Source organism: Armigeres subalbatus, chromosome 3 (genome assembly GCF_024139115.2).
Source record: "Armigeres subalbatus isolate Guangzhou_Male chromosome 3, GZ_Asu_2, whole genome shotgun sequence".
NCBI classification, from domain to species: Eukaryota; Metazoa; Arthropoda; class Insecta; order Diptera; family Culicidae; genus Armigeres; species Armigeres subalbatus.
In genome coordinates, this window is record NC_085141.1 from 114,667,221 (window position 1) to 114,811,399 (window position 144,179).

Sequence of the window (144,179 nt, forward strand, 5' to 3'; positions counted from 1 at the left end):
CTGATAGAAAATATTATTTTTTTCATTACTATGGGCTAGTTTATACCATATTCTATGCATTCAAACGAAAAACTGCAATGTTTACATTTTGGCTGTTCCGCCCTTTTCAAATGTTGGTCTAGATATATCGTTATACAGTAGCAAGTTATGTTCTGCTCGGGAATGCGCCCGTGAAGGGATAAAAAAATAATTCTCGAAAAAATTCTCGCAGGACTTCTAAAAAGAAAATTGTGAAAGGATTACCGAATGATTCGCGAAGGAATGTCGAAAGGATTCATGTAGGCTCCCGAAAGGGCTCATGGAGCTGGATGCTTTACGAAGCAATTCCGAGAAGATTCACGAACAGATTCCCACAGTGATTTCGAGAGGATGCATGCAGGAATCACAAAAGAATTCCCGAAAAGATTCGTGAAGTTATCGCGTAGGAACTCGCAAAGGAATTTTGAAAGGATTCGCGAAGGAGTTTTGAAAAAACGAAACGCAAAAGAATCCTGAAAGGATTCTCGAAAAATTCGCGAAGGAATCTTGGAAGGTTTCGCAAATGCATTCGAAAAGTATTCGCAAACGAATTCTGAAAGGATTCTTGAACGAGTCCAGAAAAAATTCCCGAAGGAATCCCGAGAAGTATTCACAACTGATAACGGTAAATATTTGCAAAATAATTCCTGAAGCATTTCAAATAGAATCTCAAAATTATTGCAGATGGAAAGGTTTAAAAGTAAAATGAAAAGATTTTTCAAAAGATTTAAGATTTTTGACTTCAGGAATCATGGCGAGATTCCAGAACATTCCCAACAGCCCTGCTAAGATTCAAGAAAAGTCATTGAACCAGTGGCGTAGCCAGAAAATTGGTCTGGGGGTGGGGGGGTGGGTTTTATCCGAACATTTTTTTCCTCGAAAAAAAAAAATTCTTCTGAAAATGTTGTCTCTGGGGGGGGGGTTTATGTCCAAAACCACCCCCGTGGCTACGCCACTGCATTGAACATATTATTATAAAATCTTGAAAAAATGGTAATTTGGAAATGGAATACTAGCTTTCGATTTGGGTTCGATCCCGACGGTCAGGGTAAACTTTACCGACTAGGGCTTCTACTTGATATAATATTACTTCTTCATCTTGAAAGAGTCCTTGGCAGCTGTTAGATATGTCCAGTGGCTTCTATTGCATCGGTCACGCCCAAAGTAGATTCGTCCAGTAGAATGTTCGTGTTGTACCGCTCCAGATGGAGTTCCTATTGACCGAAACGGGATTTTTATATTGAGAACCGGGCATATTTTTTCAACCCTGATTATTATAGATTATTATGCATCGAATGAGATGCAATAATAAAAAAAAATTTAATAGAACTAATAATTCAACATTTTTGGTTTTTGAAATTGTACTTTGAAAAATTTAACCGTAGGAATCCTTATGACCGTTTTGTCAAAACCTAGCTTTACAATAGTGAGTGCCAGTGGCACATTCGATCAGTTAGCTTATGTAATAGGTGTTAAAACAAATCGAAGTGCTTACCATTGTAGCTAGGCCCTTAAAATGATACATACTAGGAGAGGAAGCAGCTGGAATTGACTTTTTATTTAACGATAATACCGGTCACTTCGGCATATGACTTCGATGAATATCTGCGGGTCACTTCGGGGTAGACTTTTCTCCTCAGAAGAATTTGGCAATGGCAATACCGAAGCATCGTGCGTCATCGTTGGCTGCTCCACTACTATTTTCAAGTGATTTTTCCGTTTCCTTTTTGGATAGTATTTAATGTTCATTATTTAAACAAAAAAACCGTAGAAAACGATTCGCTACGAACGACAAAAATATTAATTTTTAAACTTCCTGGTGGACAAATTGCGAATGCGAGCGCGAGCGGGAATATCTGAAGAAAAAAATGACAGTTCAACCGTTTGGGTGAGAACGCGGAAAATAACTGGCAAAACATTTTTCTCGTCGAAATTACTTTATAGGCGAGGGATGGGTGAAAGAGTAAGCGGGTTAAACAGTGGTTATCGGTTCGGAAACAAAATGGTGGTTCTGTTTAAATAGGCTGTTCGAGAGAGGATACCCAAGACACATTCCTACGGTTGGCGTCCTGATGAGGTAGATTTCTCTTCGCTAATTTCAAGGCTCAAGAAAACCCAGTCGTCTGGATTCTTGACTGCTCAATTCATAACACTGCTCAAACATTTTATTACACTACAAAAATTCCACACATTTTTATTGGCAAAAATCCATTAATTTAATTCATGATTCTAATTAGTGCACACATAACCACTCTCCACGCGAAGTACAAATATAATCTATAATCAAATAAAATGTATGTGTGGTCTCTAATAAGCAGTTATTGAAATTATGTGTGGGTACAAATTGCATATATTTGGGTCGCCAAATTGCAAAAATTTATGTGTGCGACAAATATATTCAATATAAAGATTTTTTTCGGTGTACATATACATTTCGCCAATTTTCATAAATTAATAATATATTCTTTATATATTCTTTCATATAATATATAATAATATGTTCTTTGTCATTTCGTTGAACCCACCGATCAAGCAAGTTCAAACTCGGTACCACTTTCTGGTTACGCTGTTCCAGACAATCAGTCCACCTTCCATGGAACCGGAGTACCGGAACTGGATAACCAATTTGATTGGACATGATGCAGCGATTCCCAGATGCGAGCGCTCACAATTCTCGATATATATGTATATTATTATTTCTAAAATAAATGTAAAGAGAAAAAATGAAATTTTTCAATTAAATTTTTTGTATGTATGCATTTTAAATATGTTTTTTTTTACAAATTCGAAATGTAATATAAACATTTATAAAAAAATAAAAAGAAGAATCGAGGGATCCGTATCTCCATAATGTCTAGTGAAAATCTAAGAGAACTGTGGTACCCATGTCTTTTAGATTTCTCTGCGTTATCTAAGAGAACTGATATGTCAAATCCCTTTCGGTTCAAACGGTTTACTCGTCTAAAATTTGAAGTAGACACCGGTTTAAACGGTTGTTGCATTTGAGGCGGATTTGAGGTGTGACAGGTTCTAGACATCGAAGAAAAATATCTAGGAGACTCAACATTTTGTCTCAGAGATATCGCGGAGATGTCTAGAACAAATTTCCGAGCGGGAATTCTGGAGACAATCTTAAAAAATTCCCTGGGAAGTCTAGGGTTTTTTTAGGACATTCCATTTGACATTTCAATGTAAATTCCTTCGAAAAAATTCTTCAGGGATTCATCCGGAAGTTCTTTAAGGAATTCTTTTAGAAAATCCTTCGGAAATTCCCTTAGCAATTCTCTCAGAAATTATTTTACGAATACTTGTTAAAATTCACTCAAGTTCTCCTTCGGAAAATTCTTGAATGATTTATTTGTTAATTCCTCCAAAAATACTTTCGGGGCTCCTCCAGGAGTTTCTAGAAATTTTCAAAAAAATCCGCAAGTAATTCTATTGCCCATTCTTCCAGGAATACCTTCGGAAAAAGTCCTTGTAAATTTCTCCAGTAGTCTCTTCGAAAGTTTCTACGGGAAATCCTCTGAAAATTCTTCTTACGACTTTTGAATAACGAACATTCCTTAACAAAACTTTGGAAATTCCTTTTGCAATTCGTTCGGATACTCCTAGAGCTTCGTCCTAGAATTTTCTACAGGAAGTTCCAAATGAACTACTGTATAAATTTCTGAATAAATGGAAATTTTCGTGTACCGACTTCGATAAAAAATAATAAAATAATTTCTGAATTATTTCCTGTAAAAAATCCTGAAAATATTTCTAAAGGATTTTTTGGAGGAATTCCCTTAAAAATCCTCATAAGAATTTCTGATCAAATTTCCGGAAGAATTCTTTACGGAACTTACTAAGGTTGTCCTATAGAAATTGCTGAAGGAATTTGTGGAAAGTTCTGAAATTCTGAAAGAACTTTAGGAGGTTTCGAAGAAGTTTCTGAATTCATTTGCGAAGGATTTGAATTTTGAATTCCTGGAATAGTTTTTGATGGAATATCTAGAGAAATTCTGAAGGAATTTAAAAAAAATGAAGGTGTGCCTGGATAATGTTCTGGATGACTTACCGAATTAATTCCTGGAGGTTTTTCCCATAGAATTTATAGAAAAATGTCTATAAGACTTTCCAAAGAATTTCTGGATAAATTTATGAAATAACACCAAGATGATTAGTTCAAGATTTTTTTTCGAGGAATTTCTGGAGATACTTCTGGATTAAATAGAAGTTTGGTAATGGGTGGATTGTAATCTCGATATTTTGAGGGTTTTTTTCGTTTGCAATCTTAATTTCAGTGTAAAAATAGGGTTGTGTTTTACTTATGTACTGGATTAGTTCTGACCTTATAGATCTTACTGGTGACGCCAATATATTTCCTCAAAATTATTGGGGAGCCAACAATACCACAACTATAGCATCGCCATCGCTACAGCTCAATAATTTGAAATGTTTTGAAAAAAAAGGAAGTCCATAATATTAATTATGTTGAAATTTCTATTAGAGATCAATACATAAAATGTGAAACGGTAGTGCCAGCGTTGGAAACACTTACTATCAAAAAGATGTATAGCAACTGCCATTACGGCGAGTGTGGAAGTGTGTGTATATGGCACTATGCCTTGCACCAAGCCTTGCACTATGCCCTATTTATTTTTAGTTTTTCATGAAATTTAGGATATATTATCAATTCGGTGCAAAACCGAATTATAGCCGCTAACAAAGTTGGATTTTCCTCACAATCCATACACTCAAATTATTCTACTGATAAATTCTATGTGCAAAACTCGCATAGAAGTCACTTGTAGCACTGATTTTCAAAATTATGTGCGTCTTATGTGAAATATGTGCAGGCGTATTGCATTGCAAAACATAATCGAAATAATTTTAAGGACAATGGCTATTGAAATGTTACTATACGCATGCGCACATAAAATTTATAACATTGGTTATGAACCCACCATGTTGTCAACAAGCCTAAAAACTGAAATCAGCATCGTTAGTAATTGAACAAAGTAAGTAAAAAGCTTTTTTCTTTTTCGCGCATTCTAAAACAAAAATTTCTTCGATTTCAGAATTGGGATGTATCCACATAATCTGCTAAAAGTATTATCTGTGTTATATAGCATATTTAGAGAGATGTCGGCTGAAATACATAGGATAATGTTTGGTATTGTCTTCCAACAAACACCCGGCGGCGTATCTTTTGAGAAAGACTTCCGGTAGCTGGGTTAGAAAGGAGGTTAAAAACAAAACTTGCTGCTGAATATGGTAAAAGTTTGTGCGGCACCACCATTTGCTATGCTCCAAGCCAAGGATTCAACCACACCTATCACCGAATTTGTGCATAATACACTTACAGGTTTGTAGCTTTGTTTTTAACGTATACTTCATTAATTTATTATTAATTGTTTCTTTGCAGGAGCTTCTAGACGTTAGAGCGCTGTTTTTATTTCGATGCGGAAATGCTTTAATTAATGTATACGATTGTGCATAAATGTATGTAACAGCATTTAGTTGCAATAAATCATTTAATCACTATGCAATTATTTCATCTTTGTTTCAAACCAAAACTTAAACATTTTCAAACGCAATAAATAGGGACGAATTATTTTTGTCATGAATTATATGTGCGGATCTAATGGAAAAATCAATACATCTGCACATAAAACCCATGATGATTGAATCGGTAAATATCCGTTAGCGCCGCACATACTTTGCAAATGCAAAGTACACTGGTCAAAATATAAGTGCGGGGCATATAAATACAATATGCAGTTTATTCTGAGTGTACGTTAAACCTAACTTCGGAAGTGGTGCGCTGTTTTCATTTGGTGATGTGCTATACAGCGCACTACTTCCGAAATTAGGTTTAACGTATGGATTGTGAGAAAAATCCAATTTCGATAGCAGCTATAATTCAGTCTACTGAATTTATAATAACAAAACCAGTAACTATAAATTTTGACGGTTATAGCCTATTCAGATTACGCCATTAATGACATAATAATTGGCGTTTCAGGGTAAATACGCTTTATGATGTCATTATTTACGTAATATTCCATACATTTTGCGCTGTCAAAAGATACCCGCTAAAAAGAATTTATTACGAACAATTATTACGAGAGAGCTTTCGTTCTAACTGGGATGCAGGGAGAAATTCAACAAAACAAAACTGACAAGCGTCACGCTCTCTTTGCCAGAGAGAAAATTCTCTCTGTTTTCATTTCGTTTCGTAGTTGACAGTCATGCTCTTTCTGTCGCAGCAGGGTCAAATGCATGTTAGATGGAAATCTTCTGAGCGCTGAAGAATAACTCGGATTGTGATGGTTTTGTGGAAAGCATTTTATATGATGAAAAATAATGATGATAATTATTTATTCTCCACTTATTCAACATGAATTGTTATAAAAACAGATGCTCTCTAGAATTAACATGAAGTATTTAACTTAAACCTAGATTTAATAGAACAAATCGAATAAATTTTCAAAGTTCAAGGGCCAACGCGGAAAACATTTAAAACGTAAGAATGGTTGTAAAACGAATATATTTGATGAATAAACATGATTTCATAAATTGTTTCAATTCTGCTCCTTGAATGGCTTAATATACTTTGGATTTCAACATTTTTCACGTGGGACAACTGTACGATTTGAATGGGATGTATATATAAAGTAGAATAACCTTAAATAAAACATGGATTGGTAATGCATTAATTCATCCAAAATCCAGTTTAAATTTCATCACATTCACACGATTCGATTTGGTTAGAAGTTGTATCATTGATTGTTGAGTAGAACGCAATGGTTCAGTTTCCATTTTGAAAAAAATTAAATTGCTGAGTTGCCCTTCATACATGGAGATACTGGTGGAAATACATTTTAATTCGATAATATTTCTTGAAAATTGGTCCAATCGTCCTTTTTTATTTATTTGTGAGAATTCCCAAAAGTATCTAAATTTTTCTATCAAATCTCCGTTCGATCATAGTACAGAATCAAAATACTTTTTAAACTTGAAAATAAATTGAGGAATAGTCTGATTCCCCGAAGAACGGCGCACCCAACTAATGAATGTATAGCTTCGCTCATTATCCTTAATGAGAGCTTCAAATATTCTTCGAAAATCCCTTTTCATATTTTTTTTATATTTTTTTTCGTAGAAACTTTGTTCAGAAAAAATGTTCGATTGTCGCCACACAAATGCTTGATTTCGCAAATTAAATTTTAAAACTCTCCTTGAATTCAACCCTGTATTAGCGTGCAAATGAGGAAACATGGAAATGTCAAGATATATTATCTTGCTGCAGTCTGAACACCTCGTAATAATTGGATACCCTCTCACTTAACAAAGTCATAAATAGCCCAATCTGAATAGGCTATTAGTGGTTTTGTTGTTATCCTATTTCTATGCATTGAGAAAAGTTATGTCGTGTAATATTCTGTATACTAGGATTGTGGAGGAGCGCCGAAATAAGGCCATCCAAAATTTTTGAGCGATTCTACGGAATTGGTGTTGAAGCAATCTGGCATCGCTGGATCACACGGCACGGCGCACTTAATGTCTTTTTTCAGGGCCATCATTTTTTAGTTAAGAAGGTTTTATTTGCTGTATTGGAAATTGTCGCACAAGTGGAATTTTCGCGCAAAATTCTTATTTCCGTTTTGTTGCTGTTAGTTACTGGGAAATTTGGAGACCGTTGACGGGTTGCTGCAGATTTTTTTTCACAAAGGTGACATCTGTAGCAAGTAAGACGATCCCCACCAATGTGTATCCAAATGAGTGTCTAGTATAGGAACGAAATGCGTTCATATTTTATTTATGCACTTGTTCTCGCACCGGTTGTTTCTATCAAGGTTGTTGAAGTGCAATCATGCTTCGCACCGGTGGTGAATATCCGGTTGCTATTGAGGCAAACACGGAAATAAATAAAATCAGGAAAAAAATATTATTTATTTTCAGATATTTCAGAACGCGCTCCAACTTTTGTAATATAAATATGTGCGTAATACATTTTATGATTATCAGATTAGCTAGACACACATCTGCTAGGTGGCGCTAGCTTATATGCAATAATTTAGTGAGGTGGATATCTCGAGATCTATAAGACTTAGAAAGATTTGGTCTTCTACAACGTTGTTCGTGTAACCATAACATTTATGATGGAGATTAGTTTAGTTTGGAATTCATACGCATAGCGGCGCTAGTATATGAGAAATAACATGTTAGGTTAAATATTTCTAAATCCGTTAGAGTTAGAAAGTGGCCATCTTCTACAAAGTTTTTGAAACCGCAATACTCGTTGGCGCTCGAGTTGAGTCGAATCGAGTCAAGTACGAGACACTGAAGATGGTCTTACTGTAGTATCTGTCAAAGGTACAACCAAGTGGTGGAATTAAATGGAATTGTACGAACTCGTCTTATGGCAAGTTACTTTGTAGAATACGGCAATATTCTGAAAATTCCAGATTTTGAGATATTTAACCTATCAGTTTATTTTTTATACACTAGCGCCACTAAGCGATTGTGTTTAAAACTAAACTTGCTAGCATCATGACGGTTTTCACCATCCGAACAACTTTGTGGAATACGGCAATATTAAAAAAAATTCAGTTTTCGAAATATCTAACCTAGCAGGTTATTTCTTATACACCAAGCGGTTATATCTTAATCTAAACCTGCGTTGGTCATAATGGTTTTGACCACCCGAACAACTTTGTAGAAGGCGGCAATATTCTAAAAATTACATATTTTGAGATACCTGACCCATCAGGTTATTTCCAATACACTAGCGCCGCCAAGCGGTTGTTTTATTGACTAAAATTGCTTTCGTCATGATGGTTTTAATCATCCGAACAACTTTGTAGAAAACGGCAATATTCTTAAGATTTCAACTATCGAAATATCTAACCTTTAAGGTTATTCACTAGCGCCGCCAAGCGGTTGTATTTCAAATTAAACTTGTTTTCGTCATGATGGTTTTGACCACCCGAACAACTTTGTAGAAGACGCCAATATTCTAAAAATTTCAGATTTCGAGATATCTAACCTATCAGGTTATTTCATATGGGCTAGCGCCGCCAATCAGTTGAAATCCAAACTAAACTGACCTCCATCACAATGGTTTTGATGATTAATACCCGAACAATTTTTCAGCAGACGGCAGATTTTTTATTTATGGGTTACTTTATATTTCCGTGTGATGGTTTGGCAACGGTTGGAGCGGGTCGCCAAATTTGCCAACTCGCTATTCACCGAAGGTTGCGTTTACATTTACATTTACCAAACCCGTTTACCAACGACCGGTGCGAGCTCGCGTCATGATAGAGGTTGCTATTTTGGCTTTATTTACGCACTGGTGGGCATCGTCTTACTAGATTGTTAAATTAATTGCCAAAATTTCGTCGATTTACCGCATTACATAAGACGATCCCCACCAGTGCGTAAATAAAGCCAAAATAGCAACCTCTATCATGACGCGAACGCGCACCGGTCGTTGGTAAACGGGTTTGGGAAATGTAAACGCAACCTTCGGTGAATAACGAGTTGGCAAATTTGGCGACCCGCTCCAACCGTTGCCAAACCATCACACGGAAATAAAGAGTAACGCATAAATAAAAAATGTGCCGCCTTCTGAAAAATTGTTCGGTTATTCATCATCAAAACCATTGTGATGGAGGTCAGTTTAGTTTGGATTTCAACTGATTGGCGGCGCTAGTGCATATGAAATAACCTGATAGGTTAGATATCTCGAAATCTGGAATTTTTAGAATATTGGCGTCTTCTACAAAGTTGTTCGGGTGGTCAAAACCATCATGACGAAAACAAGTTTAATTTGAAATACAACCGCTTGGCGGCGCTAGTGAATAACCTTAAAGGTTAGATATTTCGATAGTTGAAATCTTAAGAATATTGCCGTTTTCTACAAAGTTGTTCGGATGATTAAAACCATCATGACGAAAGCAATTTTAGTCAATAAAACAACCGCTTGGCGGCGCTAGTGTATTGGAAATAACCTGATAGGTCAGGTATCTCAAAATATGTATTTTTTAGAATATTGTCGCCTTCTACAAAGTTGTTTGGGTGGTCAAAACCATTATGTCCAACGCAGGTTTAGATTAAGATATAACCGCTTGGTGGCGCTAGTGTATAAGAAATAACCTGCTAGGTTAGATATTTCGAAAACTGAAATTTTTAGAATATTGCCGTATTCCACAAAGTTGTTCGGGTGGTGAAAACCGTCATGTAGTTTAGTTTTAAACACAATCGCTTAGCGGCGCTAGTGTATAAGAAATAGACTGATAGGTTAAATATCTCAAAATCTGTAATTTTCAGAATATTGCCGTATTCTACAAAGTTACTTGCCATAAGACGAGTTCGTACAATTCTATTTAATTCCACCACTTGGTTGTACCTTTGACAGATACTTATTTCGACTTCTACTTCTGGTTTGACTACCTTTCTAAATCTTACATAATAACCAACCTAACAGATAATTCGGATAACTTTGTAAAAGATGGCCACTTTCCAACTCTAACGGATTTAGAAATATTTAACCTAACAGGTTATTTCTCATACACTAGCGCCGCTATGCGTATGAATTACAAACTAAACTGGTCTCCATCATAAATGTTATGGCTACCCGAACAACTTTGTAGAAGACAAAATCTTTCTAAGTCTTATAGATCTCGATATATCCACCTCACTAAATTATTGCATATAAGCTAGCGTCACCTAGCAGATGTCTAGCTAATCTGATAATCACAAAATGCATTACGCACATATTTATATTACAAAAGTTAAAGCGCGTTCTGAAAGATTTGAAAATAAGTAATAATTTTTTTCTGATTTTATTTATTTCCGTGTTTGCCTCAATAGCAACCGGATATTCACCACCGGTGCAAAGCATGATTGCACTTCAACAACCTTGATAGAAACAACCGGTGCGGGAACAAGTGCATAAATAAAATATGAACACATTTCGTTCCTATCCAGTTTTCCGCGAGCTGTAATGGCCGCCAGCTTGCCTGCGGGACAGTCTCTGATTTGACGTTTGTGGAGGTCAATTGCACCCACCGCTCCGAGCATTCTGACCAATGTTGCATATAAGAAGGGGCTGATTCAGTGAATTCAAGCCTTCTTATATACCACATTGATCAAAATGCTCGAAAGGTGGGTGCAGTTGACCTCCAGAAACGTGAAATCAGAGACTAACCCGCAGGCAAGCTGGCGGCCATTACCGCTCGCGGAAAACTGGATACTAGACACTCATTTGGATACACATCGGTGGGGATCGTCTAAGCAGAGATGCCAGATTTGAAGACATGTCTTCAATTTGAAGACATTTGAATCTCTGTGAAGCCATTTATTTCGTGAAGACATTTTGAAGACTTTTGAAAATATTTAAAGACTTATCTACTTATTAGAAGATACTTGAAGACAATCAATAAACCAGCGAGAGAAAATATAATTTTATTTCTTACTTATAAATTCTGCTAAATGTAAATTATGCAAAAAAACAAGTTATAATAGTCTTTGTCTGGGTTGAGAATCTCAAACATAAAAATACATTCACACTAGCTGGCTGATAAATGCAACGCATTTTAGACCTCATACGAACTCAACTTGGAGTTGAGCGCTGGTTAAAAAATTCCCGATGGCGTATATGTTAAAAGGTATTTTGATCATTACATCGGAACTCAATGACCGATCTAATTTACGGCAAAATTATATTGAGCTCTTCTATGCCTTGATTTAATCTATTCAACCGTTGAGCTAGACCCTGATCTTTTTCTAAATTCACTACGAATTCATTTGATCTTTTCGATATTTTCATGTGACTTTCCTCTAAATATCCGACGGGAAACTCTTTGAATTTTCTGTGAATTTTTAATAGAAATTCCTATGAAAATTATGAGGAATTTCTTGTCTTTATTCAAGAGAATTGAAATTGGAAATTCAGTACAAAATTTAAATTTAATAATTTCCGTAAAAAGATATAAAAAAGGAAAGGATATAAAAGGAAATTCTACAAGATAAGAAATTCATTTTGATTTCTACAACTCCCACAATAAATCCCTTTCAATTTCCTCAAGAAAATTGTTCCAATTAATTTTCATAAAAAAATTCTTACGAATATCGATAAGAAATTGAAATTATGCTGGTGTTCAATGGATATTTCTCATAATTTTCAAGGTAAATTTCTACAGGAAAATGTCCCTAAAAGAAATTCAGAGGAAGCTTGCTACACACTTTCGTCAATTTTTTCCTTGAATTCCTTTGATTATTCTTCTAGAAATATCTTTGGACATTCTTCCAGTATTTTCTCTGCGAATTCCTCTAAGAATTTCTTCAAAAAATCGTCCTGGTATTCTTTCTGTAATCCCTCCAGGAAATTGTCTGGAACTTTCAAGGACTTTTCCGAAGAATCCTCCAGGAATTCATTTGGAAGATCCTAGAAGTTCCCGCAGAACTCCTTCGGTAGTTCCTTCACGAATTCCTCCAGTAGTTCTTCCAGGATTTTTTCCGAAAGTTTTCCTGGGATTGCGGCGGAAGCTCCACAAGGGATCCCTCCGAAAGTTCTTCCTCTAGAAGATCCTTTAAGAAAGTTGCCGAATTACTCTCCAAGAATGCCTCCGGAAGTATACTATGAAATTTATCTGGTATTTTCTCCAGGATTTCTTTGGGAAATTTATGCAGCAATACCTCAAGAAGCTCCTCCAGGAATTCTTCCAGAACTACCTCCAAGAATTTCTCAAGAAGTTTCTTCAGGAATTCCAACGGAAATTGCTTCATTAATTCCTCAGGAAAATCCTTCAGGTATTCCTAAAGAAAAAACCTCCGGAATTCATCTTGAAGTTTCTACAGAAATTCCTTCTTAAGTTCCTCCAAGAATTTCTCCGGAAGTTCCTTCTGAACTTTTTCCGGAAGTTTCTTCAGTAAATCCTTTGGATGTTCCAACAGGAATTCCTTGGGAAATTTCTTCAGGAGACTTCCAGAAGTAATTAGAAGCTCCATCCAAAAGAAATTAGTATAAGTTATAAGAAGCTCCATCAGGAATTTATCCGGAATTTGTTCTAGAAATTTTACCGGAAGTTCCTTCAGAAAATTCTCTGGATGTTTCTTCAAGTATTTCACAGTAAATTTTGAATCCCAATAGGATATTCTTAAAAAAGAAATTTGGAAGGATTCCACGTGAAAATTTAGTTAAAAATCCGACTCAGTACAAAATCCAGGGAAACTCGTAATATGAAAATTGAAGAATTTTAAAGAATATTCTCTTGAATTCTAACAATTTGTATGTTAAAAAAATAAACATTATTCCACATCAGTAAAACAAGAATTTACAAACCTATTAGATTTTGAAATTTCTCGCTGATAATCATAATTTTAATATTGAAGACATTTTTAAGCAACTGTGAAGACATATGAAAATATCATCTGGCATCCCTGCGTCTAAGTTATTGTGCCGATCGTAAAATAAATCATGCTGTTCACTTATTAAAATTCCTCGATACGCCAAAACACAGGCCGACACCAAAATAATTGAGTTTTGTTAGAAATGAACTATAATTACTATGAGTTGATTTACACTCTATCCGCAGCCCCAGCTTGGTGATTGTAGCGATAGCACGCTTTGCATCCCTTCGCCGGTTGATAATTTAGATTACCAGCCGAATGGAGGATAAGCGTCACGACACTGAGGAAGGGGGAAGGATGGAAGGGACTTTTTTTATTTATTAACAGACTAAGGCCGGAGTGGCCTATGCTGCACATAAAAATCTTCTCCATTCAGCTCGGTCCATGGCTGTACTTTGCCAACCACGCAGTCTGCAGAGGATTATGAATACAGATATTTCAAAAAAGTAGCCACTTTTGTACAGAAAATATTTAGGTCATGTTCTTCGTCTATGTTCTACACACCAAATTTTTTTCGCTGGAATTCAGCCATATTTTGCTGGATTTTGCCGAGCTGTAAAACCAGCAATCCATCCAGCAAAATTTGTTTTGCTGTACCTCCAGCAAACCTGATAATCATGAAAATGACAGGTACATAACTGTACTTTCAGCAATGTCGATAACGGTTTGCTGGATGGTCAGTAACATCAAAATCAAAATGATTTGCTGTATTCCCAGCAATTTAATATTATTAATACTAGTAGATATTGAAATATCAGTACAATGTGAATCAAGAAACGCATTAAATTAGTAATGTCGCAATTATGAGAATGAAATAAGTTCTTTGAACATGTATCAGTTACTAAAATCCTCGATAAAATCAAGAAATAAAAGTTGCAATATATTTTTGCTTGATCGACTGCTGGCTGATACATGTCCTAGGAGATAACCTCATTCACCAATAATTTTGCTTCACTGCGACATGCATTATTTTTTATTTCCAATCACTTTACGTCAATGTAAATTACATCAGATTAAAACAGCTTATTTCAACCTAAAGGTAACATCTCATGATGATGGATGGTTTAGTAATTTCTGCTTAAAATAAAGAAAAGACGATATCAAAGACGCGGAACTGGAGCAGATATGGTGGCTGTTTTCTTTTCGCGTGTTCTGACCTGGGATGTTCTGACGCACGACTTCAATTTGACAGATGAACACCGTTGCTGGATTTCCAGCAATAACTTGCTTTTGCTGATTTTCAGTAAATCATTTTAACGATTGCTGATTTTCAGCAAACAAATGTATTGCTGGTTTACAACCAGCAAACTGTTTTGCTGGAACTAGAAATTCAATTTTGGTGTGTAAGTACAAGGAAACATGGTGGTCGATGAGCTCGTTTTCAAATTGGGTTGTTTAGGGATATATATGTTTTTACATATTCTGAATCTGCATGAAAAACTGAATCAAACTCCAGGATTATCAGGATTTTTGGAGCACCTGAACTATTTTTTATTTGGATTTTAATTTTATATGGGACTAAAAATTAGTTCTTATGCTGTATGGGCCAACTGTCATTCTATGAAGGTTAGTGTCATTCTATCGATTGAAATGGCTTATTGTTTGTTGTACAAAAATGTAAATAGGGTAAAACGACCTATTATGGAGGGGTTAAGCACCGTGTCAAAACAAAATTCATTTAAAAAATTCTTTAAAAATTACCTGTTGGTCTTTTTCCACATTGCAGTAGTCGAATAGGTTGCTGGTTAACTATAGATTCGTAAATATTGCGTCAGTTGGGCTAAACTTATGTTGTTTTGTTTTTATCACAATAAAAATAAACTACCTCAATAATAGGACACAGTTGCCTATCGTTGCGAGATTTTTTCAAGGTCAGTCCTATTGTTGCGGTATTGCATGCAATTCTTATGGAAATCGATACCACAACAATAGGACCTTAGCACTACCGCAATAATAGGCTCAAAGGATTAAAATTTTTTAATGAAAAATGTCGATTTTTCATAATTTTGAACTAAATTTTATCAAACAAAAGCTGTTCTAGTCGTTCATTCGATGAGTTTTAGCGTATCCACAATTGTTTTTAATGCTTTTATATCCAGAATGGACTATTTTAACACTACCGCAACATTAGGACATACCACAACGATAGGACGTTTTACCCTAAAAGGTTTACAAACAAAATAAAAATATGTTGGAGATCAGAAAAGCATGCTCTTTATGTGAAACTACAAAAAACCTCATATTTTTCTTTACTAAACAACCCAATTCTTTCGTGAAAAACATTCAATAACTTAAATATTTTGTAATCCTCCCGATTTTTCAATCTTGACTGGTACTCAAAAATTAAAAATAAAATTGTAGCTCGGTTGGTTAAAAGCACAAGTCTAGCGTACTGAGGTCGTGCGTTCGAGTCCCATCAAAAGGAAAGTGGTTACCCTCCAAAACATTTTTTCGGCGTTAACTGCGTCTAAGGGGAAGACTCGAATACAGGGTGTAAAATGAAAATTTCCAAATTGAAGACCGTCACGAAATCATGTAAGATTTGTAACATTAATAGGTCCTTCGTCTTTCAATGGATTTCAAAGATTTAGATATCAATCGATTCGCAAACTCTCCACCAATTTGCCAGTAGTATTTGAACTTTTGATTATCAACGCTAAACTATTGAAAATTTTAGTTCTTTCATACATCATGCATCCTCTATACAGCGTGTTCCAATCCTTGGCAATTGCCTACTTTTAGGGTATTATTAATTATTGAACTGGGGTGGGGGATCGTAGTGTGCCGCGCGCGAATGAAGACGTTCAAAATTTTCTGCGTCCGTGTTTTTTTTCTCCGCTCATCCGTGGTTTCGGAACATTCGGCTGTCTCAGAGTCCTACAATTTTCATTTATTTGTGTTTTGCAAATATTTTGTCGTTTCTGATTACGAATATTCCGATAAATAGGCTGACCAGATCATTTCGGTGAAAAAACGGGACAAACGCACTTGCAAAACGGGACATGTCAAAAAACCTTATGAGAAAATTCAAGAGCTGTGGAAATTTCTAAATTTATGGGCTTAATTTTCATTTTCCGTGTAAAAAGTTAGAGGATTTTTTTAGAGTGAATCATTCACCACCATAACCTTCTCTTGTGTTAAGTTAATTGTGGGAAAATACTACAAATAAAGGGGCGTGGAAAAAAACAAAGCACCAATATTTTTTTTTAAATTGAGGGATTTTGAAATTTTTAATCTTTTCTTAAACATGGATTTCATTACTGACTAATAAGGACTGTATCGAAAATAAGTTATCCACATTATTTTATTCGAATAAAATCGTGTGCATTCTTAAAATTTATTAAAATTTGTCTAGCAATATATGGTTTTTCTGTTTGTTAAGTTTTATGAAAAAATATAATACTAAATAAATATTGCCATGTTCCAACATTTATTAAAGCATTATTCTTCCTGGTCGAAAAACGGCATAAAATTGCCTCGTTTTAAAACATGGCTACTTTCTGGTCCAAATTCCGGTCACTTGATTTTGATTTTCTTCCTTCTTCCAACAGGTTAGCGAACGTGTCCCAAGCTTGTTGGCCATGATTTTTTTTCCTTTGCGGGTGGATAGCGAAACGCTTGGTCAAATTATCCATCTCGATGCCCTTCTTACGAAGCCCTGTGTCCAAAACTCAAATTTCCATGTCACTTTTAATTTGAGATACAACGGAAACAACAAATTTTCAACAAAAAAACAAATTCTGATTTGAAACTTGACATATGAATACGTCGAATGCAGAGTAAAACAGATCAATACCTTCATGAGTTTCTGAGTAGCAACACTTTGAAAATGGATAACTTATTTTCAATGCAGTCCTTATCAATAACTTTTCCAATTCTGAACAATTTAAAATAACAAAAAAAATATCAAAGCACATGCGAAAAGAGTAATTGGGTAGGATTACAGTCAAACCTCCATGAGTCGATGTTCTATGACTCGATATCGACTCATGGAAGCAAATTATGCCATAGAGAAAAATATTGTTTGGGTTGCTGTGATGGTTCCTTCAAACAGCTTTCCAAGAATTTTCTATTCCACACACTTAAAATAAATCGCAGATTTCTGTGAAATTTTACCGAAATCTCAACAGCAGAACTGTTCGGTGAATAATTTTACAGATTTTCGGTGGTTTTGACAGTTGAACAAAAGAAAAATCGCAGAAAATTTGGTGAAATAATTACCGAACAAATCTGCTGTTGAGATTTCGGTGAATTGAAGCAAAATTCACCGAAATCTGTGAAATGATTTAAGTGTGCACATCTCGATATTTCCATGAGTCGATGGTCCCTTCAATATCGACTCATGGAGGTTTTACTGTATAGATTTTTCGTGCTAAAGCCCTTCTACGGATCTACGGATAAGAATCACAACAAGAAAAGAACATTAATAAAATTTAATTTTTATTATTTACATGAATATGGTTAGCGCATATGCTTGAATGTAATATCTAACCAATTCACAGTATTTTTTGATCGAAATTATTAAAATGACGCTAAAAGTAGTCGCACACATCGGAAATCTTGTCCATTGATTTTGTTCCCATGTGCGTCTAAAAGGGCGGAACTCATGCAATTTCCTCGCGAAAAGTCAAACGAATCCCGGTTCATTTATATATTAATCCCGGTTAATTTACAGCTCTGACTCTCGGAATTTTCCGCCGGATTGTATTTTGAATCGGGCCGAAATTCTAACTTCCTACAACGGAAACCCATAAATCCCACCCGCACATATGGAAGCGAAACTTGCAGACAAGCTCCTGATCTGTAAACTAGCTTTAAAGTACGAGAGGACCGAAATCCGAACAAACTTTCCTCGGTTTGAAACTGCCTCAAACTCGATTTGAAACTGAAACTGATTTAATTGTTTTTTTTTATTGTCGTCGATTTTTTACAGTAGATGATTTCGAAATATTCAGAATTATTTAGAAAGACTATGAATGATTCCTAATTTTTGAAAAGAATCAATTGATTGAAAAATATGTAGTAAAGCGGACTTGAAAAAAAAACAGAATTACCTACAGCGCAAGAAAATAAAATCGTAAATGAACTTAATCTGGAAATCAGAATGTCTGTCCCTGCGCTTCATTTTCTTGACGTTGAGGCCTGACCTGATTTTCAGGATGTACTTGCCTACCAAGACCGGTTCCGTTTAATTCATTGATGAAATTGGTCAAATTTTTAATGGCTTCGAAACAAGCAGAAAAAAAGTCGTAGAAATGAAACTGTAGGGGAAGGTGGGTAGACTTGATCCCCGGGGAGACTTGATCCCTCCCTGTTTTATCGAGAACTAAAGTTGTAACGAACGCGAATCAATCAATTTGCATTTCAAACTCAAGTTGTCATTTTCGTTAAGCTATACAGCGCACCGCATGGCATATTGTTAGTTGCAATATGCGCATAGTTGATAATTCTCTGCTACCCGAGACAATTATGTCATAAACTAATCTTCTACGAAGGACCAAGAAAGAGACCCATAAATTGTAACAAAATAGTGACGCACCGATAGTGGCGGCGATAACAAAGTAGAGATAATAAGAAAGGGACCCAAAAGATAATGAGTCAAAATCAGGTAGAATATATTGTACATTCATTTATATATACGGCTTAGCATTAGTAATAAAGTTAGTTCTAGACCACAGTTCTACAGTGTATGTTTTCTACATCCGAAAAATCCGTAAGTCACCGGCGTCACATTTTGGTGAACTACCAGAGAGGAAAGTACTCGCGACGTTGTGTTGAAATTGTGCAGTGATACCGGCGCGCGGAGATCAACTAGAATAAGTGGAAAGGACTCCGACAAAAATAAAAAATTGTCGTAATAAATAGCTAGAGTGATTGATTTTGTAACGTGGTATACTGTCGCCAGGAGTGCAGTCTGAGTGTTGTGCATTGTCACAAAATTTAACTGTTACAAATCTTGAGCCAATAGTGGCAAACATTCGAAAGTTGTGAATAGATATTCACGAATCGTGTCTAAAATACCTTGTGTGTTGAATATTAAAACCCAGAGTGGTAATTCAAGTGAAACTAGGACATTGGACATTTTGAAAATAGTGAAACTGCAGTGTGTGAATTAACAAAAAGGTTGGAAATACCTTTGTAAGCTGTCATCAGAAGTGAACGCGCAGATCCGGCAAAAGGAAACAGAGAAGCAAAGTAGCAGCAAACAACCAGGAGATAGTAAAGTGAACATTTGCGATGGCAAAATCAAAAGCTATGTTCCAATTCGTGGAAAATAAGAACGGAAACTGCCGTTTATGCAAGGAAGCTGACACCAAGGATAATATGGTGTCTTGTGACGATTGTGATAGGTGGTTCCACCTTAGTTGTGTGCAACTTAAGCATACGCCGACAAAAGAAGAGCGATTCCTTTGCGCAAAATGCGAATATCTGGAAAACGAACGAGCGAAATTATTGGACGTAAAAATGAAATTTGATTTAGCGAACCAGCTAAATGAATCGCTGAAAATTCAACAAGATGTGGCAAACAGACGTCAGTCTGAAGGTCCTTTAAATGTGACGAGGCAAGCCTTAATCAAGCTTCCAAAATTTAGTGGAGAGGCTCGTGAATGGCCGAAATTCAAAAGCATTTTTAATGACACATCTGCCGAAGGTAGATTTACCAATCTCGAAAATTTATCAAGATTGGAAGAAGCTCTGTATGGCCAAGCTGCCAAGAGCGTGTCAAATTTGATGATAAGGGGCAGCTAATGTTCCTAAAATAATGCAACGGCTTGAAGAAATTTATGGGAGACCGGAGGCTATTTATCAGCAATTATTGAACGAGCTGACAAAAACATTGAATCAACCCAAACTCCATACAATCGATATTGCTAACGCATTGGACGATTTGGTTGTGACAATGGAAACATTGGCCAAGCCAGAATTCCTTCATGATTATCGGTTAATTACTGACATAGTATCAAAGCTACCATTTAGTATGCAGATAACATGGACAGAAGCGCTTCAAAGAAATGTCAGTCAGCCAACTCTCCATGATTTGAATAAGTGGCTGCAAACTCACGCAACGACATTACGGAGATTAGCACCACCTACAAGAAAGGAACAAAAGCCCAGAATCAATATTCATAACAATCCTTCAAAATGCAGTGCAACGTTTGTAAGCATGAGCATCAAACGTTCAAGTGCAACATATTGAAAAACCTCAATGTTGAGCAAAGGCAACAACGAATTCAACAATTGAAACTGTGTTTTTCTTGCCTGAACAAAGGACACGGTAGTAAGTTTTGCAGAAGCAAGCGAGAATGCAAAATAGACGGTTGCAAGGAATGCACAATCGTTTATTGCATAAATCAGCCGTCGAGAAACCCAAGGAAAATCAAAATCTGGAGAAGGACAAAACTAACAATAATCATCATGGAAATCGGAAATCAACGGTATATTATCAAATAGTACCAGTAACGTTGCAGAATGGAAAACTCTCTTTGGAAACATTCGCTTTCCTTGATCCCGGCTCGTCATTAAGCCTTTTGGATCAATCGGTAGCGGATAAACTTGGGCTCCATGGACGGTCAGACCCACTGGAATTAACCTGGACGCAGAACGTTTCAAAGGAATCACCTAGCCGAAGAGTACAGCTGTGGATACGCGGACACGGAGAAAAAACATATTCACTGAAGGATGTCAGGACCATCGAGAACATTGAACTTCCAACGCAAACATTGGATATTAAACACATGAAGAAGGAGTTCACTTATTTAGCTGATGTTCCAGTTCAGGGATACGTCAACGCCAAGCCCATGATTTTAATAGACCTTTCCCGTCCGACCAAACACCTATGTTTTGTATTTTTCCCTAAAACGTCTTTGGGTTTAGATATCATTGCGCATAAAATAAGCTGTTTTTATGAAACGGTTATTTTCTTACAATTTTTTCAAAATATTAACATCGTCTGTTTTATGAGGTGAATATTTCTGCCAGACGATGTTGATCCTGCAAATAATCGTGTTTTGGCAACACTGTACAGTGGTGAGAACAACGTAAAAATACTTTTTCTGGCAACACTGTATCATGTTTATTTACAATTAAAATGTCAAACAAAAACAAAGCTGCGAATTTCCCCTTGCGTCACAAACTGCTGCCGGGAAATTTGTGCATCGGAATTGGAAAGGAGTTCGTATTTTGAACAGATTTTGACTCGCGGTATCAAGAGGTAGAGTAACCCAAGAAGGAATCAATTGTTGTGAAAATGTAACATTCGTGCTGCGTGCGTCGTCTGCGTCGTCTGATTCAAAGGTTTAAGCGGTGTGAATTCCAAAGAACAAGGTTTTATACAACTCACAATTCGTTGTTCCTGGAAAAACCGATAACGTACCGGTCAAAAAGCGGTATGTGCTGCGAAGCTGCTCCAGTCGACGGTTCGGGCACCGGAATTTAAAAATAACGTCTATATTGGAAATTGTGAAGCATCACAGGTAAATCTCTGTCGTAACTGCTCACCTGGATCACACAGCGATACTTCCGGGTGAAAAGCAGCGAGTCAAGAATCCCAGATGGTAAACAGAACAGGAGCCTTGCAGTATCACTAGCGTTAAATAATTATAAAAATGCCAAGAATTTTGGCCAGGGCGAACAGCTGATATACCACTAGCGACTAGCCTGACTCTTCTGCCTAGCGAAGACAAGAAGACCAGTTGGGAACGGCACATCGCATGAAGATTGATGAGATGATCACCAAAATAGGTCAACACGTGGAGTATGGTTCGGGCATGAGCTCAATGCTAAGTTTTCAGTCGTGTCGAAGTTGTTTTCAAGGAGCTGTGCCCGAAACTGGCGGACACTTGCGAGGCAGCGGAGGTTTCTGGACATCGCACTCGGCTGTCGTAACGCTACTCATGAGGTTGTGACAGGAACAGCAAAGTTGGTATGCCTCCACTGGGGGAGCCGGACGAATTTTAGGCGGCAATAAAATATTAGCGCATAGATGTTTAAGCAGAAAAGAGCATTACAAACGTTCCGAGATCGATTTAAGAGTTGTAATAAATATAACAGTATTACAAGCATTTTGACCATCATCTGATCATAAGGGTCATTCGAAATTTTTAATAAAAAGTCTATAATAAAAATCTCTTCATGGCCTTCTCCAAAAATTATTTAATATACACTCATTCATATTTTTCTTTTTATAGCTCCAGATCTTGATCCTTACCTTTGTTCGGTCTAATTCATGGTTACCTCCTGATGCTGTACCACTAGCCGTGCTTTTAAACAATACTAGATCGCTTTGAAAATAGGTCGTATGTGCAAAAGGGAGCCTCTCTTTAATTCCATTATTTTTCGATTACAAAACAATACAAAAGTTTTCTTTGGATTTCTTGGTCGATATCTATAGAGACAATAACTTTATCTAATGCGTTGAAGTGTCAGTCAAATGATTTACTTTCTTTTTACTTTACTTTTTTTAAATTATGTATCATAAGGCGAGTTAGTTCTATTCCAATTCCATCACTTGATTGTAAATCTGTGCAGTTTTGTTTTATCCGTGAATTTTGACCTCGACAGTAGGATCGTCTTTAGTCGAGTCAAGTGCGATACACCGAAAACGGCCTTACTTTTGAGGTCGAAATACGTATCGGTTGATGTTACAATTAAATGGTGGAATTAAATGGGAAAGTAGATTAAGTGGTGGAATTGAATGGGAAGGACATTCCACTGAAAATCTTTCAATAATTTTCAACTTTTTAATTTTTTACATAAAGTTTTAAGTTTTTTTTGTCTCGTTTGCTCCATGCTTCCTATTTCATATTAACCACAGTATTATTGCACTTTCTTTCGTCCTTAAAAACAATCTCATCAGCAATCAAGTGAGCTGCATTGGAGCGTTCAAACTGCTACAATAAATCTGTCTCTATGTATACTGCCACTAACCGCGAGTCAGACTTATCTGTACATGAACGCCATATACAGATAAGTCTGACTTGCGGTTAGCAGCAGTATAACAGGGTGTCGACTCAAATTTGAGAATAAAATTCCCTGACTTTCCCTGACTTTCCAGACCATTCCTCGAAAAATTCCAGGTATGAAAATTGTTTTTTTTTTCAATTCCTAGAAGCTAGGAAAATCTATGCATGAGTAAATCTTTAAAGTCCATTTGAGTTACTGGAAGCTACTGGAAGCGCAGAACACCTGAAAGATTTTCATAACTCATCTTTCCAAAATTGACCCCAATTAATGTTATAAGTTTTTGGTGCCTTCATCCATCATTGGGAATTCTTACGGACTCCTTGGTGTCGCAATAGACCTTCAAGACTACTGACGGACTTCTTCAAATCGATAAAGTTTTTATTATCTTTCTGGAAATTTGCGTGAAGTCTTGTGTTATTTGACAAGACTTTTGAACTCTTTTCATACAAACGTGGAAGCTTCTGTAAATCCTTCTAATGCCGTTGAAAGACCTCACGGATAAGGTATTCTCGTGACCATCGAGAAACCTCCATTGGCTCTTAAGTATACGGAGTAAAAATTCTTATTCACACTGTGGAGTTTATGGACTTCTAATCTTCCGGATAATCAAGAATTCATTTCATACAAGCTATGCATCACTTACAGTGAGCCCAGCTAAACATTTTAACCACTGCAATACTTTAAATAATTTGGTCTGAATACACTCAGGTCGTTTATATTTGTCGATTGTGGCCTTCGGTTCAAATAAAACATTGTCCCATGGAAAAACATCAGAAAAAATTAGGTCGTGTTTGTGAAGAAATGGCATAACTAGTCTCAAATGATAAGGGGAGCTACAACTACTAAATTACTTAATTTTATCGATTTTTAGTCGTTTTTCAAAAATGGTCTTGGAGTTTTAGCATTGTTTTATTTATAGAAAGTACTATTATCTACTAGATGTCAGACATCTTCAACAAGCAATGGATCATCTAATAGAGTTTTTTGGAGAACTTGTGGAAATATGTTTGAAGATTCTTAGCATATTTTTCATATGAACCCCTTCACGAAGACATTCAGTTCAAATTTGAGTAAATACATCCATCGAGGAGCTCCAGGATAAAAACTCTCAAGACAGATTTTTTAAATCCTTTTAGATTTTTTATGTTTCATTGAGAATTCTGAAGTAATTTCTGGACAATATTCTCAAAGATCAAACAGAATATTTCCTGATAAAATTGTTTTAAAAACATCAAAAGCAGCGAATGTAAAATTGACACATTCTTCTCCTTCTTCTTCTTCTTGGCATTACATCCCCACACTGGGACAGAGCCGCCTCGCAGCTTAGTGTTCATTAAGCACTTCCACAGTTATTAACTGCGAGGTTTCTAAGCCAGGTTACCATTTTTGTATTCGTATATCATGAGGCTAACACGATGATACTTTTATGCCCAGGGAAGTCGAGATAATTTCCCATCCGAATATTGCATAGACCGGCAGCAGGAATCGAACCCAGACACCCTTAGCATGGTCTTGCTTTGTAGCCGCGTGTCTCACCGCACGGCTAAGGATGGTCCCTTAAAACTGAAACATTACTAATGACCGAGCATGATAATGGAGTATCGAGTAACGTTTAATTGAGACTATCGCCACCTACATACATGAGGTAGAACTTTGGGTAGAACATATGATGCTTTTATCCATTATCATTCTCTCATATCACCTAAGGACGTGAGGATCGATTATAAACCCATGTTCAAATGGAAGTTCACAAAATGTTTTTAAAACATTATCTACAGAATCATGTTTGAAGATGATGCCGATGCTGCAGATTTTGGAGTGCCGTCACAGGTCCACAAAGATACTATTTGGCGTTTTTTTCTAACAAGAGTTGGTGGTTGTAGGTTGAACATGCTTGATGATTGTTTGCTGAACAGTTCTGAATTATTGAACAGTTCTCGAGATTGATGATTATGGATTGCGAAGGCAGCATTTTGCTGATGATGATTTTATTTGACTCTAGCGAGAATGAGGAGTTTTGTCAAGCCTGTGATTAAGTATTAGAACAAACCTTCAGAACTTCTTGTGTTTGATAGGAACATGACTCAAACGCTACCAATAACGAAACTGCAAAAAAATCATAACGACTCCGACACAAAACCACTCAAACTAATAAATCTAAAATATTCAATGGGACTTGAAAAACAACAGTGACCTTTTGAGCAACGTGGCTTTGGAACCTCTGTTATTGCTTAGAGATTAATAGAAACAAACTCGATTACCATGAGGAACATGAAAAGGATCCGGAGTAATATAGAAACTGCCGACGGCCACGCAAAAAAAGTTTCATAACTTGATAATAGAGGTGGTTGTCGACTGTAACTGGCTCGGAGTATTGTTTATCGGCTATGCAGTCTGATGACCAGCTAAAACGCTATATTAATTCTGATCCGACGTTTCAGTACCTTTATTGGTCTTTTTTCAATTAATTAAAATTGGTTCAGGGTTTTAATTGTCATAAGTGTCCTTAGTTTAGTACATTGCCCGGATTTAAGAAAAATCCCTATAAATGTTCAATATTGGGTTTTATGATTTTTTTCCCTGACCTCAATCAAATTTCCCTGACTTTCCCTGACTTTCCAGGTCCAAAATGAAATTCCCTGACTTTCCCTGACTTTCCAGGTTTTTCCAGGTAGTCGACACCCTGTATAAGCGATAAACAACTCTAACCACGAAGATGATACTCATTAAATTATTAAAAAAGTATTAAAAACCTCGTTTTGTTTACTATTGTTACATACGTCCTTATGAAAAATTATGCTTGATTTGGATCAGTACAATTCGGCACTAACATTTGAAAAAAGCGAAATTGCTTTAATAAACAAGAGCTTCTCACGTCGCTGATGGGTTAATTTAAGCTCATCCACGCAATCCAACACCACTTATGGAAGCAGCGAATCCTCTTCTTTCATTCAATGACACTGGATTGCGTGGGTGCGCAAAAATTAGCCTACCAGCGACCTGAGAAGCTCTTGTTTACAAAAGCAGTTTCGCCCTTTTGAAATGTTGGTGCCGATATTATTTTCAAGCTATAGAAAAATCGACAAACAGAAGAAAAAATTGACACTTTTAGTCTTTCAAAAAGTCAAGTAGAGGAAATGACGGCTTTGGCAGGTTTTGTTCTATTATTGTTAGGGGGGTTTTATATAACTAATTGTGCTAAAATTTGACCTAAGCATAGTTTGCATATCAAAGAATATTGTGGCCAAATTTTATAAAATTTGGCCAACAAAAACCCCCATGACAATAATAGAACAAAACCTGCCAAAGCCGTCATTTCCCCTACTTGAATTCTTCAATGGAACCGATCAAGCTAGGCCTTTACGGAAGCAACTGATCTTCTCCACCGTCAGCAGCTCAGGCTTGGAGTTGTTATTGAGCTGTTGGCCCTCGGCTTCCTGCTGTTTAAATTTCTTCAGCGGTCTGATGCGGCATGAGAAATAGTTCTCGATCTATTGTAATGTTTTGCCCTTGGTCTCCGGCTAGCAAACGTAAAAGAAACCCATTTCCAAAAACGAGATGCATTCGTACATAATGTGTAGTGTGCTCCCACAGTGTAGTGACGCCTGTTGATGCCAGCGCACAAAGCCTTCCTCGAAGATGGGGTCGCATTACTTCCGATGTGTAGACACGGTCCGGGGCTCCAACCATGCCGGACAACGAGCCCGGTCAAAATACGTCCCGGATAGATCATTTTCACGTTGGTGGCGAACGCCATTATGATCCAGCTGATAATCATGGGAATTTCCGTGATCAGTACAGCCTTCTTGTGTCCAAAATTGTCCACTACGTAGCCACTGACCAGGGTGTTCCAGTCGTTGATGCTACCCACGATGTTTGGTTTTCGTTCACCGGATGACGGGGATGTCTTTACCATATAAAAGGGTGCGTACTTAGGTACGTTCAGATGACCGATTTAGGCACCTATGAATGGATCCCTAAGATGAAAAAAAAAGTTTTTAACTAGATATAAAAATGCATAAGTTATGTAGTATGTACATAGGATTATGGTTTTACACGATTCGCATTGTTTTTTACTTCTGCGTCTAAAATGTTTACGCACATTGATTATAACTTGATTTTTCTATGCAAAATTTCGGATTTTTAGAAACTTGTTGCATAAATTTCGGATGTAAATTGGAGTAACACGATCAAAAATTCAACCGGAGGAATCGTGTAAAACAGAATTCTGTGTACTCTAATAAACAACTTTTCAAAAGTACTCACCTCATCGATTCCATGAAGGCCAAAGACTGCACGGATTTGCATTTATTTGATGTCAATAATCGTAGGCTTTGTCGGAAATAAGGAACAAACGTTGCAACGTCGGAACACAGATGTACTCTCCATTGTCATTCCTAGACCAAGTCATATTGAGATCACGAGTTTCCGAGCCAGGACCGATCGAGCGAGGAACCCACTTGGCACAACAAATTTGGTTGACTCCAGCAGACGGGTGACTTAACGGAGAAGGAAGTTGGTTGATCTAGAATTTGGGTGGTTTCTTGCGACAGAGTGCGATCAAGTCACTGGGTTCACTGGCTGATATTTATAGATAAACACTCAATAACGGTAACGACGATTACTGTATGTAGATCAAACATTCTTGATATAATTTTGCCGTAAAAAGCGATTATTTTCTTTAAAAGCAATTTAAATAATAAAAGCCAAACAAAAACAAAGTTGTGTGGTGAATTTACAAAAAAATGACAGGTCGGAAAAGGGTAGACTTGGGTTCAACGGGGTTTGTGGCGAAAAAAATAATAAAGGAAACAGGGGTGAAAATATCCAAAAAAAGTTTTTGATTGTTTTTCAATAGTTCCAGGCGTAAAAAAATACTGGTTTCTTGGGAAAAGTGTCTCAAAAAAATAAAAAGAACCATTTGAGCAAATAATATTTTTTCACGGGAAAGGTCTATTGGCATGGAGCACGCTCATTTGTTGTTGACGACCGACAGAAGGGTAAGTGACGAGAACTCGCCGATGGCAGCGCGTACCAAACTAGGATGGTTGATTTTCGGTAAGGTATATAGAGGTGAGCCTTCATATTCTTTTTGCATTAGAGAGCATGAAAGTACAGATTTGAGAGCAATTTTTGAAAATTATTGTTCTACTGAAAACTTTGGAGTCAACGTCGTTAATAAATTACCAAAATCAGCAGAAGTAGAAAGAGCTGAATCAATTATTAAAAATACAATTAAATATGAAAACGGACATTACTCAATAGGATTATTGTGGAAAACTGAAAGTATGAGTTTCCTCCAAGTTTTAATAATGCTTTCAAACGTTTGGAAATGTTGGAGAAGACATTAGCTAGGAAACCAGAGCTAAGAAAATGGGCAATTGAGTCATTTGAAGGATTTGTTAAAAGGGTTATGCCCGTAAGCTTAGCCCACGTGAGCTACTACAGGAACATCCAAACACCTATTATTTACCTCATTTTATTGTGACAAATAAAAACAAAGTCCCACCTAAATCAAGAATTGTTTTTGATGCAGCTGCAGCAGTAGAAGGAGTATCTTTTAACTCAGCACTGCTTTCAGGTCCTGACACAGTAAAATCTTTGTTCGGTGTTTTGCTAAGATTCAGAGAGTTCAAAATCGCTGTTACAGGGGATATACAAGAAATGTTTCAGCAAATAAAAATTGTTATGGAAGATCAGCCTGCACAAAGATACCTTTGGAGACAATGTGAGGCCGATAGGGATCCGAGCGTATATGTGATGGAATCAATGATTTTTGGATCAACGTGTTCTCCTGCTTGTGCTCAAGCAGTGAAAAATTATAATGCACAGCTTTTAAGGATGATTTTCCAAAGGCTTCTGGGGCTTCTGAAAATAACTTTTATGTTGATGATTATTTGGATAGCTTTGATGAAATTAAAGAAGCATCTGAAGTTGTTCAGGGTGTTATAAATATTCAACAGTATGCTGGATTTCATCTAAGAAGTTTTATTACAAATTCGCAACAGCTTGCCAACGTTATTCCTTCAGAAAGACTTCATGTTTCAGAAATAAAATGATTCGAGAATAAAGAAATACCAACTGATAAAGTATTGGGTATCTATTGGAATACATCAACTGATTTGATCGAATTTCAATTAAAACTTGATCGATTGAATTCACAAGGTTGATTACAAAGAGAGAAACTCTCTCGTTTGTAATGAGTATTTACGATCCATTAGGTTAATTTCGAACTTCACAATTCATGGTAGAATTCTTTTACAAAAATGGCATAAAGAATCTTCTGATTGGGATAGCCAGTTTGGAACTCTTGGATAGATATGCTTAAACTTGTCACCCATTTTAAGATTCCAAGATGTATGACCTTGAAAATGCATTATTTTATGAATTGCATATGTTCGGAGATGCTTCGGAAAATGCTTTTGCTGCCGTTGTGTATCTGAAAAGTGTTACTGAAAATGGCACTGATGTGAATATAGTGTCAGCAAAGGCAAGAGTTTCACCGAATAAAATGTTATCTATACCACGTTTAGAGTTGCAAGCAGCAATATTAGGGACAAGATTGTTGAATACCGTAAGGAAAGAATTAAGAATTTCGATTTCAAAATGCGTCATGTGGTCAGATAGCCAAACTGTCCTAGCATGGATTAATAGTCAGCATAGGCGGTATAAGCAATTCGTAACTCATCGAGTTGCTGAAATCTTAGAAACAACTTCAATGGATCAATGGAGATATATAAAATCATCATTAAACCCTGCTGATGAAGGTACAAAAATTAAAAGGGAGCATCATTATGGCTCAATGGACCATCATTTTTAAGAAAATCAGAAAGTTATTGGCCAAACTGGACAGTAAGTATGGAAACTGATGAAGAGCTGAGAAACTATGTAAACATTCATCAAAGAATACATCCTTACTCTTTTATTCAGGACGATTATTTTCGGACTGGTGGCGTTTGGTTAAGCGAACTCTAATAATAAAAAGTTTACCGATTGGGTTAAAATAAAACAGATTTTGATCGTAGCACTAATTATGATGATGCAAAATTGGTTGAAAACGCGATATTCAAAAAGCTCAATGGGATTGTTTCATGGAGGAAGTAACATTACTGAAAGAAGGTAAAGAAATAGAAAAATCCAGCAACTTACGAAAATTGAGTCCAATGCTTGATAATCATGGAGTACTCAGAGCAAGAGGAAGATTGGAACACGCAAGAAGCATACCCGAATCAGCAAGAAAGCCTATTATATTACCATATGAACATAATATTTCTTTTTAATTGTAAAGACATATCATGAACGGTATTTGCATCAGAATGACAATGTCGTAATTGCAGCTATTCTTCAAAAGTTTTGGATTATTAAACAAAGGTCACTTTTGAAAAGGTCAAGAAATATTGCCAAGAATGCATTATTGCTAACGCAAAACCAGTACCACCCATGATGGCACCCTTACCAGATTATCGGACCGAATCTTTCTTGTATCCATTTACGCATACTGGAGTGGATTACTTTGGTCCATTTGAAGTTGCAGTAAAACGATCAAGAGAAAAACGTTAGTGTGATTTTTACATGTATGTCTAGTAGAGCAGTTCACATCGAAATGGCTGAGAAGTTAGATACAGATTCTTTTTATTGTCTGTTTGCGTAATTTTCAAAACAGAAGAGGAAAAGTTAAGCACCTTTACAGCGATAATGGCACGAACTTTGTTGGAGCTGACAATGAATTAAAAGAACTAATTGTGAATATTGATAAAAGAATGAGAAACGGTGATGCGGCAGCATTAGCCTTAAAATGGACATTCAATCCTCCCGCGGCATCGCATTTTGGCGGAGTATGGGAGAGGCTTATTAGAATCATAAAGTTATCACTATACAAAATGCTGAAGCAGTATGGTAGTCGTTTACCACGACCAGCAATTTTAAGATCTGCTCTGATCCAAGTAGAATTTATTTTAAACTCTCGTCCTTTAACACACATACCAGTAGAAGATATCGACGACGAAATAATGACACCATTTCATATTCTAATTGGTCGTGCTGGAGAATATGTACCGCCTTATGATCCAACAGCAATTCACTTAGAAAACATCATTGGAAAAAGGTTCAAAACTATGGGAAATATTTTTGGGATCGGTGGACGAAAGAGTACCTTCCATTGTTGTTGAAACGAAATAAATGGACTAATCAAATTGAACCTAATAAAGTTGACGATATTGTTGTAATAACTGATGATAAGGCACCTCCTGGAACATGGTTGAAAGGTCGAGTAATCAGTGTTAGAATGGCTAAAGATGGACAAGTAAGATCTGCTGAAATTAAAACATCTAAAGGTATTTATAAAAGGCCAGCCGTCAAAGTGGCAGTTTTAGATGTTCGGAAAATTCAAAAGCCAAAGCCATCTTTAGAAACAAATGATGATTTATTTCAACAAACTCAAAACTTTCAAGGAAGGCATGACACAATTCCACTTTCAGAACCGAAGAAACTAGATTCACCAGATTTAATCCCGAATCAAAATGAGGAACATGATATATGAACAAGGCGAAAGACGTGTAGCATCTTCTGTAGTTTATAAAATTTTAGCTGGACAAAATCCTAATACTCAAGGCTTTAGATTTGATGCTTTATTATCTGAGAAAATAATTGATGGTGCAATACATAAGTACTGGAACAAAGTGTTGTCTTTGGAGCACATGGTTGGGAAACACTACGTCAACATTCATCGGTATTTACCTATTCGCTCGAGGTTTAAAATTTATTGTTGATACAATCATACATAGTCAGATATTATATGACATCTATGGTTTCAGTTGGAAACTAATAGCATCATTCTGGGACTCATTAACTAATTTTTTGTCGCATAAAAACATTAGAAGGGAGACGGTAAACAAAATGGAAAATAATAGATGTTCAGAAGAGAATCAACAACCAAACAATGAAACAGAAGAAACAGAAATGAACCTGTATAGAGGAAATGTGTATCCAAAATCAACACAAATGTCTAGTCCTAAGTAAAAAGACAATATCAATATCATTTCATAATAAGTAATAAATCGCTTATCGACAGTTATTATTGTAAATCTAGTAGATTTACGGGGTCCGGAATGTAACGAACGCGAATCAATCAATTTGCATTTCAAACTCAAGTTGTCATTTTCGTTAAGCTATACAGCGCACCGCATGGCATATTGTTAGTTGCAATATGCGCATAGTTGATAATTCTCTGCTACCTGAGACAATTATGTCATAAACTCATCGTCTACGAACCACCAAGAAAGAGACCCATAAATTGTAACAAAATAGTGACGCACCGATAGTGGCGGCGATAACAAAGTAGAGATAATAAGAAAGGGACCCAAAAGATAATGAGTCAAAATCAGGTAGAATATATTGTACATTCATTTATATATACGGCTTAGCATTAGTAATAAAGTTAGTTCTAGACCACAGTTCTACAGTGTATGTTTTCTACATCCGAAAAATCCGTAAGTCACCGGCGTCACAAAAGTAGTTTTGTTCTAGCGTATTTTTTAGTTATATCTTCTAGACAAATGACCTTTATGTGGTGAGATATTTTTTGGATTGACAACCTTATTTATTCTGCGCGGTTTGTATGTTTTGACCTTCCTAAAGATTTTTTTATTGGCCACCCAAAATTTGAACAACTTTTCATAACAATGACCAAAGTCTTTCGTTTTTTCACAGCAACAAGCCATAAATATGCTTATTGATCTGTACTGATGAAAATGTCAACATTTCATCGAAGTTTTAGGATATTTGGATTTGATGTTATTGCCTCAACATGGGGACACTTGATCCCCCGTTAGTCACCCATACAAAAATTTGGCGGAAAAAATCAAAAATTAAAAACCGTTCTTAAGCTTCCAATTTTTGTACATTTGACGGATTTGATGAAGGTTTGGCAGGAAAAAATATTTATTGCGTAGATCTCATGGAAAGGGGATCAAGTCTCCCCAAATTTTAAAATTGCATGTGCTGTCGAATTCAATAAAAAAAATTGTTCATGTATACGCACAGTAATTCGATTATTCTGCGTATTTTGAAGGGAAAATATTTAAAAAATCTGAGGGCACATTTCTAATTTTATCAAAACAAGTTCTTGGAGACGGATCAATTTCCCCCAAATATTTTCAAAGTCGATTTTTGACAGCACTCCAAAAAATCGATTGTGTATCAATAACAACAATAATTTAAGGACTGTCATACATCAGTAAAGTTAAATACTATATTTCTTAGAGAGTCTGTGCACAGAGCGAAAAAAAGTTGTGATTTCAATATTTTCTAATCTTATTTGGAAAGGTTGAAAAATTTGGTACTATTGAATGCTAAAATATTCAAATTAACAGAAAAATGGGTGATTTAACTATTTTGCTCTCATTGTAAAATTGTTATTTTCATAGTGAGAGTACTCAGATCAAAATTTGTAAAATAGTCAAACTTACTTTCATATTCCGTATTTCTGGTAACACGGACAACGAAAAATAAAGAAACTGGCAGTCGACAGTGATCCGTCAAAATCGAAAATTAGAAATACAGCAAAAAAAAGTTCACTCCCAAACGTTTGTGCTAAAGGCTATAAGTGAGTTTATAATAATAGTGTAGTTTTTTACATCAATTGTAATGTGGATTTATGTTTTCAGGGAGACAGCATGTAACATATCGCTCCCGGTGATTGTCCTGGTGCTAGTCTGCTGACCGTGAACGACCCGAAAACCCATCTCATTCGCGACATCTGTCTGGAGAAAGGACATGGAAGGTGTTCCCGTGACGGATTGACAAGTGTGTAAAATAGTGCTCTTAATAAATAAATTCGACCGCATACCCATGAATCCATGTTATTTTACATCCAGCTGCTGAAGCCTACGAAATTTAACTTTTCCGGGTGTTTCCATTTTCAGGTTAGATTCGCGCAACATCATGATGCATCATTCGAGAGGAAGAAAAACTCGAACTGCGAAAAGGTCCACAAGAGATGGAAGATGAGTGCGATGAGATCAGCAACGCCATCCTGGATGCACATCTGCAGCAAGTTCCAAACCCCAAAGTTTCATGTGAAACCATTTCATAATGTGGATTAATATCGTTCGAGAGACTAAATTCGGCTAAGTATTCAAATACAAAACATGTAACAATGTGTGCTGGCTTACAATAAAAATAAAATAAAAAACGGAAACAAAATGAGAATTTATAAATTTGTAGAATTTCATTTTGACAAACGATTGAAAATGCACTAATGAAATTGAGAATGAACACTACTTGTTGTTTTGAAAGTAACACTAGTTAATTCTAATGCAAAATGTACATGTCGGTTTGAGAGTAAATTGTTATTTTGAAAAGTTAGTACTTGTCAAAGCTCTTGCAGAGATAACATTTTCTTAATGGTAAATTTAACAGTCGTATACTTTCTACTGAAAATCACTAACTAATTTTCTTAATTTTACCAACGTTTCTTTGGTTTTTACCAATGATTTTTTTTTGTGTGTGTGGAAATCGCGTATGTTTATTTATTTTTGATTGTGATACATCGGATATTAGAAAAGAGGATCAAGTCTACCCAGTCTCCCCTATGAATAAATCTCCCGTTGTCATTAGCTGAGAAAAACCTTAAGAAAATCAATTTATGCAAAATACATAACGGCATAAATAGCTTTCTTTGAAAATCAGCACAAATAATATAACATCTCATACTTCTTTTATGGGTTTCGTTCACTTTCTTTGTATTTGGTTTTAAATTCCTGCCTAAAATATTGATTTTTTTTATTTTGGAAAAATCAATGAAAAAACGGGACATATTGTGGATTTTTAAGATTATGACGGGACAGCAGAATAAGGTCTAAAAAACGGGACTGTCCCGTTAAATACGGTACGTATGGTCAGCCTACCGATAAACCATATAGTGTTCAAGTGTCGTGCGTTTTGACGATTAGATTTAGATTAAAAGAAATGTATGTGCTGCTACTGTGAAGTGTATACTACTTTAAGTTTCCTGGATCTTGGTGGTCGGACCATAAAATGACTGATTTTGGAAAGGAATCAAATTTGGTGAGATCAACCCAATAATGTGTTTTTTGCAGTTGTTATTTCAAATACACCTATTTAAGAGTAGGGTTATTTTTTCAAATCAATGTCTTTTCAAAGCATTTCGGGGTCCCGAACAGCCCTAATCTCCAACAGCAAAAATTCAGAAATTCATAGTTTTCCACACTAATTTCCATACATATAATGGGCGCGGCTGGCTGGGCCAGTTCCGCATGGTCGGGATCCCAGTATCTTGATTTTACTTGATTAGATAAATTGAATGTTTTTGCCTTTCTCGTACAACTAAGTTGTACCGAAAGGCTATCATTTCACTCCAAATTCGAACTTTTGATAAAAGTTCCGGAGACCCATAGTGTTATATACCATTCGACTCAGCTCGATGAACTGAACAAATGTCTGTCTGTCCGTGTGTGCGTATGTGTGTGTGTATGTGTGTGCGTGTTTTTTTTTTTTTTTTTTTTTTTTTTTTTTTTTTTTAACGAAGGTAATGGAAATCTGCAAACAGACACCTGGGGAGGCGAACCCAGGTAGTGTGGGGATGGGATCACCACTCCCGACCCACTAAAACCAACTCCTTCCTCTCCAGTCATTCCCCCGGCCCGCAATTAAGCAATACTTGGGGATGACTATTGGGCATTGCGCCCCTCCATGACGTACACAAGTGCACGTATGCGCCTCAACTCTTCGACACTCCCCATGCAACACACTTGCACAAGACACACTGGCACCACATGTGCCCCAACACTCACCTGCCTATGCCGCTTGAATGACTGCAAGGACCAATTTATAAGTACCCTGCAGGGGGTACCCCATGCCGCCATCTCACAACATAGACAGTCCTCACTCAGTGTGGTGTTCACCCCGTCCTGCAACAGGGTGGCACCACTTGTCTACCAAGCCGGAGGCGACCCTATGTTGGTGGCTCCTATGCCGCTCCTACCTCAGCTACGAGGCAGACCCTTTCATGTCTCCTATTTCTGAGGTGCCGCAGAGGCATCAACCCCCCGACACTCCTACCAGTCATAGCGAGACTTTCGTGTCCCCTACTTCTGAGGTGCCGCAGAGGTATCTGCCCCCCGACACTCCTGCCAGGCCTAGCGAGACTTCACTCATTCCGTCCCTGACAGCCGGATCACACTACTACCTAAGCAGCCACTCTGACCATACGTACCATGCGAGTCTAACTTGTGTGCTCGCTCATACATTCAGTCCCAATCGCTTGCACCACTTGTGCACCACTCTCTTTGACATTCAGTCACTCACTCAGTGGGGGTTGTAATACCCCATCTCCCATTTTTATCCACTCTGTGCACCTCCTGTGCATCGTTTGGGCGTGGAACACCCGGCACGTCAAGCGTGCCTAACACTCACCTACCCGGGCTTTGACACTGTCAATAGGACTCCCTAAGGTACTATGCCGGTAGCACCCACCCATTGACGTTTCGAAGCCCAGGTAGTCCTCAGCCAATGTGGTGGTCTCCCATCCTGGGACGGGGCCACACCACTAACTTACATGTCTCCGATTTCTGAGGTACCGCAGAAGCATCAACCCCCGACACTCCTGCCAGACGCAGCGAGACTTTCGTGTCCCCTACTTCTGAGGTGCCGCAGAGGTATCTGCCCCCCGACACTCCTGCCAGGCCTCACCAGACTTCAGTCATTCTAACACTACCGACCATGCGTACCATGCGAGACTTACTTGTGTGCTCACCCATACACTCGGTCCCTCGTTCTGTGGGGGTATTACGAGTAATACCCCCAACTCCCGTTCGCTTGCACCACATGTGCACCACTTGGGGGTGTGTGGGTACCACCCACTGCCACCCGCTTGCCGCCGAAGCAGCCCTCACTCTGTGGAACCTCCACAGGCTCCGTTAACGACCTGGCTAATTGTTTCACCCCCCAGGCCATTCATCCCTTCGGCACGGGTCGCCTGACACCTTGGGATTCGGGGTTAGGGGCTTGTATGCTTTAAGCGGCACACGGTCGCTTGATAAGGTTTGCTTGCGGATATGTGGTTTTTGGGAGGGAATTAACAGCGCCCCCTGTTAACCCCACCACCTCCTAGGCAGAACCCCCTGACTCACAGACGGCTGGGGAGGGGTCGTCAAGCCCTTGGACATGGTCCCTGCTGCCCCTGCCCTGCTGTGTGTGCGTGTGTGTGTGCACAAAATGCCATAAAAAACATTAGCCAAATTTTCACATAGAAACTCTTAACCGATTTTCTTGCAACAAGTTGCATCCGCCAGAGACTAAAACGCTGTTGATCACTATTGAATTTCATAATAATTGCAAATTGCAAAAAATAGATAATATTAAAATAGTGATGAGACATAGTCACATAGAACAATAATGTGTTATGAAAAATGCCTTGCATCTATGTATATTTTTAAAGTTTATCCATGGCTTGCTCCTATTAAGAGTTTCATCGTACTATAAAGATGCTCGTGTTGCACGCATTTAGGCGTAAGTATGCTCTTCGTTCAGTTTCATAGTACTATGAAATTGTCCGAAAGTCAAAATTCGAATATAGGAAATTCGAGAAACTTTTGGCAGAGCCATCTGTCGTCTACTAGTGTAAATTTTCTATCATAACATTAGACGGTGTAACTGTTTTGCCTTTCTTGTACATCATCGAGGTGTAAACGTAAAGGCTACATTTATTACCTTTTTGCGCGAGAAAGGCGCCATCACCGCTAGGTGGATTATTCTGGGTTTTTTCAGTTGCGCCCTGCTCTAATATAGGTCCATCGTAAATTAATTGTACTGAGTAACATGACTCATACAAGTAATATTTCATATTATTTTCCTCCTGTAAGAGAAGATCCATTAATAACCTAACGCAAAAATTGGCTATTTTCAATCCCCCTACCCCTCTATGTCACGTTCGTGTGAACTATCCGTAAGGTTTGTATGGGTCGTTACACTTGCGACAACTCCCCTTTGAGCGACTATAGCTATTGCGCTTCGGCATACATTTTTAAAGCAGCAATTGCATCTTTGAGTTCAATATCAACTAGCTGCATCGTAAATTTTTAATTACGGAGGAGTTTGGGCAAACATTTTTCTATATTTGGTTTTTGAGCCTTTTAGGTCGTTTTCTTCGTCAAATATTTCAAGTAAAACTTTGTAAAATGTTTAGTATAATTATCTTTAAAATGCATGGTTGATTTTTGTATTCGATGAACCTAGAGAAATCGTTTGGCTCACTGAGCAGAAAGTACAAATTTGGTAAATTTAGATTTGTTCAACGGATAGTTGTTGATAGATTGAGGTTAAGAAATCGCCTGTAAATTATTTAAAGAATAAACTGTAAATAAAATCGATATTAGCATACTCTTTCGACAGCCGGCTGGCAAGAGTTTAAATAAAAACAGGTAAAGAACATAGTCTGTGGGTCGAATTGCCAGCTTGAAGCAAAACTCCATGACCTACCTTACCCTACCCAACCACCAACTCCGTAGAACTTATGAGGGCGTCGCCAAGTCGGTGGCCTCTCGTTAAGTAAGTTCTACATCAACATTTCCTTTCCTATCCCTAGTTACGGTAAAGATGGATCTGGATAAGGATTCCATAAGAAACATGAGTATCATTAGTGTCCAATCTACGAAGTATAGGGCACTGCACGGACTGCTTTGTCTCTTTCTTGCTGCAAAGAAATTAGAAAACAACAAGGCCAGTAAACGTCAAATTTTATGAGGAACGAAAGAGAAAGAGATGTTTCCGTGCAGTTCCCCATACCGTAACAACGCTAACGCTATTATCAATTATTGAACTGGGGTGTATGAATGGGGTGGTTCAGCTGCTAGACAGTGGAGTCCTTACTCCCTTGCAGAGTGGGAGGGGCTGCTATAACTAGGTAGTAGTGTCGGTGGGATGGTTCCATCTCTTCTAAATAGAACGGAATGATTTGTTCAGTTTACTGCATTTGGTTTTACGTAGGTTGTGTGGAGCGTTCGTGTCTTGTATACAACCCCAAGAACTATAGTTGTAACTCTGTTACTAGTGGAATTCAAACAACGAACCATAAGGCAGAGTTGCAGAAAAACTTTCGCCCTAGAAGTCCACCATACAACACATTTTGAAATTCAGCTTCTTGAATATGTTAGTGACAAACTATTAAATGATCTAACGCGAATTACTAAATGATCGATAACATCTTTGGTCTTATGACAAGCAAAAACGATTGTAATATTCTTGATTAAAAACTCATCCTGCTATTTATTTTACGCCTACCGTTTTATTCGACCTCTATTCAACATATTGAGATATCAAGTTTCTTAAAATAATCGTTCGTACATTTCAAACACTTTTCATATTATAGGTACTTCTTGCAACAATGTCGAACATCATTCCGCGCACTTGTAAAACGGATGAGAATCCGATACAAATTGCAAGACAAACATAAAATTGAACCACAATTCTGGGTAAGCAATTGGCAGCTAAAGAAAGGGTAAGATCTATGTTCAAAATAAAAGATAAACCATTCACTACTTTGCTCAAAGGAAACTCAAATTTGGTGCCATTAATTTTCCAAACGTACTGCTGCAGCGCTGAATAAATAACAAATCGAACAAAAACTCCTACCGTCAATGCATTTTCGCTTGATCTAAGACTGAAAAATGGCCCCATTCATGAAGCTTAGCTTCATTTATCGGTTCTTTTCCGGAGCTTGCTGTTGCTGGGAGGTGGAATTCTGAATACTCTGACTGCTCTGGTTGATGTTGTGTCCCCCAACTCCGTTCTGATGGTGCTGTTGCTGCTGCTGCTGTGGGTTTGCGTTTCCGCGTCTGGTCAGTGTCTTCTGCAGAACATGGGCATCGGCCGGTTCAATCCGTTTGTAGTAGTGCTGCTTCGTTTCAACAATTTCGAAACCAAACTTTTTGTAGAATTCTATAGCGCCCTCGTTATCGACCTTTACGTGCAAAAATATGCTGTCAAAGTTGCCATCATTCTCGACGTAGTTCAAAATGTGTTTGACCATAACGGAGCCGATTCCCAGCCGCCGATAGGGATATAAACATCCCAGCGTCATAATATACAACCTTCGCAAGTTGTCCGAGGTATCGATTCGCGAACAGACGGCACCAACGACGACATCATTGTAATAAGCCAGCTTTGCCAGCTCTCCGGACTCCAGGACGTCCAGGTAGAACTTGTCGTTGTACAACACCGGCAGCACCACCGTGTTGATTTTTTTCAGCTGTTTCAGATTGTGATGAGTGACATCGCCGAGTTCAATGTTGGCTCTGTAATGAAGAAAAGGTAATTTTAATTCAATGCAAAAATAATTTGTTCAACATTTTCATATATGTACACAGATTTGAGTTTGTATTGTTGATTTGTTTTAGATTGCTGTATTTAGTGACTGAGAAGCTGAATAATCATTGTTTTGTGTGAAATAAACGGCTGTCTATGCCTGTTTTACCCCTAATTATTGATATTTTTAGTTTTGTTTCAGACCTAAATTTGTTATCTCTTACTTCTCGGGATCAGAGTAGTTTGAGGTTAGCAACGAGCGAAGCTCTGTTCCCACTCGATGACTGAAAATAGCCCTCAATCGATATCGAACTTACCTGGTCATGGTGTTTGATTCCGAGGAATAGCTCCACAATCGCCCCTATCGGGAGAAGCTGTTCTAGTACGGAAGAAGCTAGTTTTCGAAGGGGAAATCGGTGGAAAACCTAAAACCTGCTCCCACAGAATAATTTTGCACTGGGATCGAAAGAAGGAGTCAAGACAAAATTTTCAAAACGACTTAACTGCTTTTATAAACAAAGATTCAAACGACGATTTGACGAATCTGATAGCTCTCCCACGCAAACCAACACCATCAACAGGTAGCGGAATCCTTCACCTACCTAATGATGGTGTTGGTTTGCGTGGGAGAGCTATCAGATTCGTCAAATCGTCGTTTGAATCATTGTTTACAAAAGCAGATAAGTCGTTTTGAAAATTTTGTCTTGGAGTATCGAACGCGACCCACCGAACAACCATCGGAACGAAATTTGACAGATCAGAAACAGGGTTGCCAAACGGAAATGTGAATATAAGATTTAATTTTTTTTTTAATTTGCCAAACATAATTTTTAATTTGGCCGAAATTTTGAAAATAATATTAAAAATAGAAATTTGTTTTTTGCATATATGTGATTTTTGAAAAAAAAAACTTCAAAACAAGAACTTTCCTTATAATATATTGAATGTGTTCATTTGAGCAAAATCTGAAAAATATTTGCATCTTGGAATCAAAGAAGATTTTGGCAATACTGGTCATACAGAAGTGACAGCAAGGTTATTAAAAATTATTTCTGGGATCCCAGCAAGGAAGGTTACTCTAACTTTAGCATAATGTGCATCTATCCTGTTAGATAGTTACACTAACATTCTCACTAACAGTTAGGGTAAAGTGAGGCTAAAGTTACGCTAGAATGACACACTTTTGTTAGGTATGTTTATGCTTGGTGCATAATTTCATCTAACCTGTTACACTCATGTTACATTAACGTTAGATATGTTTCGCTTTGGCCGGTTAGGCAGTTGTTGGGGTAGTTTCGGGTGGGATTTCATGTTGGTTTATTTACATCTAGCTGTCATACGAGCAAAAAGTGCATGTATTGGCGCGAAATAAAAACAACCAATACATAAGTACACTTTTGCTCCGAATGACAGCTAGATGCAAATCAAGCATAATTTTTCATAACGACGTATGTAACAATTATGAGGATTCGAGAAATCCTTTGCAGAAAGTTGGCAAAACTTTTTCTAAAACTGTTTTAAAACTAAATCTTTTTTCAATACTTTTTTCCGCTGGCATGCATCATTACATGACACGTAATAAGCGTGCTTCACAGCAAAGCTCAGTTCATTCAAATTCACTGTGAAAAACGATAAAATTATACATACACCGGTATGCTACACGTACGTCGGTGTACATTGGTCGGTTTTCCATAGTTGCACGATTGACGCAACTGCAGTTTTCTTTTCTTTTGCTTTTTTGTTACACAGTTCGCTCTCAGTTCACATATGTTAAAGCGACGTATGTAACAGTGAGACTTCAAAAATAGAAATTTTCACATACGTCGATTCGCAAAAAGATCGAATTAAAGAATTTTAAGATCTAAAATCAGTAAAATCGATGCGTATTATTTAAAGCCGCGTGTGATTGTCACGTTGTATTAAAAACCCCGTTTTGTTTACTTTTGTTACATACGTCGTTATGAAAAATTTTGCTTGAAATGAACTAATTTAAGAATAGTGTAATTTATTTTAAATTCGTGTATTTCATGTGCAAATAATTCATAGTATGCTGTTTAATTATAATGTTTTGCTATAGTGCATTCGCGAAGACGGTTCGTACCTAATCTATTAAAGGAGATGCACCAAAATGTCGACCGCAACGATCCGTATCTGCAGGTACATTACCAACCATCTGCTTAGCCGTGAAAAGATGATCTGCGACGTCTTGCGTCCGGGTCTGGCTTGGGTCCCGAAGGAGGAAATCCGTGGTTGGCCGTCATGTACAAAACCATCTCCGATTTAGTATTCGTGTTCTGACTCCGAACCAACTTTGGCGGTGGCAAGTCGACCAGCTTTGTGCTGATCTACGACATGCCAAGAAGTTCGAACCCAAGCGCAAGCAGCGCAAGGAAAGCAGGAACCGTATGAAGATGCGCGGTACCAAGAAGGCCAATGTTGGAGTGGCTGTGAAGAAGTAAGCGGATTGTTTAGAGTTGGCTTTTCACTACGGTGAACTTTTAATTCCTTCGAATTAAATGGAGATATAACTTCATGGTGTAATAATAAAAAATAGCAATTTGAATCATATTAGACTTCAGCTTATTTCTCTGGAGGTTTGATTCTAAATTCACACTTAATCTAAATTGAATTTATTCCTCTATTCCCCCAGGTAACCTTCCGTGGATTCTCCAGGGACTACATCGGATCTTCCTGCAGGGATGATTCTATAATTTCTATATGAGAATTGATCGTGAATTTCAGCAAGAGTTCCTAGGTGATTCCTCTGCAAATCACTTAATATAGTCGGTGGCAAGTCGACTGGTTTAAGGCTGATTTACGACACCCTGGACATTGCCAAAAGGAACTCTAGCACTGATTGGGTCGCCATGGAATGTTCGAGGAGATGACGCGAGAACCGTATGAAGAAGGTGTGTGGTACCAAGAAGATCAAGGTCGGACAGGCCGTGAACGAGTAAGCTGGTTGCTTGGAGTAGTGTTTTAACTCCGGTGCTTTATGATGCCATCGAAATTAATTCTAAGATAAAAATAATAATGAAAACATCATTTAAAATCATATCAGACTTATTTCATTGAAATTTTGACTCTCAATCTAAATGGAATTTATTCTTCAATTTAAATCAATAAATTACATTAAAGAAATTTTCAGGAAATTCTTCCTGTAGAGAAGCTTTTGTAATTACATAAGGGAATTATTTTGGTAATGTCTTCACGATTTCATTTGTAAACTCCTCCTCGGGAGTGCTGTTGGGTTTCCTCCGGGAGTTCCTTTGGAAAGTCCTTTAGAATTTTCTTCCAGGAATTAATCTGAAAGTAATTCCTCTGAGCATTCTACCGTAAATCTATCAATTAATTCCTCCGGGAGTTTCTCTGGGATTTCGAAAAGAACAGCATGTTGGAATTCCTCAAGATGTTCCACCAGTGAATCGATTTTCCCCAGTAATTCATTCAAAAGTTCGTCTACAAATTTATTTGGGAATACATCTATAAATTCCACCAGTTGCTCTGAAAATTTCACCAAAAGTTGCTCAGCGAATTTCTCCATGAGTATATCTCGGATTCCCTTGAGAAGTTCATCAAGAAATTCCTCCAGCTGTAACATCAAATGTTACTTTGAGAATTCGTACATTTGACGTATTTTTTGACTGTTCTTTCAGGAGTTCCTCTAGGAATTACTCCAGAAACTGATTGGCAAATTCCTCCAGGAGCTCTTCTAGAAATGTATCCAGAAATTAATCTGGAAATTCCTTCAGCAGTTTCCTGGGAATTCCTCCAGGATTTTATCTGAGAATTGCTTTCGGGAGATTCCTCCAGGAGCTCCTCTAGGAATTTCTTCAGGAGCTCTTCAAAAAAAATCCTGCAGGAGCTCCTCCTAGAGATTCGCTGAAAATTCTTCCAGAAATTCCTTCAAGAAACTACTGGAAATTCCTCCACAAGTTCTGCCGGAAATCTTCTAGGTACTGTACCAGGAAACTATCTGGGAATTCTAACAGAAAACTATCTGGGAATTCCTCTGAGAATTTTTCCATAAACGCATTTGGTAATTCCTTCAGAAGTTCCTCTAAAAGATACTCAAGGAATTCCTCCAGCAATCTCTTATAGGATTTCCTTCGGGAGTTGTTCAAGAAAATCCTCCAGGTGTTCCTCTGGTATTTGTTCAAGAAGTCCCTCTGGAATTTCTTCCAGAAGAGCATCTTGAAATTCCTGGAGGAACTTCCGAAGGAATTCCTGGAGCAACTGCCGAACGAATTCTTGGGGGAACTTCCGAAGGAATTCCTGGAAGAACTTCCGAAGGAATTCCTAGAGGAACTTCCAAAGAAACTCCTGGAGGAACTTCCAAACGAATTCCTGGAGGAACTTTCGGGGGAATTCCCAAATGAATTCCTGGAGAAGCTTCCGAAGGAATTCCTGAAGGAACTTCCGAAGGAATTCCTGGAGGAACTTCCTAAGAAAATCCTTCTGCCTCCTGGAATTTGGGAATTTCTTCGGAAATTAAGCCCAAAACACAATATTAGCTGAACGGCAACGGAAACGGCTGATTGGACAGTTAGTTGACTCCCTCGGGAATTTCTTCAAGAACTCCTTCGGGGAATTTCTCCGGGAATTTATTTGGAAGTTCCTCCATGAATTCCTTCGAAAGTTCCTTCAGGAATTCCTTCGGAAGTTCCTCCAGGAATTCCTTCGGAAGTTCCTCCAGGAATTCTTCCGAAAGTTCCTCCAGGAATTTCTTCGGAAGTTCCTCCAGGAATTCCTTCGGAAGTTCCTCCAGGAATTCTTTCGGAAGTTCTTCCAGCAATTCCTCCCAATTCCTGGAGGAATTCCCGGAGGAATTCCTGGAGGAATTTCTGGAGGAATTCATAGAGGAATTCACAGAGGAATTTCTGGAGGAATTTACGGAGGAATTCCTGGAGGATTTCACAGAGGAATTACTGGAGGAAGTTCCTCCAGGAATTCCCCCGAAAATTCCTTCGGAAATTCCTCCAGGAACTTCATTGGAAGTTCCTCCAGGAATTCCTTCGGAAGTTCCTCCAAGAATTCCTTCGGAAGTTCCTCCAGGAATTCCTTCGGAAGTTCCTCCAGGAATTCCCCCGAAAATTCCTCCAGGAATTCCTTCGGAAGTTCCTCTAGGAGTTTCTTTGGAAGTTCCTCCAGGAATTCCTTCGGAAGTTCCCCCAGGAATTCTTTCAGAAGTTCCTCCAGGAAATTCTTCGGAAGTTTCTCCAGGAATTCCTTCGGGAATTCATAGAGGAATTCACGGCGGAATTCCTGGAGGAATTCACGGAAGTTCCTCCAGGAATTCCTTCGGAAGTTCCTCCAGGAATTCGTTCGGAAGTTCTTCCAGAAATTCCTTCGGAAGTTCCTCCTAGAATTCCTTCGGAAGTTCCTCCTAGAATTCCTTCGGAAGTTCCTCCAGGAATTCCTTCGGAAGTTTCTCCAGGAATTTCTTCGGAAATTCCTCATAGAGGAATTTACGGCGGAATTCCTGGAGGAATTCACGGAGGAATTTCTGGAGGAATTAACGGAGGAATTCACAGAGGAATTACTGGAGGAAGTTCCTCAAGGAATTCTCCCGAAAATTCCTCCAGGAATTCCTTCGGAAGTTCCTCTAGGAGTCTCTTTGGAAGTTCCTCCAGGAATTCCTTCGGAAGTTTCTCCAGGAATTCCTTCGGGAGTTCCTCCAGGAATTTCTTCGGAAGTTCCTCCAGGAGTTCCTTCGGAAGTTCCTCCAGGAATTCCCCCGAAAATTCTTCCAGGAATTCCTTCGGAAGTTCCTCTAGGAGTTTCGTTGAAAGTTCCTCTAGGAATTCCTTCGGAAGTTCCCCCAGGAATTCCTTCGGAAGTTCCCCCAGGAATTCTTTCGGAAGTTCCTCCAGGAAATTCTTCGGAAGATTCTCCAGGAATTCCTTCGGAAGTTCCCCCAGGAATTCTTTCGGAAGTTCCTCCAGGAAACTCTTTGGAAGTTTCTCCAGGAATTCCTTCGGGAGTTCCTCCAGGAATTTCTTCGGAAGTTCCTACAGGAATTCCTCCGAAAGTTCCTCCAGGAATTCTTTCGAAAGTTCCTCCAGGAATTCATTCAGAAATTCCTCTAGGAGTTTCTTTGAAAGTTCTTCCACTAATTCTTCCGAAAGTTCTTCCACTAATTCTTCCGAAAGTTCCTCCAGGAATTTCTTCGGAAGTTCCTCCAGGAAATCCTTCGGAAGTTCCTCCAGAAATTCCTTCGGAAGTTTCTCCAGGAATTCCTTCGGAAGTTTCTTCAGTAATTCTTTCGGAAGTTCCTCCAGGAATTCCTTCGGAAGTTTCTCCAGGAATTTCTTCGGGAGTTCCTCCAGAAATTTCTTCGGAAGTTCTTCCAGGAATTCCTTCTGAAGTTCTTTCACGAATTCCTTCGGAAGTTCCTCCTGGAGGAATTTCTGGAGGAATTCTTAGAGGAATTCACGGCGGAATTTCTGGAGGAATTCACAGAGGAATTTCTGGAGGAATTTACGGAGGAATTCCTGGAGGAATTCACAGAGGAATTACTGGAGGAAGTTCCTCCAGGAATTCCCCCGACAATTCCTCCAGGAATTCCTTCGGAAGTTCCTCTAGGAGTTTCTTTGGAAGTTCCTCCAGGAATTCCTTCGGAAGTTCCCCCAGGAATTCTTTCGGAAGTTCCTCCAGGAATTCCTTCGGAAGTTTCTTCAGTAATTCTTTCGGAAGTTCCTCCAGGAATTCCTTCGGAAGTTTCTCCAGGAATTTCTTCGGGAGTTCCTCCAGAAATTTCTTCGGAAGTTCTTCCAGGAATTCCTTCTGAAGTTCTTTCACGAATTCCTTCGGAAGTTCCTCCTGGAGGAATTTCTGGAGGAATTCTTAGAGGAATTCACGGCGGAATTCCTGGAGGAATTCACAGAGGAATTTCTGGAGGAATTTACGGAGGAATTCCTGGAGGAATTCACAGAGGAATTACTGGAGGAAGTTCCTCCAGGAATTCCCCCGAAAATTCCTCCAGGAATTCCTTCGGAAGTTCCTCTAGGAGTTTCTTTGGAAGTTCCTCCAGGAATTCCTTCGGAAGTTCCCCCAGGAATTCTTTCGGAAGTTCCTCCAGGAATTCCTTCGGAAGTTTCTCCAGGAATTCCTTCGGGAGTTCCTCCAGGAATTTCTTCGGAAGTTCCTCCAGGAATTCCCCCGAAAATTCCTCCAGGAATTCCTTCGGAAGTTCCTCTAGGAGTTTCTTTGGAAGTTCCTCCAGGAATTCCTTCGGAAGTTCCCCCAGGAATTCTTTCGGAAGTTCCTCCAGGAATTCCTTCGGAAGTTTCTCCAGGAATTCCTTCGGGAGTTCCTCCAGGAATTTCTTCGGAAGTTCCTCCAGGAATTCCCCCGAAAATTCCTCCAGGAATTCCTTCGGAAGTTCCTCTAGGAGTTTCTTTGGAAGTTCCTCCAGGAATTCCTTCGGAAGGAGTTCACGAAGGGATTCTTGGAGGAATTCCCGAAGGAATTCCTGGTGGAATTCCCGGAGGAATTTCTGATGGATTTCCCGGAGGAATTCCTGGTGGAATTCCCGTAGGAATTCTTGGTGGAATTCCCGTAGGAATTCCTGGTTGAATTTCCGTAGGAATTCCTGGTGGAATTCCCGGAGGAATTCCTGGTGGAATTCTCGGAGGAATTCCCGGAGGAAATCCTGTGAAATTCCCGGAGAAAATCCTGGTGGAATTCCCGGCGGAAATCCTGGTGGAATTCCAGGAGGAATTCCTGCTAATAAAATATGGCACATTACAGTGGGCTAGGCATGTAGTGCGTATGTCAGAAGAGAGTCCAGCAAAAGGGATATTTAGTGAATTCCTCCGGGATTTAAGGAGTAGAATGGATTTAAGGACGACTTTTAAGAAGAACTGCAGATGCCACTCCGGCCTTTGTATGAATAAATAATAATAATTCTCAGCCATAACAAAAACATAACTCACCATACATCTCCGTTATACCACGGAACATCCTCAGCAAATCCCTTATCTTATTCGGCAGCCCATAGAATGGGCTCAGGGACTGGAAGTGCGATGAAACCAATGGTGCCGACTTCCTCGCCACCCGCTTTTGACACTCCTCTGTCACTCGTCCGTCCATCCAGCCAGTTCATCAGTTAACTTTTAGTCAAAACTACTACCCAGCTGAACCTTGGTCGATGCGGGAACCGGTAGCAAGCGTTTTCCTCTCCGATGTATTGACGCTGTTCGTCGAGATACTTTCGCTCCTGTAACTACGAGCACATTATCAACGCCAACGGAGCTGCTTGAACAACGTATGTCTCAATCGGCTTGGGAGGTTCCTTTTTAAGTAATTTAGCTCGTGTTAGAATCTGATGGTTCAGACAGTTTCCAGATCGGTCATCCTAGAATGCATACATAACATTTATTTAACACATTTATCTTTCTACCTCTCGACCTATTTACCGGTATACACCTATACCGTTTTGCGCATCGCATATTCATTTTCGTTATTGATCTTGATGAACTTGCTTAGCCGTTGGTGGGAACTGCAAATGAACAAAAAAGAAAACGATTTGATTATGATATTCTAGAACCAATCAATAACAGTCATTAACCTTTTCGATAGCGCTTGAAAACACGGGAGAGCCGGAATCGAAAACCAACAATTTGCACAGCACCAAACACCAATGGTACTGTGGCGGAAGGGAACTGGTCACGGCGCGAATCTTCTTGTCACTGAATATTTAACTTCTCCACAGCAACGCACTCGGACGAAGGAAGTAGTATCATGGTACACCGCATATCTCAGCTCCGGATCAGCCGATCAACACAGACACACGATTTTACGGGAAATATTCCTGCTAAGAGAACGCAGAATGACCACAATAACCGTGTGAACACGCGACTTTTATTCCGAAGCTGAACTCCGTATTTTGTTTTTTGTTTTTTTTTTACTGCAAACGTCGTTGTACAGTCGTCCAGTCAAGAGAAGAACTGAAAGAGCAAATAAAATAAAGAAACAGTATCAGCATAAAAACATAAAAAATTTATGTTTTGGAAAGGTAGCATACCTAACTGGAGTCTAACATCTCACAAATTGTTTCCTGGGATGGTATAGTGTTTTGGGAATCTTCTGCAGGGGCTTTTATTGTTTTCAAATTTACCGATTCGACTCGTTTCCAATCCCTCGTTTATGCTGAATGAAATGTCAGAATTTATGCTCGTGCCTTCTTCTCCGTCTTTGCGTATTCGTGTTCAACAAACTAAACAGATCGGTCTTGTTTTCGACTGCAGCAGCTCTTTGTTGTGAAAGTGAAATTTTCAAAACGCAATTTAGGAAAAATCAAATTCTGCTTCTGTTTGGTGATTTTCTTCGCTTGTTGGAGGTGCTGAGCTCTACATAATGGGTGCAGTTTTGGGATTGGTGTCGGCAGCAAATGTAAGTTGAATTGCGTTGTTGATTTTGGATTATCGATTATTTTTGCTTGTGAAGGTAGGCCCTATGCAAAAGGTCTTAGGCAATGGGCAGGCATCTTTTCGAAGGCCATCCAGTTTTATCTTGAATTATGTAAATATTAGCCCATTGGTTTGTAAATAGGAATGCAGCTCTTTATTGTAATATGCATAGTGTCAAAACACCTGACTCATCAACACATCTGACTGAGCTGGTGAAAAATTCGTATCATGAATCAAATTAAGAGACAAACTGAAAGATACAAAAAAATCAATAAATAAGTGCGAGGCTATCGTATTTGAAACCATCTTATATAGCTGGTTAGGACTGTCACAGAAAAAAATACTGTAATTAATTATGTATGTGGCTATCAAATTACATCTAAAAATGAAATATTGCTTATGGTGGCGATGCTGGGTTGGATACTGTATTGAGTCCTCAATAAAGTGGCAATCATTAAAAGAGATAGGGGGAAAGACGGCTTTGGCAGGTTTTGTTCTATTATTGGTAGGGGGTTTTTGTCGACCAAATTTTATGAAATTTGGCCGCAATATTCTTTGATATGCAAAGAATGTTCAGGCCAAATTTGAGCCTAGCCAGTCATAAAAAACCCCCTGCCAATAATAGAACAAAGCCGTCATTCCCCCTACTGAAAAAGCAAATTTTTCTAATCACCTAATTTTTTTTTTTCATTTGACTACAAACCCATGAGCTGCATAATAGATCTCATGAGCTACATTACAGTGATGCTCGGGGTTTTGGGCGTTATTTCCTTAATTTGCTTCTTACACAAAAAAATGAGCTTTGGCCATACAAGTTAGTATTTGGACGAAATTCATTTCGCACAAAATAGTCAAACCAAGAAAAGGTGCAGCACGCAGGCCACACTGTAATTTTACTATAATCAAGTGATTTTACACCAATATCCGTTTTAATATTCTCAGCTGATAAATATTTAAAAAAAACTTTCGTCGTGGTCAAAACTTTGTTTTGTCCTTATCAAAGATACTTTCAGCCCTTAATTGGCTCATTGGCACTGGGTCAAAGCTCATTTTTTGTGTATGAAGCAAAGTAAGGAGAAAACGTCCAAAATGCCAAGCATCACTGTAATGAAGTTCACTGAGCTACAACCACTGGCAACGCCAGAGTACTGGTAATGATGGGGCGCTTAGCAATTTTGTCGTATAATCAGTTAATTGATGATTTGGCGTCAGCAGTCAGAACTGAAATTCGAGGAATCGATCAATCCGTTCAAACGTTGTTCAAATTTTAGGTTACCTTCGCAATAATTATAAAACTATGAAGATTTGACGACTTATATTGATAATATTCTTTATGGAGAGCTACCAACAATTGTTTCGTAGGTTGTTCCAGAAGATTATTTTTAAGAAATTTCTTTAGATATTGTTAGTAGTGAGCGCTTAAACTGAAGTTACCATCTTAGTAGTCCTTGTAATTATTACGCTAAATATTTCTTTGTTCATCCAACTGTCAAACCGTTGTGTAGTTTCCTTTCTACGTTAGTAAACTAAGAGATTTTGAGCCCAGAAAATATATTTTTACTAAAAATGGCAAGTAAGAATTCCGGAGAAAATGGTGGAGCGGATGGTGCTGTTCGCAAAAGACGAGATATTACTTGAATTGCTCACCGCAACCTACCATCGATTGAAAGACTAATTGAACGATAGAATTGGAATTCGTTTTTGTTTGTTAAATATATCTTGGCTGTGCAGAGAAACTGTCAAAACGCACGCAAACGTATCAATTGTGTTTGGCCCATTACTCCGTAAGTAAAAGTGACATTTTGCTCCATGCAGATCAGTTGTCAAAATTATGCTTGGTAATATTGAACAAAATTCCGTAACCTCTCTACTGTTTAAGTGGATACTGGGCTTATAGAGTTAGGCCATCTTCGGAGTCTTGTTCTTCGTATTTGTAAGGATTACAAAGTGGTACCATTTAAAAGCCCAAAATTGGAAGAAATTAATATCAATATTAATTTGAAAATTCAGTTATACAGACAAGTTCAATAAAAACATTGCAAATAAGTGATTGATTTAAAACTGGTTCAACTTTGGTCATCCGTTACGAGGATGCGCAAGATCAGAATTTATGTGAAAATTTACATAGACCTTTATGATTATTAGATTATTCCACTTCAATGAGAATAAGTTGGCCGCTTCGATATAGTTAGTATGTCCATTGCAAGAAGCAGAAGCAGTTTTATATATCTAGGAACATATCAATAAATTATCAAAGCTCTATTAAATGTAGCTAATCTACATTGAATGTTCAACAAATCCAATAGAATTTAATTTCGCGCTTCTCCAATAATTCCAATATGCATTCTTATTGAAGCCGAATGCCTGTTAGAATCTTATTTCAACATCATATGAGAAAAATGCCAATGTTTTCAAACAAAGACCCAGGTAAATGATAGAAATGTCATCTCATGTCGACCCAGGTGGTCGACATCCCCGCGTGCACAGGCTAATGCCGCAATTTTTTCGATACGAATGCAAAAACGTACAAATCGAGTGATTCGATTCGAGATGCACAATGCCACCCCAGGTTGCTTCAGTCGTTCTAGGTCGTACCGCGGCGGTTGTCGTTACCGAATATTGTTGATGACGGATAGTTTTGGGCGCAGTTTTACCATCACCAGATAGTGGTCAGAGTCGATGTGTCCTGACGTCGATAATGTCGGAGAAGTGCCGTCCATCAATCAGAACGGGGATGATTTGTAATTCTGTCTGCAGTGGTGATCTCCAGGTGTACCGATACGGAAGGCTGTGTTGGAAGTAGCTGCTGCGCTGCGATATTCTTGGCCATATTCTTGAAGGCGGCGAAATCAATTAGTCGTAGGCCGTTTTAGTTCGTCAGCCGGTGAGCGCTGAACTTCCCAATAGTCGGTCTAAACTCCTCCTCTTGGCGAACCTGAGCGTTCAAATCTCCTATGATGATTTTGATGTCTCGGCTTGGGCAACTGTCGTACTCATGTTTCAGCCACAGAGAACAGACGTTCATCTTCATTCGCGTGCTTGTGTAAAGTTTTTATTGGTCATTTTGAAGTATGTCGTTATGCCCCCGTTGCGCGGTGCTAGTGTGCTGATAAATATGGTTAAAATTTGCCGTGTTTTATTTTTTAGCGCTAGTGTTCATTCCGAATTGCTCCTAGGTGGCAGCACTACATTGTTTATGTAGTGTATGCCAACGCCATCACTTAGTGAGATTGAGTTTTTATGTCGGGCAGCCTGCGTTGGCGGCGCTGAGGTGCGATTTAAATCTTTACACACGTTTCTACCGAAAATTTGTTCGAGCATCCATGTCTGTTCTCTGGGTTTCAGCTGCGCGTAGAATGCGTCCTTATCATAATCAGTGCTTCCAGAGTGTGGGCTATGGACGTTGATTATGCTGAAGTTGAAGAACCGACCTTTGATCTTCAACCTGCACATTCTCTCATTGATCGGCCATTACCCGATCACACGCTTTTGCATATCGCCCATCACTATGAAAACTGTTTCCAGCTCATGTGTGGTGCCGCAGCTCTGGTAGATGGTATGATTACTTCTCAACGTTGGCACCATTGACCCCTTCCAACAAACCTCCTGCAGCGCCACGATGCCGAATCCATGGTCCTTGAGCACATCGGCGAGTATGCGTGTGCTCACGATGAAGTTGAGAGATTTGCAGTTCCACGAACCGAGTTTCCATTCGCTAGTCTCTTTTCGTCGCAGTGGGCTTTGCCGATGGTTCCGGTCCGTACTCTCTTGTTGATTGTTCGTTGTGTATGTTTTTTAAAGGCTGGGCCTTGACACCCCCTAAATTTCCGGAGGACCATTCCTCCTTATTCCCGGTGGACCATGAGCAGCTTCACTTAGAGTCCCTCGCTAGCACTCGGACGATGATCAGCCGCCCCTAACATGGAGAACAAACGCTGTTGTGAGCCGACGCTTAGTGAGATTTGCACCTCCGGAGAGGAGCAAAAGCCCCCCTCCCCCTTCCCTGTCAGCATACGACCAATGACCATAGTTCACACCGGGGTTGGTTACCCGATCTTCCCTAAGGTTGCTCGTATCCCGGCCAGCACCACGAGGAGGTAGGGATAGGAGTTGCTGAGTGAGAGGCTTAGGACTACGAGATGGTGTCTACTTTATTCCTTCAGGTACGCGAAATATTAATGGTACGCTTTACCCAGCATTTGTCGAATCTACTGATGAAGCTAGGAATACGACATCAAACAATAGTTGAGTAGAATCCAAAGTAGAATGGAATTGGAGAACGTGCCAACCGTACAATCGTGGAACGAGTACGGAGTATGCCCAAAATCTTTTTGGGCAGATGCATTGGCAGCTCTGACCTATGTGACAAATCGTTCTCCATCAAACAAAGTATATCCAAAGAAACATGGTCCAATCGCACATCAGATTTATCTCAAGTGCGGCGTCTTCGAATCTAAAGCAATGGCACCCATCCCTAAATTAAAAAAAGCAATGGGTAATGTTTTTAACACAACCGCGAGTAGACGTAGGACTTGTATGAACGTAACGTATTTATATTTAACTTTTAACTTTTGGATCTATGGAGTTTGATTATAGGCAGGCTTGACAAAACTCCTCACATTCGCTAGAGTCAAATAAAATCATCATCAGCAAAATGCTGCCTTCGCATCCTCACAATTGAGTACACAGAAAGAAAAATCATTAATAAAAATTAAGAAAACCGTTGGTTAAAATAAAAAGTTGCGTTGGTTCTTTTTCGTAGAGAGTAGGGTATGTTTAAAATAAAAGTATGCCAACTTTTACAACTACCATCGTTTGAAAGCTACGTATTGCTCTGAAATTAAAAGTTTGAATATTCAAGCTAAAACTGTAGAACTGTCAAATCCAAATAATCACACTGTTGAAAATGAGAGTGGTTTATTTTTATTCCCAAACTCGTTGCAAAATGAAATATTATTGAACCAAAAAAGAACCTCCCAAAACATTTCTTTAATTCACCCTTTCATTTCAAATTAATTCTTTTTATTTCATTGTTATAATCAATTATTTTAAATAATTTGCATTTTTGTTGTGGCAGAACGTTGTTTCGGAGACTTTTTCAACGCTGCTGCGGGAAATCCGGTAGGGATCGAGAGGTCACTATCAGCAGCAAAACATCAAACGTGCGCTTTTCCGTTTACTGCGCCCAACAGCAGCTCCTGAGGATCGTATGCATTTTCTTCACAGGCGTTCCGACGATGTCTTGATTTGTGTTTCCAGGTTGAATCATATGCCCGTAGCTATCGAAATGGATGGTAAACAAATCATAATTATTCGATTATTCAGATCTTCTCGACGAAGGTACTTACCATGTGCAGGTAAAAACAAGAAATGGGAACCATTTCTGGCCTTTAAATAGATTCTTATGTCGTCCGAATATGGCGTAAAACGCGTTAAACTGAAGAGAATCAAGTATTTCTTTTCGGAACTTTGAAAAGTAAACTTGCGCGGTAACTATCGTAGTTGGCAAAAATTGAGGACAACAGAAGAGATAAAAAGAATCAGTTGTCAGTCAAAGTGATTTTTAAAAGCTCGTGTTGTCAAATTTAATGAAAGCAGTTAACCAATTCAAATTGAAAAGAAAACTTTTAAAATTACACTCAGAAAAGATGGAAAATACTTTTAAATAAAACGCATAACTTTCATTCAAAGTGATTAAACTTTTATTTTAACGAAAATTAGCTCCTTTTCGATTGAAAGTGCATAATTTTTGATAGCACAATTTTATTTTTTTCTGTGTAGAAACACATGTGAGTGAGGCGTCGGGGGAAAGAGCACTCATTGAGCCTCCGGAGCGACGCTTTGTATGTGAAAAAAATCTTGGAGGCTGTTTTGAGTGTGAGTGTAAGTGAGTGACGCACCACAAGAAAAAGATGATCAGATAGACTCGCTCTTGTTTTGCGACGCATAAACTCGGGTTTAGGCCCGATGCCCACGTAGCGTCTTTTCAACGCTGCGTGCACACGGCGTTAAAAGGACGCATGTGTGCATCGGGAAAAAGCGGTAACGCAGCGTCGCCGCACCGATGCACACCTGCGTTTTTTCAACGCCACGTGCACGCAGCGTTGAAAAAACGCTACGTGGGCATCGGCCCCTAATGATGCACAATGTTGTGAGTTTTGATGCTTATTTCTGCTCCTCAAAAAAACTCCTGCTCTTGCTTATTTTCTACTCGGTGAGGAGTTTTTGGCAAGCCTGATTATAGGTATTGATATTGGAAACGACGACTTCCATGCTGTGTAGAATTGTCAATTTCTTTATTCAAAACTTCTGGAAATAAAACTAACAATTAAATACATAATTAGAATTGCTTTGTTTCTAACTATTGAGCCCCTATTTACTCAAGCAAATATAGGGCATTTATAGATTTCTGATAGTATTTAAAGTATAAAAATTTTATTAATCAAATTTTCAGACTTAGGCGAAATGTTCTACTTTAGGGAAACTGTCCCGTTTTTCAAACAAAGAAATACAGCACCAATTTCTTTGCTTTTTCTTGCCTACATGCGTGCTTACTGCAGAAAAAATCACAACAATAAGAAACAAGTCAAGGAGCAGTAACCCTACTAAAATAGAGGAGGTACTGCTGACACGTCAACGAAAAATTGTTTAATGCTTTGGCTTCAAACTCCGAGTCTAAGTCAAGTTTAAGAATATAATTTCTCAGAAAACTGAAAACCAAAGTATAAAATAATGTTTATTTAAATAGGGTAGAATACGGCATTGGCAGGGTGCGACAGTTGTTGGCACCCTCAACAAAATTTGAGTTTTCCAGAAAACATACACTATTTATGAACATATTTTTAATTCAATCACACAATTTCAAGTCTTAGCTTTCATTTGAGTAAGTTGTTTGTGTAAAAGTAGCAAGATTTGATGAGTTAATCACCGAAACAAATTTGCACCTACAAAATCCTTGCCATTATTGCATCGCCAAAGAAAGCAGCGCACGAAAAGCAAACTGTTACTTACTTTTTTGGATCGCCTGTTTCTCTCCTTTATTGCGTATGACACGACAAATTAGGTACGTAAACTACTTTTTACACTTTATCACCACTTGATTATCACCACAAAGAGCAAATTTATGCAATATTTGCTCTATATTTCACTAAATAAAATCGGGACTGTTCGTTTTCTTTGACAGCAGCACACTTCGGAATAGAGCGAGAGAATGTGTTTGTGAGCATATCAAACACACGCTAAAAGATACCACGCACAATTCTATGCGATTTGATTTTAGCAAAAATACGAACAAAATATCTGGTGATGGCATTTAAAAAAAAAAGTTGTAAAATACAAATGCTTCTGTTCAGATTTTTACGCAGACCATAAATTATATCAAAAGTGATAGCAACACCGTAGACAGGACCGTTTTCCTTTTGCAACTTTAATACTTTCCAAGCTCATCAAAAAAAAATCATAACCATTCCCGTTCCTACGTAGCGCATTTCAACTATAAATAATTGCCTATGTTTAGGGTATTATCTATTATTCAACTGTGAAACGTAGTGTAAGAATGGGGTGGCTCCAGCGGCTGGATAGGACAGTGCTGCCCATTATTCAACATATGAAGACTCACGAGGTGGAATATATTGTTAATATACTATACTACCAGAACCGACGAGCTTCGTTTCACCTAAAATTGATTAATTTTATATTTTTTACATTATTTTTAAGATTCGAAATTTGCGACTTTGGATTCTATATTTTAAATTAATTTTCGATTAAAGCAGAAATTTGTACTTCATTTGTATGGAAGTCCCGCTTCCAGAAGAAGGGTCTAATACCATCACAAGAATCTTCATCGTTCCCAAAAACCTCTACATACAAATGTTCATGCCGTTTGCTAGTCTATAAAGGGAGACAGACAAAACTTCATGTTTATGTGTATAGATTTGGTTTTACGTAGTTTACGTCGAGCGGTGATTTTTTTTTATGAAACAAACATATCATGTAAGGACCACAAAGAGCAAGTTGTATATTTGAAACTGGTTGATAGACTTTTGCTTACGTGTAGACTCTAAGGCATTACAAAAGGCAAAAGATTTTTTGTTTGTCTTTATTAACGAGATTTTTGGCCCTAGGCCGGCTCATCTCGTAAGACAAAAGATGTAAATCTTAGCAGCGGACAAAAATCATTTAAGTTCCCTTCTCCAAAATGGCCAACATTATTAAAATAAGTTGAAAATGGTAAAAGTTATGAAAATGTCAATATATGGGTACACGGGTACCCTATCTGCCATTCACGTCTGTTTTTTGTTGGCCGCATAAGGGTTAATTTTTTTTACATTGTATTTAAATGCTTTTGCCTATCTGTCTACATGACATAAAACTGATGCCAAGGCTAAAAACTCATGTTTTGTTTTAAGCCAGTTTTGATAATTACTAAAATTTGTTCCAAAATTGAGTGACGCGAGATGAGCGTGCGGCCGATTAATATGAATGAATTTTACTACTGGAGGATACAAACAACCAGCGTTTTGCACCAATACATTACCAGTTTTCTACTACCATATCTAGTTGCTAAAGGGAGCAAATTCATTGCTGATAATAGAAATTGCTATGCCAATAGAAGAAATGTTGACCTGTTACTTAATATTAAATTTACTGATTTTGTGGTTAAAGCTGTTATATTTAGTGAACACCAATCATCAAAGAAAGAGCATACAAATGTATACCAGTTAAACTGTTCCTGTGTTTTAGTGTAATTATTCATTATTTTCATCATTCAATTTGGCGAATGTCTTAGACTGCCAAGAATAGGTATTTTCCCCTATTCTTTTGGAAATTATTTTTTGCTGACTTTTTAAAAACATCTACATGTACACACTTAAATTTTTTCACCGATCTCGGCTGTGCAAATCTCGGTTAAAGTTCATTAGCTGAAATAACGGCTGAATGAACGTATGATTACGGTGGCTCCTTTGAGTGCCGCAGTAAACAAATTGCTTTTTCAGCTGAGATATCAGCAGAAAGTCACGAACCGAGCGCTCGGCTGTGCGGATCTCGGCAAAAGAATCAAAAAATGCCGAGCTGAACTAAGTGTGTAATACGGCGAAATTTTCTTATCTAAAATGGATATTAACAGTATTGCTGATTATGCATCTTTAATTGCTAATGCCTTATGCGAATGAATGAAAGTAATTATTTTAATCAAATTTCTAGATTGCTTTTAGAATAGGTCGTATGTGCAAACGAGAGATTCTCTTTGATCACGCTCTCTTTCGTTAATATATCGGCTAGTTTTGCATGTTTTGCTACATTTCCACTTCAGCATGATAGACAAAACTATTGTCTTTGGATATCTGCCAAGAAATTCAAAGTAATCTTTCGTATGGTTTCGTAATAATCCAAAGAGAATAGATCCAAAGAGAGACTCTCTTTTGCACATACGACCTATTTTCAAAGCACTCTAGATTTTTATTTTCATCAGTGTAGTTGATTTTTTTGCTGGGGAATTAGAACTGTTGTAGTATATGTAGGGTAAAGTGCCCTATAGTGGATCCCCAACCAATAGTGGACCCTCCAGCCTTTTGACGTAGACAACGTCTAAGGGGAAGACTCGCATACAGGGTGTAAAATGAAAATTTCCTAATTGGGGACCGTCACGAAATCATGTAAGATTTGTAACATTGATAGGTTCTTTATCTTTCAAGGGAGCATCCACAAATTACGTAACGCTTTGAGGGGGGAGGGGGGGTTGACCGAAGTGTGACAATCCATACAAAAATTTTCAATGTTTCATACAAAAAGTGTGACATAGGGGGGAGGGGGGGTTGAAAATGGCCAATTTTTGCGTTACGTAATTAATGGATCTTCCCCAATGGATTTAGAAGATTTATATATCAATCGATTCACAAACTCTTCACCAATTTACCAACAATATTAAAATTTTAAAGTATCAACGCTAATCTATTGAAAATTTCAGTTCTTTCAAGATTTATGCATCTTCTATGCAGCGCGTTTCAATCCTTGGTAATTGGCTACTTTTAGGATATTATCAATTGATGAACTGGGGTGTATGAATGGGGTGGCCCAGCTATTAGACAGTGGGGTCCCCAACTCCCTCTGGAGAGAGATGCTGCTAAAGCTGGGTAGTAGTGTCGGTGGGATAGTTCCTTCTCTTCTATATAGAGCCGAATAATGATTCAGTATACTATATTTGGTTTTACGTAGTTTACGTCGAGCGGTCGTCTCTTGTATACAACCCCAAATTTTTTTGCATTATTACTGCACAATGCCAACATTTTGCTATGAAATTCTATCGGGAGAACCTACCTTACAGTCCTATGATTTGATTACATGCATTAGAAATGCTTAGAAAGTAAAATTAGATGATTTTTTACAATTCTATAAAAAATAAACACGAGAGTGTCCATTATACGAATATTTTGGGGGGTCCATAATAGGGAAGAAGAACGTCCCGAAACGGGACATGAAAATCAAATGAAGTGTCGACTATAGGAAAGCAATTTCCTATTATGGACCCCCAGGGGGTCTACTATAGGGCAAATTCAGTTAGACTTTAAAATGTTAATTTTAACGAATAACGTCGTGTATTTGGGTGTTTTATGTATGTATCGTGAAGAGGGGATGCAGAGCTTGTTGTTAGATATCAAGCAGAGTTAATATGTTGAAATTTTTTGAGCCTTATGATAGGAAGAGCAAAATTCCGCTACTAGGGGGTCCACTATTGGGCAATTTACCCTTTATGTTTTAATGTACGTGTCGTTTAGTACCAACCACAACTTAACATATGGTCAGTCATATGCCATGACTCGTACCCATCCCGGTATCATGGATTATGAAACCAATCACTTTCCGTGATATAGACGCGCTGCTTTCAAGAATTGTAATGACTCGCACACGGCAGGCACTGCTTCTTTTATACACCCAAGAAAATCCGAAGGCCCGTGGCTTACTGCATTCTGATGTCCGTGTTAGGAATGCACGGGATTGGTTATATATGAAATGTTTATTGGCTTTGACAAAAATTGAAAATTTCAATAGCTTATCGTTAATAATCTTAAGCTTCAATAAAATTTACAAATTGCTGGAGAGTGTCCGAGTCGAATGATATATAAATCTTCAAAATCCATCGAAAGATAAAGGCGCTAGTAACGTTTGAAATCTTCCCTCTCAGCGTAACGCTCTCGATTTACAAAAATCTGAATGACACATACTGGGTAAGTAAAGAAAGACGTAAGCCCTACGTCAAAACCAAGAATCATTCACTTAGCGGTGAGGATGCCTATCCCGATTTAATTGTTTGGTTTCGCCTTTGTGCGATATATTGTCGGCGTAGCACCAAGTTAGAATTCGGAAGTCGGGACTTCCGAAGTTTTATTTGTCAAACTAATTGATGCGTTGTTTAGCGCATCTTTATGCGAATCCAGCGCACTACTTCCGAAGTTGGGTAAGTTGCCTGTATCTGGAGAAAAATCCAACATCGGTATAAATTTATTCCGCACAGACAATACATCATAAATAGTTAAATAGAGTGGGGCGTTATGATCATTTTTTTCAAATCAACGTTTTTTTGAAACCATTCTGGGTCCTGAACAACTGTGCAGAATTTGAGACCGATTGGTTGCTTCCTCGCTTTCCGCATCGCGTTTGAAGTTTGTATGGAAATTAGTATGGGAGAACGTATATTTTTGCATTTCTACTACTAGAGGTTTCAGTTCATCGTAAACCAAGTGGCACATTGCGTTAAAGTATAACCCAAAGGATGTCGAAAAACTTTGTTGAAGAGGGCACGTTGCTGGAACAGACCGACAGACATGTGTTCAGCTCGACGAGCTGTGTCGCTTGGTATATAACATCATGGGTGTCCGAGACTTCTATAAAAAGTTCGTTTTTGAAGTGAAATAATAGCCTTTTGGTGCAACTTTGTTGTACGAGAAAGGCAGAAAAGAAGAAACGGGATGCCAAATCGAAAGAATCTGTTGTTGTTGGATATGAAGAGAAAACAAAAGCCTATAATTAGTATAACCCTGCAACGAAAATTATATTCAAAAATCGTGATGTTGTTTTCAAAAACGAGTGAAAGATATAGTTCGAAAAATGATTTGAAGAATAACAAACTTCGGTGGAGTTCGATCCCACGATCCTAGTACGGTAGACAGGTGCTTTTTCTATTAAGCTACGAAGGACCTTTGTCGGCCTCCGCAGCTCAGCTGGTACTGATGAAACCGAATTCCCATTGATTATTTGAAAAAATTACCATGGCGCCCCACTTTAATATATAGTGTAATGACAGTGTACTCAATCCTTGGCGAAAACAAGAAAAGCAAAAGATGAAGTAGGTGATGGTGGTGATAACAATAATTTTCTTTCAAATCAAATCAAATTTTAATTAATTTTACTGTAAATTCCTAGATACTCCTAGATACTATACCTAGAGCAGCTCTCATACACACAACTGGTGGTGTAAAGTGTCTCGACCGTTATTGTAATTTAATTATGATATTTCGCATTTCCTTTATTTCCAGTCATATGCATGCTTGCATTGTGATAACCAACCAGTAAACCATCCTATTCATAATCCCTTCTATTTCAGCTCGCTTGCTGCTGCACCGGAACGGCGTGCTCCCTGTGCTGTTCGCTATGTCCGTCTTCGTTGAAATCCAACTCGACGGCAACGCGCTTCATGTACGCGCTGATGCTGCTGCTGGGTGCCATCGTGGGGGCCATAATGCTTGCCCCGGGATTGCAGGATTTCCTCCAAAAGGTACCGTTTTGCGCCAACTCGACGTCAACCGCTGGGCATCTGTTACCGGGTTCGGAAACGATCGACTGTAGTTCGGCCGTTGGCTATTTGGCCGTGTATCGCATCTGTTTTGCACTGTGCTGCTTTTTTGCACTGTGGGCACTTATGATGGTTGGAGTTCGGTCTTCAAAAGATCCGCGATCGGCTTTGCAGAATGGATTCTGGGGCATCAAGTTTATGATCGTTACCGGTATTGCTATTGGAGCGTTCTTCATTCCGGAGACGGGATTTGGACCGACGTGGATGTGGGTCGGAATGATGGGCGGTTTCGCTTTCATTCTGGTTCAGCTGGTCTACATCGTAGATTTCGCTCACTCGTGGGCCGAAGCCTGGGTCAGCAACTATGAGGAGGAGGAATCACGCGGCTGGTTTGCCGCATTGTGCTGCGTCACTGGATTGCAGTACGCGTTGTCTTTAACCGGAATCGCGCTGCTTTACGTATACTTCACTGAAGCGGACAACTGCTCGTTGAACAAGTTCTTCATCACGTTCAATATGATTCTGTGCTTGGCTGTGAGCGTCATGTCGATTTGGCCCAGCATCCAGGAGCACGCCCCAAAGTCGGGACTTCTGCAGAGCTCAATGGTAACTCTATACACGGTCTATCTGACATGGTCGGCCGTGGCAAACAATCCGGATGCCGAATGCAACCCGGGCTTCTTGGGAATCATCGGAGACAAGCAGACCAAGGTGCATTTCGACAAAACCAGCATCATCGGACTGGTGATCTGGATGCTGTGCATTCTGTACTCGACGCTGCGCTCGGCTAATAATGTTTCGCGATTGGCAGACCCAGAGAAGCAAGGTAAGATATGGTGATTTATTACACACTATCTCCATGTTTTTTTTTTCATTTGCCATACAAGCTTATTAAAAACAACGTAGACACTAAGCACAGAAAAGACATTACGAGCATACTCACTTGATACTTTGCAGGCTACAGCTACTTCTTGATTAGTTTAGGTACTTCGAATGAAGTATCTCTCTACGCTGGACTCCGACAATCGCTTCCAGTCGCCCTAAAACTCAGCGCCTTCAGCTCCTCTTCAACTACAAAAAGCCATCCTGTACGCTACCTACCACGAACCTACAACAGTCTTTTCGGGGTTCTCTAGTGAATATTTACTTCAATTGACGCTCTTTCGGGATACGAACAACGTGTATAGCTCACTTTAGTCTGCCGTGTAGTAAAAGCTTAACAATATCCAGCCCTTTTTGCACTTGGTATAACTCGTGATTCATGCGACGCTGCCAGATTCCGTTCTCCTGTTTACAGGCTTTTGTGTCTTGAGTATTGTCCGCACTCGGTCCGCCGCTCCTTACGCTCAAATACTTCAAAGCTCTCCGAACAGCCTTATTTAACGTCCATGTTTCATGGCCGAATAAAGCCACCGGATGAATCAGAGTAGTATACAGCGCGAATTTCGTCTTCGTTCGCAGACTACGGAATTTAAGATGGTTAGTCCATAATAAGCCCTATTCGCAGCTGCTATACGCATTTTCACCTCCTCGTGAGTAACATTATTCGCACACGCATATCGCACGTCACTAGAAGTCCAATCCAAGGTACACAAGTTCTTCTATATTCTCAATTTTTCAACATCCGCACTTCTTCACCACCCACTCACGTTGATTGCCAGAGATCATGTACTTCGTTTTTCTGGCATTGATCGTGAGCCCAAACCTAGCTATTTCCCTCTTAGTTAAAAGGCACAAAAGCCTCTGCAACGGCATGGAGATTAGAACGCATGAAGAAACGTCGAGATCTGATGCTATTTAAAAAAAAAAAAAAAATAATGATATGGAAATGCTAATATTATCTTCCAAACTTGGACGTACATGTTCATGATAGCATTAGAGGCGAAAGTATAGAATTGATAGTTCCGTTAGGATACGGCAGGCATAAAGAATGTTTTTATAGAAGTCGATTTGAAAGCGAGCGGAGGGCAATATTTGTGATGGCACATATCACACGACCTTCCTTCTGCCAAGCTCCCGTATGAAGGGGGAGGGAAGAATATCAGTGTGGAAGCTGATATATCTCCACTGGCTATCAACTTTTTTCTGGAAGGAGATTCTTTATTCATCCCGTAGATTCGCATAAATGTCTCTGCTTATGGAACCACCCCACCCATTTTTGGCATACATCATACAGGAGTTTGATGAAATACAAACAATAATATAATCATGATCAAATCGTTTGTCAGATATGGCCAGTGCTATCGGCAGGTGCCTTGCTAGAATAGATGGTAGTATCATCATCATCATATCAAAATTTTGCAATCAAAATAGTGAAATTTTGATAGCCGTGTGCTGTCACGTGGTGTTCAAGTTGTTACATCGAGGCAACCTACCCAGCCAATCAGAGATCCACCTAGCAACAGTGGTTACCAACTACACTTGTTTATTCAATAAAACATTCATTCTGTATTTTCCTATCGAACAAGACGAACGTTTATTTAATCTGTTCGATATGAAACAATTGGCGACGAAAGGATTTCAAACCTACAAGCAAAATGGAAGGATTTGCTCCGTCCAGTTTTCTTTTGGAGATCAATGGGAGATGTATCAAGAACGTTTAGAGCAATATTTCCTTGCCGTGGATTTAGAAAATAAGCGTAGATCCGCTATACTTCTTACCTCGATTTCGCTAGAAGTTTATCAAACGGTAAAGAACATCTGCCATCCAGAAAAACCAAATGCTAAGTCCTATGAAGAGCTGTGCGCGTTGTTGAAGGAAAGATTCTGTCCGGCAATAATTACATATCGGGAGCGAACATCTTTTTATAGAGCAAGGCAAGAATCTGGAGAAAGCGTACAAGAATGGTACGTTCGGTTGAAGAAGCTATCATTGAATTGCAATTTTAAAAAACATTTGGATCATGCACTGAAGAACATTTTTGTGACGGGACTACAATCCGGTCCGATTTTTGAACGGTTGTGTGAAGAGGAAGACAATGTTTCATTGGAGAATTTGCTCAAGATTGCGGTGAAAAGGGAAGCCACATTAAAAACCGAACTTTGCTGGAAGTTAATAAGATTAACGAGAAGAAGACAAGTTATGGTTCGAAGCCGGCGAAGAAAGTTAGTTCAGCGACATGTTTTGCGTACGGAAAGAATAACCATGATTTTAGAAGTTGACAGTATCGAAGTTATGTATACAAGATTTGCAAAGAGAAAGGCCATATTGCTGTACCGAAGTTTGTTAAACCTCGAAAAATACCGATTTCGTTTCAAGCTAAGGTTGAAGAGGAACTGGACGCACTAGAGAAGACTGGTATTATTACTAAGGCTGAGATTGCAGAGTGGGGAACCCCGTTAGTTCCTGTTTTAAAGAAAGACAAGTCAATTCGTTTGTGCGCTGATTATCGAGTAACTGTCAATGCGTTTCTGGAAGATAAGCGATACCGTATGCCTGATTTGGAAGATTTGTTAGACGCGTTGCAAGGTGGAAAGTTATTTTCGAAACTGGATTTGTAATCGGCGTACAATCAGCTAGAGCTGGAAGAATCGAGAAAAATGTTGGCATGGAGTACTCACAAAGGAATATATTATGTGAATCGTTTGCCGTTTGGTACTAAACCAGCCTGTGCAATATTTCAAGAAGTTCTGGAAAAGTTATTGCAGGAATGCCCCGAGTGTATTAATTTCTTGGATGACGAAGCGAACGTCTCAAGAATTTAGCAAGCTTTTAGAAGCCGGATTTCGACTAAATCGTGAGAAATGTGAGTTTTTCAAGGAAAGAATGCAATTTCTGGGACACATTATTGACGGTGATGGACTGCATAAGGATCCGGAAAAGGTTCGCGCTATAATAAATTTCTCGGGATGGTAACGAAGTTTATTCCGAACATCTCAGCAATACTGAGCCCTTTGTATCAATTACTTAAGAAGGACAAACGGTATGATTGGTCTTCTGAATGTGACGTGGCGTTTGAAACTGTAAAACAGATATTATGTTCGGATAATGTGTTGGTGCCATATAATCCTGAATTGCCAGTTATGTTAATTACTGATGCGTCTGGCAAAGGAATCGGAGCTGTGCTCTTACAAGTGTTTCCTGATGGTAGTCAACGGCCAATAACGTTCATTTCAAGAGCTCTCAAATCTCACGAACAAGATTATTCTCCATTGGATATGGAAGCGTTGGCTGTTTGTTATGCGGTTCGAAGATTGAGCATTTATCTTCTTGGAAAAAGCTTCATGATTTTGACGGATCATCAACCACTTGTGTCGTTATTTGGACGAAAGGGAATTACGGATATGGTGTTCGGATAGTTACAACGTTGGGCTGTTTTCCTGGCAAATTACGAATATGAGATCAAGTACATTAAAGGAGTCAGCAACAAAGTAGCTGATTTCTTGTCTCGATCACCAGTTCAATGCTGTGACGATGAAGCTGAAGATGACGAAGAAGTTATGCTTCTGCAGTATATTGAATCTGAAACGAGGTCATTGGTCGAACGGAAACAGCTTATAATTGAATCAAGGCGGGATCCTGTAGTAAGCCATGTAGTGCATTACGTTAAGACCGGATGGCCTGGTAAAGTCGACGATCCTGAATTGAAGAAATATTTTGTTCGTAAGTACGAACTCGTTGTTGAAGAAGGCGTTCTTATGTGGGGCTACCGTGTTACAGCATCTCTGAAGCTAAGTTATTTTTTGCTGCAAGAACTACATTCAACTCATCTTGGAATTGTCAAAATGAAATCGTTGGCTCGAAACTATTTCTGGTGGCCAAAAAGATGTGAATCTTTAGAGGTGAGCCAGCCCAGGGCTGCAAACCTCTATAATAAAGAAATAAAAAATGTGAATCTTGTATCCAGTATAGACCAGATGCTAAAGACTCATCGATTTCTCCATGGAAGTTATGTTCTCGTCCGTTTGAAAGAATTCATATCGATCACTTGTTCCTGAATGAGAAAAAATTTCTTATCGTCACTGATAGTTACTCGAATTGGGTTGAATGCTACTTGGTACGTTCACTATCTACTAAAGAAAAAATTGAGAAGCTGGAAAATTGTTTTGCAATATTTGGTAACTGTGATACCCTGGTTTCTGATAATGGAAGGTCTTTTATGACGAAAGAATTTCAAGATTTTTGCGATGAAAAAGGAATTCGTCATTTAACGTCAGCACCGTATAGTCCTTGCTCAAATGGTGCTGCAGAAAATGCAGTCAAGGCTTTCAAATATGCTGTGAAGAAGATGATATTCGATAACTGCAATCATGGTAAATCAATTTCAACAGTAATGAATGCACACTTTCACATGTATCGGGCTACACCACATTGAACCACGAACGAGACGCCGTTTAAATTAATGTATGGGCTAGAAATGAAAACCCGATTCGATGTTCTACGAAGAGAGCCCAATTTAAACCATTTGGCGAAGACTTGAGAATTGATGAGCGGAAGAAGGAAGTACGTTTCGCTACTGATGAGGCAGTATATGCAAGAAACTATCATGATCCTGAACGACAACGATGGATCAAGGCAAAAGTTGTGCGGAAGAAAGGGGATAAGTTACACGAATGCTATTCTAAGGAATTGGGTACGATAGTACGAAGATCACATCAAATTCTGAAGTACGATTATGATGATTACGAGGAGAAAGAAGTTGCCCGTGGAGAAATAGTATGTGAAGCAGTACCTATTCCCGATGAAGAGTACTTATCAGCAGAAGACGATGATACTTTACAAGTACAACAAGATCAACTCCAACCAGATCAACCGCAACGAGGTCATTATCGTGCAGATGGAGTGTACGTCACAAGAAGTAGTCGGATGGTACGAGTTCCAAGTAGGAATTAGCTTACGGGGAAGATGTGCTGTCACGTGGTTTTCAAGATGTTACATCGAGGCAACCTACCCAGCCTATCAGAGATCCACCTAGTAACAGTGGTTACCAACTACACTTGGTTATTCAACAAAACATTCATTCTGTATTTTCCTATCGAACAAGACAAACATTTATTTAATCTGTTCGATACAGGACAAGCTGAATTAAGGAGGGTTTTTCCTCGGTAATTGACATACTCTAGTCTGTGTTCTTTCTCAAAGAGTGGGCAAATGAGACCAACCAGCTAGCAGGCAATTCCTTGTCGCATTAACAGCCCTGTCGACAGCATAACGGCAGCACAACAGCTCGTGCATGGCAGTGTTGGTACCATAAGGAAGACAGAGATAATAATTACGGTGGTGGTAGATAGCGTAGGTGTGGAAGAGCACGGTTCACCGCACAGGAGAATTTGCGTAGGTTTCAGATAGCCGGAAAAATGGATCGACCACGGTTCTGTTAATACATTACAGAAGAGGTTTTCACTGTGTGTCTATAATCGTAAAGGTACAAAGTTGAAATGAAAACTTATCTTTCTGTTGGCGGCTTCCTAAGGAGCCAGCGAGCATTAGTCGCCCAAGCGTAAAATATATGTATGAAATAACCAACAGTTGAATGACGAGGGGACATTCAATGTTGTTTTCCAATAATCCTCCTCATTGCTTGACTCTCGGCAGATCTCCGACCAACCCAAACTCTGTTGCGAAGATAAAATGCTTGACTCCACCTAGCGGTTTTGTTAGAACATCCGCCTTCATATTCTCCGCAGGGCAGTAGTACCACTTCTCCGTGTTCACACAAATTCATCACGAAGTGTAGTTTTGTCTCAATGTGCTTGGACTGCTTATTAGAACGCTCCAAGCTAGCAAAGCTGAGACTTCCTTGATTGTCCTCATCCACTGCAGTCGCGATTCCCCGTTTCCCCAAGACCACTGAGAAGTCTACGCGCCAAGACGACTTCTTGGCAGGTCTCTGCTAAGGCGACGTACTCCGCCTCTAACGTCGTTAGTGTAACACAATCTTGCCTGTGGCTAGCCCAAAAAACCGCTCATCCTAAATAGAAAAGTACGGATCCGGTAGACTTTCTTGTTCCAGTCACCACCGAGATTCAAACTTCAATCACGCGTTCCTTTGAGGTAGCGGATTACGCGTTTGGCTGCTGTCCAATCACTTTCTGTATTTATTATTTATTCAGACTAATACCGAAGTGGCCTGTGCAGTATATAAGAGTCTTCTCCATTCGGCTCGAACCATGGCTACACGTCGCCAACCACGCAGTCTACGGAGGGTTCGCAAGTCATCTTCAATCTGATCGATCCACCTTGCCCGCTGCGCACCTCGCTTTCTTGTGCCATTCTTGTTGACATTCTGGCTACGTTCCCGGCCCACCGCAATCGTCCGATTTTCGCGGTGTGAACGATGGATGGTTCTCCCAGCAGCTCATGCAACTCGTGGTTAATTCGCCTCCTCCACGTGCCGTCCTCCATCTGCACCCCACCATAGTTGGTACGCAGCACTTTCCTTTCGAAAACTCCAAGTGCGCGTTGGTCCTCCACGAGCATCGTCCAGGTCTCGTGTCCGTAGAGTAGAGGACTTCCGATCTAATGAGCGTCTTGTAGATTGTCGGTTTGGTACGGCGGTGAACTCTATTCGATCGGAGTGTCTTGCGGAGTCCAAAGTACGTACGATTTCCAGCCACTATGCGTCTCCGAATTTCTCTGCTGGTATCGTTTTTGGCAGTCACCAGCCCAAGTACACAAATTCTTCTACCACATCGCGGTGAGTGGCTCACATTGTCTTCTCTTGAACCCCTTCCTATCATGTACTTCGTCTTCGACGTGTTGATGACTAGTCCGATCCGCTTAGGGAACTCTTCAGTCCATCTTCTCAAAGTTACGTGCCATAATATCTATGTCATCGGCGAAGCCAAATAGCTGGACGGACTTATTGAAAATTGTACCACTCGTGTTAATCCCTGCTCTTCGTATTACACCTTCCATAGCGATGTTGAATAGCAAACACGAAAGACCATCACCTTGCTGTAACCCTCTACGCGTTTCGAAGGGACTCGCGAATGTCCCTGAAACACGAACTACGCACATCACCCGATCCATCGTCGCCTTGATCAACCGTATCAGTTCATCCGGAAAACCGTGTTCGTGCATTAGCTGCCATAGCTGGTCCAATCGATTGTATCATATGCGGCGTTGAAGTCGATGAATAGATGATGTGTGGGAACGTTGTATTCGCGGCATTTCTTCAGTACTTGGCGAATGGTGAACACCTGGCCGCCTGGTACTGCCCCCACGTACTCCCTTGCAATTGGTGCTAGTCGACGGCATAAAATTTGAGAGAGTGCCTTGTAGGCGGCGTTCAGCAATGTGATTGCGCGGTAGTTGCTAAAATCCAACTTATCGCCCTTTTTGTAGATGGGACACACGACACCTTCCATCCACACCTGCGGCAAAACTTCCTCCTCCCAAATCTTGGTAATAACCCAGTGCAGCGCTCTAGCCAGTGCCTCACCACCGTGTTTAAATAGCTCTCCTGGTAGTTGGTCAACCCCAGGGGCTTTGTTGTTCTTCAGCCGGCCAATCTCCTGCTGGATTTCCTGGAGATCCGGAGCCGGTAGAATTATGTCCTGCGCGCGTTCCCCCAGGTCCATCACCATACCGCCATCTTCGTCTGCCACATCGCCATTCAGGTGTTCTTCGTAGTGCTGCCGCCACCTTTGGATCACCTCACGCTCGTTCGTAAGAAGGTTCCCGTTCAGGGGCGTCTCGTGGACTTTTGCTACACCTGTTCTACTATGCTGATTAAAAAAATCATCAAGCTGAGTGGTTTCGAATGAAAGTTGGGCATTTAATCTAATATTACAGCCTTTTCTTGTACAACCTAACCAAATATTAGAAAGAAAAACAAACAATTTAAATAGAAAAGATTTACAAAACAATAAATGACTTATTTTTCTTTTTTGTTACAAAAATGTTTTAAATTTAGATGCACTTAAAATTTTAGACTATAACTGGATATTGCTCAGAATAGAGATCTTTCATATCGGCTCATTCCACCATCCTTTCCGCATGCGAAAGAGGATGATGTGAGAAAACGGAGAAAGCTGGCAACGCTCACGCTGGTTCTCTGCGCGCGGAGAACGAGTGAACATACCAAGGAGGAAATTATTTCAAATCATTTGTCATGGCGCAAAACTTTAAATTTGACTTCTGGCAGCGCTGCTGTTGGTTCTTCATTATAGATCGCACGACTGGCAAAAGCTTTCTATGGGATGGGGTGTGGTTTTTCAGAGAAACACACATTTAGCTGCAATTTGACTGTACGCGAAGCATATGGCGTTAACTTGATCTGCCTACGAAATATTTTGTTTCTTTAGATGTTTGGATGTTAAAATCATTGTAAATTATTTGTATATTATAATTAATTGCCAAGACATTAATTTCTTACTTCTGACCTAAAAATGGTTACCTGTTCCATGAACAGGTAGAACGTATGGACGAGTCGCCCCTGTTCCCGTTTATGTCCTTACACATATCAGGCTGTGGCACGTGGCCCTTACGTGAACGGTTTAACTTCTCATAGAACTTTCGTGTGGTATAAGCGCGGTACAGTTGGTCCGTCTCTTCACGGTCTCGATCTTCCTGCTGGCGCTTTTTCCTCCGAAAAGTCGAGTTTTGTCTGTTCCGCGCCCGTTTATATCGTGCCTTGTTCGCCCTCGTGCGGTGTTGCAGCAATCTCGCCCATGCTGCATTCTTCTCTTCCACTAACTGCTCAAATTCGCCGTCATACCAGTCGTATCTCTGATCCGGGGGCACCGTGCCAAGTGCAGCGGTTGCGGTGCTACCAATGGCGGATCGAATATCTCTCAGGCCATCTTCAAGAGGCGCTGCGCCTAGCTGCTCTTTCGTTGGGAGTGCCACTTTACCGTCGATTAAAACGTGGTCGAATTGGTTTTCGGTTTCTTGGTTAGGTGATCTCTACTACGATGTGGCCTTGTGGATATTTTTGCGGGGAAAGAAGGAGCTTCGGACTACCATTCTGCGGGAGGCTGCAAAGTTTATGCATCGTTGGCCGCTGTTATTCGATACGGTGTGCCGACTATCCGGTCCGACGACCGGTCTATACATTTCCTCCCTTACTACCTGTGCGGTCATGTCGCCGATAACGATGTTGACGTCCCGCAGTGGGCATCCATCGTATGTTTGCTCCAGCTGTGCGTAGAACGATTCTTTCTCGTCGTCGAATCTTCCTTCGTGTGGGCAGTGCACGTTGATGATGCTATAGTTGAAGAAACGGCCTTTTATCCTAAGCTTGTACATCCTTGCGTTGATTGGCTGCCACCCAATCACACGTTGGCGCATCTTACCCAGCACTATGAAGCCGGTTCCCAGCTCGTTGGTAGTGCCACTGCTTGGGTCGAAGGTAGCCGCTCGATGTCCGCTTTTCCACACTTTCTGTCCTGTCCACACTTTCATCTCCTGCAGCGCCACGACGTCGAAGTTGCGGGGATGTAATTCATCGTAGATCATCCTGTCGAAACCTGCGAAACCTAGCGACTTGCAGTTCCATGTTCCAAGCTTCCAATCGTGATCCTGTATTCGTCGCCTAGGTCGTTGCCGATTATTCGAGTCGTATTATCTCTTATCGCCTCCTCATACGATACTGGTTTCACCTCTGTGTGTGCCGCTAAGCCAACCATGTAATCATTAAGAGGGCTAGGTAGCACTCCACGTGTTTGCCGGCTCTGTTGCTGATTGGCTTCTTCTCGTATCCACGATTGATCTTCCTCGAGCTCGGTCTCCTCCTGCTTGACAGCAACGGCCCCATCAACGTCAAAATAATCTTCCAATTCGCTTCCGTCGCTTTGCTCTGAACGAACTTCTTCTTCTTCTTCGGCTTGCTGATCCACGTTGTCCTCGAATGATCAAAACATGACAGTTCCTGCCGGCTCCTGTAGCAAGCTGTCCTGAAATGAACAATCGCCCAGTTCAAGAAAATGTGCGGCCCTGCTTACGGTGTCCTAATCGGTACGAGTATCGACAATGCAATACCCCTTCTGTTCTTCGGAATATCCAATTAGGCGAAGTTTACGAGCCTTCCCATTGATGAATTTTCCACGTTTTTCGTCTGGTACGTGTAGGGGAAAATGGGGCAAGATGGCCATCCTAAGCGGTAACCCTTGTAAAATAGTGACACTTCTTCAAATTCTGCTGATTTGTCCATGAAACACCTTTAAGGTGACCCGTTTTTGACATAAGTATCAATAAACACTTATTAATAACGTTTCAGTATCTTATGAAAAGGTTTTGAAAAAGGTGTTTTTATGATGCCTGTATTTACCATATGGGGCAATATGATCACTCCCTCGGGGCAAGACGAGCATGGACCAAAAACTATATCAAAAGTGTGCTAAATTTATTTATAATAGGGGACACATTTCTTGCACTTCTACACGGATATAAATTTCATCCATTTGCTTCAAAAATATACATGTTTATTTTCAAAATGGTAATATGTTTGAATCAAACATAATTATTTTTAAAACCAAATTAAATTCGTGTTTGTTTTATACATACACTAGTGGATAACCCCTCGCTCGCTCTTGAAAAGTAAACAAAAACTCAAGTTCGGATCGGATCCGATCGGAATTCAGCAGAGGAGCAGGAGCAAAAGTAGAAGCATATGTTTTCTTGCTTCCAAATTAATGATAAGAATGTTTTTCAGGTACAGAATGGTAAGTAAATGAAATAGTCAAATGCTACCAGAATATGAAAATTGGTAGAATTGATAAGAAAATGTTATGAGCGGTCGAACCAAAACAATAATATCTATGTTTGCTTCAAACATTTAGCTGGTTAAAACAACTTGAAACGCACATTTAATTCAATAAAAAGTTTTCGTTCGCTTCAAATGCAACAATATGTTTGTTCCAAACAGATATATTTTTGATGCCAGAACAAACTGAATTTATGTTTGGATTTACCTAGAACATGTTTGTTTTTAACGTAGTTTTTTCTGCGTGTATGGATTATGTTCAAATGATGCTTCGTTTAAAAATGTCGTATTTCATATTGATTTCTTGACAACTGGCACTACAACAATATCAGATTTTGCCTAAAGCTAATTTTTACTGTTAAAACCATATCCTTTGTTTTAAATCATCTCTGATTCACGCAGAAACTATTTTGATCATTTTTAAAATGCATTTAAGGGTTAGGCGACTCTTAATCCTGGAGATGACCTTGTTCCTATACAGTTGGCAATACCGCCCCAGGCCGACGTGTATCCAAAAATGTATATCCTATCGAACCTAATTACTGTGAATCTCCTCAAATTATTATTGTATATAGGCTATAGTTATATAAAAGCTTTGGTAAATATCAATTTGTCCTGAAAAATGAGTAATTTAGGCTTTAATTGTTAAATTATGTAATTAGAGAATTATAAGAAAATTCGAATTTCAACTGAACCATCTTCAAATCAATATTTCAAGAACAAGTGGGGTTGTCAAAGTGCATTTTTCAGTTGTATAGCCCTTTTACATTATTGTTATCCATCCCTTGTAATAATAATGTGAATATAATGCTCACTTAAGGCATAATTAACGTTGTCTTGCCCCATATGGCCATCTTACCCCACTTTCCCCTACGTAAGCATAACATCCATAAACACGGAGTTATCCCAGCTCAGGCTTTCGTCCGCACCATTTTTCGAAGGGAGTAAAATCCACCGCACGATAGGAAAGCCTATTCTGCAGGAACGCCGCTGCAATCACCGCTTCTTCCCAGTAACGCTTGAGAAGATCGGCATCCAGAAGCATTGTCCACGCCATCTCTTGCAGCGACCTGTTTTACCTTTCCGCAACCTCGTTTTGTTGTGGGGTGGATGCTGTAGAGTGTATAAAAATGAGTTTTAATCCCCTCCTCTGCGAAGAATGAGCGTAATTCCTAGTTACGATATTCACCGACACCGTCAGACCGGATGATCTTCGGTTTGCGGCTGAACAAATTTCGATCAAAACCAACATATTCGTTAATCTTACCTGGAGCTTCCGACTTCTTGGCGAGTGAATGGACGACCGTGTAACGACTGAAGTCGTCTATCATCGTCATGATGAATCTCTTACCGCCCGGCGTTGTTGTCTTCATAGGTCCACTAGGTATGTGTGAACCAAATCTAACGTCTGTTACCGCATAAATGTCATCAACTATCTAGAACATTCATGCGCCACAACCTGTTCAGTAGCACCACTTGTGTCGTGATTGTGTATTTTTCATGGTATGCACATGACAATAACTTGTCCCAGTACCCTTTTGGCTCTCTTCCAAACAAATCCCAATTGTAGCCAGTAGCCCTAGCCTTCTGATCAGCCGTTTTACGCTGGTCAGTTGGATGCTGTGGCTTTCGGTCGACAATAACGTGCCAAACCTCTTCCCGCGTGAGCAGCATTTCAATGCGGAATTTTTTTTTAGAAAATTTCCTCTGGAAATTCCTTTAGGGGCTTTCCATAAACCACGTAGACCGAATTTTTACATTTTCAAACCCCTTTTCCCCTAGTAGACTTTCGTAGAATTTTCCGAAATTTAACAATTTAAAACAAAATCAAAGCTTCGTCTATGTCTGTTGGATTTGATTCCTCCTAGAGGCTGTGCGTCACCGTCGCCGAGACTTTTGCATCGGCGCGCCACTGTTAAAAATCTGTCAAGCATCGAACCTATAAGTCTCCAAATTTGAAGAAAACCGAAGAATTTTCAGGATTTCGAAAAAAATTGAGTTGAAATTCAGAGAATGTCAATTTTACATTCCAACAGGTTTTTAGTTGGAATTTCGTAGAAATTTCCAAAGAACTCTCCATGAAATTTCCGATGCTTTTCTTGAATATCTCATGCAATATCCCGTTGAATCCCAACATCCGGTGAAATCCCAAGAATTTCCATATTAATTCCAAAAGTTTTTCCGTTAAAATTCCGAGCAATTTTCCGTGGAAATTTAGTTTTAACTCCCGAGGTAATTTAAAGATTACACAAACATTCTTCGAGGTTGTCGAGGAATTCGTCTACCGTGGACCCCCGGTAATATGACCGCTTTTAATCTGAACACTTTTTAATTTGAACCCCGTTGGTTTGAACACCGTTCAAATTAAAAATGGTTCAAACGTCATTTAGCACGTGGAATCGAGAGAAGAAAAATGAAACATCTTGAAACGGAACGCAGAATCAAAACAAACCAGCAAAGAGAGCGGCCAGAAACCAGTTTTTCTAATGCAAATAGAGTAACCAGAAGTTCAAATTAAAAATGAACCCCGTTAATTTGAATGAGGTACCGTTCAAATTATCGGGGGTCCACGGTACCTCGGATCCTTGCTAACGGCTGATAACAATGTCAGTCGTGAAATAGGAAGGCGCATCATCTGTGGAAGTCGGGCCTACTACGGGCTCCAGAAGAAACTGCGGTCAAAAAAGATTCGCCACCGCACCAAATGTGTCATGTACAAGACGCTAATAAGACCGGTTGTCCTCTACGGACATGAAACATGGACAATGCTCGAGGAGGACTTGTAAGCACTCGGAGTATTCGAGAGACGGGTGCTTAGGACCATCTTTGGCGGTGTGCAAGAAGACGGTGCCGCCACGAAGAATGAACCATGAGCTCGCCCAGCTCTACGGCGAACCCAGTATCCAGAAGGTAGCTAAAGCCGGAAGGGTACGATGGGCAGGGCATGTTGCAAGAATGCCGGACAGCAACCCTGCAAAGATGGTGTTCGCTTCCGATCCGGCAGGTACGAGACGACGTGGAGCGCAGCGAGCGAGATGGGCAGACCAGGTGCAGAACGACTTGACGAGCGTGGGGCGTATCCGAGGATGGAGAGATGCGGCCTCGAACCGTGTATTGTGGCGTCAAATTGTTGATTCAGTGTTATCTGTTTAGATGTAGACTAAATAAATGAATGAACGAACATTCTGAAATAAACCGGTGCCAGCGAAAGTGGTACATAAACCATTTTTGTCAATTTTGAGTTTTTTACACCAACGGCTTCTATTTGCAAAGATCTAGTAATACTGTAATACTGTATTACTGACAACGTTTCTCGGTTTTTGTCTCCTTTTGTTCCCATTAATAGTGGTACATGTGCAATTTGCTCCAACAAACTTGAAATTTGTCATAAACTTTGCTTATTTTTCACTACTATCTTTAGGCACATCAGTCATAATATGTTGGTACGGTTTAGTTGCAAAAATTGCAAATATGAATTTGTTATTCGATGTTTTTGGGAAAATGCGTCTCCTGAAAAATTTACTCAATGTAACATGTACCACTTTCGATGGCACCGGTTCAAATATTTCCCGTGGCACGTTTTTTAAATTTCTTTTGCCACTTTAAAGCAACTTCCTGAGGAAATTTGAAAAAAATAAAAATCCTATCCTAAATCCTATATTTTTAGATAATTTTCGGTGAAAATCAAGGAGAATTTTCAGTTGAAATGTTAGTGAGTTTCTCGTAAAAAAATCGTATAAATTTTTATGAAAATTACCAAAGCTTTTTTACAGAAATTGCAAAAAAAGTGTTTTCAAAGACTTTTTTGTGGGAAATTTAAATAATTCCAAATAGTTCCGAAGAATTTGCAATAGTACCCCCGAAATCGCCATAAAATTCAAGAAGAGTTTCCCATGGGCATCTCAAAGAATTTTGCTTATATGTCCAAAGAATTTCCGAAATAAGAAAAACTTTCCGGTAACTTCCCAGAAAATCTCCAGTATAAATTCTGAAGGGTTTCTCGCGGAAATTTCGGAGAACTTCCCTTAAAAGTTCCAAAGAATGTCTTTTGGAAATTCCAAAGACTTTTGTTTAATATTGCAAAATGCTTTCTTTGGAAGCTTCCAAAGAAGTTAATGCTGAAAATCAAAGGATATTCTAGTAAAATCTGCAATAAAATCCATTTGGAAATTTTGAAAAACTTTCGAATTTTTTTTTATAGTTTACTTTAAAGAAATTTTCTGCTCAACACAGAAGAATTTCATGGTGAAATCCATGATAGTTTTAAGCCGTAGTTCAGACTATTACTTCTGTGAGATTCAATAGATTTTTCTGAAGAAATTCAAGAGATTATTTCGGTAAAGTCTTGCAAAAAAAAACAAGAAAAACCTAAAAGCTGTTGTATAAATTGTTTTCCAAAAAATAAAAAGTCTACGTAGACTTTTGGTATACCCCCACTCCCCCTTTGTATACTAACGTAGACTTTTTCTAAACCCCCTCCCCCTCCTCAAGAGTCTACTTGGTTTATGGACGGCCCCTTAGCAACTCTTCCAGAAATTCCTGTAGATCTTCGAAAATTCCTTTAAAAATTCCTCCAAATTAAAACTTGTTCCGGAATTATTCCTGCAGGAATTATGTATGGTTTACTGAAGGAATTTCCTAAGGACTTTCTGGAGGAAGTTCCAAAGGAATTTCTGAAAAATTAGAAGGCCTTTCCAAAGGGTTGTCTGAAGGAATCCCTGGATGTATGTCCAAATTAATTCCTGGTGGCCTTTCTAAAGAGATTTTCGAAGAAATTCCTGGAGCAATTTCAGAAGGAATAACCGAAAGTTAACCTAAAAAGATTTTCGAATAAAATTTTTAAATGAATTTTTGAAAGAATATCCAAAGGAATTTTGAAGGGAATTTACGAAGAAATTTTTATTGGATTTTCCAAACAAATTGCTATTGGAATTTAAATAGAAATTCCCATATTTCTCCAAGAATTTCTCCGGACAGTAGTAAAACAAACTCAGTTTTGACTTTAGAATCAAGACTACATGCTAATAAGAACTCCAAAAATATCGAGATTGCGGATATTCGGATATTCTCAATAATTCCTTGGGAATTAATAATTTAAATAATTCCCTAGAAAATATATTCAGGAATTAATTCGGTAAGTCAACAAGAAACTCATTCTAGTATACCTTCAAAAATTTCGGGAACTCCGACAGGAACTCTTTCAAAAAACCTCCACAAATGAAAACAAGTTTTATTTTTTAATTTCCCTCAGGAATTGCTTCGGCACTACCTAGGACCTTAGGAAATTTCTTAAGCAATTCTTCTGGAAATTGCTTCAAAAATTCTTCTAAGATTAATTCTTACAATTCCATCAGGAATTCTTTCAGAAATTCTTTTTGGAATACTTTTAAAAATTTCTACCCATGTAGATGGGTACACTTCCCCACAGTTGTAATGGATTTGACGCGCCTTTCCTCAAAGAAGCCATACTTTGAAAAGCTCAAAAAGGATTGCGAATGTAATTATAAGTCTGTTGGATTACACTGTTGAAAAGAGATTCTCACTATCCCGCGGGCTTTGCGTAAGTGTCGCTGCTTACGCGCCCGTCATTTTCGTTTTTTACCCTTCATACAACAGTGCAGGATGGTAATTAAATTCGACTGTACTCTTGAGTGGAGCCATATGTAGAGCAACACTCATGCCAATATGGTGGATAGCTACGTACATACATACTTTTAAAAATTTCTACAAAATTCCTTCGAAAATTATTTTAACAATTCCACTGGAAGTTTTCCAGGTATTCCATTCCCTCGAAAATTCATCTGGTAATTCTTTCGGAATTTCCTCCGCCATTTCCTTCCACCATTCTAGGACGATCTCAGATATAATTTCCGAAGGAAGTCCTAAAGGAATTACCAACATTTTTAAATTTATTAAAGAATTTCTTTAGACATTCCTCCAGGAATTCCTTCGGAATTTTCTCCAGGGATTCCTTCAGAAAATCCTCCAGAAATTGCAACGGAGATCGATCCAGAAATTCCTCAAGATTCTAACAATTTTATTCAGGACTCCAGGACTTCCTTCGAAATTTCTTTCGAGAAAACCAAAACAATTATTTGGGAATTGTTTATCAAAATAAAGTCTTACGAATCTATTTGTTAGTCTGTTGGATTACTCTGTTGAAAAGAAATTTCCTCTATCCTGCGGGCTTCGCGTAAGTGTCTCTGCTCTGCCTCAGAAAATCATCTAGTAATTCCTTCGTAATTTTTTCCGCCATTTTCCTTCCGAAATTCTAGGACGTATTTTCGGATAGGGGCCGTCCACAAAGTACGTCACGCCTCTAGGGGGGAGGGGGGGTTCTGAGCAGCGTGACGGTCCATACAAAAATTTTAGGGGATTCTTACAAAAAACGTGACGAAGGGGGGAGGGGGGGTTGAAAATCGCAATTTTTTGCGTGACGTACTCTATGGATCTTCCCATATCTCCGTACGAAATCAAAGAAGTTTCTTTGGGAATTGTTTATCAAAATAAATCGAAAATTTATTCAGTACAATTCTGGCAATTTAAGTACAAGGAGGAGTGAAGGAAACGTTCAATTTGGTTGGTCGCATGCCCCATCGTGCTCCAGCTCCAGAAGCCAAGTTACCATTTTTGGAGGAAGGGGGAGGAGGGGGTTCCAAATCCAACATTTATAGTGTTGACTTGCCGCCGCGTGTATAAGCACTAGACTTATTAAGATAGTTTATATTCAAACCTCTAAAAAGATGATGAACCACCCAATGCGACCCAATGTAAATAAATACTAAGGTATGGAAATCCATATATTGTGTGCGTGCCTTTTGTGTATGGCGAAAAAGCTGATTGAAGTTATTCCGCATGAAGTTACATATGTGATTAGAAGTCCATCGCTACGCTCATTGATTTGTAGGTCTGTATCCAAGAAGTTCTTGGATGACGTAACATTTAGCATATCTGCTAAAGGTATTATAATAGCTATTTTATGAATACCTGATAGGTTCCTTGGTTTTTTTTACAAGGAAGAATGCATTTACACACTAACCCAGCACATATGCTTAGTAGTTACCAAGCTACCACACGGAAGTGTACTGGAGTGTCGGACTCGACCGTACTGGTAATACCGACTAAACTCCCTTGGCCTCCGCCATCGTTTCCCCCAGGAATTACCTCCCAGTACTACTTCTGGGGGACGTTGCCTTGGTTCGGCAGATGCAAACGCACTGCATACAGTGATTTTTGTGTTGACCAATCATCGGCGTGAAATACGAAATGCGGCGGCGTGGAGCCAACCGGCGTATGGCGCGCCGCCGATACCTTGACCGTCGGCGTACGTCAAAAAGTATCGGCGGCGGCGTGGCGCGGCGGCGCACAGGTCTACGACCAGCAGTTAAAGCAAGAGAGCTGTAATTGCCAAAAATCAATGTAAAGTCTCGAAGTGTTGTTTGCACTTTTTGCCTTTCTCGTACAACAAAGTTGTACCGAAAGGCTATCATTTCACTCCAAAATCAAACTTTTTATAGAAGTTATTTATCAATCGACTCAGCTCGTCGAGTTGAACAAATGTCTGTCTGTCCGTGTGTGTGTGTGTGAATGTGCACACGAAAACCGAAAAACATTAGCAACTTTTTCATATCGTAATTCTTAACCGATTTTCTCGCAACAAGTTACATTCGTTGTTGATCACTATTGAATTTAAAAACGATTGACCATTGCGTTCAAAACTTATTAAGAAAATGGAATCGAATTATATAAGCGCCATATCAGGTTGGTGTCTTGGCTAAATGCAAGAAAGACCAAGATACCACTATCACCACTCGGTGAATTAAGTTGGGGTTTTCTTATTTGTCACATGACAGTCTTAAAAACCTCCGCATATCGTTAAGCTCCATTCTTTCCTGCGCCTTAGTCAGTGTTGCCACTTATTTTTCAAATCTCACCTTCATTTTCAGGCGTAAAAATCTTTTTCACCTTTATTTGTGAGCAAAAATTCTTGAAAAAAATCTTTATGTACTGAAAGCTGAAGCGCATGCCATCGTTCGTCATTTCGTCCGTCAAATTTCAAGTTGATTGGCGAACGTGTCTTTGTGCTCCAGGCTTAATCCCTCAGTACAATGTTTGTCATGACGACAAGTATTTGTCAAGTCAGCCTGGAAGCCATGTCGATTGCTAATCGATTGCTAATGATAGATGTCCGGATAAACTTGACAAATATTTATCAATGTGACAAACAGTGGACTGCGGGCTAACTTGAATAGGTGCTTAATAGCTGAAATATTCACTTTTTTAAAAATATACAAATGTTTTTAAATCTGTTGGGTTTTTTAGAAGCAGGTAGATATTTGTAATGAGAGTATATTTTGAAACGAGTTTCGATGTATTTTTGTACCATCCCATTTATTGCAAATCAAGGTGATCAAAAGTTATAAACCTTTCAGGTTTGTAGTGTGAATATTTTGACTTTTTGCATTTTGAATTGAATTGCAACGTTAAAGCCATCTTGGCAACTCCTGTCTTTTTAACATAACATTTTTTAACGCAAAATAGCATTAATCGTGTTGGTATATATATTTAGTCGGTTACTAACCAAAGTTTTAATAAAGTTATTCGGCCAAAACAGCCTTTTGACAGCTGCTGCTGAATGAGGGATGAGATAGAAATGTTGATGAACTTTCTTAATAATGGAAATGCCAGCTTTCCTTCTCGCCGTTTACCGCCCAGCGATGTCTCGCAACTTTTCGTCGTATCGGCTTGCTCTTCGATCTGATTAGTTTTGCAAAGATTTGCACCCCTGAGCTCCCGCAAAAGTTTGGAATCTTCTTCAGGATCGAACTGAGACTGGTAATGTTCTCCAAATTCTTTGGATCGATGAGTCAAGCTGTCTTAAGAATGGGATCATTTAAGAGTTTGATTGTTTGTTTCACCAGCTCCACATAGAAATTACATGCGAGAGAATAGAAAGTTACATTCAGCGGTTAATCAAGAGGTCCTGCCAGATTATCTGCCGCTAGCCCTACGTAGGTCTTCATTTTCTCGTGAAGATGTTGTTCAAAGTTTTGAAAGCCATTTGTCTATTATATTTTTAAGAAATTCATCTTTCTAGATGTTGGAAAGGATAATCAGATAAAGCGATTTAATTTTACTGTACATGTTCGTATACTCAGGGCTTTTCGATTGGAAAATACGATTGACTTTATTAACAAACAGTAGGTCATCCCGAGTAGAAGAAAATATCTGAATAATATCAAATGTTGATAAGATAGTAAAATGAGATATGAACATGATTGATATAAGAGATAAAAGATCAAACGACAATATCAATATTTTGCATGAAAATATCATGAGGAGATCAATTTATGCTATTTATAATAAGAGATCAGTATCATGTGCCATTAGTTTCTTCTTATCCATAGCATATGATTATATTAAATATATTAAATGATATTTCGGTGCAAATTTTTGATATTGTTGCCTGTTCTTTTATCTCTTATATCAATCAAGTCTATATCATGTTTTTTTATTCTGTTCATGACTTCTACCAGGGATGGGATCGTAGAGGTGACGACGGTGGCGCTGGGCAGTTCAATAATTGTCACAGTTCGAATAGAACGTAAAGTACATGATAAGCTTTGAAAAACGATCGGAATGTTGATCGACTCGACTACTGAGTAAAGCGATAGCCATCTGGTAGCTGACGGATTTTACTGAGTGAAAACTGCCTTATCGGTCATGATATCGGATTAAAGTATCGGCCAAAAATGAGAAAAAAAAACAGAACACTAAATTTCAAAACGCACAAAAATCTTGAAAAATCTTATTTCTTCAAAAGAATCTTTAATCTTTATATAAAGATATCTTTATCAAAAAATATTAAAAAATCTCTATAAATAAGATATGTAAATCTTTATATGTGACAACACTGGCCTTAGTTATAACTTGTTCTTTCTTCCTGGTAGTTTTTCGGCTGCTATTGCTTCCGGCTTCTGGCGACGTTCTTCTAAGCTGTCAATCTCCCACACTCCACATCGAACCAACCCGTCCTGGGTCACCTATGTGCAGTGTCTATAATTTCCCGTGCTGTCCTGCTCACCGATCCATGAATCGACTCCCATAGATCGATAATGTTGTCGTCAACGTGGATAACAGTTATTCGTTCGTCGATCTTGTGGTGGTACTCAGCCGATACTTCTTCCGCCGCTGGATATTGTAACCCATCAATGCTTGAATTCTACTGTGAACATTTGAGTCGATGTTCTGACCTCTGACCTAGTATGACCATAAACGACAACGTATTATGATCTTCCTAACTTAACATTAATGTCCACAATTAATTCGTAATTCAAAGCTACACTGTTACCAGTTATTTTGCACGCTTCATTTTTAGATGTATTCTCTTTTACACTCACTTTTTCTTCTATACTAACACAATTCTTATTCTTTGGTTTCCACTGTATCTTATGTTACATCACTTCTGCAATCTTATGCCTAACGATCTCTCTCGGTGTGGTAAAAACTTTCGTAACCAACGCGTTCTCTCTTTATCACAAACAAAATTTCCTAACGATATAAGTCTTGGCAGCAACACTTAGCGATGACGGTGGCTCCCACAGCGGTGGTGGTGGCTCAAATGAAGTCCGTGACAACGAGGAGGAAGCCGTTGCCTATTCGTGGTCGTTGTTCCATGTGGTGTTCATTACTGCCACGCTGTACGTGATGATGACGTTGACCAACTGGTACCAGTAAGTTTTTTTTTGCTGTGGCTCCTCAATCTCTCGGAACGAAACTAAACGAACTTTCCTTTCAGGCCCAACTCATCGCTGGATACGCTCAACGCCAATGCTGCTTCAATGTGGGTCAAGATCATATCCAGTTGGTTCTGCCTGGGATTGTACGCCTGGACCTTGCTGGCTCCGATGGTCCTCACCGATCGCGAGTTCAACTAAATTACCCGCGGAGTGATTCGCCATAACTTTTAACCCAAATAGAAAATTTCCAACAATGCGAAAAGCTTTCCAAAGTCGTCGATGTTGAATTTCTGAATAGAAAGTAGGACTAGAAGGTTGATTATTTTTACTTTTAAATGAGATGGATGTGATATGGCAAGACTCATTATTTGAAAGATGGAATCGAATGAAATGAAACCCAAGTTTGCAAACTAGCGATTGGTAGATCTTAATTTTACCTTTATTATTATAACTAACTATACATAAATTACTCTCAACATATATCTGACTCAATCAGAATTAGAAGATACCATATTTTGCTCCAAACCAACATTAGGAAATAATAAAATTTCTTCAATTGATTGACTACCAACATTATAATCTATTTCCTTTTCGCTGCCAGCAAAATGCGTTCTATTGTCTTATCACGGCCCAGAATCTCCATCATTTCCGCCACTCCGGGCCCTTCCGTGAGACCACTTAGGCAGTTTCGCAACGACTTCATCAATTGTTCGAACACAAGATGGTTGCGTTCGGCAAATGCTCTCAAAAATATGCTAAGTTCGGTTTTAGTGAATGTGGTTTCCTCTTCTGATGCCAGATTTTGTGCCAGAACCTTGAGAACATCTGCAAAACAGTGGAAAATACTAAAATTTACAATTCAACCAAAACCTAACTCACACTCACCACTATCGATAGTTTTGTCTTTGGAAGTCTTTGGTAGTACCCATAGGAACGAAAGTTTTCCCTTCACCAGGTCCTGCAGAGCGTCTATCCGTGAGACAGCCCACTCCAGAACCTCTTGAACGTGTTTCTCGTCCAAATCCAGTCCCTTCTTATTGTCAGGAAACTCAGCCTGCACCATTCGTATCACTTCCTTCACCAGAGCATTCGCTTTTTCTTCTGAATGCCTCAGCTGATATTCAATCTCTTCTCGATTGCACTGCTTTAGTAGGTCCGGATTCAGTCGACTAGAATGTGCGTTGATTTTATTCAAGTCGAAGTGCCTTATTAAATCATGCATTTGCGGTCCAATGACATCCACGAGTTCTCTCTCGAAGCCACCTCCACTTTGTGTTATAAAGTTGAGCAACGCTTGCGGAAATATGCCCATTCTGCGGTAGTGATCCAGCTGCACATCTCCTTGTCGTTTACTGAGTTTTGAACCATTCGGATTCATCACCAGAGGAAGGTGAGCATATTGCGGCGGTTTCCAACCGAAAGCATGAAACATCTGAATATGCTTCGGTGTGGAAATTTGCCACTCTACACCCCGCAACACGTGCGTTATCCTCATGTAGTGATCGTCCACGACATTGGCAAAATGGTACGTAGGATATCCATCTGATTTGATGATGACAGGATCGCCTTCGTTCTGAGCTAGAAAGTAAACTATTTTTCCGTAAATCATATCCTGAAACTCATCGGCTTTAGAATCCAGCTTGAATCGAATACAAAATTTATCGTTCTTAGCCAGTCGTTCGGCAACCTGCACCGGTGTCAAATGTCTACATTTATTGTCATACTTGGGAATCTGCCGCAGTCTGACCGCTTCCTTCCGCAGCAACTCCAATCGGCGCTCCGAACAGAAACAGTAGTAAGCTCTCCCGTCTTCCATCAGTTTCTTCACCTCTTGCTTGTAAATATCATAGCGCTTACTTTGTACGTACGGTCCATATGGACCCTCATTCCAGGGACTCTCATCCGGTACAATACCAGCCCACTTCAAGTCATCGTATAGCCGATCAGTAGCTCCCTCGACCAAACGCTCTTGATCGGTATCCTCAATGCGCAAAATGAACTTACCTCCTCGTGATTTGGCGTAAAGGTAGTTGAACAGCGCTGTCCTCAATCCACCCAGATGCATGAAACCTACAATAAGGATCAATTTTACAATTCTAAACGCCGTCAAGCTTAGTAAAACACGACGAACCGGTTGGACTAGGAGCGAAACGCACTCGAACTGAGTCATTCGGTGGCTCCGGAACATTGTCACATAATCGGCGGGCACTGTTTATTCGTACGGATGTACGTATGATCCATGAATTATACAACGTTCTTTGTCCACTTTTGCATAGAAAATTCATCTTACGATCAAAATCATCGGGATTTTGTAATTTTCAAACACAAAATAATAATATTAAAGAATCTCTTGTCTATTTCGGAAATTTTCTTTAAAAGTAAAGAAACGAACGTATCGAGCTGACGTTTATCAAAAATAAACATTGGTTGTCGATCCCTCGTATTATTTTGAATATTTCCACACTTGCCCTTGCAGCACACGGAGAAACACGTTTACTCATTAATGGGTACTTTTTCTTTTCTATCTCTTTCTCTCTGCTGAAAATTTTACCCATTTTGGGAGAATAAGTGGATCTACTCATTTAAATGAGTAAATCCACTTATTCTCCTAAAATGGGTGATTTTTTCAGCAGAGAGAAAGAGATAGCAGAGATAAAGTACCCATTAATGAGTAAACGATTTTTACCGGGCAGTGCATTGTGCAGGATACACACGAGCACTACACTCAGAAATAAATTTATACTAAATAGCTTAAAAGTCATTCTAAGGTGCCTGCCAGAGTAAAGGCCACCTCACACCTCGGGAAAATTTTCCAGCGGATTTTGAGCCCCGTGTATTTTAAATGGGGCCGGGATTTTGATTTTCCGTGTCCAAATTCCGAAAACATCGCATATGCAAAAATGCATGGGGAAAAAATCCGCGAACCAAATTCCCGAGGTGTGAGGCTACCTTAAACGCGACGAGCGATGCGACGCGACGCGACTCACGTAAAAGAATAACAATCATTATCAACAGGCTGTCAAATTGCACTGTCGCGTCGCGTCGCATCGCACGTCGCGTTTACTCTGGCTTCACCCTAAGGGGCAAGCCAGAGTAGACGCGACGAGCGATGCGACGCGACGCGACACACGTAAAAGAATAACAATCATTATCAACAGGCTGTCAAATTGCACTGTCGCGTCGCGTCGCATCGCACGTCGCGTTTACTCTGGCGGGCACCTAAGGGTGAAGCCAGAGTAAACGCGACGTGCGATGCGACGCGACGCGACAGTGCAATTGGGTTGTTGAGCAGAGAAAAAAATGAGGTTTTTTACAGAGTCTATTATATAGAGTTGCGCAAAGAGGATCTTCTTACTCTTATTCTGAATGATGCTTTTGTTATTATGTTGAAAACTTTCATTTTTGTTCAACCCTTCAAGTGACTTCACGGGAGTGATCACTTCTAAAGCTTTTTAATTCAATAACCAAAGTCACCTACAGAGTGCAAACACGTGAGTTTCTTGATGCAACTTTATTGGGGGGTGTATTGAAGTTTTTCTGAAGCTGTTTCTAGAACAAATCTAATACATTTCAATGCATGATTTTTAATTCGCCATAATAATCATCAGGCGATAACAATACTTCCGCCTTACCAACAATCATTTGTTTACTTTGCTCGATAGGTAGACGGTTTGACAGTTCAATAGGTAGATTTGGCTTCACTCTTTGCGTAACTCTATATATAATAGACTCTGGTTTTTTATAGTTTAACATAAAGAGCATGCTTTTCTGATCTCCAACATATTTTTATTTTGCTTGTAAACCTTTTATTTTCATTTTTGTATAGCAAACAATAAGCCATTTTAATCGATAGAATGACACTAACATTCATAGAATGACAGTTGGCCCATGCAGCATAAGAACAAATTTTTAGTCCCATATAAATTTAAAATTTAAATTAAAAATTGTTCCGGGGCTCCAAAAATTCTGAAAAATTGAGGATAGGCTCATTTTTTTATGCAGATTTAGAATATGTAAAAACATATATACCCCTAAACAACCCAATTTGACAGCCTGTTGATAATGATTGTTATTCTTTTACATGAGTCGCGTCGCGTCGCATCGCTCGTCGCGTTTACTCTGGCAGGCACCTAAGGCTTTGGTCCGATTCGCGAGAGAGAACACAGAGAACCAACAGATGATGTTTGGGACTAACATCATCCTCAATGTGTAAGAACTGGTGACCCAAATATTAAGCAACACCAGCGTCGGCCGTGTCCGAATGCAGGTCAATTAGAAATGGGTACACAGCAAAAACAGTTGTTGAATATTACATTCGAAACAGATGCACATAGGCTATTCCGTCATTGCTGTGATATTACACTCTTTCGATGTACATGGCAATTTGTGAGTAACAGCGCCGGTGTATTTTTGTCATGGTGTAATTCTGATCGATGACGTAATTCGACCGCAACGTACAGATATGTACAGTGTAAAATGGTTCGACGTATAAGGCATTCTTCTCATTTTGGTTTTTTCAATCATTTTTGCGTTAGCTTTTTAAAGGATTTGTAAGTTTAATAATCTTCGTAAAAATATACATATTATTTCTTCGCCAAATCGGTAGCTTAGCGCAGATCCTTATTTTTCCTATTTTTTGGTTCCTTCAGTAGGTAGCATGCACCGTTTGTAACCCGGCGATAACAGCAGCACGAGATATCGACATTCGTAGGCGCTTCAAAGCCGCTGAAAAAAATGAAATGTTTAGTGTACTATTGGTACCTATAGGTCTGGTATGCGGGTAATACTAATGACACACTGGTGGTATAAGTACCGTGGTACAAGAATCTTGAAATGAGTGAGAGATGAGAATTTCAAAATAAAATTCTTGGAATGTCGTAGTAATTCAGTCATTTCACATGAACTCTCGGTAATCTGACGAATTTCTAAGCAATCCTTCTGGAAATACTAAGAGAAATTTTTCGGAGATTCCGAAGGGAATCCTTCGGAAATTCCAACAGAAATTCTTCGGAGATTCTGACAGGAATCCTTAGAGGATTCTGACAGGAATCCTTAGAGGATTCCGACGGCCTTCTGGGATTCAGACGGAAATTCTTCGGAGATTCCAATGGTAATGTTTCGGGAATATCAACGGAAATCCTTCGAGGGATACGACTAGAATGAGTATAATTTTTTCGAGGATTCTGGCGGGATTTCTTAAAGGATTCCGACAGAAATTTTTCGAAGATAACGCCGAGAATGCTTCGGGGATCCCGACGAGGATATTTCATGGATTTCGTCGGGAATCCTTCAGGGTGAATTCCCAAGGGATTCCAAAGGAAATTCTTCGAGAATTCCGAAGACAATCCTTTGGGGATTCTAAATGGAATTGTTACCGGTTACCGATGTGAATCCTTAAAAATATTGAGGATTTCTATGGGAATCCTTGGGGGGTTTTAACTAGAATCCTTTGGAGATTCCGACGGGAATCTTTTGATAATTGTTACGGGAATCCTACGACAAGAATCTACGACAAGGAATTCCGACGGGTATTTTTTCCAGTCCCACGAGTCCCAAGAGTCCCACGTGAGTCCTTCAGATATTTCGACATGCATGCTTCGAGGATTCCGACAGAAATCCTTCAGGGATTACGACGAGAATTTTTCGGGGGTCCCAACGGGAATTATTCGGGGATACCGATGGAAATCCTTCGGTGATTGCGACGGAAATCCTTTGAAGATTTTAAAGCCTTTTTTGGGGGATTCCGACGGTAATCCTTCTAAAATTCCGACGGGAATCCTTCGGAAAGGACAAAGGTAACCCTTTGGAGATTCTCACAGAAATCCTTTGGATATTTCGACATGAATCTTTCGAGGATTCCGACGGGAATCCTTCAAGGATTCCGACGATAATCTTTCGAGGATCCTGTTCGGAGTTTTTCGGGGATTCTGACGGGAGATTTCGACGAGAATTCCAAAGGGAATCTATCGAGGATTGCAAAAAAAATCCTTAGAAGATTTCAAAGGTAATCCCAACAAGGATTTCGAAGGAAAGCTTTAAGGATTCCAAAAAGTATATTTCAAGGATTCCAAGGGAACTTTTCAAAGATTCCAAAGAGAAGGGAATCATTCAGGGATTCCAAAGGGGATCGATCGGGGGTATCAAAGGGAATCCTTTAGGAATTCCAAAGATATTCCTTCAGGGTCACGAGGGATTCTCGTATATTGGGGATTCCGACGGGAATTCTTTAATGATTGCGACGGGATATCCAAAGGGAATCGAGTATGTCAAATGGAATTCTTTGAGGATTTCAAAGGGAATTCTTTGGGGATTCCAACAGGAATTCTTTGGGGATTCCAACAGGAATTCTTTGGGGACTACGACGATGCGCGATGCGCGCGCAATACGTGGTCGATTGGCCAACTAATAAATTATTATTTATTAATTATTACTGCAGTAAATAACTGTACGATGGAATATTATCAAATCTATTTGTCTGTGCTTCGGCTATTCCGGAGATTCTAAAGGGAAACCTTTGAGGATTCCTAAGAGAATCTTTCATGCATTCCAAGGGAGATCGTTCGGGGATTCCGACGGAAATCCTTCGTGGGTTACGAGGAGAATCCTACTAACACTTCTACGGGCGTCCTTTGGGGATTCCAAAAAGAACACTTTCGGGGATTCCGACGGGAATCCTTCGGAGAATCCGACGAGAATCCTTCGGGATTCCGATGGGAATCCTTCGGGGATCCCAAAGTAATCCCTCGAGGATTCCGACTGAAATGTTTCGGGGATGTCGACGGGAATCCTTCGGGACATTCTACAGGAATCCTTCTGAGATTCAGACGGGAGTCCTTCAAGGTTTCCGACAGAAATCCTTCAAAGACGGGCATCTATGAAAGATTCGCGTCGGAATCCTCGAAGGATTTCCTTGAGAATTCCCGACGCAATTTCCGAAGGATTCCTGATGGAATCAATGAAGAATCCCCATCGCTATCTCCGAAGGATTTCGCCGCCTCCAAAAATATAGCCATTCGTAGCACCTACTTCCAACACAGCCTTCCGTATAGGTACACCTGGAGATCACCACTGCAGACAGAATCACGAATCGACGACTGATTAATTGATGGACGGCACTTCTCTGACGTTATCGACGTCAGTACTTATCTTGGCGCTAACATCGACTTTGACCACTATCAGGTAATGGTATGTTTGGTACCGACGGCCGCCTCGGTACGACCTAGAACGACTGAAGCAACCTGATGTCGCTACTGCATACGCGCAGCATCTCGAGGCAGCGTTGCCGGAAGAGGATGAGCTCGATGGGGCCCCTTTTGAGGACTGCTGAAGTAAAGTTAAAGCAGCCATTAACGACGCAGCAGAGTGCAACGTCGGGACAGAACGATTGGTTTGACGAAGAGTGCAGACAGATTCTGGAGGAGAAGGACGCCGTGCGTGCGGTCGCGCTGCAGCAAGGGACCCGGCAGAATGTGGAACTCTATATAAGGAAACGAAGACAGCCCAAGTAACCAAAAGTTCCGTTAAGAGTGCGTTTTTCGCTTAATCAGTTTCACTGAGCTGCTTAAGTGAAAAACGTACTCTTAAAAAAAATTGGTTACTTGGGAGTAAGACCCGCCTCTTTCAGGAGAAGATACGCCGCCTGGAGGAAGCGGAGTGCGAGGAGATGGAACAGCTGTGCCGTCATCAAGAAACACGCAAGTTCATACATAAGCTCAACACATCCTGCAAAGGCTTCGTGCCGCGAGCTAAGATGTGCAGGGATAAGGATGGGAGCATCTTAACGAACGAACGTGTGGTGATCGAAAGGTGGGAGCAGTACTACGAGGAACACCTGAATGGCGCTGAGAGACCGGGCGGAGAAGGTCGAGAAAGCGAAGGAGATGACTATACGTCAGTTCAGCGGACGATGGAAGCCAACCAGCCCCCACTGTGAGGGAAGTTAAGGATGCCATCCAACACCTACGGACCAATAAAGCAGCTGGTAAGGATGGTATAGGAGCTGAGCTCATCAAGATGAGTCCGGAAAAGTCTGCACAAATTGATAGTCAGAAAAACTGAACAGATACCGGAGGAGTGGAAAGAAGGGGTTATATGCCCCATCTACAAGAGAGGCGACAAGCTGGAGTGTGAGAACTTTCGAGCGATCATCATCCTTAATGCCGCCTACAAAGTGATATCTCAGATTATCTTCCTTCGTCTATCACCAATAGTGAACGAGTTTGTGGGAAGTTATTAAGCCGGCTTCGTTGACGGCCGATCGATAACGGACCAGATCTTTACTGTACGGCTACATATTCGTTTCCAATCCCCGAACAACTTTGTAGAAAACGGCAATTTTCTAAATCCCCCAGATCCCAAGATATCGAAGAACTGATATCTCATATGCAATAGCACCTACTTGCGAATGAATTTTAAATTATTCTGTTTTTCAACATATTGTTTTCCAGTCCTTGAACAATTTTGTTGAAGACGGCAATTTTCTAAATATCACAGATCCCGAAATATCGAGCTAAACTGTTCTCTCATATACACTAGCGTCACCTTATGGCTTAATTCTGAACTTAACAGTTTCCCAACATATTGTTTTCAATTGCTCAAACAACTTTATAAAAGATACCAACTTTCCAAAACCAATAGATCTCCAAATATATCGAACCAAACTGATCTCTCATATACAGTAGCGCCACCTTGCGGATGAATTCTAAACTAATTAGCTTCTCAACTTATTGATTGCCAATCCTCGAACAACTTTGTAGAAGACGACAACTTTTTAAATCCCACAGATCCCGAGATATCGAAGAACTGATCTCTCATATACAGTAACGCCTCCTTGCGGATGAATGATAAATTATTCAGTTTCTCAACATATTGGTTCTCTGTACTCGAACAACGTTGTGGAAAACGCCAAATTACTAAATCCCACATCCAGATCTCGAGATATCGAACTAAACTGATCTCTCATATACACTAGCGTCGCCTTACGGCTCAAATCTGAACTAAACAGTTTTTCAACATATGGGTTTCCAATGCTCGAACAACTTTATAGAAAATGGCAACTTTCCAAAACTAAATATCAAACCAAACTGATCTCTCATATACAGTAGCGCCACATTGCGGATAAATTTCAAACTAATTAGCTTCTCAACATATTGGATTCCAATCCTCGAACAACTTTGTAGAAGACGGCAACTTTCTAATTCCCACAGATCCCGAGATATCTAACCCAACTAATAACTCATATACACTAGCGCCACTTTACGGCTGAATTCTGAACCTAACAATTTCTCGCCTGTCTTGGCACGGTGGTTTCCATACCACTAACCAAGCCGTCCACAACCAGGGCGTTAGGCAAGAAGATTCACGCTTCGATTGTGTGCTGTTCAATAGATGGTCTTCCTTTTTCCCTTTCACCCTCTATCGCTTCATACTTGTTCGCGCCATAGCAAACGGCTTTCAATCTGATGATTTTCAATTATGTTTCGATTATCTACTCCCTCATACTTTGAGTAGAAATGACCGATAAAGTCGATAAACAAATCATTCACCACAATTACGGTCGTAAAATCTGTTTCAATTCTTAACAATTTCTCAACATATTGGTTTGCAATCCTTGAACAAATTTGTCTTATAAGAAACATTGCGCCATTTATTGTGAAGATGGACTATTTTCACCGGTGTTCCGTTGGTTCTGGATCTTCCAGAAGACCAGCCAGCATAAGATCCATTGGACAAATGTCCTCAATGAGAGAATATATCCCCTTTATTATTTTCCCGAAAAAATCTTGTTGATATCATTTGAATTGGTTTCATTATAACGGATTTTAGGACTCTTGTACTTTTTACAACACGCGAGTTCTCGTTTTATGAAAGTTAAAGCGAGTTGCGGAAGGTTAATCCGGAAAAATCCGAATTAGCGAGATCCGGACTAACGAGTCGTCTGATTAGCGAGGTCCGGATAAGCGGGGGGATACTGTAAAATATTAAAAATTATACCATGGGGCTAACACGATAATACTTTTATGCCCAGGGAAGTCGAGACAATTTTCAATCCGAAAATTACCTAGGCCGGCACCGGGAATCGAACCCAGCCACCCTCAGCATGGTTTTGCTTTGTAGCCGCGGGTCTTACTGCACGGCTAGGGAGAGCCCGTAAAGCTTCCTTTCGGATTCCCTGAAGAATCCTGTGTCTGAATCACCCAAGGATCATCGTCGGTATCCATTACATACATATATTTTGACATGAATGATTCGAGGATTCCAACGGGAATTCTTCGAGGATTTCATTAAGAATTCTTTGAGGATTCCGATGGGAAACCCTTCGAAGATTACGACAGAAATGCTTTGGGAATCCCGACGAGAATCTTTCGGGAAGATTCAAAATGGAATCCTTCGAGGATTCCAAATGAAATCCTTCGAGTTTCTGCTAGAGTAATAAAGAAAAGCGTGTTACTTAGTCAACGGTTCACACCAAAAGAAGAACGAGCTTCTGCTCGCACTGTTTAATTCCAATCTTAACAATATAATACACTAGCAGACCCGACGAACTTCGTTTCGCCTAAAATTGATATATTCTCTGATTAGTTTTCGAATTATGAAGAAATTAGTATTCCATTTGTATGGGAGCCCCCCTTTCCAAAGGAGGGAGGGGTCTCGAACCATCTTAAGAACCTTCCCCGGCCCCAAAAACTTCAGCGTACACTCAGTAGTTTCCAAGTCTATAAAGTTCAGACAGACAGAAATTCATTTTTATGTATATATTTAGATTGAATATATTCAGCGCCTATGATTATTCATTAGAGTGGCATACACCACAGGCAAAGGCAACCCTTGGAGGACACTAAAGGGAATCCTTCGGGGATTAATACGGGAAACCTTTGGGAAATATTTCGGAGATTCCGACGGTAATCTTCCGGATATTTTGACATGAATCCTCTGAGGATTCCGACAGGAATCGTCGCAATCCCTGAAGAATTCTTGTATGAATCCCCAAAGGATTCCTGTCTGAATCACCGAAGGATCATCGTCGGAATCCATTACAGATTCTCTTGTGAATTTCCTTAGGAATTCGCAAAAGATTCCCGTTGGAATCGCCAAAGGATTCCCGTCGAAATCTCCGAAGGATTCCCATCGGAATATCCGAAAGATTCCCGTCGGAATCCCTGAAGGATTCCCAGCGGAATCTCCGAAGGAGTCTTTTCGGGAACCCGTATGGATTCACTTCGAAATTCTGGAAGGATTCTCCTAGAAATCCCGGATGGATTCACTTGGATTCCCGAAAGTATTCCCTTTGGAATCCCGGGAGGATTCACTTCATCCCCATTCCGGAAGCATTCGTATCAGAATGCGGAAAGGATTTCCGTTGAAATGCAAAAAGTGTTCATCTCGAAATGCGGAAAGAGTTCCCAGACTCCGGGAAGGATTCCCGTCGGAATACGGGGAAGGATTCACGATGGAATGCGGGAAGAATTCCTGACGGAATGCGGAAAGGATTTCTCGTCGAAATACGGGAATTATTCTCATCGGAATGCTGGGAGGATTTCCGACGGGATATGGAAATTTCCCGACGGAATGCTGGAACGATTCACGACGTAATGGGCGAAGGATTCCTGTCGGAATGCGCCGTGGATTCCCGTCGGATTGCGGGAAGGATCCATTCCAGTATCTCGGAAGGATTCGTTCCGGTATCCCGGAGACATTCGTTTCGGGATCCCGGAAGGCTTCCCTTCGGAATCCAATATAAATCTATTTGTGATCCGGGAATCTAGAACCTTATAGAAACAGTGTAATATGTATGGTTTTTGTTTGTGGATTAGGAATCGATACCAATAAACAAACTTACGCTGCTAAACACCTGGAGTACTCAAACGAATACAAACTCAAAATTTCCCTAAACATCCCAGAAGGACTTCTAGCGGAATTTCCGAATGATTCATTTTACAATCTTATAAGGATTTGCATGGAAATCCCAGAAAGATTCGCTGTTGCTTAAAAAAACACTATGAAGGCCCAAAAGATTTCCTTAGGAATTTTTGAAAGATTCACTTCGGTTTGCCTTTGGTATCCCAGAAAAACTTTTTTCTTCAGAGTTCCAGACGAATTCTCTTTACAAGCTCAAAGGCATTCATGTCATATAATAATACATAGAATCCAACACACGCAACTGTGAAAACTTAAATACTATAACGATTAAAACATCCAAAAATACCCTACACAATGAGCCAGAAGGATCCCTATTGTAATCTCAAAATATTTCGCTTTGGAATCTCAGAAGAATTCCTGAAGCATTCCTTTTGAAATCCCATAAGCATTTGCTTTGAAATCTCAAAAAGATTCGCGTAAAAATTTCAATAAGGATTCACATCGAGAGTTTAAAAGGATACGCTTTTTAATCCAAAGAGACTCGCTGATGAATCCCAGAAAGATTCGCTTAGGAATCATAGAAGAATTCGATTAGGAATCCCAGATGGATTTGCTTGTAAAACTCAGAAAGATTCCTTTAGAAATGTAACAAGTGGTTCCATCGGAATCTTTAAAAGATTCCCTTCGAAATTTTAGATGGATTTTCTTCGGATCATCACTATTCACTAATTGACGATTTATTGTTGATTCCTGTTTGTTGAATTCATTCAATTGCTAATTATTCGTTTAAGAAATTTTGTAATTTGCATTGTTTGTTGTTTAAGGAATTTTACTCAAAACCAAACTTACGCTTAGTAGTTTAGTAACAACTGGATATGCGATAACCTATAATTTAGAGGCTAGTTAAGACTTAAGAGCAACTCTCTAAAGTATAACGCATGGTAACGAATATTTTCAATTGGATTAGAAGCACTAGGAACTCAATAGTATGAATAATGATAAAAAATTATACCAACCTTGTCATCGCTGAGGAACTTCTGGTGCGCTGAGTATGATTGGTTGTGGTGGAGCTCATATGGTGGTACTGCCCCTGTTGTTTCATTACTTGGCCTGGACCATTTTTGACGGATGATGACGGTGATAACGAACTGGACCATTTTTACGGCATTCCACATGCGGACCATTCCGTCTGAACCAGCAGCCGATGGAATGTTGGAAATTTTCGTGGCACAAGTTTTACCTCGAGTTTTACGACGTACGCTAGATCCCTCAAAGTGAGCTCAGATCACACAGCGAGCTCGTACATCCGAACACAATTTGTGTCACCTAAAACCTCGCCTAAAACAAAAGCTACGATGTGAATCTGTTCGAAAACAAGAATGACGATCAATAATCACCAGCAGCATCGAGATACTTACCATCTGGGCTGAAAAATTCCATGAATCGACTGTCGATAGTCGGTGAAGATTCGGGAAAATTCGACCCCATTTTCATTCCATATCCGTCAACTAAAACCGTGTGTTCATGTTTCACGAGCCGGTATCCAGATCCAGGTAGGTGTATTTCCCGCCACGCTTCAAATCGGACATAATACATAGCACGGCAAGTGGTCTATCGAATGCCAAGCCCGCATTGCCGTCCCGATACAGTTTTCAACATTTGGAGCTTTTGTCTGGAAAACGAACAGAATGTATTATTTATTACCCGAATTCTTTAAAATTAGTTCAATAAATTACTTACCGTTTCAACTAGGTAGCCGTAATGAATTTTCTTTCACTAAATACATCGATTTTTCTAAAATTATTTCGCGATTGAAACCAAGATTGAAACTAATAAAAATGGCAGTCCACAAAACATCATCACAAAATGAGCAGTGTTGCCGAGACTCAATATTGTATTCAATTTGAACGTAACACCACATTCAAACTGTGTAATTTTACATTTCTTGTTTGGACTAACTGATGTGCATCTGTTTCAGTGTAATATTCAATATTTTGGAATACGAATAATACACTGCAGCAACGTAATAGGAAAATATAATTTTGAACTTGTGTAATTTCAAAGCAGTGTAATATTCCATCCGAATATATACAAATATGCATTTGAAAATCGCTTTTACATCTGATTTTCAGTACGTCTGTTATATTACATCGATGCATATTACAATATTTTTTGCTGTGTAGGAGCATGTTGACGTGATACTCGCTTTGATGGAAGCCGACGAGTCATCTGCACTTCCACGAGAAATCACTGGGATGTTGGATACATGAGGAAGGAATTGTAGCCTGGTTCGTTTTGGTAAACGGTTTGGCGTGTATAGCGTGTAGTTTAATGAAGTTTAAACAAAACCACAATCGAGCGCGCACTAATGAATCTACTTATCAACCACACGATAGCAGAACAAAATATTTCGATGATCGCGCAATCGCTCTGCGTACTAATACAAACACGATGAAACACGCACTCAATTTTATTTGTTAATTAATTTAATTACCCGCACAACGCAGAGCCAAATATGTCAATGGCCGCGCAATCGTTCTGCATATTCAAGGAAACAAGATCGAACGCGCACTAATATTTCATTTGCTAATTAATTTATTTACCCATACAAAGCAGATTAAAATATTTTGAAGATCGCGTGATCGTTCTGTATTTGTTAATTCCTAATTCACTCATTCGCACAACGTAGAACAAAACATTGTTCGAAATAATCTGAAAATAGAAAATGTGTGAAACAATCACCCTAGTCCTGTTAATAGATGATTGAAACGAATCTTATCCTCATTTGATTTATAAAATTGCATTTTTTTTTTGTAGGGTAAAGTGTCCAATAGTGGACCCCCAACCAATAGTGGACCCACCAGCCATTTTTGCATTATTACAGCACAATGCAAACATTTTGCTATGAAATTCCACCGGGAGAACCTACCTTATAGTCCTATGATTTGATTACATGCATTGGAAATGCTCATGCGCTCAAAACTCTCGACGGTGTACAACACGCGTCGAAGTCGGACGCCGCGGCTTAACATTGGGCGGCTACAAGACGGTAGACTAGCCCAAGAATACGCACAGCAGCTGGAAGTGGCACTTCCAACGGAAGAGCAGCTAGGCGCAGCGTCTCTTGAAGATGGCTGGAGAGATATTCGATCCGCCATTTGTAGCACCGCAACCGCTGCACTTGGCACGGTGCCCCCGGATCAGAGAAACGACTGGTATGACGGCGAATGTGAGCAGTTAGTGGAAGAGAAGAATGCAGCATGGGCGAGATTGCTGCAACACTGCACGAGGGCGAATGAGGCACGATATAAACAGGCGCGGAACAGACAAAACTCGATTTTCCGGAGGAAAAAGCGCCAGCAGGAAGATCGAGACCGTGAAGAAACGGAGCAACTGTACCGCGCTAATAACACACGAAAGTTCTATGAGAAGTTAAACCGTTCACGTAAGGGCCACGTGCCAGCCTGATATGTGTAAGGACATAAACGGGAACCCTCTTACGAACGAGCGTGAGGTGATCCAAAGGTGGCGGCAGCACTATACGAAGAACACCTGAATGGCGATGTGGCAGACGAAGATGGTGGTATGGTGATGGACCTGGGAGAACGCGCGCAGGACATAATTCTACCGGCTCCGGATCTCCAGGAAATCCAGGAGGAGATTGGCCGGCTGAAGAACAACAAAGCCCCTGGGGTTGACCAACTACCAGGAGAGCTATTTAAACACGGTGGTGAGGCACTGGCTAGAGCGCTGCACTGGGTCATTACCAAGATTTTATAGGAGGAAGTTTTGCCGCAGGAGTGGATGGAAGGTGTCGTGTGTCCCATCTACAAAAAGGGCGATAAGCTGGATTGTAGCAACTACCGCGCAATCACATTGCTGAACGCCGCCTACAAGGTACTCTCCCAAATTTTATGCCATCGACTAGCACCAACTGCAAGGGAGTTCGTGGGGCAGTACCAGGCGGGTTTTATGGGCGAACGCTCCACCACGGACCAGGTGTTCGCCATTCGCCAAGTACTGCAGAAATGCCGCGAATACAACGTGCCCACACATCATCTATTGATCGACTTCAAAGCCGCATATGATACAATAGATCGGGACCAGCTATGGCAGCTAATGCACGAAAACGGATTTCCGGATAAACTGACACGGTTGATCAAAGCGACGATGGATCGGGTGATGTGCGTAGTTCGAGTTTCAGGGGCATTCTCGAGTCCCTTCGAAACCCGCAGAGGGTTACGGCAAGGTGATGGTCTTTCGTGTTTGCTATTCAACATCGCTTTGGAAGGGGTAATACGAAGAGCAGGGATTAACACGAGTGGTACAATTTTCAATAAGTCCGTCCAGCTATTTGGTTTCGCCGACGACATAGATATTATGGCATGTAACTTTGAGAAGATGGAGGAAGCCTACATCAGACTGAAGTGGGAAGCTAAGCGGATCGGACTAGTCATCAACACGTCGAAGACGAAGTACATGATAGGAAGAGGTTCAAGAGAAGACGATGTGAGCCACCCACCGCGAGTTTGCATCGGTGGTGACGAAATCGTGGTGGTAGAAGAATTTGTGTACTTGGGCTCACTGGTGACTGCCGAAAATGACACCAGCAGAGAAATTCGGAGACGCATAGTGGCTGGAAATCGTACGTACTTTGGACTCCGCAAGACGCTCCGATCGAATAGAGTTCGCCGCCGTACCAAACTAACAATCTACAAAACGCTAATTAGACCGGTAGTCCTCTACGGACACGAGACCTGGACGATGCTCGTGGAGGACCAACGCGCACTTGGAGTTTTCGAAAGGAAAGTGCTACACTACTATGGTGGGGTGCAGATGGCGGACGGTACGTGGAGGAGGCGAATGAACCACGAATTGCATCAGCTGTTGGCAGAACCATCCATCGTTCACACCGCGAAAATCGGACGACTGCGATGGGCCGGGCACGTAGCCAGAATGTCGGACAGTAACCCGGTAAAAATGGTTCTCGACAACGATCCGACGGGCACAAGAAGGCGAGGTGTGCAGCGGGCAAGGTGGATCGATCAGGTGGAAGATGACTTGCGGACCCTCCGTAGACTGCGTGGTTGGCGACGTGTAGCCATCACACTTAAAAGACTATTTTTTTGTCGGTAAAATAAATTGACGAACATGACCGTAAAAGTATTTTTTAACTGATATCTCGTCAATAAATATGACGTTTACACAAGTTACTGAACCTCGGCAGTCAAGTTTCCCTAGTAACCGGTAGTTCGGAACTTGACTGAGTTTCGGTAAACCAATCTGTCAAATGTAAAACCTGTAGCGTGTTCTGCTAAAAACATGCAAATAAGAAATAAATTTTCATCTTTAAATTTGTTGGTAAGTATTCAATATTCATATTCAATATTCATACAACATTTCACGTTGACTTTAACGAAAGCATCAGGGACGACACAAGGTTTTGAACCCGATAAAATCCTTAAAACAAATCAGCATATTCTGCTAAAAAGACGGCATACGGGTTTTATCATCTTTCTTGAAAAATGTGCCATATTTTTCGGGATTTTTCGGTTTGGAAAAACTGGTGTCGTTCCCCTTGATTGAAAGTAATGAAACTTATGTCCGTTTTAATTTCAGTTCCAGATCTACCTAATTCAATCAATGGATGGAATCGATAGAAAATGCTTCACCCGTACGAAGAAGCTAAAATAAACATGGAAACATTTGTGAAGTTTTATTTAGCATGTTCACATTGTTTTTTTTTTTTACAAAATGTGACCTAAAATATAATCTATTTTATATTGATTAAAGCTTTTCATTGTTGTTTTGATTTGATTCATCTGAAAATAAATAATAAAAATAATTTTTCACTGAATCTCGGCAAAGTCCTTTACCGAATTGATCGGCAACGTACTACCGAACGGCACGGTAAAATTTGACAGCTGGGTTGTGTCGAACATTTTACGACCAATCGGTAATTTGAACTTTCACCGAGATTTTTACCGAGATATCAGCTGTTGGATTCTCGGCAATTTATTTTGCCGACCTCGTCGAAAAAAATTAAGTGTGATGGACCGAGGCGAATGGAGAAGACTCTTATATACCGCACAGGCCACTTCGGACTTAGTCTGAATAAATAAATAATAATAATTGGAAATGCTATGGAAAGTGAAATTAGATGATATTTTACAATTCTATAAAAAATAAACACGAGAGTGTCCACTATAGGAATATTTTGGGAGGTCCATAATAGGGAAGCAGAACGTCCCGAAACGGAACATGAAAATCAAATGAAGTGTCGACTATAGGGAACAAATTTCCTATTATGGACCCAGAATTCAGAATGTTAATTTCAACGAATAACGTCGTGTATTTGAGTGTTTAAAGTATGTATCGTCACAGAGAACAGACATGGAGGCTCGAACAAAATTTCTTGCAAAACATGTGAAAACAAACACACCGAACCTCAACGCCACCGACGTCGACATTGCAACTCACAATCTCATTTTGACAACACGATGGCGCTGGTATGCTCTTGCATGCATAACGACACTAGCGCACAGTGGCATTTTTTGTTGACGCTAGCGCTAATTATGTACGGGATAACGTCGACATTTCAAAGTTATTCAAAATGAACAGTAAAAAATTATCACAACATAGCGAGTTCAGCTTCAACGTCTGTTCTCTGTGGTATCGTGAAGAGGAAATGCAGAGCTTGTTATTAAATATCAAGCAGAATTAATATGTTGAAAATTTCTACTCCTTATGACAAGAAGAGCAAAATTCCGCTACTAGGGGTCCACTATTGGGCATTTTACCCTACGAAGATTGTATTGCGTTGTAACGGATGTGTTTTTTCAAACAAGGGGTAACTGTCGGAAGTAAGCGGTTATAATATAATTTGTAAACAATACAAAGTGCTCTAGCACGTAATGTTTATAATAACTAATCTCCACTTTCACTGAAAAGTACTGCAAAACCCGACTTCAATAACTAAAATTCCGAATCAGTTCTCTATCATGACAACTTGCGAAAAAAGTTTCTCGCGGTATGCTACATATCGTATATGTATACAGAGATGATAAATGAGAGACTTGCTCTTTCTCTTTAGTATTCAATCCCTGATATGGAATTTATAAAACATATTAATTATACGAAAAAATACATTTTTTTGGAATGAACACCCTTGTCATTCAAATTTAAAATTGATAAACGCAAACCTCAATGAAAAATATCGCCCTGATTAATATGCTGAACTTCTCCAGCATCCAGAAAATATTTTGTCGGGGAAAACTAGAACTTGAACATAAATAGTTATTTAATTAAAATTTGTCTCATCAACCAAACGCAACACATAGGAAATTTTGTTACACTTGCATCCCACGCAACGGACAAGTAAGGCAAAAAAGTAAGTATTGAGATCTAATGCTACAAAAAACGGAAATTTTGTACCTCGAGTTTGATCCGCGTTAGATTCAAATTACTTTATGAAAAGTTTTTTTTTAACAAAGAGAATCTGTAGGGCAGCCAAGTTGATCAATACCCGAATAAAAAATACAGTAGAATAACAACAAATTTTATTGTAACACTACTATTAATTAGCAACCCTATAACCAGAGACCGGCGGAGTGAAAAACTGTAGGAATGGCAACGTATGAAAATGCATGAAATCGTGAAAATAATACTGGCAGCACTAGAACTTTTTGCTTGCTTCTTATGGAAGCAAAAAGTAAACAAGTCGAATTGGAACCGCTTTTGACGGTTCGATTGGAAACAAGATGGCGTCTTCGCCGATCTCTTATTCTAGTATTTCTACTATTAATAACATTAAATTGGCAATAGATTATATTGTAAATGAAACTAAAGAAATACATTAGAATGCATTGTTATGAACCATTTACTCAAATGTAAATGAAGTTTTCGCAATAGAATGTACGGGTTGTTAATTATTTTTCCAAACATTTTTTTCGTCACACAATAGAGTGTATGGTTAATATATTGTTGAAATATCCGAACAAAACTGTTCAAAATACATTGGATTGTATTGTATTTGTATAGTAAAACAATATGATTTTTGATTTCTCAGTAGTGATCACTAGTAGTAGCGTTACTGTTCAACAATGCAATTTAAAGGAAAATAATGCATATTTGGCGCTATGAGGCAAATATTGTTATATAGTTTATATGCAATGTAAAGAAACGTTTCAAAAGTTATCAATGTATGATTCTTATGTACGAAAACGTTTCAAAAACAATTGCAAGTATTGTTACATTAGAGAAATATGTTGATGTATTGTATCCTCAGTGTTGATACATTCTGTGCAACCATCAAGAAACAATGTATCCTATTGTATACCGCATATTGTATGGTAATTCAATTGTTTACACTATTGAACCAATAGTACATTTTTATCCGGGTATATCATTCATAAGTTGACTCTCTTTGCTTAAAATCCACGTTGAATATGCCATTGTGAATATCTATAAGTCAAAATTACTTACCAATTTAGAACTAGCGGCAAAATGCGCAGATTCATCTAACGAAGGAAACACTTACAATATTGCACTAGATTTAAAGGGTTTCTGTTAATGTGCAGCACCAATATACGTGACCATTCGACGGCCGCAATTCTGTTGGCCGAATGCCAAGCGCTGATAAGGATCTCGTACTGCCAGGATAACCGGAAAACAGGCCTCGACCAGGTAAATCATCGTTGAGATGCGCTTCGTTTGGCTTTGGATACTATTTGAGCCATTCCATAGTAGACGGGACTCCAGCTTGTCATACGAATTGCGGTAGAAGTAATGGATCATTTTGGAAACTTCAAATCCTCACTTTTTTGAGTTGCATGGGGATGGATTGTCGAATCAAGGGCCTTCAGGATTCAACTTCATACAAGGGACTATATTTTATCCATGAATAGATGACGGTTTTTTGTATAGAGTTTACTCTTTTCCAATACTAGACTCGATTTCACAGTATCTTGCAAATCAGCAGGAAGAAAATTTTAAGTCCTAAAACACGTCAGCTTGTAAGCGATGATTACTACGATCCCCACACTTGTACCTATACAAGTTGAAAAAAAAACTCCTGCGAGCAGGGTTATTTGAAAAATTTCAAACTATCACTTTTAAGTTTAATTCGATTTTAATTCACGAATCGGACCAAAGCCTAAATGGCTATTCACCTGGTTGACCCCGAGCTCGTATTCGGCCCAACAATACCAGCATAGTATAACTTCAAGAAAATCGTTCTATAGTATAAATGGACTTTATTATTGATTAGTTTATTTAACTTTTCATTATGGTTTCTAGGTTATGTTGGTTTGTTTTTATTGAATTGGGTTGTTTAGTAAAAAAAAATATGATGTTTTTTGTAGTTTCACATAAAGAGCATGCTTTTCTGATCTCCAATATATTTTTATTTTGTTTATAAACCTTTTATTTACATTTTTGTACAACAAACAATAAGCCATTTCAATCGATAGAATGACAGTTGGCCCTTGCAGCATAAGAACTAATTTTTAGTCCCGCATATAAATTTAAAATCCAAATAAAAAATAGTTCAGGTGCTCCAAAAATCCTGATAAATTGGAGTTTGATTTAGTTTTTCATGCAGATTCAGAATATGTAAAAACATATGGGCCTGTTCAAATACTACGTAACGCAATATGGGGTGGGGGGTTGTTTTATTTTTGTTACGATTTGTTACGCAAAATATAGGAGGTGGGGGTCCTCGAGAAATTGTTATTACACAAAAGATAATAATTTATTGTATCGTGGTTCAAATTCTATCAAAAACAAGATTTTGTCAAAAAAATGTACTTGTTACGCGTTACGCATGGGGGTGGGGGTAGTTCTAAATTTTGTTACAGATTGCTACGAGGGGGTGGGGGGTTCTTAAAAACAACGGTTTTCCCGTTACGTAATATTTGAACAGACCCTATATACCCCTAAACAACGGGATTTTCAAAAAAAAAGGATCGTTTGTGAATCGGTAAAAACAGGGGATTCGGTATACCTGGCAACCCTATATTTATTACAAACCCTATGTCCATGCAACATATTTTTTATGTTGCGACGACGTCCGGCGACGCCGGCGGTGGCGATCTCATTTTGTAAACATTCACAGTACAAAATAACGGTACCAACTTGACAGTTCAATCGATTTTTTTTGCACGGATCAGCTGTTTTGAAGTGTGATGCACAAATTAGAGCTCGAATTCTTGAACTGGTTTTCTATTCTTGAAAGTTTGTGTCATGTCATGTAAATCGCGCAAAAAATTTGTGACAAATATTAATTAATTGAAATTTAATAGTTAGAACCCGCGGACATTGAACACCAAAAAACGCAAGAAACAGAAACGCGCGCATGATTATTGTGAGCATTATTTTAATGTCATAGAGCCTGTGCTACGCAGAACGAAAACATTCTCTGAACTTTTTTGTCAGCACCTCAAATCAGTGTTTTAATCGGCGATTGGTGAGTAATAAGGCCAAAGTAATTAGTATATACTGGTTGAAAGTAGTAACTGTTCTCCTTTCTAATCTAGCGTTTAACTAGAAGGCTTGACATTGAAGGTAAAACGAATTTTCAAAAATGAAGTAGTTTTAGTTGCAAAAACCGCAGCTGGTGTATCTTTCCGAACCGAAATTGCGCACAGAGCGATTGAATACATTTGGATACTTTATTGTAGCTGCTCAAGAATGAGAAATTTAGTTCCGGATTTAATTATTTGGTAAGTATCTTCAAACGATTTAACCCGTATTATATTGTTTCTAATACTTTATTGTTTTACAGCTTCATTATTATAATTTCAATAACAATAGTTCAGCTGGTTTCAAGAATACTCCATGAAACTCTTGGCGGCAATCCAGCAATTCCGTCAATATCGGAAGGATCAGTGAATCAACATGAAGAACTAACGTTGTCTCAGCTTATTGATCAAAAATCCAAAGAATATTCATGGCTCATTCGATTATCGATCAACACATTTGGTTACTTGTGCATTCTCATTCCTGGATTTGTGATTTACAAGTATACCAGGAAAACGAAATATCTGGAACGATCAGATAAGTCCTTGATATCCAATGCCATCAGGTTCTGCTTCGGCTCTTCTGAAGGGGACCGTGGAATCGACGGAAGAAATTCAGACAAAGGAGCAGGATCAAAAAAATCATCCGTCCAGGAATGTTTCCTTTTACTTTACTGCCTGCTTGGCTTGATGGGTTCTTACCTTACTTGGGGTGTTCTACAAGAAAAAATCATGACCCAAGAATATGAGAATGCGGAAAAGAAAAAAGTGCATTTCAAGGACTCGCAATTTTTAGTTTTTACGAATCGAGTTTTAGGATTTATGATTACGGCTGTATATTTGACCGTGAAAAGGCAGCTAAGGCAACGTGCGCCGCTCTACAAGTATTCTTACGCATCATTCTCGAACATTATGAGTGCATGGTTTCAGTACGAGGCATTGAAGTTTGTCAACTTTCCGACACAAGTCCTGGCAAAGTCGTGCAAAATTATTCCAGTAATGATAATGGGCAAAATAATTTCACGTAACAAATATGAATTCTACGAATACATAACTGCGATTATGATATCGGTTGGCATGATATTCTTTTTGACGGGATCAACAGATGAATCCAAAACAACGGCGATCACCACCCTGACGGGGGTTTTATTACTTACCTTCTACATGGTCTTCGACAGCTTTACCTCCAACTGGCAAGGAGAACTGTTCAAAACATACTCAATGAGCTCGATCCAGATGATGTGCGGGGTCAACCTCTTCAGCACTCTCTTCACGGCTGCATCGCTGTACATGCAGGGCGGCTTCTACAGCTCACTGCAGTTTGCTGCAGAACACCCGAAATTCGTCCTGGACTGCATCGTGCTTTCAATATCTTCAGCAATTGGACAGCTCTTTATTTTCTATACAATTGCCACCTTTGGAGCAGTGGTTTTTACCATCATTATGACCCTGAGACAGGCTATTGCCATTCTGTTGTCTTGTTTGATCTACAAGCACAGTATTTCTTTCCTAGGCGTTGCTGGTGTGGTGATTGTTTTCCTGGCCATCTTCCTGAGGGTGTATTGCAATCAACGGCTAAAAGCTATCAAACGGAGACATGCTAGCGCCGATACAGCTGCCGGCAAGCCACGACTTAACGTTTAAAATATACCAAAATGCAAGTGGTGAGTTGGTTCGTACTTGAAAATATTTTATCAGTTTATTTTACTTTAGATAGATGTTTAAAGCATCAATATGCTATAGGATTTTATTGCAAAGAACAAATGATAGTGATTAGTTTAAGAGAGTCGCGTAAAAAGGCTATGTGTTTCTTTAGTAACTGTATTCGATTCCTTTGAAATTGGAGATCTCGCCAATTAGCTGTGCCACGCGATTGAATGTTGCTTGATCCGGATTATACGCAAACCTGTATATGACAGAAATAAATTATCAGAAAACATAAGCCCATTTTTATTTTCACTTACAAAAAAAAAAGAAATCAATTAATTTATCTGACTGCATTGTACATGCGGTTCAAGCACAAATGTGACAAAGAAATGTATATTCGGTTTTTTCGCTTCATTGCTCAAATAAATAATATTTCAACAAATGCAGTTTTGTTTTTTATTAGAGCACAGATGTTGTTACGATGACATTCATCTAAACACCATATTTGATCATCGTCCGAGTGCCAGCGAGGGACTCTAAGGGTCTGTCTGAATTGGATAATTAAACTGAAATTAAACTTAGAAGTGACATTTCCATAATTATCGAATAACCCTGCTCGCAGAGCAAGATTAGTTTTGACAGATATCGAATCATTTTCCATCGATGTCCTATTGGAATTGCTGGGTAGCACCAGCCATTCTTATAACGGGGTGATTTTTAAATTTTCGAACTGTCACTTTTAAGTTTAAAGGTTTCCCCAAACACACGCGATGCGACAGTCGCGACGCGATTCTATCGCTTGGCGACAGCGATTCTGTCGCCATTGGTATGGAATCGTAAATAGAACATTGCTTGCAGCGACACAACGATAGAATCGCGACGACTAGTTGTCGCCGTCGCGGCGATGAAATCGCTTAGGTCTGGGGAAGCCTTAATTCTCCAAATGAGACAGACCACTTTGAACCACTTTGAACCATGGTCCACCGGAAATAAGGAGGTATGGTCCTTCAGAAACCGATATTGGGCGCCCATAACTTTCATGCATGTTCAAAACAAATATCATGATAAGAGCTGAGATATTTTTGAAATCAATTAGCCTGGGTCCTTTCTCATTGCTCGATCCTGGGAAATGAGGAAGCGGACTCTTTGGATAAGGTAGGCGCTATGGAAGGTGATGTTTACGATCAGAAAATCACCTTCGATGATTTTTTCCTATTAGTTCATCAGGAAACCTTGATCAGCTGGTAGCAGACATGGGGAGTTGGGTAGATGGCTGTATTCAATTCGCCCGCAGGTGTCGAAGCGTCCATGATTTAAAAAAAAAAACTTAATATGGGACAAGACTTTATTCGAACCATGTGTCGTCTAATATCCAATAACTACACTCCAAATGCACATCTTTTCAGAGTGAGGCTCTCGGAAGGAAATCTTTGTGTTTGCAGCGAGGGTTATTAGGATTTCGATCACGTCGTGTGGCCATGCGAGGACATCGTGCCTAGATCTGCGCTTTAGTCTTTCGGTTCCGCAAAACTGACATTAGTACATAAGAATCATGAAAAATTGTAATTAAAACATGATTTTGGCTCCGTAACGCTTAACGGCAAATGAGCCTTCCAAATAAACAAACGTTTTTTTGCCTTGTGGATTTAATAATTGTTTGCTTTATAAATTCTTTGAGCCCATATAACCTGCATATGTTCCAATAAGTAGGAAGTAAGGATTAGACCAGATCATTTTTAAAAACTCCTGTTTAAGAAATTTTAACGATTTTCTAAAAGATTAAATAATCCTACACAAATAAAAAATAGATCCATCATTAAAGTGTCTAATTTAAATAAAAAATGTCACGGTATCAAATGCGATCGTTAAGGTCCGTTTTTAACCTCAAATAGTTTGCCTGCATAAAATGAAAAATTTCACCTTAAAATCAAACAAACTCCTTCTCACTACTTCCGAGTATCTATTATTTGAAAACGGCTTAGATTTCTTAGTCACGATCAAAAAATATGATTATACGTGGTTTTACTGTCAACTCTGTGTTTTGCATTTGGCGTATTGAAGTCCTCATCTAAGGCTTCTTCCCCAGAAACTTGTTCAATTCTTCTTTTCAATTGTGTTTCCCGTTCAATTCAAGTTCCATTTCAAGCTCCAGTACACTTCCGTGTGGTAGTTTGGCAACTACAATGCACGTGTGCTGGGTTAGTGTGTAAATGTATTCTCCTTTGTACAAAAAAAAAGCCCAAATTGAAAGATCTCCATCCTGAGCGTTGTCCAGCTATCGCTATAACATATTGCCAGGTTAGATTTCGGTCGACTTCTTGTATTTCTTTATTGAGGCTTCGTCGCCATGAGCCTCTGGGTCTGCCTCTGCTGCGATGTCCCGCTGGGTTCCAGTTTAATGCTTGCTTACAGATTTCGTTTCCGCCCCTACGTAGAGTGTGGTCGACCCAGCCCCACTTCCGATCCCGAATTTCTGTTGCTATCGGCCTCTAATGACAACGACGATGGAGCTCGTTGTTTGAGATCCAGTTGTGAGACCACCAGGCCCGAATTATATACCGCAGGCATCTGCTGATGAACACCTGCAGCCGTTGAGTGTTCTCCACTGATACACACCATGTTTCGCTAACGTTTCGCTAGCGTCGCTAGCACAGATTTCACGTTAGAGTTAAAAATTCGTATTTTGGTGCGTTCACTTATCTACCTGTTTTTCCAGATATTTCTTAAACTCGCAAAGACAGACCTTGCTTTCTTGATTCGTGCGCCTATGTCGATCTACCGCCGTCTGACGTCATTTGGCTACCAATATATTGGAAGCTTTCAACATTCTCAACTGGTTGTCCGGCTACTGTGAAACTGGAAGGGGTCGCCGTGTTTACATCCAACGATTTGGTTATGTTGACGTTGATGACTAAGCCTGCCGAAGAGGAGCGCTCGGCAAGGTCGTTGAGTTTACTCTGCATATCAGAGCGCCGTTGCGCGAGGAGTGCAACGTCATCAGCCAATTCGAAGTCGTTTAGGTGCTCCATGGTTATAGGCTGCCATAACAGCCCGTGGTTTGACCCCATTGTGCAGCACTCAACACGAAAAGGCCTCGTACTGTGCCTCGATGAGGCCGATGATTTTCTCAGGAACCCCCTTGCGTCTCAGGACGCCCCATATATTCTCGTGATTGAGGCGGTCGAAACTTTTTCGTAATCAATGAATACCAAGTAAAGGGACTCTTGGAATTCGTTGACCTGCCCCAGAATGATACGGAGCGTAACCAAATGGTCCACACAGGATCTTCCGGCACGGAATCCGGCTTGCTGCCGCCGGAGAGTCGCATCGATCTTCTCCTGAATCCGGGATATGATAATATTGAATAGAACTTTGAGAACGGTACACAGCAACATAATGCCTCGCCAATTATCGCATACAGTCAGGTCACCCTTTTTGAGCACCTTCACTAAGATACCTTGCATTCAGTCGACCGGGAAAGTTGCGGTGTCCCAGATATTACGAAATAAACGATGCAGTAGTTGAGCGGATGTCATGGGGCCACCTTTGAGCATCTCGGCTGATATGCGGTCGACCCCTGGGGCTTTATTCGATTTCATGCTTTGGATGGCTGTTTGAATCTCTAGCAGTGATGGAGCATCGGTATTGACGCGTGTTATACGTCGGATCCTAGGCAGATCATGCCGAGGTGGTGGTGGCCTGGTCTGCACTTGAGAAAGTTGTTCGAAGTGCTCGAACCAGCGTTGCAGCTGGTCAGTTGGGTCGGTCAATAACTGATCATTCGCGTCTTTCACAGGCATCGTTGCATTCATCTACGTCCCACTTAAGAATCGGTAGATATCGTAGAATGCGTCCTTATTATCATCAGTCCTTCCGGAGTGTGGGCTATGAACGTTGATTATGCTGAAGTTGAAGAACCGGCCTTTGATCCTCAACCTGCACATTCTCTTATTGATCGGCCACTACCCGATCACGCGCCTTTGCATATCGCCCATAGGGTAGTCTAACCGGTAGTACCGAAACCGGTAATACCGGTATTACCGACCAATTTGGGGTACCGAGAATACCGGTGTTAGAGACGGGAAATACCGGTATTTTCGGTATTTCAAATTTTGCTGACAGTATAAAAAATCTCGAATAGTTTTCACCTACATATATCAGCTAAACTACCTGTAACCGCATATCTGTCCACATAAATAAGAAATCCAACATAGATGGGATAAATATTCGGTTACAAGCAGTTAATACTTATCGTGCAAAAAATTGACTTTGCCCACGTTGACGTTCACGCTACAACAAAAATCGATCATCATCGTCATTAATCATACGTGTTGCTTCATTCTCTTAGACTCTGCCAAATTGCAAATGACTTTTTTCTTCAATGAACATTGTTGACATCGTCGAGAATTTTCCCGCAATATATGAAATTGTGGAAAAGGTACGTGACGTAGTAGTTCTTTCCGGAAATCACCTGAAAAAAACGATTTTCTGCAAAAATGTGTCCGTTCTGAATTCGGAAAAGAATTTGAATTGTTGGCTGATACCAAGACACGCTGGAATAGCATTCCAAGTAACATCCATAACAGCTTTTTGGCATTCGATGTTATTTATTGTGGTTTTATTATGACAATAGACATGCTCTTCAGTTTAGGAAAAGCATTTGACAAGCAGACATTATGATTACCCTTCTGGCTGTTGTCAAAACTTTTTGAAGCAGATTATAAATTCCAGAAACTAGAAAATTTAAAAAAGAATTTATGATGGCTCTGCATGCCTTGATTAAACCAATCCGGGTAATAACATTAAAGCATGTTGATGTTTGATTTATTTGTCATGCTAAATTCCTTTTTAAAGTTGTTTTGTAACTGTAAAAGTTATCTCCAAAACAATTGGCTTCACATGAGATCAATACGCATTTGTGATAGCAATCAGAAATGCAAAATAAATGAACAAAACAAAAATAGTTGGAAAGTGAAGACGAATGATTAGAGCAGAAAATCCTATTCTTACATAATATAATATATTTGAAATATCACAATCTTGTGTGCTTACTCACAATATGCGTGTTGACACATTTTCAGCTACGTAAATGTTCTCGATATCGAAATTTGCAATTCCGAAATTGCGAGGTGACATATTGGAAAGAGACGACGCTTACTTCAGTTCACCCAAATATGGGTGAAGAGTACCCAAAATCATCAAAAAGTGCACATACCTAGATATGGGTGAATCATCATTTACCCATATTTGGGTGCTTTATAGGAACAGTGATTATTACCCAAATTTATATACTTTTCTGAGCTTTGAGATGGGGGCTGTTTTTATTATGGATTCACAATTGCATTTTGTTTCGATTCCTCGTTAATTGCGAAAGAAAAGGTTTATAAAACTACGTGATGAAAATCATTTTTATTTATGCAATTTATATTCTTGGTACATCACAAGTGAAAAGCGAACTGTTTAAAAATTAACAATACTTCTAGGAGACGGTCTTTGTCGGAATATTTGGCATCTTCCGATGTAAAACCAGCATTGCTGTTGTGGATTTTGTTTTCCGGACCATTAGTGGTGGTTATTGCTAGCGACTTACTGCTAATTACAACGTGGCTCATGATGCGTCCGAATCTATGCTGCAGGTGTTTCCGTGGCCGAGGACGCCAATTGACGATTGTTGAGCGGCAGCTCAAACACGGATATTCCGCCCACCACCACACCAAACATGTAAATTGGAATACACAGGATTTTGTTTTACACGATTTTTTTAGCTCGTAATTTTGATCGTGTGACTTCAATTTGCCACCAAACTCTTCGCAACATGTTTCAAAAAATCCAGAATAAATCAAAGAAAAATCACATGATAATTAATATACGTTAAACATTTAGGATGAGTGGAAAATTGAGAAAATGTAAATCGTGTAAAAACAAAATCCAGTGTAATACGCCTCTTTGTTGTAGCTGTCCATCTGCTACCTGCTACTCCAATTTCCCGTGACCATGAGTTTTGAATGCAGTGAGGTGAATGTTCTGTCATGTTGCTTTTTAATTCTTAACCTTGGCCAAAAAGAAAATCTGAAATTTGAAAAGAAAATGTTTGTAAAAGGTAAAAATGAAATGCGTCTTGCCATAGACATTAACTATTCAGTTGAATACTCACCAGTAAATATAAAAATCCTTCATGCAAGCACTTAACATTGAGAGAATCAGATTAAATATTTACACCGAGGCACAGACAAACAGACATAACACTCGTCAAATTTCCATCGTTCACTGATTTACTGGTCAATTCAAATAATCATTAGTTGGCCAATCGATCACTTGGGGCGCGCGAATCGGATTTGCTCGAGTTTGACGTTTGCTCAATACCGCCATCTGGTTCGTGATTTGCCCAACTAACTGAAATCAACAGATGTCGTTAGTGTTTGAGCAACGATGAATTTGATGACTGAATTTTCAATGTGTTATGTCTGTTTGTCTGTGACCGAGGTTCACACCGGTATCCATGATGTTTTCGACTGAACGAAAATGTTATTTTTTTCATCCAAATATGGGTAAGTTCATTTACCCATATATAGGTGAAGCTGGCTTCACCAACTTTATAAGTGATTTTTACAGATTTTATAGGTATATTTCACCCATATTATATGTAAAGTATGCTTTCACCCAAATATGGGTGAATCAAGTACCCATAAATAGGTAAAGTGAACTAAGCGTGTAAGCAATGGATATGGACGAAATTACACGCACCGTAGACTCGCACTAGTCATCTTGAACCTTTCACTTCTTCATTGGCAGTGGTAAGGAAATGTTCTTTTATGTTTCCGACAAACTGCCATCGCAAGCGATCATAAGTACTTTATTTTTTACTTACGTGTATCAATTTGAAGTCTCTAGCCGTAACTCCCATCCACGCACTTTGTTTTTTTTTTTTTGTAACATGAACTGTCAAATTCTCTCTGATTATGGTCATCATATATGTTGAAAAATGGCCAATAGGCATTTGTAACAGCCTGTCGATGTAGTACAGAAGCAATTTAGCATGTAAATCAGTTTTATGAATGTCACGTCTAAAGATAGTATTTTATAGAGGCCTGAATAAGAGAAACGCGGATAAGTATGTGCCGCCAATCGAACCGTCAAAAAACAGCAGCCAATCGAGCAGGAGACCTGTCAAGCAGCCAAAATGTTGGCTCAAATACTGAAAACGGCTAAATTCGATTTAATGCCATTTTTAAATAAACAAATTTTACATAAGTTTGCAATAATATATGCAAGTTATTTATAGATTATGAAATGAAATTGCATTGTTTATTGGATTCTATTGTTTAATTATGTGGACACATTAAATAGCGGATTGTGAGACTTTATCTACATAAACCATTTCTTCCTTTTCATGTGTTGTTCTTTGATGAAGAAGAATGAATGCAGTGTTGGCAGAGTCATATTTTCTATCCGCGTTTCTCTTATTCAGGCCTCTAGTATTTTATAGTTGATTTTATCGTAGCAAAACAATTTGAACAAATGCATTCTGAAAAGTTATTTCGCCATATTTTTTTCACTACATATCAGTTGAGATTTTGAGTCCAAAAATAAATTTATACTGCATTATATCTATGGTTACAGGTATACGATATTTAAAAACAATTCAGCTACAAACAAAAAACAAATCTAGCGGAAAAGTGCTAAATTTGTGTTTTCGAAAAATTTGTTCTTTCGAAAAATAATTGCAAAAACGGGGTTTTCCGAAAGCGCATCTGTTTATTCTGTGTTTCGCACCATATGACACAGTAAATCTCAGTCGGCACTAAAAATTGACGCACCATACATCAAATATGCGTTAATTATGTTTATCGGTAATTAGGAATATTTCAATTGAGTATTCGATTATGACATTTCATGGTTTCATGTACAATAAACATTAATTAATTTTGTTGAGACTGAAGATATTTTATTAATCATGTGATTACTTGAATAAAGTTATATCTAGAGAATTCCTAGAATTTCTAGAGAAAGAGATTAAGTAGCTTTGAAAAGGTATTATATAATGTCAACTTTCTTTTATAGTAGTTAGCAAGAAGCTTTCGAAAGGTTTTGGTGGACGAGCTCGTATCCATGTTCGGTCATATTCCGATCTTGAAGTCCGTCTTACATTTACCCTTCAAAACCATTGCAAGAGTGGGCCAACTAGGCAGATACTACTCTTCAAGAAGTTTTGGTGTAAGCTCTGAAGAAGCAAAAGCCTTGACTAAGGTTTTATTGATGTAGCATGCATCTCCTCTTGTAGTAAATCATTAAACTTAAAATGTTACTTGGGATGTTATCTATGCTCAAACGGATTTATGAGTTGAAACTTAAATCCAAATTCAACTTCAGTGATGATTGTTGGACGGTTGGTGGAATAATTCAAGTCCTCGAACCTGTTCAAGCTGCTGTGAAACTACTCTGCTGTGAGTTCTGTACTCTATATGAAGCCGACGTGGCGCTCCAATTTATGTTGGAATAATTATCAAATCTGCCACAGAAACTTCCGTCTAAGTGACGGACTTTTAAGGAATGAATCCAAGAGAAGACGATCAAAATACGCCGATTTGTTTGCTTGTTTGAATAATTCTGCCGTGAAGCAATTGATCAGAAACGATTTTGGCATTTTCTTAAAGACATCCATAGCTACTTTGATTAAGCAAGCGGACGGGATCTTGAAGCATCTAATTATTCCTGATGCGATTGTTGAAACTGAGATAATGACCATACCTGACGATCGGTACGAGGAAGATGCTTCTTTGAATAATTTTTCTGGTTTATCGGTTGAAGAACAATTTGTGAAGAGACTGTAGCAGAGCAAAACACTTGGGTTACTGGTGGCAAATACGTTGACGCCAGGATCCCTGCATGCAATCCGTAAGAAATTCTCCTAATTTGAATTTGAAGGTATTAAGGACAAGTACTTGACACTGATTTTCGACGGTCTTGGAACCATTTGTTGGTTGAACCAACTTCGGTTGAACCAGAGACGGCATTCTCAGCAGTTTGCAACATTGCCAACAAAATTCAATGCATATTGGGAGATAAGTCGCTTAGTATGTTATGTCTACTTAAGTTTCGCTTTGCCCACCTCAACAAAAGCAATGATTTTAACATTTGATGTTTGTCTACGAATATTGTTTTCATCGAAAGTCCCAATCAATTTTTTTTTAATACCTAAAATTTTCACAAAAACCGGTTTTCTACCGGTATTACCGATATTGACTCCAACAAATACCGAATACCGGTATTTGTCAATAATGGCCAATACCGACCACCCTAATCGCCCATCACTATGGAAGCTGTTCCCAGCTCATGTGTGTTGCCGCAGCCCTGGTAGATGGTATTATTATCTCTAAACGTTCGCACCATTGATCCCTTCCAACAAACTTCCTGCAGTGCTACGATGCCGAATTCATGGTATTCGAGCACATCGGCGAGTATGCGTTTGCTCCCGATGAAGTTGAGAAATTTGTAGTTCCACGAACCGAGTTTCCAATCGCCAGCTTTGGGAAATGATGACAAGTCTTTTCACTTGGTTGGATACCACTTGAAGTGGAGTGTCGGACTCGACCGTACCGGTAATATCGACTAAACTCCCTTGGGCTCCGCCATCGTTTCCCCCAGGAATTACCTCCCAGTACTACTTCTAGGGGATGGCAGTACTTAACGTATTCGCTCATTCTCGCTCACACAGGCACCCGTCCCATGCGAGTCTTACTTGGGTGCTCGCTCTATCGCACCCTCTAACACACCCTACATGCTCTGTTACACCCTGTGAGTCTGACTTGTATGCTCACTTCGCTCATACCATATGAGACTGATTTGTGTGCTCGTTCCTTTCATACCATGTGAGACTGACTTGGATGCTCACCCACACTCCTCTGCCACGCCGCGGGGTATCGGTAGTCATAGGAACCAACATTCCTGTGCTACTCCCAGCGCGGCGTGTGCAGTCCATACATACACCTATTCATTCATACTTCTGCCATGCTTCGAGGTGACGATCTCGGTTGCCACCCGCTGCGCCATTACCTCTGCATGGGCAGACCATTCACACACTTCTCCCCGTTCGACACTTTTCGCTCTAACTAACCAATCACAAGTTAGTACTGCTTGTCGATTGCTGCTCGGCGCGCCAGATTATCTGCAAGCTGCAGACAATCTGAGAGGTTGCAGTCGAGACTGCGTTCCACTTCTCCACCGCTTGACACATCCTCTGGATAAGGTTATGCGGAGTTGTGTCCCGGCCGCAAACGTCTAGCATTTCTCTTCTTTCGACGTCGAAGCGAGGACATACGAACAGTATGTGCTCTGCAGTTTCGTCAACACCTGGGCAGTCAGGGCAGACCTCCGCGTGCCCTAACCTGTGGTGGTACGCTCGGAAACTTGATATGTTAGGAATCAGTCGGTGGGTCCACCTACCTTTCGAGGAGTTATCCCACTCGTGCTGCCATCTGGCAACCGAAGTCACCCTGGTACGCTCGCGGGATCCTCTGGTGCCACGTAGCTCAAAACACTCCTCGTCTTCCCGGATGACCAGCGCTATCACGCAGGATGTGTCGTGCGATACCGTGCGATATCACTCTGAGACACATCAAGTGGTAGGTGCTCTCCAGTTTCTGCAGGTAACTGGTTACTCCCAGTGATTTTGCTCAGGACGGGCCGACGGGACTCCTGCGGTAATGGGAACACTTTTCTGACCGGCATCGGTCTCGTATAGCAGCACACGGTTCTGGAAGTAGCTTTCCAAGATACGGTACAGTCCCACCGGCAGGCTAAGCCGGTGTAACGAGAGCGCGATGGCATCCCAGCTTGCGCTATTGAATGCTTCACGTCCAGTGTCACCAACGCACAGTATAGAATTCCTTGCCTTTTCCGTTGGATCGCTACCTCTACAGTCTTTAGCACTGAGTTGATAGCGTCCACCGTGGACTTACCCTTCCGAAAACACTTCACGGCGGACTGCTCTTTCCTCCTCGGTGCGGGCTCGTTGCGTCCTACGTCTAGCCTTGAGGCAGGCTGATCGTAGGGCTGCAATTTCGGCACTACAGTGTGCAAGGCGTCTGCCATTTCTTGGCAGGGCTTTCCTCGGCATAGTAGCGTCGCACGCGCGAGATAGGACATCTACCAGCACATCCCCGCTTAGACTGTCAGTGTTGGTCTCCAGTCCCAGTGCCACGGTGAAAACTTCGCTGTCGAAATGATTGGACTTCCACCCACGGGCCTGACAGGGATCACCCGCCCTCGGATGCTGCACACCATAGTTGATCTTGAAGCGAATTGCTAAGTGATCACTATGGGTGTAGCCCTCGTCAACCCTCCAGTCCAGGTCAGAGACCAGACCGGGGCTGATAAACGTTACATCTATCCATGACTCGGCCCCATTCCTACGGAATGTGCTACTGGCTCCGTCATTGACAAGCACTGCGTCGAGTTTTGCAAGTGCCTAGAGTAACGCTTGTCCCCTCTGATTGGTGCAGCGGCTGCCCCGTTCCGCTGCCCAAGCATTAAAATCTCCCGCTATAACGAACGGACTCCGACCTACTAGGTCGGACGATAGCCTGTCGATCATCTGGTTGAATTGTTCCATTGGCCACCTTTTGTGGGGCGTAGCAGCTACAATAGAACACACCATTGATCTTGGCTATCGCGACACCCTCCGCGGAGGAGTTTACAACCTCTTGAACCGGATACCTTCCCGTTGTGCAGATTGCCGCCGACCTAGACCCGTCCGCCACCCAGTTGCCATTGTCGGCAGGGACGTTGTAAGGGTCGGACAGGAGGGCGACATCGGTCCTCGACTCCGAGACCGACTGCCACAGCAGTTGCTGGGCAGATGCACAGTGGTTCAGGTTCAGCAGTGTTACTTGCACGGCTTTTTCCTATTGGCATCTCCGAAGGGACACGCAGGCCCGCCCATAGCATGGTTCCGGGCCTGCTTCTTGCTAGCGCAGATGAGGCACTTAGGTGCCTTGCCGCATTCCTGCGCCTTGTGTCCCTCCTCGCCACAGCGACGGCACATCTTGCTTCGGTCTGGGCCTTGCAGTCATAAGACTTGTGCCCGGACTCAAGGCACCGGTAGCCAGAGCTTTAAATATTCGATTATTTTTTATGAAGCCCATCGGCCTTCTTTGTCATTTCACTTCTAAACATATTCATATTCGGCTCTGCACCGTCAATTTTCGGAATGAATATTAACGACTCAGCGGGGGCAGCAGGGACTATGTCCGAGGACTTGACGATCCCTCCTCAGGCCATCTGCGAGTGGTGGTGCCTGCCTAAGGATGTGGTGGGGTTTGACAGTGGTCTCTTTTAAACTTCTATAAAAAGCTGCATGTATCCGCAAGTAGGCTCCGCCAAAGCGACCTTGTGCCGCTCAAAGCGCACAAGCGCAAGTCCGGGTGTTAGGTGGGACGCTAAACAGACCTGACACGACGGCCCTCCGACGAGGCAGGAGGTTTGCGCAGGCCCAATAAGCCGCCTTTAAAAACAACCATTACGAACGACATAGAAGATAATACGACTCGATACAATCGGCAACGACCTAGGCGACGAATAAAGGATCACGATTGGAAGCTTGGAACATGGAACTGCAAGTCGCTAGGCTTCGCAGGTTGCGACAGGATAATCTACGATGAATTACATCCCCGCAACTTTGACGTCGTAGCGCTGCAGGAAATCTGCTGGACAGGACAGAAGGTGTGGAAAAGCGGGCATCGATCGGCTACCTTGCTTCTACCAAAGCTGTGGCACCACCAACGAGCTGGAAATTGGCTTCATAGTGCTGGACAAGATGCGCCAACGCGTGATTGGGTGGCAGTCAATCAACGCAAGGATGTGCTGAGGATAAAAGGCAGTTTCTTCAACTATAGCATCATCTATTGGAGTTGTGGTTACAGCGGAATGAAATGCAGAGTTAAATTATCTTCTTCTTCTTCTTCTCTATATAATAAAAATGAAATGGTCTGTGGGCCCTCCTTGGCCGTGCGGTAAGATGCGCGGCTACAAAGCAAGACCATGCTGAGGGTGGCTGGGTTCGATTCCCGGTGCCCGTCTAGGCAATTTTCGGATTGGAAATTGTCTCGACTTCCCTGGGCATAAAAGTATCATCGTGTTAGCCTCATGATATACGAATGCAAAAATGGTAACTTGGCTTAGAAACCTCGCAGTTGATAACTGTGGAAGTGCTTAATGAACACTAAGCTGTGAGGCGGCTCTGTCCCAGTGTGGGGATGTAATGCCAATAAGAAGAAGAAGGTCTGTGTTCGTATCCGCATAACTCGAAAACGGCTGGATGGATTTTATTCATTCCTTCAGCAGTTACATTCGTTATAGTTTCCGACGGGTTTATATGATATTTCCTCTGTGGAAAATCATTAGTTAAGTTGAATAAATCATGAATTACTAAAATGAAGTTTTGTATAGAAATTTCGCATAGGCACTTCTCAACGCGCATTTTCGCCTACTACGCAGGACAACGTCTGCCGGGTCGACTAGTTTGAAATAAAACAGAACTCTATTAAACAAGATGTTTACTCTTCGAATTCACTTTTACTTGTAACAAAATGGCGCTTCATGCGCAAAGATGCTGCTACCAAAAAAGAGCCTCGAGAGAGCAGCAACTTAAAGAGATTGTAGAAAGAGAATGCAAGGTTGCATGTTCGTTGTATATATCAACACTCCTCCTCAACGAACACTGCCAACCTTTGACGACAGTTCCATCATATATGCGAATTTATGCATCTTGACTGCACCCACCGGTTTAGTGAGTACATCAGCGACCATGTCCTCTGTTGCACAGTATTGCAGCATCATGCTTCCGGCTTCACACAATTGCTTCACAAAATGTTGATTCACTTGACAAACTGGATGCAACTCTGATTGTCCTCCATAGACTCTGCAGCCAAATTACTTGACTAGCTTCGCTTAGCGCCACGTAGGGGAAGGGGGGGCAATATGCCCTAGCTAAGCAAACACTGCTCTATTGTCTTATTTGTAACGCTATTCATGGGTATTTTTACATTATGCATCAGTTAAATAAGATAGCTAGTTGATGCCATTCAAAAATTGTCAAAAATCTCAATCATATTGATAATATTCACATTTCAAAAAGTGGTGATATTCTGTTGCCGGAAAACTCATGAGGCAAAACGCCTTTCAGCTGTAGTACCACAAAGTACCACGCGTCGGCGAATCAGCATTCTAGTATGGATAGTCCGTGGAGACGCAAGTACTTTGTAGGTTATTGCCACTAGGGCGTTTTGCCTCGCCAAAATGTTAGATGTTTCTTCAAAATGTGGAAATTTTCGGTTTTTCCGACCTTCCCATGCACTATTTTGAAACTTTCTTCGCCTATCCTTCATAATTTTAGATCTAGTTTTGTTACGGACATATTAATGACGGTAAATATGAGGGAAACCACAAAAGGCGTTTTGCATCGGGGGGGCGTTTTGGGGCCTCTTCCCCTATTCTGATTCCATCGAGAAAAACGTGACGCAAATCTGTCTCCTACCAACCCACGATACTGCTCCGCCCTAGTAGTACACATGCTTCACAATCAAGTTGCTGCAAACTGTCGTTGCCAAGCAAATCCGTCGTCCGATTTGCCTTTTACCAACGAAAACAAGCGCGGAACACCGAAGGATAATTCGCATGTTCACGCCTCAAATACATAACACTGAATGATCGTTTATTTTCACCGTCCGAAATCATTTAGAATTCCTGTCAGCCTACTGAGAATGAATTTCAAATTTCATCTCATTAGCTTCTTAGTATGCTGGCATTTCAAATGCCAACTACGATTGAATTTCAAATTCGTTATCATTTTTTCAATTAATGTCATTTTTAAATATATTAGTTTATTTCATTATTTTTATCATGAAATAAGAAATACGTTCCACTTTATCCATCAATGTAACCAACAAATGCAAATACATTTTCAGACTCACATTATTCTCCACAATATTCATCGTCTCTACTCTTTCTTTTTTTTTCGATTAGGAATTTTGTTTGGAGCCTGTTAATACGAAAACATGAATTTAATTGTATTCTTTATTTCATGCGCCGGTTGTTTATATATCAATAACAGCTGTGAAATTTTTATCTGTGACTCTAAAGCATGTCCTAAACCACTAAACGAATCTAACCCAAATCCAATCCGCATTCTACACAAATCCAATCCAAATCCAATACAATACAAATCCAATCCAAATCCAAATCCAAATCCAATCCAATCCAAATCCAATCCAAACCAATCCAAACCAAACCAATCCAAACCAATCCAAACCAATCCAAACCAATCCAAACCAATCCAAACCAATCCAAACCAACCAAACCAATCCAAACCAATCAAACCAATCCAAACCAACCAAACCAAACCAATCCAATCCAAACCAATCCAATCCAAACCAATCCAATCCAAACCAACCAAACCAATCCAAACCAATCCAAACCAATCCAAACCAATCCAAACCAATCCAAACCAATCCAAACCAATCCAAACCAATCCAAACCAACCAAACCAATCCAACCAATCCAAACCAATCCAAACCAATCCAAACCAACCAACCAAACCAATCCAAACCAATCCAAACCAATCCAAACCAATCCAAACCAACCAAACCAACCAAACCAATCCAAACCAACCAATCCAAACCAACCAAACCAACCAAACCAATCCAAACCAACCAAACCAATCCAAACCAACCAAACCAATCCAAACCAATCCAAACCAATCCAAACCAATCCAAACCAATCCAAACCAACCAAACCAATCCAAACCAACCAAACCAATCCAAACCAATCCAAACCAATCCAAACCAATCCAAACCAATCCAAATCCAAATCCCAAACCAACCAAACCAATCCAACCAACCAAACCAATCCAAACCAATCCAAACCAATCCAAACCAATCCAAACCAACCAAACCAATCCAAACCAATCCAAACCAACCAAACCAATCCCAAACCAATCCAACCAATCCAAACCAATCCCAAACCAATCCAAATCCAATCCAAACCAACCAAACCAATCCAAACCAATCCAAACCAACCAAACCAACCAAACCAACCAAACCAATCCAAACCAATCCAAACCAATCCAAACCAATCCAAACCAATCCAAACCAATCCAAACCAATCCAAACCAATCCAAACCAATCCAAACCAACCAAACCAATCCAAACCAATCCAAACCAACCAAACCAATCCAAACCAATCCAAACCAATCCAAACGCAATCCAAACCAATCCAAACCAATCCAAACCAATCCAAACCAACCCAACCAACCAAACCAATCCAAACCAACCGACAATCCAAACCAATCCAAACCAACCAAATCCAACCAAACCAATCCAAACCAATCCAAACCAATCCAAACCAACCAACCAAACCAATCCAACCAATCCAAACCAATCCAAACCAATCCAAACCAATCCAAACCAATCCAAACCAATCCAAACCAAATCCAAACCAACCAAACCAAACCAACCAACCAAACCAATCCAAATCCAACCAAACCAATCCAATCCAAACCAATCCAAACCAATCCAAACCAATCCAAACCAACCAAACCAATCCAACCAATCCAAACCAATCCAAACCAATCCAAACCAAATCCAAACCAATCCAACCAACCAACCAACCAAACCAACCAAACCAACCAAACCAATCCAAACCAACCAAACCAATCCAAACCAATCCAAACCAACCAAACCAATCCAAACCAAACCAATCCAAACCAATCCAAACCAATCCAAACCAAACCAATCCAAACCAAACCAACCAATCCAAACCAACCAAACCAATCCAATCCAAACCAATCCGACAACCAATCCAAACCAAACCAAACCAATCCAAACCAATCCAAACCAATCCAAACCAATCCAAACCAACCAAACCAATCCAATCCAAACCAACCAAACCAATCCAAACCAATCCAAACCAATCCAAACCAATCCAAACCAATCCAAACCAATCAAACCAACCAAACCAATCCAAATCCAACCAAACCAATCCAAACCAATCCAACCAATCCAATCCAAACCAACCAATCCAAACCAATCCAAACCAATCCAATCCAAACCAACCAAACCAATCCAAACCAATCCAAACCAACCAAACCAATCCAAACCAACCAATCCAAACCAATCCAAACCAATCCAAACCAATCCAAACCAATCCAAACCAATCCAAACCAATCCAACCAATCCAAACCAATCCAAACCAACCAAACCAATCCAAACCAATCCAAACCAATCCAAACCAACCAAACCAATCCAAACCAATCCAAACCAACCAAACCAACCAAACCAACCAAACCAATCCAAACCAATCCAAACCAACCAAACCAACCAAACCAATCCAAACCAATCCAAACCAACCAAACCAACCAAACCAACCAAACCAACCAAACCAATCCAAACCAATCCAAACCAATCCAAACCAACCAAACCAATCCAAACCAATCCAAACCAATCCAAACCAATCCAAACCAATCCAAACCAATCCAAACCAATCCAAACCAATCCAAACCAATCCAAACCAATCCAAACCAATCCAAACCAATCCAAACCAATCCAAACCAACCAAATCCAAATCCAATCCAACCAATCCAATCCAAACCAACCAAACCAATCCAAACCAATCCAAACCAATCCAAACCAACCAAACCAATCCAACCAACCAATCCAAACCAATCCAAACCAATCCAAACCAATCCAAACCAACCAAACCAACCAAACCAATCCAAATCCAATCCAACCAACCAAACCAACCAAACCAACCAAACCAATCCAAACCAATCCAAACCAATCCCAAACCAATCCAAACCAATCCAAACCAATCCAAACCAATCCAAACCAATCCAAACCAATCCAAACCAATCCAAACCAATCCAACCAATCCAAACCAACCAAACCAACCAAACCAACCAAACCAACCAAACCAACCAAACCAATCCAAACCAATCCAAACCAATCCAAACCAATCCAAACCAATCCAACCAATCCAAACCAACCAAACCAATCCAAACCAACCAAACCAATCCAACCAACCAAACCAATCCAAACCAATCCAAACCAATCCAAACCAATCCAAACCAATCCAAACCAACCAAACCAACCAAACCAATCCAAACCAATCCAAACCAACCAAACCAACCAAACCAATCCAAACCAACCAAACCAATCCAAACCAATCCAAACCAATCCAATCCAAATCCAACCAATCCAAACCAATCCAACCAATCCAACCAATCCAATCCAATCCAACCAAACCAATCCAAACCAATCCAAACCAACCAACCAAACCAACCAAACCAATCCAAACCAACCAATCCAACCAATCCAAATCCAATCCAAACCAATCCAAACCAACCAAACCAATCCAAACCAATCCAATCCAAACCAATCCAATCCAAACCAATCCAAACCAAACCAAACCAATCCAACCAATCCAAACCAACCAAACCAATCCAAACCATTAGAACCAACCAAACCAATCCAAACCAATCCAAACCAATCCAGATCCAACCAACCAATCCAAATCCAATCCAAACCAAACCAAACCAATCCAAACTAATCCAAACCCAACCAAACCAACCAAACCAATCCAAACCAATCCAACCAAACCAATCCAAACCAATCCAAACCAATCCAAACCAATCCAAACCAATCCAAACCAATCCAAACCAACCAAACCAAACCAACCAAACCAATCCAACCAATCCAAACCAATCCAATCCAACCAAACCAATCCAAACCAACTAATCCAAACCAATCCAAACCAAACCAAACCCAATCCAATCCAACACAAACCAATCCAAACCAACCAAACCATCAGAACCAATCCAAACCAATCCAAACCAATCCAAACCAATCCAGATCCAATCCAACCAATCCAAACTAATCCAAATTAAACCAAACCAATCCAACCAATCCAAACCCAATCCAAACCAATCCAAACCAATCCAAACCAATCCAAACCAATCCAACCAAATCCAAACCAACCAAACCAACCAAACCAATCCAAACCAATCCAAACCAATCCAAACCAATCCAAACCAATCCAAACCAACCAAACCAAATCCAATCCAATCCAAACCAATCCAAACCAATCCAATCCAAACCAATCCAAACCAACCAAACCAATCCAAACCAATCCAATCCAAACCAATCCAACCAACCAAATCCAATCAAACCAATCCAACCAAACCAACCAATCCAAACCAATCCAACCAAACCAATCCAAACCAATCCAAACCAACCAATCCAACCAATCCAACCAATCCAACCAATCCAATCCAAACCAACCAACCAAACCAACCAAACCAATCCAAACCAATCCAAACCAACCAAACCAATCCAACCAATCCAACCAAACCAATCCAAACCAACCAAACCAACCAAACCAATCCAACCAATCCAAACCAATCCAAACCAACCAAACCAATTAAACCAATCCAAACCAATCCAAACCAACCAAACCAATCCAAACCAATCCAAACCAAATCCAATCCAATCCAAACCAATCCAAACCAATCCAAACCAATCCAAACCAATCCAAACCAATCCAAACCAATCCAAACCAATCCAAACCAACCAAACCAATCCAAACCAACCAAACCAATCCAAACCAATCCAAACCAATCCAAACCAATCCAAACCAACCAAACCAATCCAAACCAACCAAACCAATCCAAACCAACCAAACCAATCCAAACCAATCCAAACCAATCCAAACCAACCAAACCAATCCAAACCAATCCAAACCAAATCCAAACCAATCCAAACCAATCCAACCAATCCAAACCAATCCAACCAATCCAAACCAACCAAACCAACCAAACCAACCAAACCAATCCAAACCAATCCAAACCAATCCAAACCAAATCCAACCAATCCAAACCAATCCAAACCAATCCAAACCAATCCAAACCAATCCCAAACCAATCCAAACCAACCAAACCAATCCAAACCAATCCAAACCAATCCAAACCAATCCAAACCAATCCAACCAACCAAACCAACCCAAACCAATCCAAACCAACCAAACCAACCAAACCAACCAAACCAATCCAAACCAATCCAAACCAATCCAAACCAACCAAACCAATCCAAACCAATCCAAACCAATCCAAACCAATCCAAACCAATCCAAACCAATCCAAACCAATCCAAACCAACCAAACCAATCCAAACCAATCCAAACCAATCCAAACCAATCCAAACCAACCAAACCAATCCAAACCAATCCAACCAATCCAAACCAATCCAAACCAATCCAAACCAATCCAAACCAATCCAAACCAACCAAACCAATCCAAACCAATCCAAACCAATCCAAACCAATCCAAACCAATCCAAACCAATCCAAACCAACCAAATCCAACCAATCCAATCCAACCAATCCAAACCAATCCAAACCAACCCAACCAATCCAAACCAACCAAACCAACCAAACCAATCCAAACCAATCCAAACCAACCAATCCAAACCAATCCAACCAACCAAACCAATCCAAACCAATCCAAACCAACCAAACCAACCAAACCAATCCAAACCAATCCAAACCAATCCAAACCAATCCAAACCAATCCAACCAAACCAATCCAAACCAATCCAAACCAAATCCAAACCAATCCAAACCAATCCAAACCAACCAAACCAATCCAAACCAACCAAACCAATCCAAACCAATCCAAACCAATCCAAACCAATCCAAACCAATCCAAACCAATCCAAACCAACCAAACCAATCCAAACCAATCCAAACCAATCCAAACCAATCCAAACCAATCCAAACCAATCCAAACCAATCCAAACCAATCCAAACCAATCCAAACCAATCCAAACCAATCCAAACCAACCAAACCAATCCAAACCAATCCAAACCAATCCAAACCAATCCAAACCAATCCAAACCAATCCAACCAATCCAAACCAATCCAATCCAACCAACCAACCAAACCAACCAACCAATCCAAACCAATCCAAACCAATCCAAACCAATCCAAACCAATCCAAACCAATCCAAACCAACCAAACCAATCCAAACCAACCAAACCAATCCAAACCAATCCAAACCAACCAAACCAATCCAAACCAACCAAACCAACCAAACCAACCAAACCAATCCAAACCAATCCAACCAACCAAACCAACCAAACCAATCCAAACCAATCCAAACCAATCCAAACCAATCCAAACCAATCCAAACCAATCCAACCAATCCAAACCAATCCAAACCAACCAAACCAATCCAAACCAATCCAAACCAATCCAAACCAATCCAAACCAATCCAAACCAACCAACCAAACCAATCCAAACCAATCCAAACCAACCAAACCAACCAAACCAATCCAAACCAACCAAACCAACCAAACCAATCCAAACCAATCCAAACCAACCAAACCAATCCAAACCAATCCAAACCAATCCAAACCAATCCAAACCAACCAAACCAATCCAAACCAATCCAAACCAATCCAAACCAACCAAACCAATCCAAACCAACCAAACCAACCAAACCAATCCAAACCAATCCAAACCAATCCAAACCAATCCAAACCAACCAAACCAATCCAAACCAATCCAAACCAATCCAAACCAACCAAACCAATCCAAACCAATCCAAACCAATCCAAACCAATCCAAACCAATCCAAACCAATCCAAACCAATCCAACCAATCCAACCAAACCAACCAAACCAATCCAAACCAATCCAAACCAACCAAACCAATCCAAACCAACCAAACCAATCCAAACCAATCCAAACCAATCCAAACCAATCCAAACCAACCAAACCAAACCAAACCAATCCAAACCAATCCAAACCAATCCAAACCAATCCAAACCAACCAAACCAATCCAAACCAATCCAAACCAATCCAAACCAATCCAAACCAATCCAAACCAATCCAATCCAACCAATCCAAACCAATCCAAACCAATCCAAACCAATCCAAACCAATCCAAACCAATCCAAACCAACCAAACCAATCCAAACCAACCAAACCAATCCAAACCAATCCAAACCAACCAAACCAATCCAAACCAATCCAAACCAATCCAACCAACCAACCAAACCAATCCAACCAATCCAACCAATCCAAACCAATCCAAACCAATCCAAACCAATCCAAACCAATCCAAACCAACCAAACCAATCCAAACCAATCCAAACCAATCCAAACCAACCAATCCAATCCAACCAAACCAACCAATCCAATCCAATCCAAACCAATCCAAACCAATCCAAACCAACCAAACCAACCAATCCAACCAATCCAAACCAATCCAACCAATCCAAACCAATCCAAACCAACCAAACCAATCCAAACCAACCAAACCAATCCAAACCAATCCAAACCAATCCAAACCAACCAAACCAATCCAAACCAATCCAAACCAACCAAACCAATCCAAACCAATCCAAACCAATCCAAACCAATCCAAACCAATCCAAACCAATCCAAACCAACCAAACCAATCCAAACCAATCCAAACCAATCCAAACCAATCCAAACCAATCCAAACCAATCCAAACCAATCCAAACCAATCCAAATCCAATCCAAACCAATCCAAACCAATCCAAACCAAACCAAACCAACCAACCAAACCAACCAAACCAATCCAAACCAATCCAAACCAATCCAAACCAATCCAACCAAACCAATCCAATCCAAACCAATCCAACCAACCAAACCAATCCAAACCAATCCAAATCCAATCCAAATCCAATCCAAACCAATCCAAACCAACCAATCCAACCAATCCAATCCAATCCAAATCCAATCCAATCCAAATCCAATCCAAATCCAATCCAAATCCAAATCCAATCCAAATCCAATCCAAATCCAATCCAAATCCAATCCAATCCAATCCAAATCCAATCCAATCCAAATCCAATCTAATCCAAATCCAATCCAAATCCAAATCCAAACCCAATCCAAATCCAATCCAAATCCATTGGAAATCCAATCCAAATCCAATCCAAATCCAATCCAAATCCAATCTAGATCCAATTAAATCCAATCCAAATCTAATTCAAATTAAATCCAAATCCAATCCAAATCTAATCCAAACCCAATCCAAATCCAATCCAAATCCAATCCAAATCCAATCCAAATCCAATCCATATCAAATCTATATCCAATCCAAATCCGATGTAATTTTTTTTATGACTTCTCTTAATTTTGTTTTTTTACCCTATTATTTTCTCGCGTTCTCTCTCTCTTTCTATATGCCCTTAGCATATCATGGCTTATCATTTTTTTGCCGTTCTCTTTTCCGACTTAGGCTTACCATTATTTTTTTGCCTTTTATTTAGCATGGCTTACCATTATTTTTTGCCATTTTTTTCAGACTGAGGCTTACCACTATTTTTTGCCATATCTCGTCTGGGGTTTACCTTTTTTTTTTACCCTTCACCAATCATAGCTTATCATTTTTTTTGCCATATTTTTCATTAAGCTCATTAAGCTTTTCTTCTACTGCTGACCTTTCTTACCTTGTAGGGAGCAACGACTGCGTCATTGTCGTAGCCAAGCAAATCCGTCGTCCGATTTGCCTTTTACCAACGAAAACAAGCGCGGAACACCGAAGGATAATTCGCATGTTCACGCCTCAAATACATAACACTGAATGATCGTTTATTTTCACCGTCCGAAATCATCTAGAATTCCTGTCAGCCTACTGAGAATGAATTTCAAATTTCATCTCATTAGCTTCTTAGTATGCTGGCATTTCAAATGCCAACTACGATTGAATTTCAAATTCGTTATCATTTTTTCAATTAATGTCATTTTTAAATATATTAGTTTATTTCATTATTTTTATCATGAAATAAGAAATACGTTCCACTTTATCCATCAATGTAACCAACAAATGCAAATACATTTTCAGACTCACATTATTTTCCACACAAACATTTTCTCTGACTTGTGTTGCTCGGCTCGGACGGCGTTGTTAAAGACAAATCCAGACATAGACTTTCTAGTACCACCAACGTCGCCAGCCCAATCGGGATCTGAATAGCCGATCAGTTTTCCATACGATAACTTCCACTCCTTTGTCGCCTCCAGAGAGTGGACTACACGCTTTGATGCTACCGTTCAAGGGTTTGTCCTTTTCGTCATCAATTGGAATTGGCGTCGCATTGTTCAGCGATATGAAACCAGTATGTCAGCTTATAAATTGTTGCTTCTTCTGCACTGCCGGACGCAAAATCCTATTCTTATTTTTCATGGCTTCAAAATTGTTTTGTTCTTTCGGCCACATCCTGCTAGTCAAAGGATTTAAAAATTTTAATCACTTTTCTCGACAGTCCTCCATATAAGTCTTAATTTCATACAGCAAGAAAAAAGAAAACACTGGACGAAGAGCGGACGAGAAATATAAACGTAGGGGAAGAGGCCCCAAAACGCCTACAGTGTACTACGCGTCTCCACGCACTGTCCATGCTGATTCGCCGACGCGTGGTGCGTTGTTCTCAAAGAGCTGATACGAAAATTATTGTAAGCTTTTAGTGGAATGTATTTATTTGTCATAAGACGAGTTTGTACAACTCCATTTAATTCCACCACTTTATTGTACCTTTGACCTTTGACAGATACGTATTTCGACCTCAACAGTAAGGTCGTCTTCAGTGTCTCGTACTTGCAAGCTGGAAGGCGCGCCTCATGAGTTTTCCGGCAACGAAATATCAGCACTTTTTAGAAATGTGAATATTATCAATATGATTGAGATTGTCTACAATTTTCAAATGGCATCAGCTAGCTATATTGTTTAACTGTTGCATGAGGTAAAAATACCCATGAAAATCGTTACAGCTAAGACATTACAGTAGTCTTTGCTTAGCTAGGGCATATTGCCCCTCCTTCCTCTATCAGAAAAATCGAGTGTCAAGGTCAACCGTTCGCGCCGAAGCCTACTCTTCTTCTTTCAGTGCCGGACACTATTGCATTATATTCAAATATTACCAAGTTCCTGTTAGGTACATGAGTAAAGACATTATTTAAAATGGTAATATTTTTTATTTGCTTTAAGTTGTAGATTTCAAAATGTGTCAGTAGAGCATACTTGGTTCTCCAGCTATATTTCTTACATCCTACTCCAAATTCCTACCTTTTTCAATAACATCTTTAATTTTAGCTTCTGTTTATTTCTGTGGCTTTTTAATACCTTAACAAGAAGAAACAATTGAATTAAAGTAAGTTTAACCTTTTGTCTGTGCTCTGGGGTCAATCCCTGTTAACATTTTGGTTTTACATTGGTTTTCTAACACTCTTGTAGAGTAAATTATGGTCTTCAAGAGCGTTATAAAACTTAAAATGTTACTTGGGATATGACTCCAGGCCACTTTGAGTAGCTGCCATTTTTTTTAGTTTTCAACCGATTCTCCTAATTTTTGGTAGTTTGTTAAAACTCGCCGAGATCTGTCTCCTAGGTGTAAATTCGCTTGAAAAATCTTGAAAATATGCGCTACAGTGTACTTTTTAAAAAAACCTACTTTGTCTGTGCTCTGGGGTCAAATTGACCCCAAATTGAAATTGCTATAACTTTTTAAATGTTTGGCCAATTTTGGATTTTTAGGGCTGTTTCGAAAGATAATCGCGGGGAGGGGTTTTCGTAAAAAAGGGTACAAAAACAGTGATTTTTTCATGCTTATTTTACTTATATCTGAAAATCCTACCCATTTTGAACTGCACCTTTTCAAAAAAGTTATGCAGGAAGGCGTGTACTTTGACATGAGGCATTGATTAGTTTAGAGATTGGTCGCTAGGTGGCGGTATTTGAATTCATTATTTTAGACTATTCAAGTAATTCCGATATATGGAATTTTTCTCATTGTAAATATTCTTATCGCACAAATTTGAAATTTGTAAAGATGACATCTTTTACAAAGTTCGTTTGGTGGGAATAGATTGTCATGTGACGGAATAAATAATTAGGAAATTTACAAATAGGCGGCGCTAGTGTACTTAGTGTAATATTCTTGCATATTAGAAATATTGCTTTAGCATGAGATCCCTCATACCAACACCCAAGTTGTATTCGGCAACATTGTTCAAGATGTCCAGGACTACAAAGCGGTGCTCAATATAATGAGCACTTCTTCCAAAATGCAGCACTAGTGAGCTGTTATATTTGAGTATATTGTTCCATGTGAGATCTGATGTATTTTGGTTTGTAGCATTTTTGGCAAACATGAATATTGTGGTAGAGTTCATCAAAAGTTTTCTTTGTATTCAACTTGCTCCAGCGATGTTGCAAATAATAGAATATGTTAACAGAATATGTTTTAGGTCATCCAAGAAAACCCTGGAACTAAGGCCTATGGGTCTACATGCGTAACCAAAAATCAGCCAATTTGCCGCCTACTTGTAAAATTCCCAATTATTACTTCCGTCACAAGACAGTCCATTCCCACTAGACGACCTTTGATCAAGACGCCATTAAAAAAAAAATTGTGCGATAAGAGTATTTACACTGAGGAGAATTCTATATATCGGAATATCTTGAGTAGTCTAAAATAATAAATTCAAATATACCACCACCTGGCGGCCAAGTTCTAAACTTATCAACGCCTCATGCCAAAGCACACACCTTCTTGCATAACCTTTTTTAAAAAGATGCAGTTCAAAATGGGTAGAATTTTCGGATATAAGTAAAATAATCATGAAAAAATCACTGTTTTGGACCTTTGTTCACTAAAACCCCTCTCCGCGATGTACCTGCCAACCAATAGTCAATCTTTGATCACGAACTGAAAGATGATTGAATTATCTTTCGAAACAGCCCCAAAAATCCAAAATTGGCCAAACAATAAATGAGGTCAATTTGACCCCAGAGCACAGACAACGTAAGTTTTTTTTTGAGCACAGACAGCAGGTTAACTAAACATGTGTAAAGAATAGCTACGAGGAACAGCTACCGCATACGGAAATTGATTGTGCACCACAGTTACATTGTTATCATAATTGTTATTTGAAATATGGCTGAAATTGACCATTTCCACATAATCAAAATGCATTAGATTGATTTTAATATTGTTGATTCAAACCTTCTGAAGTAAGGCGAAACATAAAACTTTTTGGCATTTTTTTTTTTTTCAAATTTTGTACAAAGTTTACATCACGATGTTCTGATTTTCCCTATAATTAAAGGACTTTTCAAAAGCTTTCTTTTGTACTACATAAGATAGTGGAGGGACCTCTGCAAATGTCGTTTTGAGAAGTGTCCGTTATTGGGATGTGTACTGGGGGATCTCCCCTTATACCTTAGCCATCGTCACCTTCTTCAGGATCAAGTGAAAAAATGCTCTTTTCTATATTTGCTAGCTTCAAATGTAATTTAAAGCACCGTAAGCTTAGGCTTTCTAATTTGGCGTAGAGATTCCACTACGTACATAACAATTGCAATACCGCTATTCGCTATTTTCGTATTTCATTCTAAACGACTACTTCTTCTTTTTAAATAGCTTCACATTCCTACTCTACTGGAGCTTGAACTGCTTTTACCATTTCCACAGTTAGAAGCTTCCTATATCTGCTGTCGAGGGGGTGTCGAGGATTTTTCCCATTCGAAAACATCACCGGACCAAAAATCGAACTCGCCATCTCCAATCTGGCAATCCTACACCTTCGAGACCGCAACGTCTCAACGACTATCCTATGAAAATATATCAGGTATGTTCTGAACAGGCACAAAAAATATGCAAATTAGCTAAATAAAAAGTGAACCATGGAACCAGCACAAGAGATCGTAATGATACCACTTTTGGTGTTTTTGTCAGCCTCATTTGCCGCCGTCTTTCGCCCACTTGGCTCGGCAGCTTCATACGGATTCCATTTTCCATCAGCATGAAAGGGCGCTCGCCTCTTAAAGTATTCATGTGTAACCGCGTGGTTCTTTTTGGATTCGAACTTCTGGTTGGATTATGTTGGCTGAAATTTTTCTCGGTCATTTGGCAAACAGCTCCCATTATATCTATTCACTTGTTTCTAATCTTCAACGTGCTCCGTTTAATGACGGCAATATTGTCTTTGGATTCCGCTGTCGTACGATGGTCTGGTCTGGGAACAATTAGCAGATAATGCTTTGGCATAAATAAAACAATGTTTTGTTGTTATGGCTGTGTTACCCGCAATGAGAGCTATAAAAAGTTGAAAATTCTATTCACCTGAAATTTACGTTACATGTAAGGTACACTGGGGGAAGTGGAAAAATGGGGTAAGTGTAAAAATCGACTCGAAAAATTGGAAGTGTACATACTTTACAGTTTTTACCACACCAGAACATTGTGCAAGAATATACTTTGATGCCCACACTAATACTATATGAAAATTTGAATAATACATATATTAACACGGTTAACGCTTACTGTCATTTTAGGTTTTTTTTTTCGGGATGAACCACTGCGTCCATTTCATTGAACTTTTGAAGTATACCCGTGTCATTTGTTTAGTGCATGTCTTTCTGCTCCATTTCTATTGAGAAGAAATGAAGTAGTCATTTTTTATTCATATATTTCTCAAGCTTAATGTAAGGCCTCTTTAGATTAAGGTACCGCTATTTATACCCTTCAAAAAATAGCTTATATCATCTCTCAAAGGCGCGCCCCTCAATCAGTTTCGGCTCAACAATAAGTGGGATAATACTGATTTTGACCATGCATCGGTACTTAAGTTCAAACATATTTTTGCTTCTTTTTATGAGTTCCGAATTCGTTTTTGTATAGAGATCTGATTTCATTGCGTTTGGCATTTCCGAATCTCACCTTTACACAGAGCTCTAATCAGTCAGAGGGTTCAGCAGATCCACCAAATTCGTATCCGCTTCTTTCCTAATTAATCAGCGCTCTGGAGCTTGGAAATTCATGTCGTCGGCATCGAAACCAGCCTAAGATTGAGTTACGTTTTTACAATTTACTCCATTGACTCCATCCAAAAGGAGCAAAAAATAGGTCATCTAAAAGCAAATTATAGTCGTTTCATACTCTTCCGATCATCACTCATAAGTATTAACAAGAATAGTAAGAACTAGAGCACAGTGTGGTAGATCTTACTCCGTAATGCAACACGAAGAGTGTCTACCCAGCATTACAGGCTCCGTTAACTGCTTGGCTAATTGCTTCACCCCCAGGCCATTCATCCCCTCACCACGGGTCGCCTGACACTTTGGGATTCGGGCTTAGGGAAGCCATATTGTCAGCGTCAGTATTGTACCGAGCCTGGCGATATGCCCGAATTTACACCGTTACGCACTACTTTAGAGTATCCATATCCCAGCGTAACGGGACGGGTCATTTTAGGTTTCGCGAGAAGTTGATTTTTGCATTCATCAATTCTTATTTGCACATATTGTCCCTTTTTCCAGTGAATTTGATTCACAGGTTACCATTACAATACATACAATTAAACTAATCACGTTCAATTTGTAGTGATTTGTACCATGAAAGCAAATAATTTAAAGATTTTACACTTACCCCTGGTATCAAACACTGCGGGGGAAGTGGAAAATGTTCTGATCACGCAAACTTTTCCTTCCCTCCAGAGTTTATTTTGATAGCTGTGAATCTTAATAAGTTCCTTCTTTGTTATCATTGTGATTTCAGTGGTAATTAAACTAATGTACATAAGAAAACGCCTGATTAATCCACCAATCGGTATTAATGCCTTTCACATGTTTTACCAATGAAAAAAATGTATGAGAAAGAAAAAAATTGGCACCGGTAGGTGAATATATTCCATAATTCACATTCATTTATATTTATAGCAAGTTTTCCGTTGAATGCAATTTCTTGTGCGAACAAATTGGTTAAGGACAAGTGCATAAAAATAGGAGATAATTTTGTATGTGTTTTGCACGTACACATAGACATCACCTCAAATAGTTAAACTAAGTTGATTAGTTTATAACCCTGTAAGCCCCATTTTTCATATAAAAAGTTCATCTTTGGGGGGTCGTATAGATTTTACCAGAATGGATCTAATTAAGAGTGGCGACATGTGCTGCATTTGACAGGTCTCCTGCTCGTTTGGAACACGATTTTGTATGGGAATGACAGATGAATTTTGTTCCAATTCTGACAGTGTCGCCACTCTTAATTACATCCACTCTGGACTTTACGTACACTTAATGTTCGAGAAGGCAAAACGAGAATTCCTTGGGGAACTATTCCGTTAAACCAATTAAATTATTCAACAAAAGATACTCAGACAAATTGCCGTTTTGATTTATTTTATTTTATTTTATATGTAACTACTCATCACAACTGAAGGTCAAGGTAACATGGGTTTTCCACTTACCCCATCCCACTGGGTTAAGTGGAAAAACAACTCCTAATTTAAAAAAAACTTTTTCCATCAATTTCAAGCAACCAAAATGGTATGAATTACCGCACGGCTGGTGCAAAATTAACTGTTTTTGATAGCCCATTTTGATTGAATGCATTTAGATCATGTAAATTTGTTTTTTTTAGCATTAGCATTAGCATTGAGCAATTCGCACAAATTCGTAGGTGGTACAAGCCAAGACTATTGTATGAGAGTAGCGTCACTTTCATCCGTTACCACAGATATTGATTTGGGACTAATCACTATCTCTTAGATGGAAGAAATGCACCCTCCAATAGTCGAGATCTGTCCTGGCCACGTCCTTGCGAATGCTGAGGAAGAGGAAGGATGGTTAGTTGGACACCTACTTAAGAAAGATGCAGAGAACTCTACGACCTCTCATAGGTGCCACGGGAGGTTTTGGGATTGTGTGGAAGGTTATAACAGTAGGAATCGTTTCGGTAGAACGTGAAACACAGAAAGAACTAAGATAGAAATACAAAGTAGGAAAGGGACGAGCCTGGAATTGAACCCACGACCTCCTGCTTATAAAGCAGAAGCGGTAGCCACTAGACCACCGAGCTCGTCATCATTTAGATCATTTAAATTTGTTTCACACTAATTCTAACATGCACTATCGATTTTTCCTTCTCCACTTCCCCCAGTGTACCTTACATAGGGTAGGAGTTTTGAAACCCAAACTTACCCTGTCCAAACTGAGTAAAAGACTCTTAGAATCATTTGATTGCGTGTTGGGGCGTGAATGGTTTAATTACATTTGAATATTATTAACTCTGTGATTAACTGGATTTGTCGAATTAAGGAAATCTATCTATTTTTGTTGAAATTTGGAATTTTTTTTCTTCTTGGCTAACTGGTAAGTAAGGTCAAGATGATTAAACCACATGTTTGTTGTTGTTAATTCTAATGCAAGAGGTTTCCAACGGCTACAGAATGGTGAGTTGACACCCGGCAAGGAGAGCCTAACATAGCTAGCAGTGCTAGAGTGAAAGGTTGCGTCCTGTGGGCCGGGGTCTGCCTAGGATGTTGTGGGGTTTGACAGAAGGCTCTGTTGAACTTCTGTGAAAAGCTGCATATATCCGCAAGCAGGCCCTGTCAAAACGACCGTGTGCCGCCCAAAGCCTCGCCTACACGTAAACAAATAACCTTATAGGTTATGGCAAAAAAACATTCGAAAATACCAATACTCTTCATTATGCCACCTAATGAATGATCCCATATCAGAAAGCTAATAACATTCATAAGTTAATGAAAAGTATAAGTTTCCGAATGTATGTGACTAATGCGATGTATAAGTTTTTTCTTATACATGTCATTAAGCGCCTGCTTTGGCAAAAAAGTATTAGAAATACTAATAATAAACAACATTAATTTTTTTTACGTGTAGTCCTGGTGTTGGGTGGGACTTTAAACAAATTTGACCCGACTGATCAAGCAAGCGTCTGTTCATTAAGGAGCACCTCCTCCAACAGCTTCAACAGCTTATGTTCTGGCATCCAGTGGCTGAGTATGAAATACTATTTTCCGGAATACCTAAGATGGTAGCCATATTCCGGTGGATAGGGAACCTTGGGCCAAAAGCTAGTGTTCCCGAAACATCAGTTTATTCGAGAATCCAACAATGAAAGAAATGCTCACTGATTTTACGGCAGCGATTCTTAGCGCGAAACAACATACACGGATAGAAACATGGAACTTTGAAGAACACAGAATGCCGTCGCTTCACGGCATCGTGGAGTTGACCTCGTACTAAGTTCCCAAGAAGTGGGAACCTATAAATGAAAGGATAATCGTTGCCGGATTTAGAACATGGGTCCGAAACCTTACCATAATCCAATGTTATGCGCCAACCGATGCTACCGATCTGCAAGACAAGAGAACTTCTACAGCCAACTCAATGCCGTCGTAGATAGAATTCCGAAGGGTGAGAACATGATCTGTATGGACGACTTTAATGCGAAGATCGGATCCATCAACGAGTCCCTTTACTTGGTATTCATTGACTACGAACAAGCTTTCAAGCGTTGTAGAGTGCTGCACAATGGAGACTTGTCCGATCCTATCCGGGTCGCACCTGGTGTGAAGCAAGGATGTATTCTATCGCCGTTACTGTTACTCATCGTAAAAGACGAGATTCTGGTAGGTGCGATTGACCGTGAACCAAATCGCGGGCTGCTATGGCAGCATGTAGCTATGGAGCACCTGAACGACTTCGATTAAAATTACACTTGTCGCTCAACGGCGATATGTAAGGTAAGCTCAACGACCTTGCCGAGCGCTCCTCTTCGGCAGGTTTAGTCATCAACATCAACAATACCAAAGCGTTGGATGTAAACACGGCGACCCCTTCCAGTTTCACAGCAACCGGGCAATCTGTGGAGAATGTTGACAGCTTTCAATATCTTTGTAGCCAAATGGCGTCAGATGGCGGTACTAAGATCGACATAGACGTACGGATCAAGAAAGCAAGGGCTGCTTTTGCTAGTTTAAGAAATATCTGGAAAAACAGTGAAGTAAACGCACCAAAATTCGAATTTTCAACTCTAACGTGAAATCTGTGCTGGTATACGCTAGCGAAACATGGTGTGTATCAGTGGAGAAAACTCAAGGACTGGAGGTGTTTATCAACAGGTGCCTTGGGTACATAATTCGTGCTTAGTGGCCTCACAACTGGATCTCAAACAACGAGCTCCATCGCCATTGTCACCAAAAGCCCAAAGCAACGGACATTCGGGATCCAAAAAGGGGCTAGGTCGTCCACACCGTACGTAGGGGTGGAAACGAAATCTGTAAATAAGTCTTTTACCCCAATATATACTCTAAATATTACCAAAATAGCCCACTTCGTGAATCCCCACATATTAGGCAAGAGACAGCATATTTACATCATCTTATGTCACAAAAGGTAACTAATGCCTGAAAACGTATTTAAAAACGTAAACTTTTAAATGCATAAAAACGACACTTTTAAGAAAAGGCACTATCCGTCCGGCGCGGTTGGTTTATTGGTTGGAACTGACAAAAGATTACTACTTAATCAGATTCCTCTTAAAAATGGCTAAGAGCTGGGTAGAAAGTACCACAAGGGGGATGAGATAGTATCATCTTCATCTACCATATTGGATGCTGTAAGGCAGCCTGATGCTCACAATCTCAGGGAAGCTGAGGATTGCACAGTGGTTCTGATGAGGGAATTAATAATTTTGGTTACAGTTATTTTACAAATATTTTACATCACATCATATTTTACATCACATCATATTTTACATCATAACATAAAGCAAACATCTAGTCTTACAAATCTAAGCTTCACAGAGAAACAGTGCAATATTGATTTCTACAGTACATTGAACGATACTAAACAATTCAGCCAAAATTGTCCTCATACGAATATGATCCTCAGTGCTTCTAGAAGATGACTGCTTTTCACGAGGAATCGAGAATTGGGCAGCGGGGTAAGGGGTGAAGCATTAAGGCGTAGGAGAGGCGCAAGGCCTCCGGAGTAGAAGAGCAGCTATGGCGGACGAAACATTCTATTTTTTGTCAATTGTTACACTTAAGGTCACTCCTTACGGAATCCAAGTTTCAAAATGCTCGCGTTTTCGGGGGCACACCACTCGATACGGAGGCGGCGTACAACTGTCATTTTTGTTGATTTATTTTTGCTGCGTCGCATCATGCGTGAAAAAAAATGACAGTTGTGCGTTGCTTCCGTATCGAGTGTTATGCCCCCGAAAACGCGAGCATTTTGAAACTTGGATTCCGTAAGGAGTGACCTTAAGTGTTTTATTGACAAAAAATAGAATGTTTCGTCCGCCATAGCTGCTTTTCTACTCCGGAGGCCTTGCGCCTCTCCTACGCCTTAATGATTCAGAAAACGCGAACACTTTGAAACTTGGATTCCGTGAGGAGTGACCTTAACAGGTATGCGGGGACCGGTTAATCCCGCAGGTGCATCTGTACATAATGTTGATGTGACGAAATCCAGGACACTGATGGACATCTTAGTGGAGGCGCATGGTCTCCTGTGGGCGTAGACGTAGACGTCTATGACGGACGGAGGCCACAGTAATCTACGCCCACCCGCAGAAATGGTGGCGCAGGAGTCACTCGAATCGCTGGTAAATCTGCATAAGCTGTTCTTGAACACTGGGCTTGTTTCGGAAACATTTAACACAATCGAGAAAGACTCTGCGTGCCAGGCTTCTGATGCTAAAAATCCAATACCTCTCCCTTACGTTGGCGATCGATAGCTGCTGACCGGCACGAAGAAGTTGCTTGTTGCTCTAAGCAATGACAGAGGATGATTATTGCAGAGATTGGAGCATTCTCCAAGGTGACCGCCGACTTGAATTATGCCATCCACTAGCCGTGGATTCAATGAAACGATACGGGATGTAGTTTTCACTTTTTCTCTTCTGTTCAGATCCGGAATCTCTTGAACGAAGCATTCCCGTTGAGCGATAAGCGTGAGACT

General features: G+C 39.7%; 4 protein-coding genes, 3 long non-coding RNA genes and 1 pseudogene across 8 annotated transcripts; 4 read left to right on the top strand and 4 right to left on the bottom strand.

Moving 5' to 3' along the window:
* The first annotated feature begins 32,643 nt into the window (after positions 1-32,643).
* Positions 32,644-34,329, top strand: LOC134220272 (uncharacterized). The gene is made up of 4 exons (XR_009981830.1): positions 32,644-32,999; positions 33,897-33,988; positions 34,050-34,188; positions 34,308-34,329. It is a non-coding gene; the product is annotated as an uncharacterized LOC134220272 (long non-coding RNA).
* A 5,339-nt stretch (positions 34,330-39,668) lies between these two features.
* On the bottom strand, positions 39,669-41,178 carry LOC134225873 (probable N-acetyltransferase san). Its single transcript, XM_062706293.1, has 2 exons — positions 41,025-41,178; positions 39,669-40,697 (listed from the first exon to the last, which is right to left on the bottom strand). Exons 1-2 carry the CDS (start codon positions 41,030-41,032, stop codon positions 40,100-40,102), a joined length of 606 nt encoding a protein of 201 aa, XP_062562277.1. The 5' UTR covers positions 41,033-41,178; the 3' UTR covers positions 39,669-40,099.
* A 1,497-nt stretch (positions 41,179-42,675) lies between these two features.
* LOC134224879 (small ribosomal subunit protein eS24-like) lies at positions 42,676-43,166 on the top strand (annotated as a pseudogene).
* A 6,740-nt stretch (positions 43,167-49,906) lies between these two features.
* Positions 49,907-85,868, top strand: LOC134224878 (serine incorporator 1). 2 transcript variants are annotated; one of them, XM_062704514.1, is made up of 4 exons: positions 49,907-50,103; positions 62,722-63,736; positions 85,123-85,291; positions 85,357-85,868. In XM_062704514.1, exons 1-4 carry the CDS (start codon positions 50,068-50,070, stop codon positions 85,493-85,495), a joined length of 1,359 nt encoding a protein of 452 aa, XP_062560498.1. In that variant the 5' UTR covers positions 49,907-50,067; the 3' UTR covers positions 85,496-85,868. The 2 variants fall into 2 exon arrangements, with proteins under 2 accessions (XP_062560498.1, XP_062560499.1); XM_062704515.1 differs by having other exon boundaries at positions 85,132-85,291.
* LOC134224775 (uncharacterized) lies at positions 55,105-55,708 on the bottom strand. Its single transcript, XR_009983059.1, has 2 exons — positions 55,469-55,708; positions 55,105-55,399 (listed from the first exon to the last, which is right to left on the bottom strand). It is a non-coding gene; the product is annotated as an uncharacterized LOC134224775 (long non-coding RNA).
* On the bottom strand, positions 85,700-87,721 carry LOC134224877 (probable glutamate--tRNA ligase, mitochondrial). Its single transcript, XM_062704513.1, has 3 exons — positions 87,429-87,721; positions 86,183-87,367; positions 85,700-86,122 (listed from the first exon to the last, which is right to left on the bottom strand). Exons 1-3 carry the CDS (start codon positions 87,580-87,582, stop codon positions 85,878-85,880), a joined length of 1,584 nt encoding a protein of 527 aa, XP_062560497.1. The 5' UTR covers positions 87,583-87,721; the 3' UTR covers positions 85,700-85,877.
* Positions 87,722-89,839: 2,118 nt separating this feature from the next.
* Positions 89,840-98,999, bottom strand: LOC134225219 (uncharacterized). The gene is made up of 4 exons (XR_009983196.1): positions 98,897-98,999; positions 98,575-98,828; positions 98,173-98,494; positions 89,840-90,022 (listed from the first exon to the last, which is right to left on the bottom strand). It is a non-coding gene; the product is annotated as an uncharacterized LOC134225219 (long non-coding RNA).
* Positions 99,000-107,273: 8,274 nt separating this feature from the next.
* LOC134225490 (adenosine 3'-phospho 5'-phosphosulfate transporter 1) lies at positions 107,274-109,615 on the top strand. The gene is made up of 3 exons (XM_062705599.1): positions 107,274-107,621; positions 107,692-107,877; positions 107,940-109,615. The coding sequence occupies exons 2-3, from the start codon at positions 107,846-107,848 to the stop codon at positions 109,315-109,317; spliced, it is 1,410 nt and encodes a 469-aa protein (XP_062561583.1). The 5' UTR covers positions 107,274-107,621; positions 107,692-107,845; the 3' UTR covers positions 109,318-109,615.
* The last annotated feature ends 34,564 nt before the right edge of the window (positions 109,616-144,179 follow it).

Coding starts and splice junctions, on each gene's coding strand:
- LOC134224877 (XM_062704513.1), bottom strand. CDS start 87,582: ATGAATTTTCTATGCAAAAGTGGACAAAGAACGTTGTATAATTCATGG. Junction 87,368..87,428: donor TTTCGCTCCTAGTCCAACCG/GTTCGTCGTGTT, acceptor TCCTTATTGTAG/GTTTCATGCATCTGGGTGGA. Junction 86,123..86,182: donor AGACAAAACTATCGATAGTG/GTGAGTGTGAGT, acceptor ACTGTTTTGCAG/ATGTTCTCAAGGTTCTGGCA.
- LOC134225490 (XM_062705599.1), top strand. CDS start 107,846: ATGAGAAATTTAGTTCCGGATTTAATTATTTG. Junction 107,878..107,939: donor GTTCCGGATTTAATTATTTG/GTAAGTATCTTC, acceptor ATTGTTTTACAG/CTTCATTATTATAATTTCAA.
- LOC134224878 (XM_062704514.1), top strand. CDS start 50,068: ATGGGTGCAGTTTTGGGATTGGTGTCGGCAGCAAAT. Junction 63,737..85,122: donor GGCAGACCCAGAGAAGCAAG/GTAAGATATGGT, acceptor TAACGATATAAG/TCTTGGCAGCAACACTTAGC. Junction 85,292..85,356: donor ACGTTGACCAACTGGTACCA/GTAAGTTTTTTT, acceptor CTTTCCTTTCAG/GCCCAACTCATCGCTGGATA.